Source organism: Barbus barbus, assembly GCF_936440315.1.
Source record: "Barbus barbus genome assembly, chromosome: 28".
NCBI classification, from domain to species: Eukaryota; Metazoa; Chordata; class Actinopteri; order Cypriniformes; family Cyprinidae; genus Barbus; species Barbus barbus.
The window spans coordinates 11,278,468-11,422,646 of record NC_136756.1 but is presented as its reverse complement, the minus strand read 5'-3'; the positions used below and the strand labels follow the sequence as shown (position 1 = coordinate 11,422,646).

Below are 144,179 nucleotides of genomic sequence, written 5' to 3'. Positions count from 1 at the left end.
CCACTGACAAAGAAATTATCAGTCTATAATTTTAATGGTAGGTTTATTTTGAACAGTGAGAGACAGAATAACAACAAAAAAAACCCAGAAAAACGCATTTAAAAAAAGTTATAAATTGATTTGCATTTTAATGAGTGAAATAAGTATTTGACCCCTTTGCAAAACATGACTTAGTACTTGGTGGCAAAACCCTTGTTGGCAATCACAGAGGTCAGACGTTTCTTGTAGTTGGCCACCAGGTTTGCACACATCTCAGGAGGGATTTTGTCCCACTCCTCTTTGCAGATCCTCTCCAAGTCATTATGGTTTTGAGGCTGTTGTTTGGCAACTCGAACCTTCAGCTCCCTCCACAGATTTTCTATGGGATTAAGGTCTGGAGACTGGCTAGGTGACTCCTTAATGTGCTTCTTCTTGAGCCACTCCTGGCCGTGTGTTTTGGGTCATTGTTATGCTGGAATACCCATCCACGACCCATTTTCAATGCCCTGGCAGGCTTCAATGCCCTGGCCCTGACGGTACATGGCCCCGTCCATCGTCCCTTTGATGCGGTGCAGTTGTCCTGTCCGCTTAGCAGAAAAACACCCCCAAAGCATAATGTTTCCACCTCCATGTTTGACGGTGAGAATGGTGTTCTTGTTCATTCTCATTCCTCCTCCTCCAAACATGGTGAGTTGAGTTGATGCCAAAGAGCTGGATTTTGGTCTCATCTGACCACAACACTTTCACCCAGTTCTCCTCTTAATCATTGGCAAACTTCAGAGAGGCCTGTACATGTGCTTTCTTGAGCAGGGGGACCTTGCGGGCGCTGCAGGATTTCAGTCCTTCACGACGTAGTGTGTTACCAATTGTTTTCTTGGTGACTATGGTCCTAGTTGCCTTGAGATCATGGACAAGATCCTCCCGTGTAGTTCTGGACTGATTCCTCACCATTTTCATGATCATTGAAACTCCACGAGGTGAGATCTTGCATGGAGTTATTTTGTGTTTCTTCCATTTGCGAATAATCGCACCAACTGTTGTCACCTTCTCACCAAGCTGCTTGGCGATGGTCTTGTAGCCCATTCCAGCCTTGTGTAGGTCTACAATCTTGTCCCTGACATCCTTGGATAGCTCTTTGGTCTTGGCCATGGTGGAGAGTTCGGAATCTGATTGATTGATTGATTGCTTTTGTGGACAGTGTGTCTTTTCTACAGGTAACAAGCTGAGATTAGGAGCACTCCCTTTAAGAGAGTGCTCCTAATCTCAGCTCCTTACCTGGGAACCAGAAATTTTGCTGATTGATAGGGGATAATTTCACTCATCAAAATGCCGAATATCCAACACATTTTATTCAGCCTACCAAAGATAATGTAGATTGTGTCTTGTTAAATATAATTCATCATATCATATCATCATAAATATTAAGCTATTTTGTTCATACCTTTGTTAATAAATTACTGATACTTTAAAAAAAAAAAAAATTAAATGACTGTATTTCAAAAATATTACACATATTGTCATGTTACATCGATTACTTTCACTTTTTTGTTACAGCTGCATTTTTAATGTATTATTTAAAAAAATATAGATATATTTCTTTTCCCATTGAAATTACATTGAAAATAATTAACTAAATGCTTTGAGGAAGGCATCAGCCAAAATGTTATCATGGACCAATAGCTAATCTAGCTAAACTAAGCTTAATGACCACTCATAAATCAACTCTAAAGTGTTTCATCATTTATATGTTATATTGCAGTTTTATTTAGATCTGTGACCATTTGCAGTTCGGGGAATGAGCTGCCAAATTCTCTCATTTCAGTATTATGAATAAATGGACATGACCTTTTCCATTAGGGTCCTTATCAATGATTTCCAATCCAGAACGCATGAACAGATGAATTAACACAGCAACGTGAACAACCTGCCTGCAATTAACTGCTCATTCGCTAAAATCCAGCATTAGAAAGCCACACTATTTCTAAACCTAAAAGTAAACAGCAAAATACTGGCAACATGTTGAATTTATTTACCTAAAATTACTCTGTATTGCTGAAAACACAAAAAAAGTTGGCTGTTTTTTCTTTGAGTCATCACTTTCCGCTTTTATGTAGTCAGTCTTTTCCATCATTGCTTGCAGAATAAATAGTGCTAAAATAAATAGGGCTGGATATTGTATTCTCATACTTCTGATTTTGTGTACGGGAAGACCCAAACATCATCCCCCTAGAAGAACCATTGCGTTTTACGTTGTATTGTGTAAGAGGGTGTTTTTTATTGTTCTAATGTGTTTGTTCTTCCAGTAGCGCTAAAGGTACTGTTTTGTTAGGGTTTAAGGAAGGGTGCTAGTGTTACTCCGCTGAAGGCAAGGGTGATAAAACAGTGATTGAGATTCTGCAATAAAACCATCGCTGCAGAAACAGTGAAATTCAATTCCACTACTTTTATAAACCTATACATCTTCACAGAGGGGGCCGAGTGTGGAAAATGAGTGAAACCGAAAAACAGAATGATCAGCACACAAACGTCAGCAGCTTGGACTTTGCCATTTTCACACACAATCATTAAAACGTGCAATTTGGCATTTTACATTATCACTTAATAATAGGCTGTTGGATTTATTTTTCAGAACATCTATATATGAACAGAAAGAGAAAGCACACCTAAAAGGACATGCATTTGCTTGCACATGTACACATGAATATTAACTCCCACGATACTAGAGGAACAAAGGAATAACAAGATTTCTTATTCATTCGAGAGCTGAATGATACAGAAGGTTAATCTAATGCCATTAAGAATTTTACTCAGTCTGAATTTAAGAGCAAGCAGCTGTGATTTGAAAGTTTGAGGTCTTTAGGTTATTTCGGATTTCAAAAACAGGCTACAGATATTGAGCTTGAATATTAACGTGGCCAACCTGACCAAAACTGAAGTTTAACGTGCAATATACTTCTTACTTCACTATTGCTGCAATATCAAGTATGTATGTGCACACTATGCAGATTCTATGTGTTCATGGATTACTATATTTAGCATAAATATGCTGTATACAACCAAACACAATGCAACCAAACACAGTGTCCCACAATGCAATATTCTGCCAAAACTGCTTGTTTTGTACTTTTGCAACTTTATCATAAACACTTATTTAAAAAATAAATTAATTAAATAAAACAAAAAATAAATAAGATAATAATATAATAATTAATAGTATTAATTTCAGACATCTATATGCATTAGCTCTAACTGAATATTTTTACATGACATACATATAGGGTATTGCTTGGGATGGTCCTTCACACACACACACACACACACACACACACACAGACAGATTATTAGATTTGCACACAGAGCTGAGGCGAGCATGCTGACGCAAACACTGCTCTCTGACGCCCTCAGATTCACGCTCTCTTAAAAACCTTCTGCTGCCAGGCCATTTCATTCTTACCCGCTCTCTGTAATACAAATGAGTATCTTCACACACACATACACACACACCAGCACAACAAAATACACTGAACCTCTATTATTGATAACACTGCTAAGCACCTACTCTGACTGTCTTCCTCTCATCCCAAAAGACAAATATATTGTTCAGAAGTTGCTTTTTGAATAGCTTATGAGACTTGTGGTTTTCGGTTTTGCTTCAACAGTAGTGTTTCTTACTTTTTTGCAGAAGTTTCTTGGAAAATCTCAGCAAAGTTTGTGAAATCTCTTCTGAAATTCTAGAGGAGACACAAGTGAGAATATTCGGGTCTTCTTCCCAGTCGAAAAGTCAGAGAGACTGCCACGTCCCTTTCCTTTTTTTTCTTTTTCTTGCACGTATCTTGTGAAAGTTAATTGGGTTAGACACTTTACCACTGTTATATTGTAATAAAGTTGAAATATCACTCACACAGTCAGAAGAGAGTTCTAAAAACAGTAATATCACCACAATTTTAATAGTGTGACAGCTCAGACTTTGTAGAAATTCTGATTGATTTTAGTAAATTGGTTCGTCCATTCCTCAATTCCCTGAATCCCTGCCTGGCATCAGTGGCTGGTTGCATAAAGTGAGTCTTAAAAAGTTAGTCATCTATTTTTTTCCCCCCTGCAAAATTACCACTTGGTTAACATTTATTTGATCAAACTAGTTCTTAGAACAGTCCTAACATTGTGGCTCTGTTAATGCAACTAATGCAACCTGTGGTACAAACAGTGTTGCTCAGCAGTTTTATTTGGATATCATGGTTTGTTCATGCCTTCATTGTCTTTGATCCAACTTCTTGTTCTAAAAGAATAGCTTGGCAAGTAAATTGTACTTACAAGAATGCAGCTGTAAAAAGTCTCGCCTTTTGCTTTAAGTTGCGGGACAATTTAACCCATTTATTTATTTATTTTAGTTGTCTGAAATACTGGGTAACCTATATGACATTCTCCTTGAATTGTGACTTGTTCTCATTTAAGGTCATGATCATGCCTTCGAAGTGTCAACACTCTGATGTGTTGTGGACTGTATGTACAACATTTCTATTTCAACTATGATAGTTGAGGTTCAATGTGACCCACATACTTTCATGGTTCAAGACAGCTGTACAAACTCAAAATAAAACCATATTGATATATTTTGTTAGGCCTATTTCTTGTGGAAGCCCGTTTCTGGCACAATAAAAAAAAGAAAAAGTTATTTCAAGTTTTTTATTTCACAAATCTTGACTTTTTTTCTCAAATATAAACTTGCAGTTTTGTCTTTTTTTTTCTCAGAACTGCATGATATAAACTCACAATTACCTTTTTTTTATTATTCAATGGAGGAAGCAGGCTTCTAAAATACCCACTGAGTGTATTTACATTTACATTCACACATTTGAAAGACACTTCTATTCAAAGAAACCAAAAAATATATATAAAGACATCGAAAGCTTGCATTTCATATTATTTCTTTCACACATCTACTGTTTAAAATGGTAAACAGTACACTCTCAGAATAAAAGGTACAAAAGCTGTCACTGGGTGGTACCTTTTCAAAAGATACACCTTTGTACCTAAATGGTCCATGCTGGTAACTTAAAGGAACATATTGATACCTTAAGTTTACATTTTAGTACTGTACCTAAAATACACAAAAGTGTACCTTTCGAAAAGGGTTCCACCCCATAATATTCACTATGTGAAAACAACAACAACAAAATGATTAAGGAGTAGGTTAAATCATATGTTTGTTTAATATCATATGCATGGTTTTATTTTTAAGATGTTTAAAACCATTGATTATACTGTATGTGTTGAGTGATTTTTGGCTATTCAAATAAACTGAATCCAGTTATAGGTTTAAAAATGATTATACCCATTTTTAAATCTAATACTTTCTAAATTACATACTTTCTAAGTTTCTACTATCCGGATGATTTTAGTTATCTAAATACAGTTTGCATTACAATTAGTTGGAGTGTCTGTTGTCTGGATTTGGGTGTTATGAAAAATAATTTGCTCTGAATCACAAAACCCAACGGTATGCAGCGATAAGTGATACTACAGTGCAGTGCCTGTTCTGATTAATTCAGCTCCTTTTTTAAGGCAGATTGGGAGGGCAGAAGCACTTGAACCACTACCTGTTGTGTTTTAGTCAGTTAAATGTAAAAAAACATAATGAAGGGCCATCAGGAAGCGCAAAAAATATATTTATCTTTAGTTACAGTGTTCAACAAAGTCCAAATAAATGGAGAGAGGCATTGAGAAAAAATAATAAACCACAACCACAGATAAATCCATCCAGACTGGATTAGATTCCACACAGGAGATGTGAGAAAAACAGCAGGTAATTTACTCGGGTGTGTGAGAAAAACACAAACATTTCCAATTGGGATTAAAATAACAAAGAACATCTGCGTAACACAAATTTACCTGAGAGGAAACTAGTCCTGTCCAAATAGGGTTTAGGAGGAAAGATTGAGGCATTAGAGAGATCTCATTTGTGAATTTCTTTTCTACAGGTTATGCTTCACTCTCTCTTTCTCCCTCTGGCTGAGGTGAATGTTTCTTCACCCACCACCCAGGAATAAAGAATCACCCTGGGAAGGAAAAAAGAAGAGACCTCTGTCACCTGCTCGAGGCACTGCTTCACCAGTCTAACCGTAAGAGTGGACATTAATTGTGATTGAAAATGACATTCCCCTCTCACACACACTCATATCCCCAAACACGGATCTACACAGTCAGTAAATCTTCATTTGGTCACAGTGCAGGAGACTGTGGAGATTCATAACGTTCATGAAAGAGAGATCCTTCTATTTCATTTCTCATTTTCTTCTTTTCCCACTAGCTCGGCCCCGTAAGGGCACTGCCTGTGAAGCCTTATCTTCTTTTTTCCAGGTGATTCACCTTTTCTCTGTGCATCTGGGACGAGAGAATGTTTAAATTTTAATCTATCATTTGCGCTTGTCATTATTCTCACAAATCACATTCCTTAATCTCTTTCAAAATGACATGCTTAAAATTTGACAAAGCAAATTCTTCAATCCACTTTACCCAGATGGATCGTACGTTGTCGTCAAGTGCAGGTTTGCGGGAACTTTGTGTACCACAGAGACATCTTTGATGGACAAAAGGTGCAGGCGATGGCAAAGGCTCTGCTTCAGTTTGAGATGACCTTCTTCAAATTGTCAATGTAGAGCTGAAATGTCTGAAATGATCAATATATTATTTTTTTTCTTCTTTTATAGTACAATACTGATGTTCCTTCCATCTATTCCCTATAAGTCTCTGGTTTGTTCGCCCTTCACCTAATGTACTCCGTGTTCTTGTCATTTTCCACACCAAAATTCTAGTTTTAAAGTATTTAATCAGTGGGAAAAGTGAGACTACAGAACTAGAGAAACTTTGCTGTTAAAGTTAAGACTTTTCAATTAAAAAAAGGTTGTGATGGCTGAAGTTTCATTTTTGGGTGAATTACAGTGTCCCTATCAAAATTCACTGGTGGACATTTTTTTTTTCTGTGTTACTATATTTTCAAGCACATTTTTTCCAAGTATCTGTAGTTTGTCAGACTATTTTTATTTTGGGAGCTTTTATGACTGTCAGAAACAACAGGAAATCCACACACCAAGCAAGCTCAAGGTCCAAGGTCCATTGAGAAACTAAAAAAAAAGATTTTCATAAGTGATGACAAAGTACAAAAATGCACAAAAAAGCAAAAACTACTTTTACCTCTTCAATATAATTATATATATATAGGCATATACATAAGCATACTTTGAGGCGCTAATATATATATATATATATATATATATATATATATATATAAACTTAACTGTTCTATAAGATAACTGTTTATGTCTGTATGCACTTTAAAGGGGTCATGAACTGAGAAACTAAAATTCCCTTGATCTTTTGACATATAAGAGGTCATTGTACTATAAAAACATCCTGTAAGTTTCAGAACTCAAAACTTTCTCATTAGTCTAAAAACAGCTTATACTGAAGCCAATCTGTCAAGAAGACAGGTTGTGGAATGTGCCATTTTATGATGTAATAGTGTGGCTAAACACCGCCTCCACAGAAGAAGATCAACGCCTGCTTCTACATCACTGCCATGTTTAGCCCCACTCACTTATTCATGTTTATGAGAGAGGAGAACGATAAAGATGGCTCCGTAGACAACAAGATGCTGTGAAGTGCCAAGTTTTGGAAAAACACAGTCTTTGCATTTTACTGTGGATTTGTTTACAAACAAGGCACAATTCGTATTTTCAGACAGATTGAAACTAAAATACAATGTCCCTGTCCCAAATGGAACACTTCATGTGCACTTGAGGTCTTACGGACTTACAATGGCCGCCAGCAGTGTCCATCTGTGAAGGATGTAGACTGTCAAACATACACAACTCATAGCCAATCATAGCAGTGGGCATTTACTTCCGAGTCTACAATCCTCTCATTAAGCATACACATATGTAGCATTATATACATATGTCTGGCCTGTTTCCTCCTCCTGTAATGTCTCTGATTTCAGTTCATCTTCCAAATACTGCTCAGCTTAAATGTTTAACTCATATTAATAGTGCTGTTTATTATTCACCTTTTTTAGCAAGTATGAAAAATGAACACATATAAACATATTACGGCAGCTGAACGCATGGAGATAATTATGTGGCACTTTCTTATGACTGTAATTAGTGAGATTGGGAGAGAGGACTGCTATGCTGTTATTTCATGTTATGATCTGCAACTCGAGTAGCATTAGCGCAAATGCAAAAGAAATGAGATCATCAATCAAGGCCTGATTAGCCCCCTGTGGAGAAAATGCAGGGACTTCAGAAAACAAATAAAGGGAGAAACAAATAAACAGACAAATAAAAAGATAATCGACTAGATGAATGGGTAGGCAGGAGGAAATGGAAAGAAATTGAAGTTGTGAGACAAAAACAATAGATGAGGGAAGAAATGTTGTGTTTTGGGGTGAAGGGTAATTTGATGTGAGAGAGAGAGATGGGAAACTGATAGAGAAGTTATGAGTTAAGAGAACACATGTGGCTTCGGATTTGGGAAAGAACAAATAAACATGGGCAGAAAAAAGTGGACATATAAATGAAAAGACTTGCATTGTATACAGCTCACAAAAGAGTGACACAATAAGATACAAATAAGCAAAGTGAGGGGGAAAAACAGCATGGAGTTGAATACGTAGATCATAGTCTGGTGAATGCTTTCAGATTTGTTTGATGTCAACCAAACAAAAGGTGGTTTCACAACATACAGGCCATTACATACAAGTCTCTGCTCTGGAGACGTGCATTACAAATTAAATCTGTTTCAGCCGCCAGCCCTTCATAACACCACTGACAGATAATGTGTTCAAAACAGACAGTCTCTCCAGCTCATTGTTGCTTTTGAATCACCAAACAATGGGTTCTGTGTAAAAACTTTTGAAATGTGTTGTACTTTTGTTCATACTTAGAGTCAGGACTGTAACCACCATAGACAATGAAGGAGACAAGTCCCCCGAATCATTTGAAATGGCTTGATTTTTGACACCGTTATGTTGCGGGCATCCTGAGCTCGAGGACCCCCCCCCCCCCCCCCCCCCACACACACACACACACTTCACTTCCTGTTGCTTCTACACTGTCTTGTTGTAATAAAGGCAAAACACGGCAAAAATAAATCTGTTTGTTGTTAGGATGGCAAAAAGGCTGATCTGCCTCAGCAGCCCAACACTGCTTATCAATGTCAAAACGATTGAGATGGTCAATTAAATCAAAGTACGCAGGGTTACTGTTCACAGAAGCAGAGTGTGAATTCTAGCACAAAGTGTCAGTTTTAATGTCGAAAGAGAGCAAAGTAAATTGGAAGTAGAAAAACATTTAAAATGTAACTGTTTTACAATAGAAATTATCCAGTGATGCAAACTATTCAACTTTGTTCTGAAATATGGCAGTTTTAAATAAATAAATAAAATATTATTTATGTGATTCATATGGCACATTTTAGTGAGTCAATATAGCACACTCACACATACAGATGTACATAGTCTATATTTCTATATACATAGTTTATATTTCTACTCCTGCAACATAGTTGTACTTTTATTATGTTTGTTTTTATGTACTGTATGTGGAAGTCTGTTTTTATTTTTTACATAGTTTGCACTTGTCTTGGCATTCAATGTGGACATGTGGAGAAAGATTTTCATTGTACAGGGAAACTTGTTTTTCCTCACATGACAATAAATGCTTTGAATCTTTGAATTCCTGTTATTCCTAACTGAATGTGATAAGACAAGAATTGTTTTGCATTTTCGACATATTAGACATGCAAATAAAAGTGCATGCGAGTATATTTTAAAACATAATTTGCAAATAGTTCAAAATTATTACTTCTCAACTAGAATTAGATCTAGAATTTCCTTCACCAGTCAATGTCTTAAACTTTGGTGGGGACCTTTTTTTTTCTTTTGAAGACATGGTTACGGCCTTGCTGGTTTAGGGGTCTAAACAAAATTATAGCTCTAAATTTTGGTGTGTAACTCGTCCTGAAATCATTTTGCTAAGGACATGAGAGATGCTTCAAATCATGTGACTTATCGAGAAGACACGTGTTATTACAGTTCTAATCAAGCTGACTTTCAAAAAAAAAAAAAGTTTGTCTGTATGAAGTTAATTTGACTTATGGACTTAATTTGAACTGAGTCATATCTAGAGAACTGGTTTTTTTTTTTTTCTTTAAATTTTTTTGGACTTGGTATGGTAAAGAACATATGCAATTTTTTTTTTGGAGTCACAGGCCTGTGTATTGCTGCAGTATCATGGGCCCTGTCCCCAGCACATTTTACATGGACTTATGGTTATAGTATAGCTTTTTCTCAGACATGTCTAGGGCTATAGAGTGTCCCGTTTGATTCAGAAGGGTGCTCGAGCACCCCCTTTCCATTTGCTATGAGCCACAGCTGACTGTTACTCAACAGTTCATGCAGCCAGGGGTGCAACAACAAACCTTGGTGCCAAATAAAACAGGCACAATAGTTACATAGCCTAAAAAGGCGTAATTTTGTAATTTAAAGACATTTTAGTTTGTTTAGAGAGAAAATCCAAGAATTTGGAATAAAATGTAATAAAAAGAAGAAACAAAATTAATGAAATGTTAGGTACGAAAAAAATATTAAAAAAATAATAATTAAAAAACATGTCCAGTACTACTAACATAAATAAGAAGAAACTAAATTATTTACATAAAATATAATATGTGTCACAGGGACTTGTGGGAATGTCCTTTTACTAGTTTTATTTGCAGAAAATGTATTTACAATAAAATTGCATAATGTGCTAAACCACTGAAAATTTTCACAATATGTTTATTAACATTTAACCAGTCAGCAGGTGTTTACTGTAGTTTGTATTATTTTTTTCTGGTCAAAATTACTAACCCTATATTACTTACCCTATAAGTCATGGAGTAAAGTATCATGTCAATTCCAGAATCACTAAGTAAAAATCTAGTTGTGAAGTTTGTAATTATGTATAAATTTCATAATAAAGTTTATAGACCGGAAAATGACAACATTTTCTGAAAATGAAAATGCAAAAGCTTTCTAAACCAATCTTCTCTGAGATTGTTTTCCCTCTTCATCAATTCAAGCTACTCCAACTGAACTGGAATATTCCATTTTACCAAGCATGATGAAATGACTTCCCTCAGAACTGTGTGTGGGAGCTTTCTGGGAAAGCTGGAGCATGAGACTGATTAGGCTATTATACTATGATTGTAGACGGGTCGTAAAATGTTCTGTTCTGTCTTCAATAGGTTTCTGTCATTCGGAGAAGTATTGTATCAGAGCTGGTACAGGCGCTCTCTCTCCATCTCTATTCCTCATTGCAGCTCTCCATCCTCCATATAGTAAAAAGGTTATTTTCCTGAGAGCGGCTCTCCTGACGGAGCATTCACTTCGTCCTTCTCACGCTCTTCTTTTCTTCCCCGTGTCTCTCATCGTTTTTGGGTCCTTTCACCCTCTCTATCGCTCTATATCTCTTCTCTTATTCATACTCTCCAAAATTCGAAAGGTTAGCCTTAAGTGTGTTATCTCTCTCACTCTCTCTCACTCTTTTCCTCTCTCTGTAGTGTGAAAGGCCTGAAAGGTTAACAGCAGTCCATTAGGAGGTAATAGACTCCATACTGACTCCTTATGTAAGACACAAATTCACATACTCTGGTTTGATGGTGTGAGGCTGTTAATGGACTTTTACCTCTGATCTGTTTAATGTCCTTTTAATTCTTGTATTTGTCTTTTATTTAATGGCTTTTATCTACACTGTTATTTATTTTGAGTCTCACTGACTCAAAACAATCATTATTGGAGGTAAGGCGGTACAAGTAACACTCACAAAATAAGCACTTATTGCTTTTTCTAATACAAAGTTACATTTATTCCATAATTTTAGAGGTAAGGTTGCTCTGTGACTGCTCAGGACTGTGTAAAGATGAAATGCTGGATAAAAGCCAGACTAAATTGCTCACTTAAGTATACTTAAGGTACACTTTCAATACTATAATTCTAATACACTTTTAAAAAATGCACTTTGTTACAATGCTAAATTAAGTTTAATGTCAATTTAAATGTTTACTTTTAAAGTACATTTAAAGCATTATTATAGAAGCACACTTATTTTTACATGTTGGCTATAAAGCACATGTAAAGTATTTGATTATAATTTTAACTTTAGTGTGTCATTCAATATCTCATTTAAAGTTAATATATTTTAAATTTACTAAACTGCAATGTCATTACAAAGTGTAATTGCATATATTACCAAATAAATATGGCATGCACGTTTCACGAGAAATGACATATTTAAGTTTGTAACACCAAGTATATTTTTGTTTACAGTAAATGCTTGACAGTACATTCAGCAGTATAATTTAACCTGATTTCAAAGACATTTTTTCATAAGTGACATTTCACCAACTTTACAGGAGAGCCAAAACAAAAAAATTACCATAGTTTGATCTGACTTTGTGTACTGATTTCAATTGTTTAGAATACAAATTTTGATGTATATTTGATGTATATATCTCCATTTCACCAAAAATGTCACTTACTGGTTCACACCCCTCGAAAAGTAATGATAATGCTGCATATAAAAAAATGTACTTAAGTCTGTGTTAAAACACTTTAAAGTTTGGCTATTTCATTTAATGTACATTTAAACTATATATTTAATTGCAAATAATATGTCTGAATACATTCAGTTAAGTCTATATATATAAATAATAGACTTATTAATTATATAAATATATAATAGATAAAACGTACATACTATATAAATACTCTTTTTAAAAGCCATAAAACGTTCTTCTTTTCATGAGGGTTATGTTTTAAAAACAGCATATCTAGTAGAGAACAACTGGATTCCACTGAAGCACTTTTTTCATTTATCAGCAGTGTTTTGATATTTTAAAACATTAATCTGAGAATGGGCTGAAATAAAACTTCACAACAAAATAACACAATCGGTGGGTTTGCTCTTATTTGGAGCTCTCATGATGTGGGATAGTATCTGTATTTGTCACAATCAGCCTGAGTCTTTTCTGTTGCTTGCATGAGATTTGAATATATTAATAAATATACACACGATAAAACATTAAAAACACTAAAATATTACAAACTATATAGGATAAGCACTTGTCCATGGCATAGCAATAGCACTTAATCAATTTATATAGATGCATTGTTTTTATGTACTTCTTGAAGTGTGTTTGAAATATGGATTGCTTAGACTTTTAACCAACCAAGCATTTTTTTTTATTATTTTTATTTTTTTTAAATGACATGAGTGTAAGTAAATGATTCAAATTCACAATTAATTTTTGGGTGAACTACACCTTTAATGTTTATTATTTTCTAGTTACTTTTTATAGCAAAATTTTTATGCTGTATACTGTAAAATGTGGTGACCTACAATAGTTACCTTAAAGAGCTATTTCTACTTGATTTAACCCCTAAAATTGTGTTTCATTGATAGAAATTCATGTTTTAGGTGGATTCTGCGAAATGTAAAAAAAAAAAAAAAAAAGCTAGAATAAAACCAGTTAACTTAGATGTTAGAAAATATGTTATATTATTACTACATGACTTAAGCAAATATCACAAACCAGTCAGCGTCAACAGACTCTGTGGAATGATTAGTGTATTTGTTCAGTGACATAAGCTAACTTTAGTTTAAGCGTAAGTTATTTTGATGGGGATGTTTACAGGATGAATTGCTGCAGGGTCAAGTTAGCTTTGCCCTGTGAGACACTGTAAATTGGGAATGACATTTATGGTTCAGTATGGCACATAGACTGTGTTACCCTCCTGAAAAGTGATCTAAATTCAAGACCCAGGAAGCGAGCAGCCAGCTCACCGTGAATAATGACAAACAACCGACTGTGTGTATGCGTGTGATTGAAGACTGGCAACTGATGGTTTATACAATAATTAAGTGTGTTTATTCCAAGGACAGTGCCCATTTAGGGTGTCAGCATGGCACTCTGTAAAATGCAGCTGGCAGAGGAAGAGAGAAGGCACCATGCCATCATCCATCTCTGAAGAAGGAAAAGAGAGCAGGAGGGAGGGCTGGGACATTGGGAAAATCGATGCAATGTTTGCAGAGAGAGAAAGATGCACCAATATTAGTCACCACTGCTCTATAGCAAATAAGACACAATGGATATGAGGATCTAGTTTAAAATTTATTATATTTTCTTTGACTTGAATGTAGAAATGTAGTTTTCTCCAGGGCAGGTTTCATAACTTAAAATGTCCTCCTCATTAGAAACAAAGCATTTATTTAATCAAGCTCCAAAATCGTTTTGGATCTGAGGTAGGTGACATCACCCAGGCACAAACATTTGCATAAACACTGCCTATATATATATATACATACATTCCATGTCATGACCACTTTAATGGTTCTTCATGGAACCAGATGCCAAACAACCTCTGTTTTTAATTGAGTTTATGAAGACATTTATGTAATTTAGTTTAATGGAGTAGTTTATTGTGATTATATAAGACTTTTTAATTTCATAACTTGAAGTGAACCTACATTTGTTTCTCTTTTTTCTCTTTAAACAGCCTCATCTCTCTCCAGTTCATTAAATTATATAATTTCTGAACCGAATGTCCATATGCTAAATGCTACTATTCCCCTTTGTCCCCTTTAGATGTTATTGCCTGTTGCCTGGAAACTATTTCTGAATAAGATATAAACCAATGTGACAGACTTCATAAATAGCTTTCTTACCTTTTAATGTTCGAAACACGATTATTTGGTTCACATCAATGTAAACTAGCAACCTGTCAAACTTTTTTTTCCTTCTATATTTTAAAAGAAATTAATACTTTAGTTCTGCAGGCATGCATTCAATTGATGAAAAGTGACAGTGAAGACATTTATAATGTTACAAAATATTTCGATTTCATATAAATGCTGTTTTATTAGACGTCAGATTTTTCAAAGTGTCCTGGAAAAAAATGTATCACGGTTTCCACAAAAATACAACATTGATGATAAGGATCATGTGACATTGAAGACTGGAGTAATGATGCTGAAAATTCAGCTTTGTATCACAGGAATAAATTACATTTTAAAATATATTTAAACAATCAATCAAATAAATGCAATCTTGGTTAGAATAAGAGACTTTTTTCAAAAAATATTTAAAAAAACATCTTACAGTGTCCAATCTTTGCAAGGACTAAAGCTATTAAACCTTTTGCTGGTGTAAATTTGTTCATATCTAAATTGATCATATCCATTCAGGGTGTTTACATGTCTATTTTATGTCCCGTGACACTGGAATGGACATCCAGCAACACCTTGCATAGACAGGTTGGAGAATGGTTTGATGAATGTATATATTATAAATAAACCCCCTGATAGTTATGTGATAAATGATCATAAACACTGAACGCATGAATATCTCCAATTTTGCATATGCAGCATTAACCAAACACTGGGAATCAAAGGTTGCATGTGCACTCTCTGTATCAGCATATATCCATCAGAAAGCTCTGAATCGATGTGGAATCAATACTCCTTACTCCTCTTCCGTCAGTGACTATTTCACACTCTGAGCTATTTGATTTAAATTATGTGACAATAACAGCAACACAACAAATCTCTTGGGTAAACATGTAAGATCCGTCCCGTTCAGGATGTGTTGAGGTGCTGGTGATACGTGTCTAAACTTGTTGTGTGTGATGACTGGTTGATCCTACTCACTGAGCCCCAATTTAAACAGTGCTTACTCTGCTGTGCGCCCGCATGCTTCCTGCAGGACTGAACCACAACAGATTTTCTGGATCTGTTACAATGTGCCATTTTCTCATTCTTACACCCTCCCAACCTTCCTCACATTTTTTTTTCTCTCTTTGTGTTTAGTAGGTTTTGATGTTATATAGCATCAAAAGTCCTTGTTTTTTCACTTTCCTCCTCTTGTCTAAAGAGTCAGGGTTTCTTATGGTTGTCTGCACTCCTTTTCATCACCTTCATTCTCTCCTTCTCTTTCTGTCTCCTGTGATCGGGATTGTTCTCACATCTTCGACATAGGGATGAAACTGAGCTGTAGAATTTCTGCAAAACTGTGGTTATTTAGAATTTATTACATCGTGGGTGGGTGACATTTTTCTCTCTGGTCCTGCTTCATTTAATGCATTTGAGAAATAATGACATGGCCAATATCTCGCTGCGGGTGAAATAAGAGGGGTGATCAGGGCAACTGTAGCAAGCCAATTGTAATGCTGTATAATTCTTCAGTCACAAACAATTCACAAACAATTTATGATGATTAGTAAAGTTATCTCTCAGCCTGCGAAAACCATGAGTTATTATTTCATTTTGTGAAACAATAAAAGTTACAAAAGTTCTTCTTCTTCTTCTTCTTCCTATTATTATAATTATGGATGTTATTTCATTTTGCTGTGTGTGTATGTATATATGGGTTACTGGGTTATATATGGGCAGTTGGGTTATATGTAGTATATTTATTTTATATATGGGCAGTTGGGTTATTTTGATAAGGTTAAAAAACGGAGTTATCTGTTTTTTCAAATAAACTATTCTTCTTTATATATGTATATGCCTATATATATATATATATATATATATATATATATATATATATATATATATATATATATATATAAGGACCATCACCTTCAACTCAACCTAGCTAAGACAGAACTGCTTGTGGTTTCAACAAACCCATCACTTCATCACAATTTTACCTTCCAGTCAGACTCATTAACCATAACTCCTTCAAAAACAGCCAGAAACCTTGGAGTTGTGATTGATGATAAGTTGAATTTCTCAGACCACATTGCAAAAACTGCCCGGTCCTGCAGATTTACTTTATACAATATTAGGAAGATCAGTCTCTTTCTTTCGAAACATGCATCACAACTCCTTGTTCCAGCTCTTGTTCTGTCCAGACTTGACTATTGCAATGCTTTCTTGGCAGGTCTTCCAGCCAGTTCCATCAAACCTCTTCAATTAATCCAAAATGCCGCTGCAAGATTAATCTTTAATGAGCCAAAAAGAACGCATATTACACCTCTATTCATCAATTTGCCTTGGCTACCAATAGCTACTCGCATAAAATTCAAGGCATTAATGTTTGCCTACAAAACCACCACTGGCTCTTCACCCCTTTACCTAAATTCAGTTCTGCAGACCTCTAGAAGCTTGTGTTATGCAAGTGAACGACGCATCATTGTACCATCCCATAGAGGCACAAAATCACTTTCATAGACTTTTTCATTAACTGTTCCCTCCTGGTGGACTGACCTGCCCAACTCAATCCGAGCAGCTGAGTCCATAGCCATCTTCAAGAAACGGCTAAAAAACTCTAGCACTCTCTATTTTAATTCTGTTTTATCTATCTGTCTTCTTTGTATTTATTAGTCTTCTTTCTATCTGACCCTTCATATCTATCTGACCCTCTAACACTAGCTTTCTTTTTTTAATTCTATCTACTTGTTTTCTTTATATAAAAAAACACACTTCCTAACAGAGACTTGTCATTGCGCTTACATATTGCTGCTCTTTTGTTGTATGTATGTGTATATATATGTAAATATATATGTGTTTATATATATATATATATAAACACATATATATTTACATATATATACACATACATACAACAAAAGAGCAGCAATATGTAAGCGCAATGACAAGTCTCTGTTAGGAAGTGTGTTTTTTTATATATATATATATATATATATATATATATATGTGTGTGTGTGTGTGTACACATATACATAGTAAAAATGATATGATCAGGCATGGCAAATTATGTTGAAAGTAAGTTGAGCAATTTCAATATTATGTTCATGTGAATGAAATTGATCAAAAATAATCAAAATCACAGATGTTGATCAATACAAAATTTAAAGCCATTGTAAAACAAATTATGAAATAAGTCGATTTTTTTTAAAGGAATGTTGAAAGGACATCTTTGGAGTAAATTAACTTTATTTCATTAAAGTTTCTACTTGAAAACTGACCAAAAATACAATATTGAATCTATATGTCTCAATTAACTTAAAATCTTAATGTGAAATCCTTTAATTAAATTAATTGGCAATTACATTTATTTATTTATACATTTTTATTATATCAGAATAGGGTTTATGGGGGGGGGGGGGGGGGGGGGTGTTTGAGTGTTACAGTTGCCCTCCATCATTGTTACTGGGTCAAGTTTATTTCATTTCTTACATTACGTTTTGTTCTGCACATGGTTCAGTTCCATAGGCAGACACAATACAGGTGAAATAAAAAGCCCCCTTGCTATGATCCATTTTGGTTTGATGTTTTTTATATAACATACACAGTAGGATCCCCGCATTCCCTGCTGCTTTTAGGTATTACTGGCTGATCAAAGGTAATAATGGAAAACTACCAGCTAAGCTTTCATTTGTCCTCTGATACCTTCAGCCTCCCAGAATCTACAGTATTTCAGAAGGAAGGGCTGTTGTGCTTTCTTAACAGTTTATATTTCCCAGGCCATCCCAGTTTTATGAACCATTCTTAATAATACTCATCATTATGAATTGAACAACATAATGCCATTCCAAAATGACTGATACTTATCAGTTTCATACGATTGGCTGCTACTGAGAGGCTGAGCTCTTGTCGTGAGTACTTCTCTGCTGTCACTCAGACCAATTCAAAGCTAGACTGGAGACTGTTCAGACCTCAGGAAAGACCATTACCAAATGTCTATCAGCAAAGGGCTAAAGGGCTAAGTCTTGAGATCTGGGCCCATATTCCTAAAGATTCTAAGAATCCTTTTAGAGAGCTCCTAATTTAGCTTAAAAGTGATTCAGGACCAATCTGAGAGCAACTCTGAGTGAGGAAAAGACAAAAACTTTTATCTTAGTGAGGAGGCGGGGCTGACCCTGTTGCTAGCAATGACAGTCTTTTGAAGACTGTGATTGGCTTGTTGTCCAAGAAGGAAATAAAAGAGCGCTTTTAAGAGTAGGGTTTATTATAAGCCTTACTTGTAATTTTTCCTGTTTTACTGTACTCTCTCTGTCTCTCTCTCTCTCACACACACACACACAAACACACACACATTATATAGGTATATATATTCTTTATTTTTTATTTACCATGCTGTCATACTTAACGTATTTTATAGAAAATGAACAGTGACACAATAAGGTTCTGAAAGTGCTGTCAGGTACAGACCCAAATCATCGCTGCTGCATAGTTGCATTTTTCCAGTTGCCAAATATGTTAATGTAGTGATTTTTGTCGCTATGGCATTTCAGCGCGGTGTCTGAAATGTTAACATGTCTTTAATAAGATCGGTCACAAACATGATCCCTGCACGATCTAATGTGTAGTGTCTTATTAACTCACTGTCATGCATTGTGTGCAACACATTTCTTCTCCCTCTTCATGTTTCACCCATTATCTCCGCTGCTAAAGAAACTCTTAAACCCCTTAAAAGTCCTCGTTCGTACGCCTAACAATTTTGGACCTTAAGACCTCTTTTAAGGGTTAAGATGCTTTCTGAATTACTTTTTTCTTTACCAGGATCTTTTCTTTAATCTTAAGAGGAAACACCCACATTTCTAAGAATTTTCTTAGAATTTTGTTACTAGGAGCAACTCTTAGCATTAAAATTTTTCATGAATACGGGCCCTGATGTTTTGACTCAGTGATGCAGACAATGCCTGGTTGTAAAAGGTGTCCTCAGGAATCTTGAAGTAAACAGCAGTGACTGGTTGAGAGGCTGGATGTCAGGCATGAATGTTTCTCGGCTATAGGCTCTTGCTTATGCAGGTTGTGGTGAAGAGAATATTTCTTTACGATGGCAGAGATTTGCCTCATGTCCTAAAGACTACTGCAAGGCAGCTCGTGTTGTGTTTGTTAAACTACTAGACTGAGGATTGCGTGCAATGAATTATTGATGCCTGGTATTTAAGAGTCTTAGACGTGGTGACTGGGAATCTCCATCACAGACTTGTACTGTATATGTAGGATTTTCATTATGACATTTTTCTTGTTGTTATTTGAAGTTCACATTAGAACATTAAACACATTCACATAAAACACTAGAACCTGACCTTTATTTTTGTCATTTTTGAAATGTTTTTTAATGTTTTACCATTGTTCCGGACCTAGACTTTCAATATTCAGCAATAAATATCCATTATAAAATCTTATGATATTTTTAAAACTAAGATGAGAGTGAAACAAAGCATTTCAACATTTATTGAATATCACTTCAGAAGGCCTTTATTAACCACCCAGAGTTTCAAAATCTCAACCCCCATTCACTGCCATTTATAAAGCTTGGAAGAACCAGGACATTTTTTAATATAACTCTGTATTCATCTGAAAGAAGAAAGTCATATACACCTAGGATGGATTGAGGGTGAATAAATCATGGGGTATTTTTCATTTTTGGAATGACGTTCTAAAGCCATTGAAGCAGTCAGCCATTTTATTTGAAAATGTCATTTCCAACCACAGAATGAATGGTGATTTGACGTTTCAGAAATGATGTGTTCATGACTGCAAAATATAAATTACAAAAAAAAAAAAGACTATTCTCCTGTAAATGGTGTATATTGACTATAAAATATTGTTAGCAGACGAAATAAAATTAAACGAGAGTTAAATTTAAGATGTAACTCAAGCTTAGTTAATAAACTATTTAATGATCAAATTGCCCACTGAAACACTTCTTTTAATTTCATGTCACTGGTCTTGATGGGAATTTCTGTTGTTCTTTGTCTCTATATCAACTATACATAGCCCACAACTGTTTATTGTTCCAAACATATGTCTTTTTCATGCCTCCAGGTTTAATGCTGTAATGAACAATCTGTTGTACAGAGGCATTGTGGGTGTTCCGGAACTCTCCCGTTCCCAAGCATATTCATCATGGCTCTTTCTATCCAGTATTGGCTAATGGCAGATAATTAACAGCTTTATGATCAGAAGCGCTGTCACAGGAAGCTGGGGAGAAGCTCCATCCCTGAGGAATAGAACTGCACACTCCACAGTTTTCTCTCTCGGGGTGCGGATGAGTTTTATTGCATGTTTAGGATTTTCAGCAATGAAACATGGCTCAATTTCTTTCTGTCCAGTCAGCACTATTCAAAAATGCTGTAGACAAAACGGCTTTTCCCCAAGATGCTCTTGATTATGTCTTTCGGGCTCTAAAGGGGCTGTGGGAGTCCTAGTATGTTAAGCGCTATATATTAGTAGCTGATTCTATCAGTGCTGCAACTCTTTTAGTGCAAGAAACACTGGGTATTAATAGCAGTCTTGCATTAATTTCAGTCATTATCTCAGCATGGTAGCTATGGTGTTTTTCAGCCGGATATAAAAACTGTTGTCTTCTAACCGGATTCAATTCACTCCATAAATAGGATAAGATTTCTAGTGACTCACACAGATTTAACTGTTAGCACTGAATGCATATACACAATACGTTTTTTGCTTATGGCTGATATTCACTCATAAATTGTTCTGACAATTAAATGGATATTCAAACCAAGAAGCCCTTGATGGATAGAGAGCTTTAGAAGGGACCCATCATCCCTCATTGTATTAAATTGAGTTTTGCAATCTGGCCAATAATACAATTTTAATGTATTTACAAATTTATTTAAATAATACATTTAATGTGGAATGAAATGGAGACTATAAACCACTGAATTAAACGGAACTTTCTGGAATTAAGCTGAAGTTTCCTAACTTCAGCTTTGGTTAAAGTTGATTTTTGTTTAATTATTATTTATTTAATTTTTGCTTAGGAGTTGCTCTTTCATAAAGTGGTTATTGTTAACTAAAAAAATAATAATAATAATAAATAAATAAAAATCTTTAATAATTGAAATAAAGGCAAAAATACAATTAAATATAAATATTAGGTTAAAAAAATCAACTTCAGCTTAGAATATTTGAAATGTTTCTTTCTGAAATACTAACTGAAATAATATAAGTTTAAGTTGAAGCTATACTTATTAAAACTAAAATTGAATAAAAATAAATTACATTACAAAAACTTCAATTCAAAGTAAAGTGAAAACTGTAAATATAAAATTAAATGCTGACTCAAAATACTAAAAATAATACAGTATGTAAATATTACTAAAACATCATTGGTTGGGAGAGGACAATAAACTTCCAAGATACAGTATATTTCAATGGAGCATCACTTTGTTTTGCTTTTTTCTAATATTTCTTGAAAATCATAGAAAAACAAATGGTAATTCTTGCATACATTATTAAAATTCTTTTATTAATCTATAGCTCAGATAATTGTGGAGCTTCATTAAAAGTACCAGACTGGTCAATTAGCTTCAGTTATGTTTTGCTATGTTTGCCCAGCACCAAAATTCTTTTCAGCAGGGTAAAAACAGAAGGTAATGTTCCTGCAGTGGCTAAAATTGTCAAGTTTGGCTTAGCACCAGTGTTTACTTTCCATTTTCCTCACATGTTTACACCTTCACAGAACATTAACTGCTGTGGTTTAACTAGATGAAGGCCGTGAAAGGGCTTGAATGCATGTCAGTGTTGTTGGTGAGCAGTTTTGACTAAATGATTGTGTACGGCTGTGATGCATTCGCTTCACCTCTGGAGCGAAACATTAGAAATGTGTGATGGCGTTATGTTCAGACACTTCTCTTAATTGTTTTGGACATGTTGGCTGTGTTGTACTTTGACTGGCCTTTTCTGTTTGCGGCTCACATCTTTCCCAAAGTATAGCAGCTGCTAGAGTATATACATTGGTCTGTTGAAATATGCGTTTGATTCAATGAGATATGACCCAAGTTATTAAGATATCTGTTTGTATGGTCCACAAAAATCAATCAAGACATTTGACCAACCTTGAAAAGCTACTTTAATGAGCACATAAAAGTGCAGCAGTGATTTTTGTCTCTCTGCTTCTTATTCTCTCTCTCACCCCCTGCTCTGCTTCTCATCAATATGCGGCTCTCCAGAGAATTTGATCTATTTTACACCTGAAAGCCTTCGTTCAAGAAAAGAAGCGAGTTTGGCTTCACATGCATCCATTCCACTGTGACGTTAAGCATTTAGGTAAAGCTTTATTCTAAACTCATGCATTTTATATGAGTTCATATATGTAGTTTATAAAAAATGATGTTATCAGTCTCACAACAGTGGTGCGTGATTAATGTTACTCTACCGGAGGTATTAAAGTCGTCACCAGGCTCCTTAAACACCTGTAATGACAGAACTCTGCCTTATACTGCAATCTTTAAAGATGAAGTAAGTTCTGTTTTAACAAAGTGAATAATGATTGTTTTTGAACAGGTTTCCTAACAACATGGCATTGGTCAAAGTAACAATCCCTGTAAATACTCACTGTCAGTTAGTATGAAAAGCTAGCCTGCTGTAAGGTCAATTCAGCAAACTCTCATTGTGATTTACAACTAGTATATTCTTTTTGCAAATTGTATCAGATTCATACAAATAACAGCACCTCATACAATAGTTAGGTTTTCTCTTGAGATCGGGTTGAGTAAATTCCTTCAACTACCAAAGTCAAATTGTATGAGTTGGCTTACTCAATATTTCAAGTTAAGTACAATTACCATGCAGCTAATTAACTTAAATATTATGACATACTGTAACTGTACCTCAGGTTTTTTACTTCTGATAACCGCAGTGCTAAGTATTCTTGAATTTACTGGACTTCAGGAGTGCACTCAGAAATTATTAGTGAAGTTCACAAATTATTACAAATAAATGGCAAGTAACACATTCAATCAAATATAGCATGTAAATGTATAAAGACCGAAATAATATTTTTCATCCAAGATGTTCATATCTTTCTTTCTTCAGTCGAAAAGAAATTAAAGGGATAGTTTTCGAGAAACACAAAGGAAGATATTCTGAAGAAAGTTTGTAACCAGGCTGTTTTGGGGCACAGTTGACTTCCATAGTAGGAAAAAAAAATACTATGGAAGTCAATGGTGCCCAAGAACTGCTTCAGAATATCTTCCTTTGTGTTCAGCAGAACAAAGACATTCATACAGGTTTGGAACTACTTGAGGGTGAGTAAATGATGACAGAATTTTCGTTTTTTGGGTGAACCATCCCTTAAAGGTTTTTGAGTGTGACCTTTACAACATGCGTGGAGATGTGCATCGCAGACCTAGTGTAAGATGAGCTTTTGTGGATAAAAAGTTTATAAAGTTTTATGTTGTTTTTTTTTTTTTTTTAAATGACAGATTGTTTTGCTAGACAAGACCCTTATTCCTCAGCTGGGATCGAATAGAGTCCTTTGAAACTGCTTTGAAGCTGTCATTTGGACCTTCAAGCCACTGACCACCACTGAAGTCCACTATATGGAGAAAAATCCTGTAATGTTTTTTCTCGAAAACTTTAATTTATTTTCAACTGAAGAAAGACATGAACATCTTGGATGACATGGGGTTGAGTAAATTAGCAATACATTTTTTACTTCGGAAGTGAACTAATCCTTTGAGTGAATGACTTTTAAATCATTCAGTTTCCTATTTACAGGCAGGTTTATTTCACTTAAAATGGTCATTTTGAACCAGTTTTTAACAGACCATGCCAGAACAACTTAATTACTTTAAGAATGCTTGGCAGCTGCATGGTTGCCTTAAGTTAATTCAGATTTTTATTTTTTACAATGTGATCTGCTAATTTCTTGCTCTTTTTCAGATAATTAATGTCACAGCTCAGACCTTTATAGATGCCCTTCTTAAACTCCTGATATCACGCTCTAGCTCTCTCGCTCTCCGGGAATGAAGAGAAATATTTTTATCTCTTGTTTTGTTTCAGTGTTTAATGTTTGTGCCCGGAGTAGATAGGACTCACATGTCTGCTGCTGGGCTGATTGTATTAGAGGATTATCAACCCCTCCTTGTTTTATAGAGCCCATCACAAGACCTGGATCAGCCAAATCTTCCACTCGCCATAACATTTCAGCCTTGTCTGCTGGACAGTTGATGTTTCAGTCAAGTATCCACAGAGCTCATGAGATTCTTTTATTACAGTGGTGGCTATATTTTGTCGTTGATGAGACTGAAGTGTGTGTGCTAATATTAAAGACTGTACACAAAGAATAGAAGTTTGAAATGACTTTCATGAGATTGTGTCTTTGGCCGCAGGCTCTTTTCTTCATTAAGTTTTAATCTTTCTACATAAATAAGACACCAAGGAAAGCATGTGATGCCATCCTGCAAGTCAGCCTTAATTGCAGCCATAACTTGAATCTATAGATTAAACCTACGAATCAATGGCTTCTTCAGAGGAGCTGAGGTGAGGAATGTTGTGTCTATTATTTTGTGTGTAGTTTAGTGAGCCTGGGTCACCACCTGGGAATGTCTCGTGACCTGAGACAGGAAGGCAGCCATTAAAAGTGTCCTTACACTGCCAACCATCCATACATTTTTTTGTCTTTAGCCGGTAATTTCTAGCATCTGCCCTGGTTCGAGCCATTTAACATGATAGCTTTGTTTGTTTTGACATTCCAGATTCTCCCTGAACAGATCATATATCCCATGACTAGACTGCATTGCATAGAAAATATATTTTGAATGTCATTTACATAGTTCTACACATTCTCTGCCCCTTGGTTTATTATGAATAATTAAATCCTGTTTTCATTTTACTTGTTTTTCTATCATAACATCCCAGTTTCATGTTTTGTTTGTGTTTTTCTGTTTTTAGGACTCGTCATTTTTGGTGCTCCTGTGTCTTCATAGTGTTCTGATTTGTTTTCATTTAATAAATGTGAAATACTGTTCTGATTCTGATTCCACAGCATGATTCTGAACAAATGAGCAAAGCCATTTTTATATACCATAACATAGCTGATCTGTTTCCAGGCCCTCCTTGCACATTGTTGCTTGCATCAGATTTGCAATGTTTCCTTCCATCTGATGTGAATCACAGTAAACACCTTAAGCCTGGTGACCTCCTTCATCTAAATATCCTGATTTTCAGCTCACACTTTTGAGTGCTGCTGTCTGAATTCCTTTAACCGTCTGCCCTCATGATTTGTAATCCTTTTCATTTGTTTTATCTCATTTCCTCTGTCTCTCTCTCCCACTCTTGATGCATTCTTCCTGTCATTCCTTTGCACCATCAGAGGTCGAGATTCCCTTCTGAATGATTGGCCCTCCACATGCAGCTGATGAACTCTAGAACTCATGAACTCTTGAACTTGGACTCCTCAGATAACCAAAAATTGACTCCCAGTTGGTGTACATTAAACGCATTATGCATAAATTAAAATGGAATTTATTCATTTAAAGAAATTAAAGTCCCTGCAGTACGTGAAGACTCCAATCCATGCTTTTTCATTTTCTGTGCTGATTGTGAAATCTATGAAATGGATTTAAATGACTCTATTTGTAGCAGAAAGATATTTATTCAGAAACTCTTTAATCATACGCATAAAAGAATAATTGAACTGCATGGGTGCAGAACGTGAACAATTCGGTGAATGATGGGCATTTCGAGTCTATGGAAATATGCGTAGCTTTCTGCATAATTACTCTGGCACAGATTCATATGTAACTCAAGTACAGCACACCCTTAATTCAAGTGATGATAATGAATGATTATACATCATCAAGATAAGAAAGAGCACACATTTTGTGATAATGCTAATTTAAAATCTGCTGGATTTCTCATCTGTTTATCTGATAGATCATCTGTTCACCACGATATGCACACAGATGTAATTACATCTCTTTTTTTGTATATTCTCATTTATATTCTTTCTAAAATGAAGCTCATTTAATACTGAACATTAAAATGTATATGTTACAAAACCTGAAGCTGAATAAATAAGCTTTCCATTGATGTATGGTTTGTTAGGATCGGACGATATTTGTTCGAGATACAACTATTTGAAAATTTGGAATCTCAGGGTGCAAAAAATAAAATTAAAATAAAAATATTGAGAAAATCACCTTTAAAGTTGTCCAAATGAAGTTCTTAGCAATGCATATTACTAATCAAAAATTATGTTTTAATATATTTACGGTAGGAAATTTACTAAATATCTTCAAGGAACATGATCTTTACTTAATGTCCCAATGATTTTTGGCATAAATGAAAAAACAATAATTTTGACCCATACAATGTGTTTTTGGCTATTGCTACAAATATACTTATGCTACTTAAGACTGGTTTTGTGGTCCAGAGTCACATATTAGCATATATTTAATGCATATATTTAATTTTTATTTACTTATACTTTAAATGAATTCTAATCAATTATGTTTTAACAAACTTACTAAAATTACTACATATTTGTGGAGTTTCTATAGTCCACATGGTTTACTGCATTGCATTGTTTTAAAGTTAGCGGAAATGTGTGTAAAATTACTGGATAATGTAATGGACCACCACAACTTTTTCTGTGTTTTTTCTGTTATTTTATGATTTTATTATTTTTTTATATACAGTGCAGATCTATTCATACAGTATACTTCTACATCAATACTTCTTCTATATTGTTACAATAAAACCTAGATTCACACATGCTCTAGAGTATACAGTGTTATGCTGCCAGAATGCAAGATAAAAGTTCAAAGTAAACAGAGACTCCTATCATGCCTGATAAAACCTCAGCTGAACGTTGTCTTTATCATATGCTGAGTGTGATATCACTGGCATGCATACATTAGCAATCAGTATGACAGCATGACAGAAAGGCAAGGCTATTTCTTTACACTGCCTCTCATGGATGGCTGATTGTCAAGTGTTGCACAGCTTATGATATATGACCAAAAGGTCACCCTCCAACCTCTGCATTCACATGAACACACCAGTGTTTTAATCAGAGCTCGAAGAAGATCAGCGTGATCGTAGAAGATGTAAGAGGGAAGTAAATAGCTGCGAGGGGGAGGGGGAAATGTAATCAATTTATGAGATAAAGTTTGATAAAGTAGGCTACCCGTGAAGTTCAGATCTGTGAAGTCTCTTTGTACAAAACCCACAGTGAATCAGACTTCCAAAGGTATTTCAGTTCATGTGTAAAGCTCTTTGCAAACGCTTACAAATGCACTTTGTTCACAAATCAAAGCTATTTTAAAAAATGAAATCTACCCACAGGACAATATGACATTGCAGAGATGAGCTTTTAGGGGAGAGAGAGAGAGAGAGAGAGAGAGAGAGAGAGAAAAGGGAACTGCATTAGTTGCAAAACATATCTTGTCCAGATATTTACGTTAGCTTGTTTTTTCAAGACTATAACCATTAATCCTTCAAAAGGAATGTCAAAAAATTGATAGGAAAGCTGTTGCACATGACGATGATCTGACAGAAGTAGGCCAAGATTATTTAAAATGCACAAATATAAAATCTCCAATGCTTTTATGTTGTGAAATCACCCAAGGAGAATCAATTGTGTGCAAGCTTAATCAAATGCCTCTGAAGTCTACGTATCAAATATGTTTTTGCACAAGGCCCCTGTTTGTATGCAGCCACTACAGACGTCCTGCTAATTTGCAATAGCATCTTGTGACTGTGACTGTGTTTCTGTTTAATGAATACATCAAACAGGCAAGAGAAAAGATAAGGAGGTATTAAAAATGATGGATGTGAATGGGTTTAGTCATCAGATACAAAGGGGTTTAAAAGGGGATAAAGGGGATTTTTTTCATCATTTCCAATGGAATCGATCAGTCAGACCTTCTGATGTAAACTGTCGAGTGTGAGCTAAGGAAAAAAAACCTACAGTACATACCAGCTATACACACTCTGTTGTTCACAACTTTGTTGCACTTATTTATGAAACACTTTGTACTCATTCATTTTATATACGTTTTTATGGCCGATTTACACAGAAATGATTTTTAGTTGTGGGTTTCATGAATGAGGCCTAATGTTTCCTTTTGGTCATAAACAACAGTGTGTGTAGCATATATATATATATATATATATATATATATTTTTTTTTTTTTTCCTGGGGAAATGCCCTTGGCTTTCAGATGACAGTACAAGTTTATAAACATTTCATTTGAGTTATTGTACTGTTATTTTATTGCATTGTGCTGTATTAAAATGATATATTTTATTTGTAATAATTTTCATAATTATTTTATATTTTTTGACCAAATTTGCATTAGTTACAATTTATTAATTAGACATTAGTAGCAGTAGATTTATTAATATTTAATTATTAATATGTATGCTATTATTTATAATATTAACATTTATAAATATTATTAATAAATGGTCAATTTTTACTAAATTATTCACCATGGTTGTAATTATTAAATTTTTTGACAAATTTGCATTTGTAACAATTCCATCAAAAATGTATATGAACGATGTTAATTCTACATTTTTTCCCCATTTTTTCTTATTATTATTTATTAATATTTTTAATAATAAATTGTGTATGATTTGTATGTTAATTCAACATTTATTTTATGTTAATTCATTAATATTATTTTATTTTTAAATCAAAAATGGTATATGATGAGTATGTTAAGTCTACATTTATTATTATTAATTTTATTATTTTACTTTAATCAAAAAAAATTGTTTCCAGTCAACAATTTGTATTATTTACAAAAATAATCATTTTAATTATCATTTTTAATAATAATTAATTTATAAATAATAATTTATTTTATGATTTTATTAAATGAATTATCATTGATTATCATTATATGATTGATTGTCTAAATTTAAGAATATGATCCATCTTTGGCAATAATTCCTCTGAGAAGTTTTCTCATGGACACATGAAACTTGCTCAACCCATCATTAAGCACTGACCATGTTTCAAAACAAAGCTGCTGTTTTTTGACCCTGAGAGGAAGTTTGTTTAACAGCATGATTATATACACCATGAGACTTTGAGAACTCTGAAAACACTACTGTAAAGCCATTCATTACATTCTGATACACATACACACGCAGTAAAATTGGTAACCCACTGGTCATTATCCCCTCATGTCATCTGCAGTAATTAGATCCCTCTTACAGCATCCCTTTAGCAATCCTTCAGTTACAGGGCTCCTCGCTTTCCCACATTAATTACCATAATTAGCAACCCACCTTCCATGCCAGTGATTCCCAATCCCAATCAATTTCCGATTCTCAATGGTTCACCAGAGCCCACAGGAATTGTGGCTTATAGGAAACAGTTGACTGGATAATGATGCGTTGAGGCTGGATTAGTTTGCTGATTTGGTATTAGTGGTGTCAGGAACTCTTATCTTCACACAGACATCCACAGACTCTGTTTATCATGCTTTTGTCCCCCACATATATTTGCGCTGAAACTTGTTCGATACTAATAGGGTTTCTAAGGATGGGATGGGATGCCAAGAGCACTGCTTTAAACTATGTGTGCTGGGTAGACATGCGTATCACTGATTGTGTGGGTACTGCGCTATGTTTGCCAGTGCATTACTCAATACTCATTCTCACTTGGATTCGATCAGCGTACTGATTCTCTTCAGTACTAGGAATTGCATGTGATTCTGTCTTTATTACAAGACAAGCCCACACTCATTAATCTCTGTATCAGAAACACATCCATAACTCTCAGTGGATTTAAGATTAGCTTTTTTATTAGTCTTACTCTGGGTATTTCACCGGACTGTATTGGAAATTCATTCACAAGGCTACCTGCAGTGTTTAGTTCCTTGTTTTAAACAACAGATCATTTTGGAAAAAAATAGAGGGCTTGATGGATGCTGTTTTAAGAGATCATCCAAAAATGTTCAAATGTACTCACAATTGTGTCGGTTTTTTTTAAAACCTGTATGAACTTTCTTCTGGATATCATTGACTTCCAATGCATGGACAAAAATACATTTGTTCTTTCGTGTTTTACAGAATGGATAAAGTTAGCTAGTTTTGGACAACATCAAGGTTGAGTAAAAGATCACAAAATATACATTTTTGGCTGAACTGTTAAAGTCCTGGGGCCTTTGATTGCCAGGGGCCTAGAAATGTAAAATGTATATTTATTTTAGCTTTCATTCATTTAACTTTTTTTTTTTTGCAGCAGCAGCATATATTATTAGCACATATTATTTTTTGCCTTTTTATTATTATTTTCTATCTGAAAAACCATGTGGGCATGTTGTATTATTAATAATTAAATAATAAAATACAAAAGTTGCCGTAACACAGTCAACAGCACCCAGACCTAAACTAGCAGTGAAAACCATTGCTGAAAACCTTTTTTTTCCCTGAATGTGTATATTTACCAATGTGGGCGATGATGAATGTTTTTGGAGAGGTTGGGACAACTGCCGAATACAAAGTGCATTTCTATACATAAAAAGCAAAAATCACTAAGAGGTCTAAGGGTGAGGAGGAAAAAAGACAAAAAAAGAGACAAAAGAGAGAACATATTGTTATTTTCAACAGACAGGGTCATATCTCATTTATAAGCACCCACTTTTACACCTACATGATGCGCGCGCACACACACACATCCTACAATGTGCAAGAGGTACAAGTACCAGCAAAAAATGAAACCTCTTGGACAATGTCTGATATTGACGTCACACAATTTCCTTTCCCAATGAATGTTAATTAACAGTGGCTGAGTGGCACCTATATAAACATACATGTGGGCTACAGACAACACTTACACAGCGTTACTCACAACACTTCAGATATTTCAAGGCCTCTTCAGTCGATACTATCTGCACTAGGTAGCTATCTGTGTAGTGTCTTTGTCTTTCGAACCACAAATACCTTTTGCCCCATAAGCACCATTCAAAGCAAATGGCTCTATTGGTTTAGCTGTCTGAGGGAAGATAATGGGTATGAATGCATGAAGAATATGAAAGACAAACAAGGAATGTACTTCAGAAACACATTCGGTGTGATTCTTTTGCATAATTAGATATTTTCAATACTTTTTTTTTTTTATTCATCACTTTTCATTTTTGACAACTAAAATGTTTTATGTAACCCCTTTGTTGTCTGTTTTCGTTTTATAATTCCCAAGATTATTTTAGAATCTGTACAATTCATGAAAATCCTATTTCAATTATGCTATGTCAGGAAAACACTTAAAGCACTTAAAGTCTTTTTGAAAAATCATCGGGTCTGATCCCTTATTATATCAACGTATTCATGTTTTGCCTGTAATAATAAATCCACTGCGACTGAGTTTGTGCTTTTGGACTGAAATGAAACAGTGTTTGCTAATGCAATCAGCGAGCATCTCTTATTACCTAGGCAGCTGGCCTTTTATGTATCAGGTGACATTATCTTATGCCAAATGATGGCACTGTATCAAAAGAAGAAAAAGAAATGGTGATTTCTGGATGAGCGGCTCTGTGACGTGAAATCAAACATATTCGAAAACCTTTCAAAATGATTTCATTTTAAAAGTATTATAATGAAATTACCAGTAGGCTAGTTGCGAGATGAAGTGATGGTAACCTTGCAAACATTTCCAAGCCAGAACAAAGGTTATAAAATGGAGACCTGGGCTTCAAGATGTCCTTTGAACAAACAGGGAACTTTTTACAATTTCCTGGAAAGGTAGGCAAAGATGATGACTTATTCAACATGCGGACATCTGAACCAGCATAATCATGTTCAAATAAATAAGACAAGAGGCAGGACAAATCAAAAATGTCAAAAATAAATAAATAAACTGAACAGAACAGAATGAGAAAGAAGACACTACAGCAGGGAGGGGAAAAGTTCTGGGGCTTGTCAAAATAAACCACAAAAAAAGAGAGAATAATAGAAATGCTGAATACTGAAGGTCATGTTGGACCAGAGACTTACTGGTAGAAAAATAATACAGATGCTAGTAAAAGCAAAAACAACAAAACAACAGCAAAAACATTATTTTAAATCAAATTTCATCTCTTTAACCTATAACTCAGCCATGTGCTGCATTATATAATATAATATTGTTCAACAAGACTTATTTGATCAAAAATACAGTTGGCTATTATTATTAAATATTATTACAATTTAAAATGACTGTTTTCTGTTTTACTAATTTATTCCTGTGATGCAAAGCTGAATTTTAAACTGTATTAATTTTTCTGTATTACAATTTTACTGTATTTTTGATCAAATAAATACAGCCTTGGTGAGCATAAGAGACTTCTTTTGAAAATAAATTAATTAATTAATAAAATAAAATATCCGTAATTATTCCAAACTTCAATGTAATTAATAGGCAATCTAGATGTGGATTAGTGTGAATGCAGATTAATCTGAACCGTTTTCTCCTCACCTGTAGGAGGCGATGAACAGATGAACTGCACAAGTAACAGCAACTTTAATTGCTGCAGGTGAGTGAGACGTGTCAATCTTTCTTTGCTTGATCAAAATATTGTTTTTATTTTGTAGTAATATGGATATGGTGACATATAGGTTGATTTTGCGGTCTTTCACAAGCAAAGGCCGATCTAGCCTCGGTTTTTTCCTGACTATTATTAACCTGTTAACCCGCATCGGCCCGTGGGCGGGCCGGAAGGGCGTGGTCGGGCGTGGTCGGACTTTTTATTACCTTTGTTTTAGAACAATATTCAATCAATTATCATTAACTATATATCATTTGAAAGCTAAAACACTCAAGATTAACGATGTGAGCTTGTTTTTGAAATCAATACACCAGAGAGGAAAGGGTTAACAGAAATGCTGAAAGACCGGCCATTTAAAATGAACAAAGCGAACCGCAGTACTCACGTTTGATCGCCAATAGCGCTGGTCAGCTCAGACTATTCCAAGACACACCAGCATACATTTCAAGAGAAGGGTCCACTCTTCAAAATGCATCCACTTTTTAATCCAAAACAACGAAAAAATAGGGGAAAACACGATAGATCCTCCTTTGTTTACATAAGCGATTCGAGTTATAGTTATCGATAGCGTCCATTTTCCAATAAATATCGATTATAATTCGTATTCCAGCTTTGAAACGCCATCTATTTCCAGCAGAATCGTCTCTTCCGAGTAAGAATAGCCCTCCCTCGTCTCTCTCCTTCAATCGCAGGAGCTGTTATAACCCGGGACAGTAAGCGCGTCCGTGAATGGGTCAGCGAGGTGTCAATCCGGACACATCACAATAGGGGTGTTTGAACCCAGCCAATGCCTCGCCAGCACAGTTTTGATGGATGGAAGTGTTAGCCAACCACAAGGACGTTTACAGTGATTGACAGTTTGAATAGTTTACGTAAGATTGTTTAGAGAATAGCTCGGCGTATTGTCCGTGTGTTTTCGTGCGCTCTCGGGTTACGCATGAAGCGTACACATAATGGCGTCGCAGCGCTACACAGACTGGCTATCAGCGAACAGATGTTGTCCAAAGCTCACATCTGAATCTCTCCATCGTGGATCTTCGACTTGAGAAGTGTTTCTGTGGCGTTTGGTGGTGTTTTGGAGGACGTGGGGAGAAAAATGGCTAATTTAGTAGCCGAATACGCGCTGAGATCGCTGGGAAGCGTGGATAGCATTAGCACGTAAGTGTCTCCACCCTCCTCTTGAATGTTTATGTGTCTTTATCATGTATTTGCAGCTTTTGTTTCATGTTAGCTGTTTTAGATTCTAAAAATGACAACGGAGAGGGATAATATGAGGGGATTACATGAGTTTTGTTCGTGTGGGTGGGTGGGTGTGTTTGTTTGTGGGTATGTCCCGGTTATTGTGTGTGTGTGCGTGCGCGCGTGTGTGTGTGTGTGTACAAAATGTAAACAGTGTTGCAAGTTTGATTTGTTTTGCTTACACACTTTCTCACTCTTTTTCTCTCACTCTTCCCTGTCTTTTCAGAGGTCTGGTGAATCCAGATGGTCAGAAAAAAAACCATTTTAGTGGCTGCTAGAGCGTCTTCCTCCACTGTAAATACTGTAAATAGTTTTTTTTTTTTATTATTTAGTAATATTAGTAATAGTAATCTATTACTATATTAGTAAAATAGTAATATTCATAATATTCACCATATAAAATAAATAAAAAATACAAATGTTGTAAAAACAATGTATTTTGCATGTTTTGTGTTTTCACTAGTTCAAAAATGATCAAATCTGTTTTGGTTCACTGTTTTCATTATTGGAATTGTTCAGAATAAAGACTGTTTAGTTATGTTCAAATTCTGAAATAGTTTTGTGTTTTTTTGTGGTTTCATTGGTAGAGCAGTTCTGAATTGATATACATATGTAGTATGCAGTGTCTTATGGAGTCTCTAAATAGCATTTTTGAAAGGATTCCTAGACTTTTCTTGAAATAAAATATCCAAATGACTTTTCCAAAGCTTTTCTTGAAATGAAATACCATAAAGATGTACTTTCTGTAAGTCTTTACCTATAAAAAATTTATTATTTCATATTTTATTTCAGGAAATATTTAGGCGTTTTTTTTCAAAAATGCCATTTGTAGACTAACCAAATGACTAAATGAGTCAGCACTACAAATGCTGTTCAGAAATAGTTTTTTATTGTGTGTTTTGGTGGGCAGAGCAGTTCTGAATTGATATACATATATGTATTATGTAGTTTTGACTCATTTGGACATTTGTTTACAAAGTGTCTATTTGGGGTCTCCAAATGGCTTTTTTGAAAGGACGCCTAGATTTTTTTTAAATAAAAGCTTACAGAAACTACATTTTTGGGAGTATCATCCTCAAATTTGAATCAAAACATGGTCAGATGTTCAGCTTTATCTTTATGGTGTTTTCAGGCCTTTGGCATGAAAGTCTCATCCATTTTTCCCTTAGTGAGCTTCATTAAAACATATCGCGAGTCAATTTCATGTATATTTTACCTTGTTTTACTCTATTGCTATACTAATTTTGAGTTATTATGACTCTAGAGTAACAAAGGATCAAGTGTCTAGTTTCAAACAACACCAGATTTTTAAATATAGACCTTAGGGTTCAAGAGCTACAGACATTTTTATTTGGTTATATCGTTTTTTACAAAATGCTCAAAAATAGGGGCGCAGGGTAACAGGTTAATGCGGAGGCCTTTTTGTATTATTTAATCAGCGTGGGTCGATTGAATGGGAAGTGAAAATTTTTTCTCTTAATCCTAAATCTGCAATAATTGATAAGATATTAAAGGAGTTCGTACCCTTGAGCTGTTCTTGTTTTGTTCCTCAAAGAAGCAGGCAGCTTTTATAAGCAACGTGCTCTAGATGTTTTTCTAATTAACTTCCATTTATTGACCTGCTGGGGCTGACTGAATAGATCATCTATATTATATTGTTCACCTTATAAATAATACTATAATCAAGGTAGTTTTCTATTGTGAGTCATAGATGAAAAAGAAAGGATCTGCAGTTGAGCGGTGTGTTCTGATTTTGCGCGTGCACGTGAAGCATGACTCACGAGCTTCAGATGCTCGTCATCAGTCCTCTTGAGTGGTGCGGGTTTGGTGTGTGGTAAAATAAAAATACACGGGTCATTATTGCCATGAAGTAGTTTTGATATGTCTTATTATTTCTCTTTTATATACCTTAAAAAAAATGGAAATGATCATCTCGTTGTATCTCTATTTCATTTCTAGTGATGACAGCCAGTTACACAATTCTGTCATTTTCTGACAGACAGTCATGTTGCCAGTTTGTCTTTCTGTCATCGTTTGTTCGCCCTCATGTTTTTCAAACCTGTATGACTTTTTTTCTGTGGGGCTTCTTCTCAGTCACTATTCACGTGTTTGAGGAGAGAAAAATGTAATGAAAGTGACATGAGTGTCATCTTTTGTGTTCCATGGGATAAAGAAAGTCAAATGAATTTGGAAAGCGAGTAAATTATGACAGAACATCCCAGGAAGGACATTAGTGGGAAAATATAGCACAGTAATAAAGTCTCAGCAATTTTGTGCAGTGTTCTTACGTAAAACCAATCAGTCCTGATATTAAAAAAATTTAATAAATCAACAGTAGAAGTACACAGAAATAATTCCAGCTGTTCGGTTGAAATAGCTTTATTTAGAGTTAGGAGTATCTCAATGTACTTCCTTGTCTTTAGACCTACTTGTGTTCTTGTGAAACGTCACGCTCAGATACTGTTCCAATTCTCAGAATGCAGCCAAGTTTCCCAGAATGCATTTCACAATGGCAGTGGCGATGGAGAAAACCCACATAATTAAAAAAAAAAATACTAGTTATTATTTAAACTTATTTACATTTCAGAAACAACAGATCCAGCAGCAAATTTCACAAAAAAAAAAAAAAAATTCCTGGCTTTGATGTTTCTGTAAGCGTTAAACATGAGATATAATTCATTATGGGTATATATAACAGGCAGTCTTTGGGCTCATAAATCACTATTTGTTCCCAAGCTAAAGTTTTTGGATGAGGGCAAAGTGAAGTCTCATAAATGTATATTTTTATTTCACTTTAAAGTTGTAATAGAGCGCTGCCTTTGTACTTTTGACTGAATTGTTTGCTTATTTCCTATTACATATAAATCTCTTATACTCTGTATACTTTTATAATGTAAGTAATGGGGCTGTCAAAAAAATTGGAATTTCGAATATTCGTCGAATTTAAAATAAAAATCCACATTTTAGGTGTTCTTCAGGCAGCCTTATCAGTGGCGCACAAGATGCGATGACGATTTAGGTGTCATTGCATTTGAAGGCTTTTTTAGCCTATCCAGTTGAATCCACTGGATGCGGCGCTGCTCAAGAGAACATCAATGCAGAGAAGATGTTTACGTCAAAACTCAAACCAAGCCATTCACACTGAATGCACATTTATCGCATTTTCTATCTAGGGACACCATTTGACTTGCGTTTCGCACAACAGAGCCGATTGTTTTGAAAGCCATGTAAAATGAATGTAGGTTCAGCTTTTAAAAAATATTTCTCAACGTTATGGCGTTTTTTCTGCATCCCACTGCATCTCATGTTTTTGAAAAATGAAAAAAGTGCTCTTTGTGATTGGTTTTTGGTCCTTAGTATTAAACTAGGCTATATAAATACATACATACATGCTTTTTGTTTCTAATTGTTTAAGTTACATAATTAATTATATATGGTTTATAAACATTATTTTAAACATTATGCACTTTTTTCAGAGATAGTTGTGTTATTTTTATTGAAATGTGCATTAGTAATATTTTGCTATGTGGCCTCAGGAGAGAAGCTAAAAGCTTTTTCCCCCTAACAGAAATTATGCCTTTTAAATTCGAATATAATTGGAATATTGATAATATTTTAGAGCAAAATTTGAATTTTGTTTTTCAGCCAATTTGACAGCCCTAGTATGTAATTATATATTAAACCTAGCATTTAACGAAAAGAGGCAGGTTTGTAAAGAAGGTATGATATGAAGATAGATTTTTTTATTTTTTTTATAACCATCAGACTACTCACCATACAGTGGTGCAGGTATGCATCAGAACACAAAAAAACAAATTCCCTGCTGGTTTCTTCGAGATTATATTGGGTTTTATAATTTGCAATTTATGTGTAAAATAAAGCCAGTGGTAATGCCATCATAACATGATAATACTTTGATGCTTTGTTCTGCAACATAAACTGCACACACTAATATCCCAAACTGTCTTATCTCGTTACATCATTCATCATACCTGCACATTGCCAAGATAAACTGAGTGATGTTGTAAAGCACGCTGCTGATCCATTATCAGAACGACCAGACTGTGTTCTCCTGAGTCGAATTTGCCAAGTCCAAACTCGGTGTACTTGGTATTAGGCATCGCCTAAACAGATAAAGATGGTAACAGACATATTCATACAGTCTGCAAATTCCCCAAGGAATGATTTAGTATACACAGCATATATTGAATCATGAAACAAAACTACTTAGTAAATGTATTTGTGCTGCATACAAAGTGCTCATTAGTAGTGAAATGAGTGCTACTAAGTAAATGGAATGTGAAAAACACAAGTGAATGGCCATATTCATGAAAGTAAAGTTTTACCAAGTCATTAAGTTCAAAAGGTACTGCATAACAGCAATGACTCACCGATTTTTTTTTGTACATATAAGTGCATATTTTTTTAAATTCAGATACCTGAAGGTACCCTCTCCATTTTCTGACAGAGCTTTTGGCATTGTTGATCCTCCCTTGGCTCAGATTTTAATAAAAATTGAATAATGAGAAAGAACCAAGGCCAGAAACATACTTTAGTATGTAGATGCAAGCTCCCTTGAACATACTTAATGTGCACTCTTCTGTTGCTGTGATGGTAACAAACTTAAGTACTCATTAGAGTGATAGTTATCTTCAAATGTTTGTGCCATTAAAGTGGATTTGTTATTATTCAGGTTGCTAGCTATAAACATATTGATTTTAAAGGGGTGGTTCACCAAAAAAGGAAAAAAATCTGTCATCATTTACTCACCCACATGCAATTTCAGAAGATATTTTGAAGAATGTTGGGAACCAAACTGTTCTGGTGACCAGTGACTTCTATTATATGGAAACATTTCTAAAAATATCTTCTTTTGTGTTCCACAGAATAATAATCGTACAGGTTCGGAAAAGTTCTGAATTGTTTTCTGACACATTTCATAGTTGTATTTATTTCTGTAATGCTGAGGCAAATGTGGAGAAAAGGCATGAGAAATGCAAACAGGGCTAACTAGAGATATGGAGATGGCCGGACATTAAATAATTGTAGCTACAGGGGCAAAGTTTGTGGAACAGTGTGAGAGCCAGAATATTCTACCAGGACACACTCAGCTTTAGAGAGAGGGCTAAGGAAGTTTTTGAGGGTGCTGGAGAGAATGAGATTTTAGGCCTGGTCTTGTTTATGCTTGTACTGTTATTATCGGAAAGGGGAAGCTCATTGGATTTCAATAATGCAGACGCAGTGAAAGACACATTTATACAGCTTGAAAACCTCCAACATGTGTTCCCGCAATTTTCTTGAAGGATACACTGTCATGAAAAAATGCTGCTGCATAAATAAAAAGAACTTTACACTCCTCTTAAATTCAGTATTAATGTTCTGCTGTGTTTTATGTTTGGCCAGCAGTAGATGTCATCAATTCTATACAACAGCGTAAATGATGTTAAAACTTTCATCTTTTTCAGATCAAAGAGGTTGTCTAGAAGTGAAGATTGTTACCATTTATTCTCCCTTGTCAATTCAAACCCATATGCTGTTGTTTATTTGCTGAGGAACACAAAAGCAGACATTTCATGAAGCTCTTACTGTGTCCACAGCTTCAATAATCGGCTTCAGTTTTTATTTCTCATTTAAAGATGTGCGTTGCTTCTTGTTGCATCATGTGTATCTTTTTTTTTGTATCACTTGATGTGTTAGAGCTACTGAAACGCACCTCCTGATAAACAGTATGCAGTTTTCATAATCTATCATTTTTATATCCTCAAGAGTTCTTCTGATGGTAGGACAGCAACTCGGAAGAATCATGGACCCAGTCAGCGAAAATCCTTCCAGTTTCCAGCCCAAACGCCCTGCGGTAAGACTTTTCATTTCACGTGACACATTTTGCTGTTATATATGGGGTTAGAACAGAATATATGTTAAAAGAAATTTCAGAAAGTTTAGATTAAAAGTAACTTCAGTCAAGGGCTGGGCGATAAGGGCAAAAAAATCATTGTAATAAAATATTTAATATCAGTGGATATCGATAATTATCACAATAAATTTCAAATCTTTATTACCTCATTATCGTATGGTGAAATGTAATTATTCTGACTGTTTGAGTTTTATTAAAATTAACCATTGTTTTCCCAATGGTTCATGATAACCACAGTTAAAACCACACATATAGCACCTCAATACCATGGTAAAAATGTATCTGTATTAGGGATGTGCCCGAATATCGAATCCGAATTATTATATCAAATTATTATTAATAATTAATTTATATTAATAGTATAATTCAGTATGAAAATCCCACATTTCTGCCACAATACCATGGTGCAGTTAGTGTTACTATAGTAAATTCACAATAAATGAGGGCAATTTTTAGATTGAAAAGCCTTCTGGCTGAATCGTTGTGCACAGTGTTTCTTCTGTTTGTCAGCGTTGTTTCATCTGTCTTTAAACTAGTTTAAATCACCGAGGCATTTGTGTTCTTCGCTGAATCTCACAGAACTTTGAACCAAGCGGATAAGTCAGGGGTGCCCAAACTCAGTCCTGGAGGGCCGGTGTCCTGCAGAGTTTAGCTCCAAATTGCCTCAACACACCTGCCTGGAAGTTTCTAGCATGCCTAGTAAGAGCTTGATTAGCTGCTTTAAATGGGGTTGGAGCTAAACTCTGCAGGCCCTGTTTTATATGTGTGCTGAAAAAAATGGAAGCGGTGAAAGAGAAAGGAATAAGAGCTTGAGGTAAGCAGTTTTATGTTTTAGCGCCATGGTTGATTTCATGTCACATTTTTATTGGTTGGTCAGTAAACGTTGATCGGACCAGGAAACACACTGTGTGAAGATCATGCTGTGTCGTAGGCTATCTTTGGTCGCAAGACCGTGACAACGGCCATCTTTGAACAGCTCACTGTATGACACAGGACCACCGATTAGGATCACAGAAATCGCCACGTATGTTTCACAATACCAATCTTTCTCCTGGGACAGCCAGAAATCGTGCAGTGTGTTTAGGGCTTTACATTCGGCAAAATTTTTGTGTACTTCAGCATATTTTAAAAATGTAATTTATTCCTGTGATGCAAAGCTGAATTTTCAGCATCATCACTCCAGTCCTCAGTGTCACAAAATCCTTCAGAAATCAGTCTAATATGCTGACTTGCTGCTCAAGAAGCATTTCTCATTATGATCAATGTTGGAAACAGTTGTGATGCTTAATATTTTTGTGGATTTTGTTACATTTTGTTTTTCAAGAGTTAAGAAGAAAAGCATTTATTTGAAATTACTGACACATTTGATCAATTTAACGCATCCTTGCTGAATAAAATCATTAATTTCTTTAAAAACAAAAATCGTACTGACCTGAACTTGAGCTGTCAGTGTTGTCCAGTCATTATACAGTATATGTTATATAGATGCCATAAAAACTGTCAACAGTGCATTCATCTAAGACCCAAGGATCTCTCTCAATGTCATATTTTCACTCATCCCATCGCTCTCCAAATCCACCTACTTTCTAGAAAATAACTGAATTCATAACTCAGACCAGCTGCAGACGATTAGTCTAAACGCCATCCCATCTTCTCCCAGCTGTTGTTGGCAGTGTTGGTTTACCCCCTATAAGCTGCTGACATCCAATTCACCGGAACAGTACTCGTATGTAGATTATATCAGAGTCAGTCCACTTGAGGGTTCTTGATTAGGTCTTTGATCATCTAGTAATCCTATTTTTCTAGGGCAGGATGGATTCATAGCACAAATAATGAGCTACTGCGTAATAGAGCGGGAAACATAAGAATGTGACTTACGTCTTTGCTGATTCTCATTTGCTGACGAGAGAAGAACATTGAAGATGACAATAGCTTTGTTCAGGTAGGCAGAAAAATCTAAATCTTATTAGTAGTTTATGTGAACAGCAATAAATGAGCTCGAAATGTGACTAAAATTGGCGAAAGGTCATATTAAATTTCAGAGTAGTTCGTCCTGGCCATGTCATTAATATGGCAACCGCTGTAGATGGTGACATCGCCGTCTGAACATGAAGATCAGATTTCATCACTTGCAAATTGTTTGAAAAACAAGCTGAAATTGGATGCGGTGTGAACAAAGTCAAAAAGCTCTTTGATAAATTCCCACAGAAGCTGCATCCCATCAAACGCTGATGAAAATGACCTCAAATGTATTCCGTTTTTGATTGGTTCATTAGCGTTGCTGTATCAGATTGAAAAATGTTATCTGTGTTTGGAATGAAGGTGATTATCATAATCAGATTCAAAGCACAGCACCAGGTAAGCATAAGGTAACTCTGGCTTCTGTTAATGAATGCACACACACGGCCAAAACGCTCACACACACACACACTCCGCTGTCAGGAGTCAATCATGTAGAACCTTTGTGACCTCGTTATATCATTTTTTTTTATATATATAAAATTGATGCAAGACATAGATGTACTCACCTGGTCAGGAGTGAGGTTGAAAACTTGTCAGATTAGATGGAGTTGTTGTTTTGTACCATAAAGTACTAACCGGATGGTGGCTCGACCAAATTATCGAATTACTCGGAAATACACAGTTTTCTGAGCATGGGTTAAATGAGCAATTTTCCTGTTATTATTTTTTTTTTTCCTCAGTCTATTAGGTTGGAGAGAACATTTTCTGCACAGAGCAATGACAATTCTAGGTAATGCAAGCAGGTGCAGAACCACGCGGACTTTTTGTACCAAACGATTCGTTAGTGCAGTTTTCCCAAATGTTTTAATTTAATTTAAATTAGTTTCATGTTGTTTTATCTTTCTTTTTTCCTCTATATTTGAGTGCATCCCAAATTCCAGTCAACAACCAAATGCATAGAACGTGCCCTAATTTTTTTCTGTTCTGATAATAATTATGTTAATTTCTGTATCATCTATCCACCAAAAAAATATGAGAATGTGAAAATAAAGCTTAACTGGCACATATTGTATTGCCAAATGCATTTTGAACTCTCAGCACATGGAAAGTGGAAAGATGGAGTTAGCAGCAGCATTTACTGTGACCACGATACAATAAAAACATTGGTTCACGAGCTGCTTGCATGCCACACGTCGCTCTGAATCATGTTCAGTGCATTAGACTGTGTTTATTTAATTAAATCACAGCCTTTTGCAATTTGATAAGCACAATAAGTCATATTTCAATTTTGATTTTAGTTCAGTTCAAAGATGCTTTTCCAAAGCAATTGCACAAAACACTAGATTAGTGATATTAGAGATCATTTATGTTATTATGAGAAAGGGAAAAATATATATATTTTCAGTGTATTATGGAACTGCGGTGGGCCTCCAGAGTCTAGGAAATTAATGGAAAACACTTTTTATGTATATACATTTCCTGCATGACCTGTCAGAAAGTGTTTAAATTAAAAAATGACATGCTTCACCTTTAGCCAAGATGTGGCAGAAGGTCCCCTTAGAGCATGATTAAGTACTCCTTATGGTCTCTGCTTAGAAATCTCTATTTAGGCCGTGTTCACAACAGGAAAAATACACAGGAATGGAACATTTTACAAGCACCTAACAAACCACCTTCATAGATGGTTTAAAATCTAAGTGAAATATTTGTTAATGCATCTCAGTCTGCAGTGTGAAAACCTTTTTTTTTTTTCATTTAATCATTTAAATATTTAGTGCGTAACTTTGAATGGTTTTATGTATAATTTACCGGGGTTTTTTCTCTCTTACTCCTATAAAGCCAAAGCATTTGACTCTTATCTGATCTGAAATATGAGCTATACTGAATTTTAATAAAAACATTACAGCTCCTCAAGACGTCAGACTCTATTCTCGTGCTTATATGACTCCAAGGAGCCAGAGCTAATGAAACATTACCTGCAGAAATGATTTTCAGTTGAAAAGGAGATTAAAAGAATTAACCTGGGTGCTGGAGCCTCCTATCCATTATGCAGTCTTATTTAATAATTGATTGCTGTAAGTGATATTTCCCACACAGATGATGATTGGAGACTTTGTAATTGCGTCCGTTGTTGAGAAGGCTCTGAACGATGATAAATCAGTCCTACTGTCTCCAGCCATGTTTCTTATCCCTCTGTGCTAAAATGTTATGATTAGTATCAATTTAAATGGATGTCATCTTCAGTAGAAATCTTTCAGGGGATGCCATTCTATCACAAAGGCCCAAATTGATTGCGATTCAATTGTGACACCGTTGTAGTAACCACTCGTGACTAGACCTCCCTGTGCAGTTTGCATTCAAACATCGATCTGTCCTGCTTTGATGTTGGAAAATGTGAAACAAATGGAGCGATGATAGAAGTGATCAAATTGGAACATGTCGTTGAGAACAAGAGCCGCGCTATTGGCTAGAGCATTGTTTCTTATCTCAGCTTGAAATATGTGGAAAAAGTGCTGACGGTTTTATCTCTCCCAACGCCGGTTGGTTTATTCCTTTCTTTGTGTCCCAGCAAACCATTTTATATGTTTCTGTGTGTGTGTGTGTGTGTGTTTCTTCTTTGGTAGCTGTCGTGGGGTGTGAAAATCAAGAGGAAGTTGAAAAGCGTGGCTCCTTTCCTGGGCAGGTTCAGGCCGCTGGTTGGACAGTGCTGTCACCAATGCACCCCGGAGAGTCTGGTGAGAGAACGAGAGGGATAAAAGGATTATTTGAAGATAATAAAAGGACAAACAGCCAGAGGCAGACGGGGAAGTACACAGATTTAGGCTCACCTGAAAACCTCAGACGCTGCTTTCACAAACCCATATCATGAGGGACGATCAAAGGGATTTCTGAGCGCAAGCGAACATGTTACTTATGGTAGGAATAGCACGAAAAAAGGGATTAGGAGTGGAGAGAAAAATAATGAACACTCAAGAGCATAGTTCCCCTCCGTGCTATGAAGAGCTTTTTAGAAAGCTGCAGATGACTAAGCTTGTTTCCAGCAGCACTGGTCCCAGTGGGCACATCGTGCTGAGAGCTGGGAGAGCAGGGCTAATGGAGCAGTAATCAGAGGGTTATTGGATCGAACCAATCCTGAACGAATCTATTAATCTAAACCATCTCAGATCAGCCAGCCAGCCAGATAAATCATATTTGAGCTATTTGGTGTTTGTATTAAAAGTCATTTGAAATGCATGCATGGATTTTATTTAACAGCTATGTCAAATAAAACGAACAGAACCAGGGGCGTAGCAACTGCTATACTTTTTTAGAGGTCCGCATTTGCCCTTCAAGTTTTTTTTTACAGAGGTAATTATTGACAATCAGTGCTTTAAAGAACTTTTTTTCTGCAGAAGAAACATTAATATTTTTTCAGTTTATTGTTGTTAAAATCTGGTGCAGCACGCCTTAACTCACCGTATTGAAATATATACTACTGTTCAAAAGTTTGGGGTCGGTAATTTTAAAATATATATATTTTTTATAAAGTCTCTTTTGTTCACCAAGGCTGTATTTATCTTAGCTCAAATATAGTAAAACCAATACTATTGTGAAAAAATTTAAATAACTTAACTGAGTACAAGTACAAGTTCAAACCTATCAACATATTTACTGACATATTGCTTGAGACTTACTTTGGAGTACTGCTTGTGCTTAATGCACATTTCTTAATATTAAGCCTAAAATGTGTTTTAATGTCACTATTGATGAGGATTGTATGATCTTTGAAAAATATTGGTCTTTAAATGCAAGATATTTAAAGTGTGCCAAAAGTATATTTGCAATAGTTCCACTTTAACACAATCAGATATACTTCAGTATATCTTCAGTTGGACTTAATGCGCTTTAATTGTGCGGAAGTACTGCTGAAGTACAAAATTAATTGTTCCAATACAAGTATACCAGTTTAGTATATCAAAGTACGATTGCAGGCTATTTTTATTTAGTGCATAAACATTTTAGTATTTGTATTTTCATTAGGGAAGCTGAATTTTTTGCATCATTACTCCAGTCTTCAAGTTTAAAAGAACAGCATCTGAAATATTGTTTTCATAAAAATGAAAAAAAAAAAAAATAAATCTGACCCCAACATTTTGAACAGTAGTGCAACCATTAGCTTCTTCCAAAACAGAGACATTTTACAGCAAATAGTGACCTAAATTTTGGTTTATTCTGAAAAATATGACAGTTTTCACTTTTTGAGGAACTTATGCTTTAATTTTATGTGGTTCATATGTTGCTACACAGAAAAGATACTACACAAAAGTTATTAATTTGCAAACGTTTATTGAAAAAGTAAATTAGTCTTAATTCCAGATAATTAATCCGGTAATTCGTTTGAGAGCTTTGAAGTGGGTTGATGCTGCGAGGGTTGTGATCATGTTAGCTATGGTTGACCTAAATGGCAGCACAAAAAAAAAACATATTATTACTCCACTCCCAACTCTTATATTCACAGCCTCTCAAATAAATCTGTTCTAGACACTTTTTAGTGATGAATTGGGAGCTGATGCAGATGCTTGAAAGACTAATTGTACAGTAGCTCACTTAAACTAACCCTGTCACTGAGATTAAAAGACACTTTTCTTGTCTGCTTTATGTTATTCATTTTAATTATAATTTGTTTTAAATATGCAAGTGATTAGGTTTTACATCAGGACTGTAACATATTCATCTCAATCTCTGTCAAGTAAAAATAGGCAAAAATATAAGTGTCAGAAACTATTTTTTTTTAAACTGAGTTGCATGCAAAGTAATTTGAGAAACATTTGGAAGTATTTTATTGAGGCCCATTTCTTGAACATCTTTCAGGCTATGATTTATAGTGGAACTAATAGGGTGCTGTTTTGAACACTAAAAGGCTTCCCTAAAGTGTGTCATTATCTCAGGCTATATAGGACAGCAGAACAGGCTCTGTGAACTGTGATGGAGGCTGGTTAGCCTGCTCTCCATCGAGTTTGATCAAATATCCTCTTTCCACTCTCAGGGTCTGAAGTTGCTGCGTAACACTCCTCCTCTGGGCTTTCAGAACCTGACGTGTGTGAACGAGACACACACTGGGTAAGTGCACATCCTTCACTCGACTCAAGCCCTCCCCATCCGGGCCCATTAAAATAACAATGCATCTCTCAACTCCGGCTTCAAACTGTTCGAGTGTAATTACTGTTTGTGTTTCTAACTCGCACGCCTGGCACATGCACTTCAGACGCAAAATAAAGAGCCCAAGAATAGCTTTCGCTTCACTTTTTACATCGCAGACCTACAATCGAGTGTGGTTTCCGCAACCCTGCTACTCTTTTGTGAAAGGGTACCCTTTTTGTTCACTTTTAAATCACATTTGGCCACGAACACACACACCAGTGCTGGGAAGATACTTTGAAACTGCAGCTTTCCAAGCACAAGCAAGTCATTTAAAGTAGTCAAACTACTGTTTTGAGAAAGTACTAGGCTTTACTGCAAGCTACTAGCAAAAAGTAACTAACTTCATTGAAGTTATGTAAGGCTTCAGTGCCTTTTTGTCTTCATTTATACACTGCTTTTCAAAAGTTTGGGGTCAGTAAGATATTTAACGTGGCTTAAGATATTTAACATAAGATTTATTTAGCAAGGATCAAAAGTTAAAGGGCATTTATAATGTTACAAAAGAGTTCTACAAAGAAATGCTGTTCTTTTGAACTTTGTATGCATCAATGTTTTCCATATTGATTTTAATAATAATAATAGATGTTAGAATGATTTCCTGAACAACAATCACTGAAGACTGGAGTAATGATGCTGAAAATTCAGCTTTGCCTCACAGGAATAAATTCCATTAAAAAATGTATTCAAATAGAAAACAATATTTGTAATATTTGACCTTATTACTGTTTATTGGTTGAATAAATGAAATAAATGAAAATATTTTTTTTTTAAAGAAACTTGGGGGGAAATAAAACTTCCAGACCCCAAACTTTTTGAATTTAGTGTATGACTAACATCATAAATTATTATAATCAGTATGTCTATCTATGACAATATATTGATATCCGTTAAGGTAGTCACATTGATTACTAATGGGGATTTTGTTTCATCCAGTTACTTAAATATTTTAATTATACAAAAATACTTTTTTCAGATTTCTTCAATAATTTACACCAAATACAACTTAAAAAAATAAAAACAATAAATAGACACGCCCTAGTTTACAACATATACAGAACTAAGTAGAAAACAGTGATGCACAGCAGCAATTAAATACGTCCTTACAAAAAGACATAAAACTAAGATTCATCAAGATAAATTGGATTTCCTAATGCTTGAGAGAGTACAGGAGATTGTTCGATTGTAGTCTCTTAAATGTAATATAATTAAACCAGCAATGGAGTGTTTTGTCATGCTACAATGCTGCTGGTTGGAAAAAGTAGCTTGTTGCTGAAACACCTAGATTATTTTGAAAAGAGCTACTGAAAATGTAGTTAAATGTACGTTTAGGTTCTCCCAACAATGCACACATATAGAAAAAAAAAGTTTTATTAAGTTAATTTAGTATTAATAATCACTGTTTTCTCTAAATGTGAGCATAATTAAACTGACTAAATTTATCCATGTTTCTATGCAAAACGTTTGTGTGATTATTAGTATGCCATTCGTTTTGAGTTCAGGACTGACTTCTTTATACCGTACACACAAACAGAATGATAATTTAGGGGATTCACCTCTGGCTATTTAGGGGACGACACTCTTCTGGCTATTGCTGATAGATCCTGACATATGGTGACGCAGTCATTGTTTCCTTAAAAAGAAAGAGAACTCTTCTTAGAAAACACTTTATTAAAGCAAATAAATGGGATTTGTCTCTCCTGCATCAAAACACACAGAGGCAGCCTCAGTGAGCGCCCGGTTTATCTCCTCAATCACCTCCCACTTTAGAAAGTGTCAGAAGCCAAGTGCTGCAAATCCTACTGAAGCGTTTAATTCGGCTTGAATTAATAGTCCAATAGTAATCAGGGTCTGCTTTTACGTTGGCTGAGCTAATTAACATTTTGGAGCCTGATTATGCTGAGAATTTGATGTATTCACCTATTGCTGATTGGTCAGCGATTGTTTTCATTGTCCCAAGGTGAGTGAGACAATATCTGTTCACACAAGGGCTTTTTATTTTGCTAATCGGGTAAAAGAGAGTGTACATGAGTGTATTGTGTAAGTGTGTGTGTGTGTGTTTTCAGGTACCGTGGCTGGTTAGTAAGGAGGGTGTGCTGTTTGCTGTTTGTATGGGGTTGTGAAGTTCACCCCAGCCCTGCTGGAGACAGACGGCATAGAGTCCATGGCAGCGAGAGGTGCGGTTCGCTTGAGCACTTCTCACTGATTAGATGACATGCCACATGCAGAGAGAGGGAGAGAGCAGAGAGAGATGCGTTTGAGGATTGAGAGGCACTCCTGTGAGGCTCCCATTGAAATTAAATTCAGATTTCTCTCTCCTCTGCTAATATAGAAGATTGGTAGCCACTTAATCTGACATTACATTAGACTGCATGCAGAGATGTGCAAACCTACATATTGTCAATGCTGACCAGTACAAGGGTTTTCAATTCTTTGTTTTCTTTTTTTTTGCTGTATTTTTATTGCATATAAAATTTTCATCCATTTAGGTGAGTTTTAACTAATAAATTTAATATTTTATTTATGACTGACAAATATGCATCACAAGTAAGAGTACTTAATGCTTTTATACTTCTTGACTAATTAAATCAAATTTTCACATTTGACAGATGCTGATTTTAAGGAGTTTGAATAAATACATTTTTAAAATATGATTATTTAAATAAAATCAAATAGATGCCAACACTTAAAAATAAACGTATGATTCATTTTTGAGTGTGAAATATAAATGCAACATAAAGGCCAGCCTATACTATGTAATGCAAAATAGCAAACTTGTTATAAATACATGTGTTAAAAGTATGTACATAGTTTTCGTAAATTAAGAAATTAAACATAATTTGGTCTTTTTTCTATTCATTATTAGAGCAAAGTTCAAATGTACAACAAAACACTTTGTGAACTCACAAAACTGTGTTGATTTAGTCTATTTCCTACTGTCAAAAACTATGGCTGTCAATAGAATAAAATAATTGCAATAGAATAAACCATTGTCACTGGTGTAAAATTAAATAATCAGAATTACTGACCCATCCTGATACAGAATGCAAAATGTATCACAATTATCAAAATTAGTGTTAGAAAATATAACTTTAAACAAATTTATCATATGTGAGCATTTTACCTTTAATAGACCTAAAAATACATTTTGTAAAAGCTCTTTTTCTTGGAATTTGAAAAAGAGCCAAACCCTAGTTTGAAAACTTTTGGACTGGCCGGTTGGTTGCTTGAAAGTTCGGTCTTAATGAAGCCCTGTACAAGGTCACTAGACTAGAACTGGATTCACCTGACCTTGATTGAATGGGTTTCTGAAGAGAGCATTCTTGCATTCAAAAACAGTTCAGCAGAGCACTGTTGGCCATTTGTGACACTACTGGAATGGCATTTATTTTAATTTAGTTGTCAACAGTATGCCACATATGCCATGTTAACTTCTTTCTTTGCTTTTCACCTTGGTTCAACCCTGTTACCACACCCTCCGTCCATTGACCTAACTCGATTTGGGCCTTAACATTTAAATAACCTTTTATAGTCCCAAACAGCATTGGTGTGTTTTTCACTCTGGAGGCATAAGCGGTTTTGGTGTGTTTGCGTGGTGTTAATGTGATGATCCATCACACAATATCCCCTTTGTTTACTCTGTGCGGTCTGTTGTCCTGTGACTGTGTTTTTACCCAGAGTGAGGCAGGCTTTGGTGACGGCATGTTCCCCAGATGAAACCAAGGCGATGGAGCAGGTGATGCCTGAAGTCAGAAGTCATTTAGGCAGACTTTTGACCCTCACACAGACTTTCATCTCCCCCTGGCTACTCAGGTCTGAACGCAATTCTCATTCTGAAAGCAAATCATCTGTTCATTCTTCTGCAGTTCATTCAGCTGAATGTTTGAGGTGGATTTTTGGCTTTGGTAAACTTAAATAATAGAAAGTTCAGCATTCCAAGTGTAACAGAAATGTAAAATAGTCACATTTCTTTAGGTTTGAAAATCTGAGATTTAAAATCCAATTTAAACCTGAAATTGAACTTCAAGGAAATGTCAAATGAAGAAATATTTCACCTCATGCATTTCTTAGTCACTAATCAAATAAGAAAAGTTGTACAAATGAGTGCAGATGGTGAGTGTCACAAGTGTCTTTCACCATTTAACTGCTTTTTTGCAGTTCGTTTGTGGTTGAGTTCATATGAGGTCAGGAAAGCTGCGTAACTGCACTAGATAATTAAGGAGCACTTAAAATGAAGAGCAGAATGTCAGTGCAGCTTGACACATCATGTCAACTGTGCATCTGCATATAGATATTTGAACTTTTTCAACTGATTTCTCACTGTACTTTCTTTCAGGCTGGTGAGCTGGATGCTGCTGAAGTTCTTCAGTTTGATCTTCTGCAGTGTACAGGTCAACCTCAACCAGATGGCAGCTTTACATCACGCCACACAACTGGTAACCACACATCCAGGCTTTATTCCTTCACCCCATTCTCTTATTTAACCTGTTTTCCTCCCTGTAGGCATCCTGTGATTCATACATTGCATGCTTTCATTCTTCCTATATCTCATTAGCCTTTACTGCTTTTCTTCTTTCACCACAAACGTTCTTCAAGTCTCTCCTTTTTTGTTTATTTATTTATTACCCCCCTCCACATTTGCAGTGTTTTTCTGAACCAAACTCAGTTATTCTTGATTTCGCTGTATGATATTGGGATTTAAATATATGAAGCTGAAGGCTGCTCTCTATATCAAAATGCTCTTTTGTGTGTGCCTCTTTCTTTCTCCTTCTCTCAACCTATTGCTCCATTTATCCTGTTTACACATTTATTTTTATTGCAGTCAGGTTTTCCACCTCAGGCTTTTGGTCACACATAACTCTTTATATGGAAGTAAAAGCACACTTTGAAAAGCTTTTTTGTTCCATTCGATTGGTGCAAGTGCAATATGAAACAAAACTTCACAGAACAGATTAGACCTCCGCATCCATCCCGCAGCACCACTAGAAATCATCTCTTTGGTCTCAGTCCATGTGCATCACTCCTGAAAATATTGAGCTCACCTACAGATCAGATACTCACCGCACACCGGAGTAGCACAGATACATTTTTGCACCACTCAGTCTAACTCCACAAAAAGACTTCAGAATCTATAATGCAAAAATCCTATTTTTTTTATCAACATTGTTTTCTTGTTTTTCAGTAAAAATATTGAAGAACCCTAAAAACAAGTCTTTCTAGATGTTTTTAGGCTGATCTTGTAAGTGTAGATGATTATATATAGATAAAAATAACTGTATTCTTGTTTTCTGCATTGTTTTAGTGAAAGTATCAATCTGTTTTGCTGCTCACCGTGTTTCTGCTACTGTAATTGAAATAACCACATCTACAGCTCTTATAGAGCTTCACGGCTTTCACATCACGAACGAAGCAACACACACATAGAGGAAAAGAATGAAGCGTGTTTGGCTATAAATAAAAATATTTGAGGATATAGTGCCGAAAGATCATTACCATAAACGACCCTGAGCGCTTGTTGTGTATAGCTCTTTTGTTTTGACATTTTTCCTGCTTTAAAGGGGTTGTGAACTGCGAAATCAAAATTCCCTTGATCTTTTTACATATAAGAGGTCATTGTACTATGAGAAACATTTGGTATGTTTCAGAACTCAAAACTTTCTCTATAGTCTCGTTCTAAAAAACAGCTTATTTTGAAGCCAATCTGCCAAAATGACAGGTTGTGCGATATGCCGTTTTATGACATAATAGTGTGGCTAAATGCCGCCTCCGCAGAAAAAGATTTACACCCACTTGTACATCAATGCCGATTTAGCCCCGCCCACTGATTCGTGCACATAGTAGGTAAATGACAAGAGCGGCAAATGCAGGTCTACGCAGAAACCAAACGATAAACTTTTTTAATGAAGTGTCAGCTGCGTCAGTAAGAACTTGGTCCTTTGTACACTTCATTTATTCACAGATTCGTTTTACAAAAAGACACAATTCGATTCAGCATTTTCAGAAATATTGAAAAAAAAAAACGATTCTGTGTTGAATATATTGGATCCAACAGTAATGTCGCACCACAGAAGTGTAAAAAACTGTTTTTATTATGTGGTCACTATTGCTTGCTTTGTTCTTACAGATCGTTTGATATGTACTGAGTATTTATGTGTTCTAAACCTAAATCGCAGCAGTGTCCGTCTGTGAAGGATGTAGACAACTGTTGGCCAATCATAGCAGAGGGCATTTATTTCCGAGTCTACAATCCACCACGCCTATTCAAACAGAGCGCTCTGATGAGGGAGGTCAAAAACAGGCCAGAAAATAGCCTATTACTTCTAAATTATGATTTTTTATTTTTTTTTATATGAAAATCTTGATAACATTTTAAGTGTCGAACGCCAGGGTGATCTGTCTCTGGGCCTGGCATCGCTCGAAAAAGCCCCTGGAGCTTAGCTTTCATCTTTATAGAGTGAGGGGCGTGGGGGTACGTTCGTTCGAAAAAAATAAAGGCAGTTCATGAACCCTTTAAACCATAGAAACGGTAAAATGATGCTGCTGTTTGAGGACCCCTGGTTTAGAGGATCTGCTGTAACTCAAAGGGCTCAGGGGAGGCAAGAGAGAGGCTGCCTCCCACTGTCATTTTTAACCACTGGTGTCACTATTGGACAATGTCACTTAAAGGGATAGTTCACCCAAAAATGAAAATTCTGTTGTCATTTACACACCCCCAAGTTGTTCCAAACAGTTGCCGGTAGCCATTGACTCCCATAGTATTTTTTCCCCCTCATACTATGGAAGTCAATAGCTATGTTTCTGTCCACCTATTTTTATGCACATTTTGGATTATCACATAAAAAAACGCTGGATGAAAACTCCAAGATGCGCATAAATTCTAAAAATGACACATTTGAGTAGGATAAACTTTTTATCCAGTAAGAAAAAATGTGCATAAACTATGATGGAAACAAATTTACCGAATAAATTTCTCCATGCGCATCGAAAAAGTCATGTGACTTTGTGCTATGAGATGGGATAACTTGACTAGCAGCGGACTGATCTCGTTCACAGCATCTATATGTTGTTATGGTCATTCTGAAATGCCTGAGCAAAGTCTGTCATCAAAGTATTTCTGTATAACTGTCTTACACGACTGCGTTCCCAAACAGCTGGCATCCACCTCCGAAAGCAATGACTGCATTTGTGTTTCGTCTGCATGCTCTGAGGCACAAGTAATTTTTCATATTTAAAATTATTATATTTAGAGGCTTCTCCTAGTTTTCTTAGTGATATTTAGTGCCAGTTTAGAAGGAAGTGACAATTTTGTTCTCTTTGACTTTGAAATTGTGCTTTATTCACAAATGTTTTATGCGATATTTCAGTTTTGCGCATAAGTTTAATTTGAATCTTTTGATGGAAACATAGCTAATGACTACCAACGACTGATTGGTTACCAACATTCATAAAAAATCTCCTTTTGTGTTCAACAGAAGAAACTCAAAAAGGTTTAGAACAACTTGAGCGTGAAGAAATAATGACAGAATTTCTGGGTGAACAGTTCCTTTAAGAAAAAATAAATAATTTATACACAGTTTAATGTCACATTTTGCAATATTTGCCAGATCCGTTATTATTTTGTTTGTGTGTGTGTGTGTGTGCGTGTGTGTTTAAAATGATTCTTGTGAACAGCTATGTTTTGCAACTAAAGTTGTTGCTGTGTGGACTGTAGGTATACATAATTTATGATTGTTTTATAAGTAGATTATTATGGGTAGAGTACTTGATTAGATATGATGAATAATGTTGTGTTTGCTATAAAAGGGTTATTGTAATCATTAATCTACTCTTGGGTCTCAATGTTTGTTAAATAAGGAGGCACCAGAAGTTCGGGGATATTAGCACAGTTGGTACAAAGGGTCTGGAAACAATCTCAGTGCCATTTTTTTGAAGTACAAAAACAGTTCATTTACAGGTTCATTTTCAAGTATGCACTTATCACTGAATTGTATTTCTGACTGCGCTGAAGTGTCCTCTCATTTTGTCTGTGTGTGTGTGTGTTTTGTAGAAATATCCACTGGTCTATATGTGTGTTCGGCAGAGCGGCATCGATCACGCTCTCATTTGTCTGACTCTTTTCTGCCACAACTTGAGGGTTCCCTACACCATTTACTCAGCCCACGTCCAACAAACCTGGCTAAGGTATATATATACACACACATTCACCCTGTAGCGCCCACAGAGGTCTAGTTTGTTTAGAAATCTTCTCCCACAGTTCACATCATTTCCTGCTCTCTACCAGTGTAAATTTACATCACAGCTCTGTTTGTGTCAGTAGCACTGGTTTTGTTAAAAAGAAAGGTCTTGTTCATTATTTTCGTACTGCTTTGGTGCAAACACAGCAGTTTCTGAAGTGTAGTGCACTTATTCAGCTAACAGAAGCACCTGTAAACATTCAACAGGGCATAATAGTTTGGCAAGTAATGAAACATACAATTCTTCAAGAATCATGACACAGAGTGCTGGAAACGGCAGTCGACCGCAGCGAGAGATTGGCGGGGGTAAATAGTTTCCTCCTGCAGGTAACGGAAGACTTAGACTCCAGGCCACAGGGAGGTTTGTGCTTTGTTTACAAGGCTACATCAATAATTACTTAATAGCTGTTTATACAGATTGCTGTGTCAGTAATTGCTAATGTATTTATGATATGCATATACTTAAGGCGCAATGCTTGAGTGATTGTCACTGGATGTGGTGCACATATGAATACAAAATGTATAGTGTAGATCAGCTTAATTCACAGTTCCTTCATTTTCTGAAACAAAATTAGCAGTAAGTTTTGGTCCAAGTTTCAAGTGTGTCATGAATACACTAGAAAAAAGAAGAGCTGAAACTTTTGAAAGAAGAGTTAAATATATTATGTAGACCTGTGGTTGTCCTTTTTTTTTACTCAAAGGCCTCCATTTATCCTAAACTATAGGAGATATTTTCAGCATTTCAATAGATAGTTTACTTTTTTATTAACAGAAAGTGGGAGTATTGCTAAAAGTAATTTGTGATTTAATTTGGTGAGTCATTAATTTATGATTCACTGATTTTAGATGATTTTTCCCACAATTTCAGTTTCCTTTTTTTAACTGTTTAAATATAAGTGATTCATCCATCCATTCTCCAAACCTCATCCTATGTAGGGTTGTGGGTATGTTATAGTTAGATTATTTTAATATATGAATAATAACTTATTAATTTAAAGGCTGGGTACGCGATTTCTGGAAGCCAATGTTGATATTTGAAATCACCAAAACAAACACCCCTATACGCCAAAAGGGTCTCGCCCCTATTTTGATAGATCCGCCCCACATATACGTAGCCTACGCAACCCAGGCAACGATTAGTTCTGTGAAACATAAGCCGCTTTTCCACCGAAATTACCTGGAACAATATGTCCCAGGAACTTTTTTCCCCCTGACCTGTTGCTGTCTGTGTTTCCATCGCGGCCTAAAGGTCTGCGCGCGTTTCTCAATACCAATTACGCAAATTTCGGACTTGCATCCTCGGTAGTTCGGACTTCACGAGTTAGACTCGGGAGTGTGAACTCCCACGGAGGAACGACGCAAGTCTGGTAATTCTGCAAAGAGCACCGTACTTGATAACGTCAGTCAGCTCACCTTGGCTGCTGCAATCGTCCTTACTGTATTTACAGACGAAATATATCAAACACCACTGCCTCTTTTCATTTTCATTTAAACATATTAATAGCTGCAGAAATGTAGTTCAGGAAACGTACATACATTACAATGAAATTAAATATTATATCAAACATTGCCTGTTTTAATTTTAACATATTTATAGAACAATAGAATAAAGACCAAAGATTACTTGTTAGATTTACCCAAAACGAATTATATCTTATGTTTCACCAATACAGAGACATCAGAAACATCAGAGCCAGCGGCAAATGTCAGAAGGACTAGCCGAGGTTATGCTCCTCTCTTCGGGATACATGAGCACTGAGCGCCCGGTGATCACGTGGAGCTCACGACTCCGCAAATCGGCGAAGCACATTTTCAAATAGGTGCAGATTTGAATTTTAAACAACTACATTCTCGCCTGAAATACACGCATCCAGTGTAGGCAGGCTTTAGCTGTTGCGTCGCGGCGTGTCCGGTGTAGACATGGTGTTACTCACCTATCGGGAAGAAACAAAGCAACCTCGACGTCCGATCGCAGGCCTTCCGCTCCTTGAGTTCTGTCCAGCGCTGGAAAGCTGATCCGATATTTATACGGGTCCTACGTATAAAGGCAAGAGCCTTACCGTTACGCAGACGTTTTCCACTATTGTTTTTTTTATCCGCCATCTCTATCTTTCTGTCGCTCCGCTCGTCTGTTCACTGAACGCTCTCTCCTTCATATCATGAGTAGACAAGCCCCTTACTGCTGATTGGCTACAAGTTTGTTTTGGGACTCGGCCCTGACTCAGTTTTCTAAAACGTTTTTGAAAAAAGACATACCTCACCTTTAATTTAAAAAACTTTTACATCATCCTGTGGCCCTTTTGGAAATTTTAGTGATCGAAAATACAGTTTTCAAACATGCACTTTTCCAGTTATGTGGATGGATCATCATACTAAACCACCCTGACAGTGTTTCCTGCAGTTGTTATTCAGTGTTAGTGCTGCTACTAAATTTTTATTCTAGCTGTGCTGTGAGCTTGTCATCTGAATTGAACCTGACTGAACTAATAAAAAGACTTGTTGCTTTGAATTGGTCTAACGACACAATCAATCACTGAGCAATTATTAGCTTACTTAATGAACCACACTTTTTTCAAAGTATTAAAATAGTCGCTAATGGAATTATGGAACCAGAAAGAGTAAGATGAACTTGTTGATTTTGTTGTGATTCCCATCCCTTTTTTCACAGTGCCAAGTTACTTCCCCAGACCTTTTGACAGTGTGAATTATGCTGGATTAAGTCTAAACAGTACAGTAGCAGAAGTGATTAATGGTCATGTTATGTGGATGAATCAGTGCATCATAAACACAATTTCAGGCACTAGCAAAGCCCTTTATCCACTAAACAGCAGAGTCAATTACCTGCGATCAGCCGGCGACACGATTATGAGGGTCGTGCATTAAAATGTAGCTGGTATTTATCAACATCGCTATATGACACTTTTGTTGTAGCTGTTAGAAAGTATCTCATTAAGTGCCATTATGAAATATGTGCTTGTCCTGTCTTATGTATATTAAAAAAAGCAGATAATATACATGCATAATGGAAATCAGACATTAAGCAAAAAGATAAGCATTAATTTGTCAGTGCAAAAATTGCATAACATACATAAATGAACAAATATGTTGGTGGAGGGGGTGTTTTATCAAGATTTTAACAAATATTTCAATAAATAATATTTTTTGTTTGCAGGATTAGTTCCCTTACATAGATGAAAACTATTGTTTGAAAGTTTGGGTTTTTCTGAAAGAAAGTAATATTTTTCTTTAGCATGGACGTAACAATTTGATCAAAGGTGGCCAATCCAGACATTAATAATGTCACTAAATTTTCCTGCTATTCTTTTCAACTTTCTATTCATCAAAAAAAAAAAAAAAATGTATCATGGTTTCCAAAAATATTAAGCAACATCACTGTTTTCAACATTTCCTGAGCAGCAAATCAGCATATTAGAATGATTTCTGAAGGATCATGTGACACTAACAACTGGAGTAACGATGCTGAAAATTCAGCTTGGCATGACAGGAATAGCATTACTTTTTAAAATATATTCTAATCGAAAACAGTTCAAATTGCATTAATATTTCACAATATTACAGTTTTTACTCCATGTGGACTCCAAAGCTTTGAACGGTAGTGTAATTAGAAACATAAAAGAAAGGCTTGCTCGTCCTGTGACTTTTAAAGACTTTATGATGATGACATTTCCAGCAAGTGAATATAGTTAGTAGCCTTGCAGGTTTTTACTGTGCATTCTGGTAAGTTCTCGGCAGGAAAAAAATGCAGTTCCGGAGCTATTTTGATATTTGGTCCTTGGGCAGTGCACAGATTGAACAGATTGAAGAACACCCTGTGAAATTCTGACCTTGTCTCTAAATAGAAATCAGGGAAGAAATAAAGTGCTGTGAAAGTGCAGTATATTGCCCCTTTAAGCCTCATCTATGTTATTTGTTGGATGAATAACCTAAAGGAATGTCCCATTAGTCACTGTTAATTGAGGCTGTTTTGTCTTCTCAGGTCCATCCTTCAGAGGCTGGGTGTCGTCTTGCTCCCAGAAGGCAGTGGCTCAGAGCGAGATGCTGAGATGGACAGCCTCTATTCTCCAGTCATGACCTCTGTAAGCCCCCACAAAGGCTGAGTGTGCTGTTCTGCTTGAATTGCCAAGATTCAGCATACGATAAGACAACTGAAAAAGACTGTCGCTTCAGGCGCTGAGCTGCCAGACCGTACTTAAGACGTTTGCGCAGACACACTGCTTTTGAATCCCACCGATACCGGTTTTAGTCTCTAGACAGACAGTGGGTGAGGCTGCATTAGTAACCTGCCCTTGATGGGCACAGCGGTTCCCATGACGATGGGGCACCTGCGGACTGCAGATGTTTCATTGGGAGGTTGCATGAGTCGCTGAACCCATTACTCTGCCTCACTGATGCCTGGAGGGAGGTGGATAATAAATCTCCTCAGCCTCCAGACTTACTGTCAGAAACATACTGTTATCTTAGTTTCTTGAAGGAATGTCTTATTAGCCGTTTACAAGAAATATTTACAAGACTTTGGACGTTGTGATTGTCAGAGGATTTGGCATAATCTGCATTAGCATCTTGATTGCAAGAAGAGCTGATATTAGTATTAATATGAGAGACTTTGATTAGATATGTGCATATGTACGGATTCGGACTGGTGTAAATGAACAGAGGAAATAATCTGTCATGCCTGGAATAGCATATGAGCTTATCAGGCTTCTCAAAATGGATTTGGGAGAGATCTGGCTCAGTGTGTGTGTGTGTGAGACAGAAAGAGTTAAAGAGATAGTTAACTCAAAATTACAAGTTTGTCATTTACCCACCCTTATATAATTCAAAACTCATATGACATACTTTCTTGCATGAATCACAAAAGGAGACATTTTTGCAGAGCATTAATGCTGTTCTTTCTCATATTTGAAACAGACAGTGAGCAGGGAATGTTAAAGGGATAGTTCCCCCGAAAATGAAAACTTTGTCATTAATTACTCACCCTCATGTCGTTCCAAAACCATAAGACTTTAATAATTTAAATGAGACCTGAGAGATTACTGTCTCTCCAGTCAAAGTCTTTTCCACCACAACTTTGATACTTCTAAAAGGTCATAAAGTTATTGTAAAAGTAATCCATATGATTTAAACAGTTTAATCCAAGTCCTCTGAAGAGTTATGATTGCTTTATGTGATGAACTTCTTTAATTTAGGCTTTTATTCACATATATGCATTAATCAACACACATACATAGAGCACATCAAATATGGAAAACAGAAGCTCAGCTGTACTTCCCATCTCATTGGTTCTTGTGCGTTAAGCACATTTGGACATCACATTTTGGTTTCATTAAAATATTTTCATGTGTGTTTTGAAGGTTATCAATGTGAGTAAATAATGATAGAATTTCCATTTTTGTTTGAACTATCCCTGTAATAGTCCATCAGTGGTCAATTCAGTCAGTTTATATATTATTACAGAGACAACAACAACAACAAAAATGCTAACTATTTAGTGAAAATTAATTACAGCTAGATCGGGTGTGACCAAAAATTCATTGTGGACTCTTTCACATGTAGAAATAAATCATATCTAATGCATTTCCCTCACTCTTACGGTGTATGGTGTTTCAATTAATACAGATTCAAAGCACACAAGGAGCAAAAATCCTGTTCATTAACTGAAATGAAGCAGATAATACATTTCTCAAATTGAAACAAAAAAGAAATAGAAAACTAATCATGACAAACACAAAACTATTAACTAATACTACAATTAAAATAAAAATGAAAATATAAAAATAAAAGTGAATTCAAAATTAATAATTTAATAGTATATAAATACTGTAATAACACCGGTTTGAATATGCACAAGCATATTCAAATTTGAGAGCTAGGTTTTAATAATGACTTACAGTTAAATCTGTTCCTTGGACACGTAACACTACTTGGAATTGTGCATGAGTCACATGAGCCATTTCTGTGGTGCTTTCTTGTCCATTTTGGGCCGTATGGGTTTAGAAGGATGCGAGGGTGAGTAAATGATGACAGAATTGTCATAATGCTTTGTCCAAGGATGAGAAAAGTACCATTTTATTCTATAGAAGTGTCAACTTGCCACTTTCTCTCTTGCTATAGCACATTTTATGTCTCTCCTCTCACACACAGATGCTTGCTTCAAACATACAGGCTTTCAGTTTGATTTTTATTGGACTGATTTTGCAGATATTGCAGTTAATTTTTTCTGTTTCATGTCTCTTCCTCATCATAAAACTGTCCAGCCTTTCTGTTTTCCCACAAACATTTTTATCCATCATTTCTCCTCTTTTGTTCCACTCCACAGTTTATTGGCGAGCTGTTACGAGAGGGGGCTGCAGTGAGTGTGGGCATCTGTGCGTCCGGAGGTCACGGCAGGCAGTGGCTAGCACGTGTACATCAGGCCATCAGTGACGGTCTAGTGCCTGATGTTAGCATCGTGCCAGTAGGCATTTCCTACGATTGCCTGCCACGCTACTTTACACGTCCACAGGTGACGACCTTAGTATTAACAACACACACTCCATTCCATAATGACCTCTATTAGACCATCACCAGCAGCGCATGGGGCTATTAAACAAATTACAAACACAAGTAGATTCACATTTACCTGACCTAGACAAACACGATAATGGTGCTCATAAGTACAGTGATTATAGACTTTGCCAAACTCTTAACTTAGTATTAAACTTTGTCAAGTAACCCAGTGCTACAGACATGAGTGATGCCTAAAAACATGCAGCCCATTTTGGAAAGATGTGCAATTGCTTATTGAAGCGATCTGACTATTTTCACCTGCCAAACAATGAAGCAATTAAAAAAAACCTGATCATAGTTGCAATAAACCCCATAGAAAGTCATTAGTCATTAGTTATAATTATAATTATAAGTAATTATCACTAAAGAGGGTCGCACACCGGACGAGAAGTGCGTTGCGCCACATCTATTTTCTACACATTGTTTTCTATGAGTGTGCACACACCAGCAGCACCCATCAACAACTCGGCGCAATGCAGTGCTGCTCTGCGTTTCTCGTCCGGTGTGTGACGTCCTTAAGGCTCCTATTAACCACCCAGAACACCCTAGCAACCACTTAGCAATGCCCTAGCAACCACACAGAACACTCTACCGACCAAAACACTTTAGCACAGAATACTTCAGCAACCACTTATCACTGTCTTAGCAACCACAGAACACCATAACAGCCACCCAAAACAACTTAGCAACCACACAGAACTCATTAGCAACAACCTAGCATTATTCTAGGAACTATCCAAAACACCCTAGCAACTGCCCAGAACACCCTAGTGACTACCTAGCAAACAACACAAACAACATTATCCTAGCAACTAGACATAATACCCTAGTGACCACCCAGAACTCTAGCAACCACCTAAAACACCCTAGTGAACACTAGCAATGTTTTAGCAACCATCCAGAACATCCCAGAAACAACCTAGCAATGTCCTAGAAAAACTATATTGTACTAGCAACCACACAGAACACCTTAGCGACCACCCAGAGCTCCTTAACAAACACCCGGCTTTATCCTAGCAACTATACAGAACACCCCAGCAAACATCTAGCATTGTTTTAGCAACCACACCAAACAACTAGCAACCTCCCAGAACACCTTAGCAACCACCTAGCAATGTCCAAGTAACCAACATTATCTTAGCAACCGCCCAGAACACCCTAGTGACCACCTAGAAATGTCTAGGCAACCACTCAGAATGCCATAGCAACCGCCTAGCAATGTCTTAAACATCATCCAGAACACACCAACCAGTGTTTAGCAGCCATTAACAACCAACGTTTTTTAGCATCATCCTAGAAAACAACTTTATCTTAGCAACCTTACAGAACACCCCAGCAAGAACTCAGAACACCTTAGCAAGCATCTATACTTAAAACACCCGAACGACCACCTAGCAATATCCTAAGAAATATCCAGTATTGTCCTAGCAAACACACAGAACACCACAGCAACCAACCAAATAGCAGTGTCCTAGCAACCACCCTGAACACTCTAGTGACCACCTATCAATGTCCTAGCAACCACTTAGCATAGTCACTGTCAACCACAGAATGTCATGACAACCACAGAATACCAAAACAAATTAGCAACCACTCAAGTCTTGTTAGCAACAACCTTGCATTATCCTAGTAACCACCCAGAGCACTGTAACGACTACCTAGCATTATCTTAGCAACCATCAAAAAGTGACCCACCCTATTGACCACCTAGCAATATCCTAGCAAATAACATTATTCTAGCAACCACACCAAAACAGTAATATTCTAGCAATGTTCTATGTTCTAGCAAACTCAGCAATGTTCTAGAAAGCAACATTATCCTAACAATCACAAGGAACACCCTAGCGACCACCTAGCAATGTTCTAGAAAGCAACATTATCCTAGCAACTGCCCAGAACACCCTAGTGACCGCCTAGCATTATCCTAGCAACTACCCAAAACGAGTCCACCTAGCAATGTCCAGCATTGTCCTAGCAACCACACGGAACACCACAGCAACCAAACAAAGAGCAGTGTCTTGTCCCTGTATAAATTAATGAACTGAACTAAACTAGCCACCCCCAGAACTCCTTAGCAACTATCTATCATTATCCCTAGCAACTTACTAAAACTCCCTACCGACCACCGCCTAGCAATGTCCTACCAAACATCCAGCATTGTCCTGGCAACCTCACAGAACCCCACAGTAACCAACCAAAGAACAGTTTCTTAGCAACCACTTAGCATTGTCTTAGAAACCACCCAGAACACCCTAGCAACAGCATAGCAACACCCTGGCAGCCACCCAGAGCAAGAATCATCGCGTGGAACGTCCAGCCATTTGATAGTCATTAAGGAACACCATAGCAACATCCCAGAACACCCTAGCAACTAGTACAGTGGTGTGCAATAAACCACTCAGAAGTCTTGCACAGGTGTAGTTTTGTATTTGTAATTCCTGAGGTGAAATGATTCATTACATAGTAATAAGTAGCAATATTCAAATAATTAAAATCAGATGGTATGTTTTTTTCATTTTGATTTGATGATTTTTATTATGCAGCTTGTGAGATGTGTTTTCTAACTCAGCAATGGTACAGATTAGAATGTTTTCGACTCAGAGAGAGATAAAGAGAAATCTATATTATTGTGTGCATCCATCTCAAATAGACGCCAGTTATTATAGTGATTACAGCCACTAATTTCTCCTCTAATGGCTCTTCACCATTAGAGCTCCGTGAAGTTTTCTCGAATTAGATCCAAGTCATTTGATCAGCCTGTGTGAGTGGCAGCGTTTGAGTGAGTGTTTTTTCATTTGTTTGTGTGGTCTGGAGGCCGGCCTGATGTCTGCTCTGCGGTTTGCCGTCTCCCTGCTGAAGGGTGATCACAGAGGAAGTGTTAGGATCCATTTTGCACAGGCTTTCTCTCTGAAGGTATGACTCACACACTCACTCGCTCATCCATACACACTCTCAACAAATGAAAAAAATTATAGTTTCATACAAATGCAGACCCTTAACACAGTGGTTCTCAGCTGGTTGGCGGCCGGACTGTTCTGATAGGGTCACAGATAGCAGGGGAATAATAAATGCAAATAATACAATGCATCTTTCCATGTAATTATGCATAGAGTAAGTAAGTGGTGAAACAAATTGGCTAATTAACATTAAAAGGAGGAGAATAATTCATAAACTTGCAGATTAATCCAGTGTTTGGTAATATTTGGGCTTTTGCAATATCACAATTTGAGTAGTTGATATCAATACCTAGAATTTCTTTAAAAAATTATTTCATGATTTTACTTTGTATACCACTCCTTTAAAAAAGTTAAAAATCAATATAATTATAAACACATTACATGAAACAATAGATTATAGCTTTTAAATACTTTGATACATAGACTTTTCATATACATAGACTACTGTTCAAAAGTTTGGAGTCGATCCTTTTTTTTATTAATACAATTAATATAATTTTAATACAAATAATCTCAAATAAATGCGTCTTTTTTTTAAGCTTTGTTCATCAAATATTCCTGAAAAAAAAATGTCAGTTCCACAAAAAAAATTAAGCAGCACAATATTTTTTGACACTGATAATAAAAAGACATATTTTTCAGCAGCAAATCAGCATATTGGAATGATTTCTGAAGGATCATGCGATCATAGGGGGAAGTCGTGGCCTAATGGTTAGAGAGTCGGACTAGTAATCGAAAGGTTGCGAGTTCGAGCCCCCGGCCGGCAGGGATTGTAGGTGGGGGGAGGGAATGTCCAGCGCTCTCTCCACCCTCAATACCACGACTGAGGTGCCCTTGAGCAAGGCACCGAACCCCCAATTGCTCCCCGGGCGCTGCAGCATGGCTGCCCACTGCTCCGGGTGTGTGTTCACGGTGTGTGTGTGTGTGTGTGTGGATTTGTTCACTACTCACTGCTGTGTGTGTGCACTTGGATGGGTTAAACGCAGAGCACCAATTTCGAGTATGGGTCACCATACTTGACAATACGTCACGACGACGACACTGAAGACTGGAGTAATTATGCTGAAAATTCAGCTTGGCACTACATGAATAAATTACATTTTAAAATATATTGATAGAAAACATGTTTTTTTTAATTGCATTAATAACTTACAATATTACTGTTTTACTGTATTTTGATCAAATAAATGTAGCCTTGGTGAGGTTAAAAGACTTATTTCAGTAACACAAATTGAATTGCATGGTTTTGCAAATATTTTTTTTTTCATTTTCTCAAGTAGCTGTTTAAAACAAGTGAACAGTAAGTGATAAAATAAAGAATCAGGAAACAAATTACAAGCATTAGAACAAATAAAATAGGACAAATATGCAAAAGAAAACTTATTATTGTTATTGGCATAGTCATTTCCCTAGATATAATACCGATTTAATGCTGTAGAATCATGGCTTTTCTCTTTATTGATGGTTTATTAAAGCTACTTAAGTTATCCATCCATCCAAGTGAGACATTTTGTTTTATATTATAGTTTGTTTGATATGGAATAACTATGTAAATGACAGCTATTTCCACTGCAAGGCCTTAAACACAGATTCACAATTTCTGTTACTAAAGCATAAGAGGCACACATCTTTGTTGAGAAAACTACATAGTTGGATCTATGCAGTTTGTGGTAATATTAATCAATTTCATGTGTAATTTTAAGCGTAAATCTGCTTATTTTTGTGTAGTAAAGAAATCTAGTACTGCCATTTGACATCCACAATTTGAGAACCACCTACTTAATGCAAAAAAAACCCTCAGTTTTTGAAGCTTCTGTATGAGCACTGTTGAAAAGTTTTACACTCTCATTCACTCGCTCTCTCTCAGGAGATGTGCGAGAGTGGAAAGTGTCGTGTGGATGGAGGGCGCCCCCTACAGGACCTGCTGTTGACCGCCATACTGCATGACAGGTTACTTCAATCCCTCTGTTCCTGTTTCCTATCTGCAGCATTCCACTCTCATCCATCTCTTCCCATTTGCCCCTGTAGCACCTTTGGCCCATATGGTCAAAGACGAAAGAGTTCACAAATTTCACTTCAAGCCATTCATTCTTCCTGCATCCTTCATTGTAGATTTTCTTGTCAGTCATGAAGGTCCCTGGAGGTCTGGACCTCCAATTCTTCTTCACCTTGGGGTTTTTATCTGACACGCCAAATTGTTAAGACTAAAAAACAAGAAAAACAACAGGAAGAATAAACAGTGACAGAAGGATGCTGCTTTGAGAATGATGGATGATCTTGGATGGATTATGGATGACCTTTTAATCCACTTCAGCCAAGTCAACTTCTTGTCTAACTGAGACTCCATTCTGCTGAATCAGACCTCCAGACCCACATGCATAAAACGTTTCTGCAGTGCACTCATTTTAAGCAACTCAGGTTCTCGGGAGAAGTCAGTTATTCCAACTCCGACTCATAATGAGTTGGAATATCCTGGAAAATCTACTAAGAGTTTCTCATCCGCTGTTCAGTCTCTTCCGATAGCCTCGGGGGTTGTTATGTTTTAAAGCGGCAAATCCACAGCGGGAGGCCTTATCATGAAGACTCAGCCCTGCGGGCTCGGCATTTGCATTTTGACAGCTGGTAATAATGTATTGTTGTAAAGCCTTTTGTTGTACACGTTAGGGAGCGAGAACAATGAACAGTCAGGTTACACAGTCACAGGAGGTTTGCAGAGGACTGTAATGTAAATTTAATGCTGAGATCAAGGCAGTGGGGCTGTTTCAGGGAATGAAACCCCTATATGTATATATATTGGACAAAATATGGTGTAATAAAATGAAATGTGATTTATTTCATCAGGATGGACACTATCTCCAGCCAGAAGGATGTTTCCTGGCTCCTCCCTCCCGCTGTCATGCCTGAATTGTCTCCTGCTGATAGACAGCAGACTATCGCACTGACTCTTCATTTGATGTACTGTGAGTCTGTTCGACACACGCAAGCTCCCAAAGATCAAACTCTTGCGCTTTAATAATTGTTACTCTATGTAAGAGGCTAAGCTTTGTGTGTGTGTGTGTGTGTGTGTGTTTTATTTTAGCTTCAACTACAAGCATGGCCGTCATGTCTACCAGTCTGGTGTCCTGTTTGCTGCTCCACAAGCATCGCAAGGTTTTAAAAAACTCCTTTTGGGCTTTGAATCACACATTCATATATCACTTTTTTTTTTTTTTTACTTTTTTATTAAGCAAATTTAGTATCCATGAAAACTAAGGTTAAAGGAACACTCCACTTTTTTTGGAAATAGGCTTATTTTACAACTCCCCTAGTGTTAAACAGTTGAGTTTTACAGTTTTTTTAATCCATTCAGCCGATCTCCGGATCTGGCGGTAGTACTTTTAGCGTAGCTTAGCATAGATCATTGAATCACTCAAAAATGACCAAAGAGTTCCGATAGTTTTCCTATTTAAAGGGGACCTATTATGCAAAAATCACTTTTATAAGGTGTTTGAATACAGTTGTGTGGCCGCAGTGTGTGAAATCAACCAGCCTATAATGGTAAAAATCCACCAACTCATTTTATTATAATCTAAAAAAATATTAAACAGTCTCTCAGTATGAGCTGTTACAGCTTCTCCCTCTGTTCACGTCTCCGAGGGGAATAAGTCCCGCCCATTAGTGACGCTGCCCTATAAGCATAAACACAGCCCTGAGTGAGAAGCTGTGTCCGCCTCCGCCATTAACGTTACTGATTGCTTTAGCTGCTGGAGATATACAATGTCAGCGCCAAAGAGGCTTTTCAAGTGTTGTGTTTTGGGATGCACTAACGAACTTAGGAGTCTCTATAGACTACCTCCATCTGAGCCACTGAGGAAGCTGTGGTTAAGTTTCATTGTCTAAGGAAATGTCCTGGAAAAAAATCGGTCTCCAAAACGTGTAGTGATCAATACCAACGCTTCGTGCACGAACATCAGCTCCAGACAAAGTAACTGTCACTCGTTTGTTTTCCAAATTGCCTTTCTGAAAGAGCTTCTTGGCACTCTATAAGGCAAATGATGCTAAAGCTACCATCGTCTCTGTCTGTTCTCACTGGTGCTGTCTTCATGAATGATGGTGAATAGGAATGTGGTAGTTAAAAGTTGCATATGAAAGCAATGTGAGTAGATCGCTTGAGTTTGTTGAGCTCATAATCACGAGTGGGACTTATAAAGTTTGTGATAGCATGCCATGCACCATGAGACCAGCTATGTTGTTATTTTTATCCCGCTGTGCTCCCCTCTGTGTAATTCATAGACGCGAATTCATTATGCACAGTACAATCAGATGACTGACTTTGAAACAGAGTATGTTTTCTGTAAACATAACCGGCTTGTACTAATTGTGGAATGTTTATTTGCAAAGGCTAGCACTGCTAATGCTGGAGCGTGAGCTCTGGAAGCTCCGCCCTCTTCTCTGGGAGCACCAGCTCATTTGCATTAAAGCAACACACTCAAATACAGAGCGTTTTTGGCTCATACCCTAAAAGTGGCAATTTTAACAAGCTATAAAAAAAATATCTGTTGGGTATTTTGAGCTAAAACTTCACATACACACTCTGGGGATATCAGAGACTTATTTTACATCTTGTAAAAAGGAGCATAATAGGTGTGTACTAAGACCGACGGAAAATGAAAAGTTGCAATTTTCTAGGCTGATATGGCTAGGAACTATACTCTCATTCCAGCGTAATAATCAAGGAACTTTGCTGCTGTACACAATGATATTACACAGCGCCTGAAAGTAGTCCCCAGCTATACCATAACTAGTTACCTAGTAACCTGCATTTAGGCAGATTGGGGATCGGCGTATTCACTTCAAAACGAAAGTAACGTTAATCCTCTGAGTTTTCAGCGGTTCAGATGTCGGGAGTAAATGATGACAGCTATATTCATTATTACATCCAACAACAAACCACCTCAATCGCTTAATCGGAGACATCTTGTCTTCCCTTGCACCGGAGTCGACACAGTGGCGGTCGGACTGTTTACAGCTCACTCAGTTCACTCAGCTGATTCAGGGCGGCTCTAAGGTAAGATGGCCTATCCCAACCATCGTGGGAGGGGCCTATGCAGAACTACGTCATTCTGACAGGACTCTCAGAACAGCCTGATTTGAGAGAGGGGATTTAAAAATAAGGATTTAAAAAAAAAAACAACTGGGTGGATTTTTATAATTATAGGATGGATGTGTACACACACTTCCAACACACATTTATGTTCAAACTATTTAAAAAGGGAATTTTGCATCCGATGACCCCTTTAAACAATGTTGCAAGACAGTAAGTGTCTACACTCTGTATTAATAAAAGCCTGTGTAAAAAAATACCAGCTCTGTTAACCAATAAAAATCAAGCACCGGAACTCTTTTATAATAGTACATTAGTTGGTTTATTAATCCTCCACTGGTTGTAGATGATTCATACAAGCATCAAACATGGTTCTGCTTGATTTAATGACGTTGCTAATGATTGTAACGATCTTCTCCCTCTTTCTCAGGGTGTGCGTGTATCCGTGCTGTGCAGGGACATCTGTTGGCTGTTGGAGGAGGTGTTATTCAGAAACACAGACGTGGGTTACGGTGGCTCTCTGATCGGGCTGGTGCATCACGCGCTCTCTCTGCTCCACCCGTATCTGCTCCTGGCTGCAGCTCCGCCCACAGGAGAACCCATCATAGCACCCCGGCCCAATCCAGACTCTCTGCTCATACTGAGCCAGCACTGCGATTTGCTCATTCATGTCTTCATACACGAGGCTGTAGGAGGTGGGCAGAGTGTGTTGAAGATTGGGTGGAGGCAAGGAAACTTGCTGTTGGCAGGCTTCATGCACCTGTCTTTTTTTGAGAGGGCATCAGTGGGAGTTCTGGCTCATTTAGTATACATTGGCAAAATAAGAAATGATGACTAAAGAAAAAGAAAACTCGGTAGTTAATTTCATTATGTTTAAGAGATGTTAGTCTATTGCTGCATTTTTGGTTAGCAAGCAGGGTAAAATCGTGACCTAATATTAAAGGGATAGTTCACCCCAAAATGAAAATTCTGTCATTAATTACTCACCCTCATGTCATTCCAAACCTGTAAGACCTTTGTCCATCTTCGGAACACAAATTACAATATTGTGTGTCATGGTACTCTTGTAAACGCGTGCCAAAGACTGACACGGAAGAAAAGAAATTATTGAATCGTTGTTATTTTCTAAAGTCGTTATTTTTGTTTTCTTTGCACACAAAGTATTCTTGTAGCTTCACAAAATTACGGTTGAACCACTGATGGCACGTGGAATATTTAAAAAATGTCCTTATTACCTTTCTTGAACATGTCAGTTGCGTTGCTGTCTATGCAGGGTCAGAAAGCTCTTGGATTTCATCCAAAATATCTTAATTTGTGTTCCCAAGATGAATGAAGGTCTTGTGGGTTTGGAATGACATGAGGGTGAGTAATTACAGTTTTTTACAATTGGTCACTTTTTCAAAACTCTTCACACGGTGAGCACAACAGTATTCGATGTGGGCTAAACTGTGGATCATTTGTCATTGCTTTGGCACAAATTGCGGTCAATAACTACATCATTCAAATGACATAAACTCTTTTCTCACTCAGACAATAACAATGGCAAAACTCTATGTACCTACAAGCCAGTTTACACCTGATTGCATACTCTTTACAAAACTGTTAAGCCTAATTTCAAAACCTAACATAATACAAAAATGAATAAGACATAAATTTGCTACATTTCTACAGTAATGCCATATTGAAATATATTCTGAATTTAAAAACATAACAAAAAAAAAAACAATTTGATATAGTTGACAATCTACACAAGTGTTAGTTTTTCAATTTCATTACCATCTATACAAAAGGGGAAAGCTTACAGTAGGAATAATTTTGTACTGTAATGCAAACATACTGCAGTGAATTATAAACAATAGATAGTGTCGATCTTGTTTTGGAAAGAAATTTTAAAAAAGCAAATATTGCAACCTGTTTTTAATGTTTTTAGGTCAGTGTTTTATGAGTGACAAGATGTGTTTGAAAGATTTTGTTAGTGTTATGGAAGAATTAATTGATTTGAGACATGTATGAAATGTTCTGGTAGTTTCATTTTTGGGTGAACTATCCCTTTAAGACTTTAATGCAAATTTTCCGATTTGAATCTGATTCTTTTGGCTATGTTTCAGACAGTTATAATGTATTTGATGATTAGAAATCCTCCTAATATGCAGATTTTCTGTTCAAGAAACATTTCTTACAGTTTTCACAGTTGAAAACATTGTGCTGCTTAATATTTTTTTGTGGAAACTATTATAATTTTTTTCTTTAAACAGCATGTATTTGAAATAGAAGTATTTTGGCGGAGATGTCTTAACTGTTATTTTTCATCAATTTAATGCTTCCTTGCTGATTAAAATTGATTTCTTTCAAAAACCATCTTAAACTTATTTGGGGATTATAAAAATCAATATTGAGATCATTCAGAGATTGCACAAAATAAGAAACTTTTATATTTTTGCCCAGTATTTAATATTACCCAGTCAATTTTAATAACTTACTTTTATAATAACATTTGATTAATTTTCAGTTTCAAAAAATTCATATTGATTTTTAGACAAACACTTATTTTGCCAACAATAATTGTGGAACTTTTCCTTTAGTAATACAAGATAAAAGTAACTTTTTAAACAAAAACTCCACTTGGCTCAATAATCTGAGAGGGCACATGCCCGTTTGAATGGTTCTGCACTTCAGGGTGTTGATGTGTTTGGGCTGAGTCACATTTGCACCACAGCAGGGTTTATTGACAGTACTAATCCTGAAGGCGTGTGTGTGTGTGTGTGTTTGTGTATAGCGTGTGCTGTCTCAGCCATGCTGAGTGAGGTTGTAGGCTGTGGAGGTGGTGGAGACCTAGAGTTTGATGTTGTTCTGGGCCAGGAGGAGCTGACGGAGAAAAGCCTCCAACTCACACATCTACTGTCACCCGGCTTCATACCGGTGAGTCTCACTCAAACACACACAAGGGCATCTTACTATGATGTCTATTATCACGTTGACGCTAGTAGTGATTCATACAGCCATATTGCTCATCCGTCACTCAGTAAAAAACTCATTTATTTTTCATACATTCTCCAAATTTCTCTCTCTCACGGTTCCAATCGATCAATCGCTCCCCATCTGTTCCCTTTGTTATTCTCTCTTGATGTCTAGTTTCCCTTTCAAGTGTTCTTCAGTGGCGGGAATAGCATGTGTAATTATTGCCGGCACATTTTACACTTGCATCAGCAAATAAACACTTGTAAAGCCTGTGAAATGTCAACAAGAACAAAAACTCTACATAACTAATTATCTCTCCTCCTGTCTATCTGCTCATTTCTGTCTGTCTGTCCATCCCTACGTCTGCCTTTTTCTCTTAGCCGTGTCAAACCGCTCATGGCTTTGCTCTTGATGTGGTGGACAGCATGGTGCGCTGCGGGGTTCTTGTTATGGAGGAGGTAAGACACCTGTATTAACAAACAAACACATGCGTCTTCACACATGTAGCATTTTCAAAACCCCTGGTCATCAAAATGTTTTTTCAGTGGCTGATCCTAATATTCTAGAGAATAGAGTAGTTATCATATACTACAGCGTATTTACAGATCTATTATATTATTTTGGGAATCATGTTTTATAAGATATTTAAATTAGCATTTTTATATATTTACATATTTGAATTTATATTTGAAGAAACATGGACAGATGATGAATGCTTTCTACCAGAAAAAAAAAAAAGATAATGGGTATCTTGTTTATAAGTGTTAAACTCGTTAACGAAAACTATGACAAAAATTCAACCCTTTTTTTTCCCAGTAAGATTAAAATGAAGACAAGACATCACTGACATCATTAAATATTAACTGTGACTATATCAAAATGCAGTATTGAAGATAAAAAACACAAAAATGTAGTTTCTAAAGTAAAATGAATAACAAAATGAAATAAAGAAACTTCTGAGTTATCATTTTTCACAATGTAAGAGTGTTTATACTTCTGATATTGTAATAAATCAGGAAACTAGATGAGATAAAATAATCCATGTGTGTGCTTATAGGTGAAAGTGCAATAATTCTGAACTATCGTGAACAATATAATTTTGAGCACAATAATTGATTATCAGTTTAACCGTTATGCAGCATGACTAAAACTATGACTGACTGACTGTGTTTTAATAGACTGAAATTCACAGACTTTCAGTCAACTAAAATTTGACTAAACAAGATAAGATGACTAAATATGATTGAAATAGAGCATGATATAAAATGTCAGACAATGATTATTTTTAGCCTCATTGATTAGGCTGTTGGTAGTTTTTTGGCACTGACACAAGGGAAACTACAGCTTCTGTGCTACTCGGCCAAAGCAGCACACTTATCAGCTGATACCGGTAATCTTAAAATAGAGATATAAATAAAACATTGAGATAGATATATAAATGCAGAGATAATTTTTCAGCCTGGATCAAATACAGGGTCACACCCTCACAAATGTAGATTTTCCATGTCAAGATCAAAACAGCAAACAGAGAATTCAGAGACGTGGCCAAAAATACAGTTTTCACTCCACTGCCCAGACATCTAGCAAGCTCTCAGACTCGATCTAATCTCCGACATGCTGACCGTTCGGCCTGTGTCCATTTATTTTCAAGTGTAGCCACAGTTTTCTGATTCACAAACACCCACAGACGTGAAAGCTATTTTTGTTTGTCTGTGGTTAAAGGTCATTTCAACCCTAAACTGATCATTTTGCAGCTTGTTTTTATGCGTCTTTAGAGATGTGAACTTGTTGCTTGTGTGTGTGTGTGTGTGTGTGTGTGTGTGTGTGTGTGTGTAGGTTCAGAGGGATACACCGGTGTGTGACTTCATGAAAAGGCAAGGTGTGTTGTCATGGGCTGTTTCAGACGATCCTGACCAGAGCAGCGATTCAGACTGTGAGGAACCAGACGCACGCTCTTATAAGGTACACAAACCCACAGACAGATTTAATAAAATATAGACAGTTAGCATCCAGAAAGTTTTGTTTAGAAATTCAGAGTGTTTTTGGATTTGTTTCTAATTATATATTCAGATTCAGAGTACTCACAATCTTTGAACACTTTGGATACAGAGTTCCAGCGAATTGAAAAGCACGCACAAACACTAACACGCAAACCTCAGACACAAATAGACTTAAAACTAAAACAGACAGTTCAGAGATGCTGCTCTTGAAGTCTGGTGTCTGTCTGCGTGTTGCGCAGTATCTCAGTATCTGTGCGATGAATTCAGCACAAAGAGAACAGGAAGGGAATGTCAATGGCGTGAGCTTGCAGGAGAGAAGATGCTGTGGATTGTGTCGTCTCTTGCATCAGAAGCTCAAGCAAACATTTTGAACACAAATTTTCATCTAGATAGGAACTTTTTATTGTGATTTAATTTATGTTTGAATTTTATATTTTTATTATGTGTATATAAAATATTAATAATTATAAATTAAATAAATAATAGATAAACGTATTTTATAATAATACATATTAAGAATAGATAAATGTAATCATAAAGTTTTTCTTCCTGGACAGTTATTTATTTATTTAAATAGAAATCCAAGCATGATAATGGTAAAACATTCTATAAGTTAGGAATAATTGACAATGGGCCATTAAATTATTACAAAATAATGCACACCTGGGGTGGTAATGCGGCCATGATGGAAAGCGGAGCGGCCGTTACACCTCGGGTGAACCTTATTTACTAATAATTCAACAGACTGGAGTCAATTATTCCACTCATATTACCTTTACCATACCACTAGACATCAGTTCAGATGTTGTATTTCAAGACATTCATCAGGTTTGTGTAGGACTAATTTCTTGTGAGACGGAGAAAGAGTAATAAAACTTAATTTTGTGGAAAAAAGATGGAAACAATTTGTCATTTTTATCTGGTTGTTTACTGTATTTATTCGCTTGCTCAGTGTTGTTGTGGGTTTTCGTTCGTTTTCTTTTGTAAGGCTGTAAGGACCTTTGAAATAACTGAAATCCTTTGGAGAAGTGATATGATCATGTCATTCAGTCAAGACCTGCCTGGAACGATTTTAGCCGTGCGAATCCCTGAAAATAATTGCACACCTTAGAACGTTCAACAGCCAATCAGATTCAAGCATTTAACAGTACCGTAGTATAATGACTAAATGTATACATAGACTAAATATATATACAGTAAGGTTTTAAAATGTATTCCTGTGATGCGCAGCTGAATTTTCAGCATCATTACTCCAGTCTTCAGTGCACATGATCCTTCAGAAATCATTCTAATATGCTGATTTGCTGCTCAAGACACATTTATTATTATCAGTATTGAAAACAGTTGTGCTGCTTACAAATGATTGACAGTTGAAGCAATCAAACCAACAAAATGTTTTTAGAAACATGTTATATGTTATTTTTTTGAGGAATATTTGATGATTGGATAGAATAATTGAAGTCCGTTTTTTTCTTTCTTTCTTAAAGTCTATAAATACACCCAAACAACATCTGTTACCTAACTAATAATAACCTTTGCATGGTTTCTCACTGTCCTCTTCCCTTCTGCTGTCTTTTCTCTCTCTCTTTGCTTTCTAGTTGAGTCAGCCGCCTCAGTGCCCAGAGCTACTGTTCTTTCTCTGTAGTTTACTGAGTGTCCGGCTGAGAGCTCTGTGCTGGGCGCTAGAGAGCCTCCATTACCTCCCCTCGCCTATCACAGGTTAGTACACACACACACACACACACACACACAAACTCTGGCCTCTGGCCAAACAATGCTGTAGCCATGTGTGATGCGTAAGTGTGCTTTGGCAGCATCGCTGTCACTATTCACACTGAGTGTGAACAACTAAGTGTTTATAACCTAAAAATTGTTTTTGTTAGAGAGAGACTGTTTGAGCCAGCTACATGCACACTTGAAGAACCGAGCTCAGCTGGACAAAGCGCACTACGGTAGGAGATAAAAACACATTTTTCATTTTCCACTCACCACCATGAAGCTGAAGGATTTGCCAGAGTTTACATCTTAGATCCACATTGAGATCTGTTTTAAACGGAGAGCATCCATCTTGACTGATCCAATCACAAGTGGTCAGCGTAGGCAATAAAAACAGATTAGACAAAAACCTGACAGGGCCTGACAGGCAGTTGGCAGATGAATATATCCAGTCCCCCAAGAACGCCTCTCAACCTTCAAACTGAATCAAGTAAAGATGTTTTCCTCTTTTCTTTTGTAACATGGCATTCTTTAAGGGAAGTTTTTGGAATACACCATGGAAGCAGATGCTGTTTTGTTTTCTTTGCCAAAACACTTGATTTCATCAACAGACTCAGCTTTCACTGTAAAGGTTTCACTTTTTTATGTCATTGTGTCACATCTCACCAGTACAAAATCAATGTTTTATGGAAAAGATGCAATGATGACATAGTAATAGAAATAATTTAGTTTGTTTTAATCTTCTACTGAACTGCTAAAAGACCAAACCAAATTGGCAAAGTGGCAACATTCCCATCCCTACCTAGAAATCCCATCAGAAAATGCATTTGAGACATATTACTATTTTGTGTAAAGCACTTGTGACCGGATCACCAAACAGATCTCTAGTAGCTACTTCTATATATAGACTAATAGTCTAGTAACTGGATTGACAGCTTAATGAGACTGAAAAGCCTTCATGTCAACACCTGAATTGATCTGATTGAGCTCCATTTGACTAAAATTTCGACCAGGCAGAAAGGGGTGGTGTAGACCACAGTCAACAAATTAATCATGTAAATGCTTGAATTTTCTCAATCGGATTAAAAAATGTAAATACATTTTAAATTGTACAAATGTGCATATATTTATTTCAGCCATGACAACTCTCGGGATAGATGTAAATAGAATGTGCATAGGTTTTGTCTTGGCGGACTACATCTGTTACGCTGCTGCTAGAAAGAGCAAGGTCTCCGTAGCAGATCTAGACAGGTGGTGCTGGGGGAGGTGGTGGGCTACGATGAGGACACGCATAGCACACAGACGTAGCTTTTATTGAATAGGTCCCTGAACCAATTAGAATGCAACTGAATAATTACTAAATATTTCCCCCAAAATATTCTATTGACATACAGGAGTAAGAAAAGTATGTGAAGCCTTTGGAATTAATTGGCTTTCTCCATTAATTGGCCATAAAAGTGATCTGATGTTCAACAAAACCACAAATATAGACAAAGACAATGTGCTTTAGCTAACAACACACCAGTTATAATATTTTATGTTTTTATTAAACACATCCCTTTAAACAATGACCGTGTATATTCACATATGTACAAGGTTATGTGAACTGGATTGCAACGTTAAGGTTTCTTAAGTTCTTTGAGCATAAATGAAGTTGTTTTAACCATTAAACGGCCTACATAGATGCTGACCGCTTCACTTCAGCTGCTGCTTTATCTTTAATGTATTATTAATCCCACTGGATTTCTGTTACTAAGTAATCTTACTCTGCTGAAGAGTAGCTGAGAGTTGCTGCACACCAAATTGTGTTCCAGCATTATTAAATAATTCTTCAGTACTGAAGTCCTGGTGTCATGTGATCGCTCCAGCGCTGTATATTTGATGTGTTCCTGTGAATCTTCTGTAGAGAGCTCATCTATTGACTTGGTGAGAATGGCGCTTCGTACCTTCATTGATCTTGGGGTAAGTAATTCTGTACATCCTGATTTTATACTATATATATATATATATATATATATATATATATACACACACACACATAAATACAGAAGCTGTAAATAAGAGTGCAAGGCCAGATAAACGGAGGATAGTAAAGTGTAACGATATGTAGCAGGTGTTGAAATGAAGGACGATTAATTTGGCCTCTGGAGACTAAATAGCATTTCTCTGTTCCTGTGCTTTAGGTGTTGATTGAGGACGGCCAGAGAGAAGATGTGTATCTAGATGTCAGTCCTCTCTTCTCTCAGTGTGCTCACAAAGAGAAGCTCTTGCAGTTTTTCAAACAGTTCATCTATAACTGAAAGAGAAAAGTAAATGTTTGGAAGAGAAGTCAGTCTCAGCTGGGAATGATAGCAGTAAGCACTTCTGAAATTCTGGTTCAGTTCTTCAGAGTTGTGTAAATCATTAATTATGAATGCTTTTTTGTGTTTATACATCTGTTTTGCCTAGCGCACTTGCTTTTTGTAACGCACGAGGTTGCTTTTTTTGTTCAATTTTGTTGTTGAGAGCCCAGAATTGGTTTAGTTATTGGTTAGATAATGGCTATTCAGATGGTTAATGTTCTGTTTTATTCAGTAGATAATGTTTTCTGTTTAGAAAGAGCAGATAAATCGCTGCTAAAAGTTTTTTAAGTTTCATTTGATAGTGTTGTTTATAATTATTCTTTTGTTTATCTGTAATGAATATGTAATTGGTTCAGTACATACATTTCTGATAATTGACAGTTGCAGTGTTTCTGTCATGGTTTGATTTATAGTTTTGCCACACAGCGTTGCATGTGAATGTTCAAATGTATGCAATTACATTCCACATTACCTAAAACATTAAGATGAATTATCACATACATTTCCTTTTTATGCATATTCTGCTTCCATTAGCACAAACACTGAACACCAAAGTACAATTTAACTGATTCTTGAGACATGGAACAAAAGAGGTCTTGCTTTTACTTGTCCTTAGTTTAAAAAAAAATAACAGTTGCACTTTAAAAAGATAATCACCAAAATGTGCATATTTACTGTAAACTAAATAATTCTTTACAAAAAAAATAAAAAATAATAATGTACAAAATAGATGAATATTTAATATACATTATAACATTCTGAACAAAATCTATAAAACATTAAAAAAAATAAAGGTATTAAAATTAATTAATTAAAATTAATTAATTAATTGTGAAAAGAAATCTTAAAAAATAAATAGACCAATACTTAATATATATTAAAACTATGTATATGACAAAACAGAAATGCCATCTCCTGAGAGAGGAATGTTAATTAAAAATCAATGTCATTTTCAAGGTTTCACAGCCACATTTATACTTTGTCTGCACTGAGATGCTTTTAAAAAAATCACCACCTTTACCAGTTTATTTCCTCAGCTCAAGTGAGATTTATGTTTGTTTTTTTTATTATAATTATTTATTTATTTCCATTTTAGGTACCTGGTGAGAGGAAATGTCAACTCCATCAAAACTGCTCAGTTACAAAGAAACCGTTTGTGATTTTTAGAAAATTTGCCTCAGTTTTCAGATTATTTGCCACTAAACGTGATGATTAAGAAGTCTTTTTTTTTAACACTGCAACACTTTGACAATTTCCTGAATTCAATAGACAGCTAAAAAAAAATTTTTGAAAACCATCCTGAAGTCTAAATTCTTAACTGTTTCAATGCTGTTTATGAATATTATAGATATTTAACATTAGAGTATGCAATACTTAATATGTCGACATTTAGTTATTAAAAATATCCATAAAATTAAAAGAAAATAATTTTTACTCTGAAAAGTAAATGGACACCTCTCAACAGATCGATCCAAAACACTTCCTCTGTCTCAAGAATCAGTGATTCCAGTGGTCCAGTATAGTTTCAGGAGGTTTTCTCTAAAAGCACTATTGATGGGTAATAATCAAGACGGATACTACAGAGACACGAGCACTGCACTATCACTCCCTGGAAATGACTTTGGCTCTATATATACCCATCTCTTGACAGTCTCATATATAAACACCCTGTCCACGCAACATGAGAACAGTTCCTGAGTAAATGTAGTTTACACACAACCATCATTCTTGAGTGAATGGCCTTACATGTTCGTCTGAAACACAAAGACTAACGGACGGCTGCTGCTTGTAGCGCGAAAGTGCTGAATAAGCTCTCTAGAGCCACCCAGACAATCGACCTACAGACTCACCACACACACCATTAGATGAGCTCGAAAGCTGGAAATGGGAAAGGAATAGGGTTATTAACAAGAAACAAGATGAGCTGAGAAAAAACAGTTGGCCGCTGCACTCAGGGATTCACTTGATTAACACTTTAATTTAAAAATCACTGTTTTAAGGTTGGCATGAAATGTAACCCTATCTATTTTGTGAATGCATATTATAGATCTTGTTGTGACCGATTCATCCATGTTTTTTATTTCTTAATTTCATCAAAAGACTTCCATCTGGTGATATATGGCACACTTCTATCATTTAGTCTACTTAAACCCTGCTCTTGTCTTGCATTTGACTGAAAGCATGCATTAGTTTTTGAGTGGTCACTGATCCAATCAATGACCAATGGATCCAAGTTTAATGGATCTTCCAGCGGATCTGTTACATACTTATGTCACAGTATGATAGACAACATCTGTCGCTAGTTGACGTTAAGATACTCTGAAAAAGGGTTACAATTCCTGCTTTTATTGGATTAAATTTAGAATTAAACTCAGGGGTCCCATATCTTTTGACCAAGACTTTTTATTAGTGCTGTCAAACGATTAATCACATCCAAAACAAAAGTTTTTGTGTACATAATATATATGTGTGTACTGTGTATATTTATTATGTATATACAAATACACACACATGCATGTATATATTTCAGAAAAATGTTGTTTATATATAATATAAATATATACATGTAAATACGTATATATTTTCAAAATATATACTGTGTATATTTATACATAATAAATATACAAATTACACACATATATAAATATATTATGTAAACCAAAACCTTTTTTTTGGATACGATTATTATTCATTTGAATGAATTTTCCAAACATATGAATCAGAATCCTGCATATTGAATAGTCGCCTTATTTTGAATGACAGTGTAATTCAACACAAAAATAAATTTGTTTCTGGGAACCATTTATCTGAAGCTGCGAATAGATCAAATGGACAAGAAATAATGAAAGCTAACATACACAGGTCAGTAATGCCCTCTACTGGAAACCTGGGCATAGTTTGGCACTCACTTGAAACTAAATGATAAAAAACAGTGGTAATGAGAATAAAAGGATGCATTCTAAAAGCTTTTCTTTTAAAAGTGGCTCAGAACATAATGTTTATTTCATTTTCTTCAGTTAAAAAATAATCCATGTTTTTTGGTGTCAATATGAAATAATTGCGAATGCAGAAGTGGCACTTGAATCAATGTAGGATCTTCCTGTTACACGACTGTGTTCCGTATCGATCCGATCTCGTCAATCTGACACTCCACAACATCTCCCTTCTGAAACACATTCAAAAAATATACCGACCTTCAGTAAAAACAACAATAAGGGAAATACAAAATGTTCAAATAATAATGGCTGCTGCATTATGAAAAGGATAAACCATTTTACTACTCTACTCTTGAGAACTATTTGATAGGAAATTGGCTGCACAGAAAAATTAACCAATTACATCTACAGGGACACAGATTTAATATTAAGGTTATACAGTTTCTGTTAACAGATCCTCAAACATTTTAAAGATGTGCTTATACCCAGTGGTGCACGTTTGCTTGTAAATTTCAGCGGACTAGATCAATTTAAATGTGATAGTACATATTTTTAGCCACTCAATTGAGTCAAAATACAACAGTTTTCTAAAGGAACTAACACTTTTCTGTTGTGCAAATTGCATTTACAATCACCCAGGATTAATGTCAGTTATAACAAGCTCATATTTGGTGTAAATGACGTGTGGAGTGGCGGCTGCTTTTCTCTTGGGCACGTCTGCCGCACGCTGAATGAAGATCACTGTTGGACTGAATGAAGAATGAAGGTTTTTGTTTTTATTTAAATTTTAGAGCTATTAGGATGGATTTTGCTGGAAATTTAATACGTCGTTCCTTGTGCATATAACGTCATTCGTACACAGAGAAAAGGTCTAAGCTTTAAATTTGAGCGTATGCAATATGCATGCAATTTTATTTTGTATGTGTATATATATATTATTTTTTAACCACTTGAGTATTAGAGTAGCTTCAATAATGATCTATGTTCTTACATAAACTATATAACTTTTGTTTAATATTTACAAATGCAATTAATTTCTTTCAGCAATGACTTTAGATTGTAGTTCATTATATCTCATTGGAGATATAAAGAAAATGTAGTTAGACTTTTTCTTGGTAAGTGTGTGATGGATAACTGGGAATAGAATAGCCGACGTCAGTAATTGCATCTTTGCACCGATTTGTTCGGCCCTGTGATTCCCTCTGTAAATCAGCTTGAATTGCTGTCAGTCTTGTCGATGCCAATTAGAAAGCTTAAATACTGAAGCTAGTGCCTGCTAAATGCCTCTTTTCTTTTGAAACTTTGGTTTCGTGTGAAAACTGACATCACGACGGCGTCAATGAGACCATTGTGTTGTTCTGTATTTCAGCTGTTCTCATTGTGTCAGTGTCAGTCACACTGTTCTGACTGTTTAAACAGAAGAGAATCAGCCAGACTTTATCTGCGGATCAAAACAAAGCTTTCAGGAAAGGCTTTAAGCGGGTGTTAACAGCCTGCCAGGTGCAGTGATTGTGGGTTGTGACGCTAACCCAGCCATGCTGAAATGTACATTGATTTTCCTATAGAAGAGCTCACCTTTAGATACACAGGTGGATTTCTGAACACCCCCACACCTGGAGGCGTTCCGGTCAAAAACACATCACCGGGACAAAGAGTCACAAACCTGCACAAAAACACCAATTTGAGAAGACAATGTATCAAATTTAATGCATATTACATACACTACCAGTCAAAAGTTTTTGAACAGTAAGATTTTTAATGTTTTTTTTTTTTTTTAAAGAAACTTTTCTGCTCACCAAGCCTGCATTTATTTAATCCAAAATACAGCAAAATCAGTAATATATATTTTTTTAAGATTATAGGAATTAATACTTTTATTTGGCAAGGCTGCTATTGATCAAAAGTGATGATAAAGATGTTTATAATGTTACAAAAGATTTCTATTTCAGATAAATGCTGTTCTTCTGAACTTTCTATTCATCAAAAAACCTGAAAAAAATTCTACTCCGCTGTTTTCAGCAGAATAAATAATAATAATGTTTTTTGAGCTGCAAATCGGCATATTAGAATGATTTCTGAAGGATCATGCGACACTGAAAACTGGAGAAATGATGCTGACAACTTTGCATCACAGGAATAAAATACATTTTACAATATATTAAACAGTTATTTTAAATTCTAATAATATTTCACAATATTACCGTTTTTACTGTATTTTTGATCAAATGAAGACGAGCATAGTGATTTTCTAAATAAAACCACTTGAAACCAGAGTGAGTTTGCTTACTTTGAAACCCAGGCGACCAGCTTCTCAGTTTGAAAGATCATTTGATTGGTGTTACTGTCCTGAACTGTGGCCCCATTCACCAGACAGCGGATACCCAGGTTATGAACATCTGTTTGACAGGAAATATTGCTAGTATTAATGATCAAATACAACATCTGTCTTTTTCCTATTTTTGTATTTTCCACTTTACCTTTGAGTGCTGCAGTGGTAACCAGTGCTGGTCCGAGTGGACAAAACGTGTCAAATGTTTTTCCCAGCAACCACTGCTTTCCATTGCGCTTCATCTGCCAATCACGAGCACTCACGTCATGTGCTACAGTGAAACCTGCCACATAGGAAAGGGCCTCCTCTTCCTGACACAAATAGACAAATGTATTTGACATACATTAGGTTCGGGTGTTTGTGGGAATGGCATAAGAAATGTCCTGCTACTAGGACGCTGAATTATACTTAAGTCTTTATTGACTGGGATATGAAATAATAGAAAAATATTTCGAAATGGAGCAGTTAATGAACCTTAAAACAAAATCAAAAAAGTTTTTTTTTATTTATTTGTATTTTTTGAGGCCTTTATGGCTCATATAATATGATATAGGAGAATATAGAGCTCAAACACATTCGTTTACACAAGTTAAACACATAAATTAGTAAATATATAAATATATCAGTAAATATTTCAGTGCCTTGTGAGTGACCTGTGTGTAACGACCTGAAAGTAGGATGGTTTTTACAATTGTACTAAAATGCCTTTGCTTGCTAAAAAAAAAAACGAACAAACTATAAACTGTCAATCATACGACAGAAGGTATGAAGCAGATTGTGTACAACAGATTTCTCAAGTTATGATCATGTTTCAATTGATCAATTTAGAGGCCTTAGAAATTTGTGTATAAATTGTACAGTAGGCTTTATAGGGTTAAATGTGTTATATTGCATATTTGAACTGCTCCCAGTTGTCTATCATTTAATCTCATTCACATGCTTAAATATGATTGTATTCTGCTATTGCTGCTGAAATTACACATGTAATGTTTAATACAGTAAATCTTATCACTCAATTAACAGAACATTTTAATATACATATGTCAACAGATGAAGATATCAATGACTCTTTTACTACCTTAATGTGCTTCCCTTTCCGTCCAATCACAAAGGCAAGTTCCACCTCCCAATCCACTTCCTGTAAATTGAGCCGCCACAATGTGAAAATCTGGATTACATTTGTTCCATTAAACATTCAATTTTGAACAAAATAGGGTTATTTTAATTTCATTTAAAATAGGATTATTTGATTTAATCTGCACGTGAGTCCAGAAGACACTACAAGAGTCAGTCTCATAGAGTAGTTTTTCAGTAGTATGGAGAGTCATTGTTGGATGAAAGTGACACCAGCTGTCAGTTTGAAACTCACCTGACTCTCCTCTGGTAGAATGATGTCATCATAAGGGCCAGTGATGGTGGAGGGGAACTTGCTGAATATGATGGGCTCTTCAGGAATCGGGGCATTTTGCTCAAGGCAGTGGTCTTTATAATTCATACCAACACACACCACCTTCTCTGGGCCGGTCACTGGGGACAGCAGCCTGATATCTGACCGCGGCACCACATGCTGACCGCTGGACAAAGCCCTGAGGGAGACAGAAAGATGAATAAATGCAGTTTTCTATATCATAACGCATTCTGCCCATAACATCTCTTTGATATCAATTTGTGAATGCCTAAATAATGAACTAATAACATATGAATGAATGGATTAATGAATGATGCATTTATATAGCGCTTTTATTGTGTATTGCTATACACCCAAAGAGCTTTGCAATCATATGGGGGGTCTCTCCTCAACCACCACCAGTGTGCAGCATCCACCTGGATATACACACACACACACACACTATATAGATAGTGGTGGCCAAATTTATTAGAACGCCTGACAGATCTGAAAATATTGACTTTTTTGCCTCCAAAACATGATTTCATTTCACAATGTTCATGAAACATGCATATATAGAATAGGCAGGAAAAGAGACTTTCACACAAAAAAAATACGCTAAACTACTTAAGAATCATCTTTTCAAGAATTAGTTTTTTTTTTTGTTTTCCTTCTTTATAATGATATTGTAATAATTTCAAAAATATCAAATTAATATTAATTTAATAATTAAAAACATATTGAAAACAGGTGTATTCAAGTAATTATATGCATAAACTGCATATTTAAAATATTTCCAAATAAAATTCATATTTAATAGATTTAAGAAAATAACTGTAAAGTATGTGCTCTCTTTGATGAGTTTGTGTGGTTTGTGTTACAGTGTGCATTCTTGATACCTCTTAGCACAGTCCATTCCGTTTTGCCCCATTTCTAGGAACTGTCTCATAGTGGAAGGTATGGAGGGGTTGAAGGCTTTCAGATCAATGACCCCCTGACCTTCTGCCTGCTCCACCCCGACTCTGACGCCCCCCTCGCCTCCTCTGTGGCAGAACTGGACGAGTCTCATAGCGGCTGAGCTTGCGGTGCCTCTGACGGTGCCTGCAGAGAATACGGCATTGAGTCTCCTCAGACTGAGCTGAGAAATACCCAGAAATCTCATCTATTAGAAAACAGAGGAAAAGAGAGAGAGACAGACAGAAGAAAAGACATGCAGCAGTGAAAGAGAGAAATGGACAAACATACCAATAGATGCAAGATGATAGGAGAAATAACGTGCCCTTCAAATGGAGTTAGAAATATCATATTTGTGAGTTCCAAGCACATAAATAACCAAGCAAATTCATATTTAAGAGAGAGAAAATCAGATAATACATGAGTTGCAGAATCGGGACACTAGAAGGGGTGTGTTGATTTAAAACATTGCGAAAGCACTAATCTATAATATGGTTAATATATAATACATCTATAATCTCTATATAGAAAATATGTAGTGAATTATAACGAATGATTGTGCAAGTTATTTTAATTTGCATACTGTATTTTTTATCCTTTTAAAGGTGTGATGAACAATAGACAACAGTTTTTATGGCGGACCAAACCTGCAGAAGTAAATATAAAATAAAAGAATAAGTAAATAAAAGAATAAAAACTAGAAAATAATAAAGAAAAAAGGTAATGAATAAATTCAGATTATATTTGAATTATCAAGTCATTTATGTCTTTATTTATTTTCATATTACTACATTTATTAATGTATTTATTTATTTTAATTTCTGCAGCATTGGTTCTCCATAGTTTTTAACCTACTGAAAAAAAAAATAATATTTATAAAATAATAAAGGCAAATTAAATTCGACTTAAGCTTTTTAAGTTGAACTTAAAACACTTTAAAAAAAAACATGGAGCAACTTTAACAAATCTGCATTGTGTAAATAAGACTTACCTATAATTAAAATATTTCAACACAAAAACTCAAACTCTTTGTTTAGCATAAAATCACTTAAAGCAGCATCGTGTTAATCACTGGATATTGATCGTTTGTTTTCTGTAACACAAAGCATGTTAATATTTCTTATTAGACTCCTTCCGTGTTTTTGACATGAATGCACCTGAAGACAGCAGCATTATTTCAGATAAAGGCATCAAAGCAGCCCATCCCCAGCTTCAGCAGGTTTTTTGATTATGTGACAGAAATTCAGCAGAAATCAAATTACCGATTGCTTAAGACAACATGTTTATCGCTAGAAATAAGATATTATGCAAGGCAGTGCAGATAAGAAGTTACTTTCCCCTGCTTTCAGATTCTTGCATTGCTGTGTGACAGTCCTACCTGATCTTGATGCAAAAAACCTGCAGCTTTGATCATGCACAGTACAAAACAAATTACAAAAATAATCTGTCTGAGGTTTAATGTGTTACTCGCTGCAACATCTCACTGTTCTCCGAGTAAAATTACACAATCTTTCTGTGTACTTTGATACCAGACAGTTCACGCTCGCTGTAGTCGCTGTCATGTGACTTGACGTCCGGATTCGTTCTTTTGAGTCGGATCTTTTCATTGAGTGGATTGAACCGGTTCACGGATTCATGAGGATTTAACTGTGATGAAGTGTCCAGAAATATTGTTTTGGGAAGACAATTTTAAAAACGAGGTATGTGGAAAACATTTGTGTTTACGACCATTCAAGGGCATACAAAACAAATGTGGTTATAATGCATAGTTTTAATATACATATTTATATATAAATGATTAATAGCTGCGACAAAATTAACTGGGACACATGGAAATATAATAAACACTCTTCGTCGTTTGTTATAAAACTTAATATGAACGTAATAAACAGTCGTGTGTGATATATGTTTCTAATGGGACGACTAAAGAATTGTTTTTTGAGTCGGTTTGTAATGAACTGTTCAAACGAACCGATTCACAGAAATGAGTCGGACTTTTAATCTCTGTGACTTCCGGTTTTATTTTGTAGTTTAAGGGATGTTTGTTGACAAAGATGTAATTTTAGGAAATACACGCGTGAGTTATAATATTGAAATACGTTTTAAAAATTGCACATTTGAAATAGATCAATGTGTTAGTTCCACAGTTTCTGTGCATTTTATTTCATTACAAAATTCGAGGGGGAAAAAAACTACAGTTTCATTTATCACGTGACTCTATTGGTCATGTGAGGTGTCTTTAAAATCTGTCAGCTGACATCAAGACTTCACTTCTGCAAGACGACAGAAGGACACGTGAGGATGTCTGTAAGGTAGGAGGATTATTTGGAATTTGTGACGTTTAAAATAAGTTTTATTATTACTGCTATTTTTGTGTGGTTCTATTGAGTTTTCTGCGGTCACTGCATTAAGTCTGTGTGCGACTGCAAAAATTTTAAGTAATAAATCGCTAAAAGCTAGATTATTCAGTAGTACTGGCTAATAGGGTCACTGTTAATATATAATTAAAATGTTGTTCTGTGGAATTTGTTTTATCTGTTTATTCCTACGATTATATAAATCGTGATTAATCTCATTTATCAGTGTTTAGAAAGCATTTTCCAAAGACCCCTATCAACCCTGTGGTGGAATTAAATAACAGTTTCAGCAAAACCGTTCCCCTTTGCTGATATGACAAAGACAAATAAATATTTAAAATATGAGAAGTGTTTCAGTACAACAAGGAACTGTAGTTGCTTAAGCTGCAAGTGATTTATTCTTCCTAGTTGTTTCCGTGTGCACCACATGTTGTGGAAAAATGTTTTAAATAGAACTAGCAGAACAGAAGCGTATTCTTGGTTCTTTGTCCTAGTTTCAGTCCTTTGGACCCCACTACTCGAATACGCCAAAACACTCAAATGTTAATCAAACATTATCAGAAATAGTGAGAGCAGCTGCAATGAGTCAAGCTAAATATCAACTTATTTGATCAATCTTGAAGAGCCATTCATGTCTGTAAACCAAGCAAGATGACATTTGTAAAGGTTTTAATCTTCTGTCTTTCCTTCATTCCAGTGTCCAGCCTCTCCAGTGTACCACTGACTGCAAGGACCAGAAGTTAGTATATGATCACGGTCTCAAACTCTGAACTTGATGTGCTTCACTTGTGCAGTCATCACTTCCTGAACAGCCTGCTTTACAATCAATAACGCATAGACTTTAGCCTGCTTTCTGATAACTGATGTGTGAAATTATAGTTTATTGTCTCAAGCGTGACCCAGTGTAAACTGAACTACACATTTAGACCTGTATTTTTGTCTAGATTTTCCAGTAAAATTACATATTTCCTTAAAATCACATGCATTTATAAACATTTTTCCTGTTTTATCCATAAAATAAATACATTTAATTAATTATTTGCATAAAATAAAAAAGCACCGGACACTGGGCTTTCTGTAATACAAACATTTATTTTTGATACCTTGTATAAATACATGATAGATAAATATTAATCTTTTCATTTTGTATTTATTTTATTATATTTCAGCTTTATTTAAATGAATTAAAATTAGTTTTAATCATTAGTTTAATCAACAGCAACAACATATGGCCATATGGGTATAGTGTCTGAAAACAAGTATTAATATCTTCCAAAATTTTGATTCACAAGTAAATGTATGTGGTTTGCATATTTTGTATTAGAAAACAACAGTACAGACTGTTTGGTTTTACTGCAGCTATATTAGAGCAAAAGTGTATATTGCTCTATCATGAAGGTTGATTTGGGTTATTCTTCTCTTTTGCAGTTTTGATGGCGTAATCTTGATATGCCAAAGTTATGAGCAGCTTCCTGATGAGCTGGAGTGTTTGAAAGCACCATTACAGGACTACAGTGCAGTGAGTTCAACACCACACACTCCTAGCCGCCCTGCTGTTGATATGCATTTCTTTGTATTGCACACATCTGTCACTCTTTCATATTCAGGTGGACTGTTGCGTTGGTGAAGAGGTTGTGGTGGTCAGGGTTCCTGGTCTCTCTGGAAACAGAATGGTGTTTGCCTGCACCGGTCCGGTGAATCGGGACTATGATGATGTCCGGCGCTTCAGTGATGCTGCTGCTAATGGCATTAAGAGGTGCTTGTGCAAACATGATGTGTGATGTGTAATGATCAATGTACATCCTGTCAAAACAACATTATCTTTTCTTCGCGTGTTCTTGGTTTCACGTTCTTCTAGGACACATTTCACTCTTTAAAGAGGAGTTTTTTCTTAACCAGAGGTTTTATGTTGATCTGAATGGGTTTTTTTTTTGTTGTTATAGGGCTATGAAAGCTGGCATGCAGCGCCCTCTGCTGGTTTGTCCTCCACACAGCAGCTATGCAAAGAGCACCTTAGTGGCTGTTCTAGGAGCCCTGCATGTTCTCTACATGGTGAGAGATTTTTTTTTTTTTTTTTTTTTTTTTTTTTTTTTTTGTAATGTACATTTTTAATTTTCACTTATTTCATTCTCTCATCCAAATAGTTACATATTATTTCAGTTTCTATATATATATATATATATATATATGTGTGTGTGTATGTGTATATGTGCTGTCAAACAATTAATCACGGTTAATCACATCCAAATTAAACATTTTTGTTTACGTGATATGCATGTGTACTGTGTATATTTATTATATATAAAGACGCACATAGAATTTATATTGTGTATAAATATTTCATGTATAAACCTAGCATATGTTTCTGAAAAATATACATGCGTGTGTGTATTTATATATACTTAATAAATAAACACAGTACACCCACATATATTATGTAAACATAAACGTTTATTTTGGATGCGATTAATCGTTTGACAGCACTAAATAATATATTATATTCTATTTTATATTTCCATGTAGATGTTTATTTTATTGATGCCTAAAACTAAAACTGTTAAAATTGTAAAATTTTATATTTTTCATTATATACTTAATTCCATTTAACACAAATTATTTCTCAGTGTTGTTATTTTACACCAAAAGTTATAAAAAATATTTTAGTTAATTGAAATAAAGTGGGTATATATGTCAGTAACCTAGTTATTTTTCTGTGTCATTAGCCTATAGAGGTGAGGGAGCACAAGTCGTCCTCTCATAAGGTGGCTGTGCTGGGCGTCTGGGCGAAGAACCGGGCTCAAGGAGAAGCCATTACTGAGCTGGCCACTGCTCTTGAGAGCGGCAGGTACGAGCCTGTGTGGAATTTTTATATGGTCAAAGATTTTGGATTAACCAGGGGCCTGTTTCATAAAACAAGTTTACCAAATGAGCCAGGCTTATTTCAGTTAGTCTGACTTATTTTGAACCAAATCAATGGACAATAAATCAGACTAACTGAAATAAACTTGGGTTATTTGGTAAACTTGTTTTCTGAAACAGGCTCCAGGTGTCTGCTATGATCCATCGTGTACAAAAATCAGTAAAATGATCATTTGTGAATGGTATAGGTTTGTCTGTCGTGACATCGGTGGTTCTGACCCGGAGCGAATGGCTGCCCCTCGTGTAGCCGAGTATATGCAAACAGTTTTCAAGGATACTCCTGTAACGGTGAGTCTCTACGTGAGCATTTAAAACTGTATCTCATCTCACTAAATATTGACGTGCTTCATTCATCTCCATGTCTTTCCTAGGTGACGGTAGTGAGTCATTTGAATACTCTGGAGAAGGAGTATCCCTGTTTGGCTGCGGTCAACCGCTGTGCTAACAGTAAGATAGATTTTATTTCAAACACTGAACTTATTTTCAATGCTGCCACTTTTCCAAAAACATAAATAAATAAATATATTGCAAATAAAATAATGAATGCATTATGTTTGTGTTTCAGCTGTGCCACGCCACCAGGCCCGAGTGATCAAGCTGCTGTACTGTGGGGAAGGACCCATTCAACGGACCCTCATGGTGGTTGGCAAGGTGGGCTTTAGGTTACTGTACTTGGACACCAGGGATAGAAGAGTTTCCAGTGCATATGAACATTGAATGTTGTGGCAGGGCATTACGTATGACACCGGTGGAGCTGACATCAAGGCCGGAGGAATCATGGCTGGAATGCACAGAGATAAATGTGGATCTGCGGCGGTTGCTGGCTTCTTCCAGGTACCGATCACACATACACCTGCTCTTTTTACTGACAAGAAAATTAGTGTAATATCAGTGTTTTTTTTGTTTTGTTTTTTAGATCTTAGCCAAACTAAAGCCCAAACACCTGAAGGTTGTAGGTGCAATGGCAATGGTGCGAAACAGTGTGGGATCTGGTAAGCAGTTTTGTGTGCATGTGTGGGACCAGTTTGGGTGTCTATTGCCAAATATGGGTCACTTTTTTTTAATTTGTGGGTTTTTTTGGCAGATTGCTATGTAGCGGACGAGTTGGTGGTGTCTCGTGCTGGTCGTAGAATCAGAGTTGGAAACACTGATGCTGAAGGAAGAATGGTCATGGTGGACTTGCTGTGTGAGATGAAGGAGCAGGTAAATACTATCTAAAATAGCTTTCATTACGATTTTAAGATTTAAATGGTCCTCATCACGAGATCAGAATCGTTTGACAGAACCAAAAAAAAAAAAACTAATACCAAAACATTACATAAAAACATAAAAATGTTATTTGCTTGTATGTAGCATCTGCTCTGCATATAGTTTTAAAAGACCTTCTGAGTTTGAGCTGCACATTTAATTTTATGAATAAGTAAAAATATAATGTTGGCTTTGTATAGTTGCTTATGTCGGACCCAACAGCACATCTTCATATACATGGTCCCACATTATTTTGAAGTCCAATTCTCACTATTAACAAACCATTAACTACGAATTGTGCCTCAATAAACTCATAATTTGTTGCTCATTGTTAAGTTTAGGTATTGGGTAGGATTAGGGCTGTAGAATATAGTCATATAGAATAAATGCATTATAAGCACTAATAAACAGCCGATATGTTAATGATAGGCATGATAATAAGCAACTTGTTAATTGGGATTACATTTTTTTTTTTTTTTTTTTTTTTTTACTTTTATTTTTCAGTTATTTGTGTTGAAGTTTAAATGCTTTATCAAAAAAATTATACTTAATTTTATTTTAGCTTGGTTTCAATTAATGAAAACTATTTTAAAATTTTAGTTTAGAAAAGATTTTATAGATTATATTATTAATTTCAGTCATGAAATTCCAAATGGTGCTGGGTAATAGGTCCATTACATGCAATCTGCTAACATCAGACTAGTGAGATTGCTTGCTCAACATTTAAATAGTCTGGTTCAGTATTTACTGTAGACTGGCCCTGCAGTGTTCTATCAGAGCCTCCCCCAGATCCACCTGTTTAGATCTGCCACTAAAATTAAGCAATTTATTTTAAATATGACATTATCTTTCTTGGTGATCTAGAGCTCTTTTGTTTTTCTATAGGCATTGCAGGAAGTGTCTCCTCATCTCTTCACTATAGCCACTCTGACAGGACATGCTGTCAGAGCCATGGGACCGCATTACTCCGTAAGTACTTCAACAACATACTCCTACATATATTCGGAGGGCTGAGAAAAAACTGTTTACTATACATCAGTGGTACTTTAACCATTGTCCCTCTGTCTTACTCAAACAGGGTGTTCCACAGGGCTCAGTTCTCGGGCTATTATTATTTACATTATGCCCCTCAGACAAATAATTCACTGCCATGGTTTTCAGTACCATTGCTATACCGACAATATTCAGATATATACTGCTTGCCAACCTGACTCTATTCACTAGACTGCATCTCTATCGTCATGCATCAATGAGTTAAAGACCTAGCTAAACACCAATTTTCTCAGTTTGAGTTTGACTAAAACATAAATCTTACTCGTCGGTCCCCCAACAAAATAACTAATGCCCCTAGACTTGACCTTGAAGCTACATCAATTATCTGTCACTGTCAAAAACTTAGCCTATGTATCATTCTTGACTCTTCATTAAACATGGGTGCTTATATTCGTAAACTCTCTAAAGCTCTTTTTTTTTTTTTTTTTTTTTTTTTTTTTTTTTTTAACTTCGCCGTATTGCCAAACTCCATTTCTTCGTCAGCCCAAAAGATGCTGAATCATTAGTACAGGCATTTATTACCTTATTATCTTGCCTCGATTACTGTAACACTTTTTTTATTCTGGACTACCAGTGTACTCCATCTCCCGTTTGCAATATATTCAAAATTCTGCTGCGAGAATGTTAACTTGGACTTGGGCAAATGTCAGTTGTCCACCTAAGTGGTTATGTACGAAATTGTTTATTTGCTATTGTCATTGTGAGGCATCCTTGAGCTTGGGAAAGGCGCTATATAAATTAAACTTTTTATTATTATCTGTCCCTGTAGATCATAATGGATAACGGTGCTGCTCACCGCTCAGGAAACGCTCTGCAGTGGCAGAAAGGTAAGAAGAGCTAAGAAGAGTTTGTTTTTGCTTCTATAAATGTAGCCTCTTTTGTCTGAAATCGGTTTGTGTGGCAGCGGGAGAGGTGCTGGGAGATCTGTTCGAGGTGTCCACCATTCGTCGGGAAGATTACGAGTTCCACAAAGGGAAGTCTGAGTATGAGGAGATCCTGCAGTCCAATAACCTGCCCTCATCCGCCACACCACGTGGACACCAGACGCCTGCCGCTTTCCTCATCATGGCTTCTGGACTGGATAAGGTAGACAAACACAAAATGGGTGTATTAATAGTTTAGGTTTTAATACATTTTTGTAAAAGTACATTAACCATCTGCATGTTTGTCCCACAGCATGGAGTGGACTCGGACAAACCTCTGCCTTACTCCCATATTGACATAGCTGGATCCAGCGGCCCTTTCCCTGGTGTCCCAACAGGCGCCCCAATTCTTGCCATGGCGACAAAGTACCTGGAGCTTTAAATACACGTCCAATGATTTTTCTGGTCTTTCATTATTTCCGTCTAGTGCCATTTCTCTATTAATGGCTTTCATATCTTCTCCGTCTGACACGTTGTGTGTTCATGTAAAACTGGGGCAAACAATGACCTTTGCTCCTTTTATCCTTCCATGATGAACTGTCCATTTTATCCTTTTGTTGCTGCTCCATACTATTACATAAATGCATCTCTTCACGTCCTTAACATTTACACTCCTCTTATTCACACACAAAATCATCTTATCCAAATTTTCTTCCATCTGTGACTGATAATACTGTGAGAATACAGCATATTGTATAACTGCCCATTTTGTAGAAACGTGTAATGAAAAATCAAAAGCATTTTGGAAAACAAAAGGAGCATGATGCTTTCTTTATCAACTGGAAGTTCATCAGAATAAATATCTCCGTGCATACTGAATAGAATGTGTGAATGTTTTTGAAATGCCATATTTTTCATAGACAAAAGGACAAAGCAACAAACAATTGATTTATTGAAGCATTTTAGATTTAATTTTCAATTTATTTTGTTTTTAAACCGTAGTTAGATTATCAAATAAATAAAATTCAATATTTCAGGAAAATTTATTAATTTACCATTTTTACTTAATTTTAAAACAATCAGTTTTAAATGGCTGTACATTTCTTTTCGTTTAAAGTCACTTTTTTTTTAGTGTTAAATTATAACAAGTTTTGCATAGCACTTAAGCTGAGGATGAACTGAAGAGTACAAAAAAAAACAGGATTGGAGAATTCATTTAATGATATTTTAAATGAGCTATTTCTTTTGAACTCTTGTTAGTTGAGAAGATAAGTCTTAAACCACAGGGATGATCATTAAGAGCAACTATAAATTATTTTACTATAAAGGATTTTACTGAAACTGTCAAACTGTACTTAACATTTTATAGCAAAGCCATCTATGATACTATGATCAGAAAAGCCAAAAATGATATTTCTATGTAAATGTTCACAAAACTGTGAATGGTCTTTAAAAGAGTGAAATGAAATTGGTTCTAAATAAAACAAACAGAATGCCAGTGCATAATAATCCTTTATTCATTCAACAGTCTATATGCAGGTTCTGTATCACAGGATTCATCAGAAAAAAAAGAAAATGGAGAAAAATTAAACCCTCTACAACATTTTATAAAGCCTTTCTCTGCCTTTACATATTTTCTTCACTGAAAACATAGCAAGCAGTGGAGTCGGCTGGTCTCTGATGCCTCTAACATCTGAACACAATTGAACATGAGCAGCTCTGAATCTTGTCCAAGAGGTGGAGGTTCTAACAAAGTCAAGTGCTTAAAAGACCCACTTAATTCTTCCAGCAGAACAATGTTTTATTTTTATGTATTAATGTGTCCGATTGTGAAAGGCAGTTCTCAGGCTGGACAGATGATAACAGCTGGTAAGAGTTGAATACAGATTGAAGTCCACGACTAGAGCTCAGAACTTGTCAATAAGCAGGAAGAAAAATGTGTGGGGGCATGTAACCAAGCAAGAACGTGTTACAATCAGCAGTTTTGCGTGTATGTGCCTGACAGGAAGAACTCAAATGCATATAATCCTCACCACAGGTTCTTCACTTTGTGCATTTTTTTTCAGCTGTTAGCATTGCTTAATTTTATTCCCAGACTCAAAGCACCATGGTTGAAGTACAAAAAGTGTTAGATATGATGGAGGGACAGGACATTTCTGCAGCTGGCTGACTGCCATCTCAGGACCCCCCAAAATATATATATATCTGCAACCATAACCAACAACCACAACATTTTTTCCACCTACATTTTGAATAATAATGGAGCATCAGCTCTAAACGAGCACCATGTCAAATGGACCTGATCTAGACACTTTAATTTCAGCATATGTTCCTACTGTAAGAAATACTGGACAACTGTGGGTCTGATCAATAACACTGAGTCTATGGTTTGTACAATCAATGCTGCTACTGAACTTGCTGCAGGTCACTGAACGTCTGGAGAGGGTCTCATTTAACGGGCAAGAAAAAAAAAAAAAAAAAGAAACTGCTGTTGAGGGCCATAATAAATTCTAAGCTTATGGGAGGAATAAGGCAAAAGGTAGAAACAGGAGTGAAGGGTGGACTTCAGTGTTTACTTGGTGTGAACCATAGAGGTGCTGAACAGAAGCTTCTGTTTTTTCTTCTTCTTCTTACCCCCTTTCTCATCTATAAAATAGAGAGAAGAAAGGTCACATGGGTAACAAACATTATGGCAAACACCAGAAGTGATTAAAAACATAATCAGCTTTTATTATCCTTCGTTTCAGAGCATTCATTTTATATAAAAAAAAAAAAAAAAGTGTTGATGGACCCCACCGTAAAAAAAAAAAAAAAACTATAGAAGTCAATGGGGACCATTAACTGTTTGTTACACTAAATTTTTCAAGATATCTTTTGTGTTCAACAGAAGAAAGAAATTCATACAGGTTTGGAACAACTTGAGGGTGAGCAAATGACAGTTTTGATTTTTGGGTGAATTATCCCTTTAATATTAATCTTTTTCTCACCAGGGATGGGTAAAGCCCGTGCTGGAGTTGGATTTCCATGGTCCAGCTGTGACAAAGCCTGTTCAAAGGCCTGACTGAAGGAGTTTTGGAAACTAGGTACTGGGACCCGATCAGAGCAGTCACTCTCTCCATCACTGTCTGCCTGAGGAGGGGCCAGGAACATGTCTGCTGTGGAGGGAAAAAAAATACAAATCACTAAAAATCACTACTAAATGACACTATTAGGAATCAGTGTAGCCAGTGAGCCAACAGTAAAGTCATGTGATGACAGGATGCTCACCTTTCTTTGGGGTGGTTTTAGGCCCGGCATCCACACGGGCTTTCCCATCTTTCAGCATCTGCACACATAAACATGGTACATTTAGATACTCACAACTCTCCAGATGCCATTGTTTTTATTATTCTATTTTTAATTAGTTTAAATTAGTTTTATTAATGATTTTCCCACCACATGAAGGCTACAAAGTTGACTATTTTGTTGTTATAGCCATGAAAGAAAGTGCTTTAGGCAGTCTGAGTAAACCTGAGCGAAGGACATGCAGTGAGAGTCCTCTTCCACACTAGCTACACTCAGAGACGGACTGTGCTCACTCAGATTAGGAAACATCACTCCATCTGAAATAAAAACAGGCGATAAGCACAGGAGACTAACCACTGAAAGCCAGGGCAAGAGAGGCTGAGCGTTACCTGATGAGGGGCTGCCACTCAGAGGAGATAGGGGTCCCAGCAGGAACTCTTGGAGCTGCACCTGTGAGCCGCTCTGAGGAGGAGATCCAAAGGCAGGAAAATGCTGGAGGTTCTCCAGCCCAATGTGCACCTCTGGATCTGAAGACACAAAGATAAATTCAATAAAAATCACACCCTGGCAAGCCAATAACAAAATGTTCTACAATCAGATATTTTGTCTGTTTTCATGAAATTGTGTGCCATGTACATAATTGTGTGAAAAACAGGAATAAAATCTCACATTTCCCGTGTTTCCTGTTTTCCTCAATTTCAATCCTCTTCTCCCTTCTCTTTTCATCCCTTGCCTTCTTCTGTCTCAGGCGCTTCCGCTTCTCCAAGTCATCTGTCAGAAAGAGAAATTATTTACCAATACATTCTCTTTTTTTTTTGGTCTCAAAGTTCAATTAATGAAACGGCTATCAAAACAAACATAACTGATTCATACTTCAGCAAGAATGCTTTAAATTGATCCCAAGTGAGCAGACATTTATTCAAAAAGTATAATTTCAAATGAAACATACACAAATATACACAGACAATTTCTTCAAATAAATGCAGTTATTTTGAACTTTCTATACATCAAATAATCCTGGACAAAAGTACTGGTATAATGGTTTTCACAAAAATATTGAACAACTGTTTTCAACATTGATAAGAAATGTTGCTTGAGCAGCAAATCAGCATATTAGAAAGATTTCTGGTGGATCATGTGATACTGAAGACTGGAGTAATGATGTTGAAAACCTTGCGTCACAGGAATAAATTACATTTTAAAATGTATTAAAGGGGAGGTCTAATGCCATTTCATGCATTCAGAGTTGGAATTTCATGCTAAACATGGTCAGCGGGTTTCATGATGGAATGGAATAGTGTAATGTTTATGTTCATGTACCTGCAAAGCTATCCAAGGTCTCTTTTGAGAGAACGGGTGGCTCTAGTTTGAGCTCACACAGGCTGAACTCACAGGTGAGCGGCAGGTGAGAGAGGTAACGATGTCGACGGCGAATATCCTGCAAATGAAATTTGTCAATTAGTTTCATAGTAGGCACTAGGCATTACAGAATCAGTTCAAAATCCGATTCTGTGAGCCTGATATAAATGCACACCTGCAAAAAGTACATTTATCAATCATGCTTCAGTGGTGCTGTGGCTTCAGACACTAGACATGATAGCATCATACCACACTGTTCTTTCACTCCAGTATAAAGTATTCAGTAAGCAGTTAACTAGTATTCCATCCTGAGTCCTGCCAATAGCTCCTGCTATTCTGTGACATGAATGTGTGTACCTCGGTGACAGTCTGTCCATCAATCTCCACTACAGTAGCGGTGATAGACTGAGGGCTGTTCTCTAGGCTCCCGTACTCTCTCAGCAGACAGCGTACATTCACCGGGTGCAGAAACATCTGCTGGCCATCCTCAGCTACAGATACAAAAGAGAAATAGGTGTTATATTTAATCTCCATTTCTAATACTTACACAGAGTAAATGTGAAAAAAGAGCCAGAAAATGAACCTTAAGCATCATTACAAATAGACTAACGCGCACACACTCACCTTGATAGAAGTAGTAATATGGGCCATGAGCAGGGGCCTGACTGGTCTGAGGGGTCTCTTCTACAGGTTTGTCCTCCACAGCTCTTTCAGGCATCTCTTCAGCCACCTCAGGAACACTCTGAGCAGCCATCTCTTCCACAGGCTCCTCATGAGCCTCCTGAAGCTCATCATCAAATGCTGAGGCATACTGCAGGATGGGCTGTGGTAGAACACATGATAAATCACACACTGACCTTTTGTTTCCAGAAATATACAGTGATTTACTGACCTTTTAAACATTTACAGAAAAGTTCAAATGCTTTCATTAACTTTGCAGATAAACATCTAGTCCATGTCGTTTCTCTACATTACAAACATTCCCATAGTAAAGCATAATAATATGCATCAGAAGTGAAGAAAAGAGAAGCTTTAAAAATGTAACAAAAAAAAAAATAAAAATCTGTAACATGATGGGAGTTTCTGGAGAGAAATTACATGTGGACTTGTGGACTGCACTGAATATTGTTCACTCAATCAGGTGACCAGATCACAAGATCACCATTTGTGTCTCTTATAAAATTGAAAGCTGTAAACTTGTAACATAGTACTGGACTAAAACCTATTTTCTTATGGTTGAAAACTATGAATGACAAAATTCACAAATGTAGTACAAGATGACTAATTGCATAACAACCTTATGCTAAAAGAAAGGAGCACTACCTCTACTAACCTTTGAGTTTGTGAGGTTCTTGACCACGGGCACCTCTGGAGAGATGTTTTCAGATAGAGACAGTTTCCTCATGTCCGCCCCATCAACAGAACCTCCATTTTTACAGCATCCCTTTAAAAGACGCTCCTCGCGCTCCTGTTCGTTCAGAGTCAGAGATATAATGTGAGGTTTGTGTGTAGTGTTAAGGAGTATATTTATATAAAACAAACAAATATATATATTTTTTTTAACTGTAATTGTGTAACATAGCTCAATGCTTTTTCTATGCCATGTAGCACTTCCAGTAAACATTCTGATTTTTTTTTTAAATGTTACATTATATATTTTCAGATTTATAAAATGGTTTTTGAAGCAGAAAAGGTTTATAAAACATTAGTCAGTTGTTCAAGCTATCAACCCAAATTCTCATCATTTATATGTAATAGATTATTTAGTAACTTGAGTTACAACATTTAAAAGTAATTGAAATAGCTTTAACTGTAGTTTAAGCTATTTAAGTAACTTACAGCAACTACTTTTTCATTTACTTTTGTGCCGTTTAAACCAATGTTACTTCAGAAAGTTATGCAATGCGATCCAAAGTCATGTAACTCTTCCAGTTATTTTTTCAGCTATATTGTATGTTTTTAGTTTCATAACACGGTTTATGAAACAGAAGATAGTTGCATACAAATCATGACGTTTGGTGCTGTTAACCCAAATTTTCATTGTTTTTCTGTAATAAATTATACAATAAATTACATATGAGATATACAATTCAGTGTTTTTCCACCTTATCGTCAACGTCCAAAATATTTAAGCAACCTATACAGACCACTTTTTCAAAACAGTAGCGTGACTTGTTTAGCTTGTACCTGCAGCTGCAGCAAGGCGCTCTGTATGAAACAGGCCTGCGGGTCATCTTTCTCTTGGCAGAGCTGAGTTTGGAGAGCCACCTTCTCTTCAGCCAGCAAACCCAAAACCTGCTTCTGAGATGCCAGCAGCAGCTTAGAGTATGCGCGCAAATGCACATCTGCAAGAAATGAAGGAAAGTGTCAAAGACGACATACTCAAACTCCACAAAAGTCTCATGCAAACAGCAAAATGTCTCACCTTCAAAATGAATGGGCTTTTCCAACTTCACCCACTGACAGCTGGGAAGAGCCACAAGCGATCCTTTCTCTCTCCGCATCAGACGCATAGTGATGACGTTACCGGTCACGTACTGATGCGTCTCCATTGCAACCACACTGAAAGATGACAAGACAGGCTTCAGTGACAACAGTGAATAAACTGCAATGTCTTGACTGAACTACGGCACTTCGATATACCAGGAGCTGATTTAAATAAATAACAGATTTCTTCTTTTCTACATCATGACGTTAACACTAATTTAAAAACCAAACAAGTATTATAAACGGGTGTTTTCTGTATGAACCTCTTGAGATCAGCGCTCTGCACGGCCTCATAGCAAATGGGGCACTTGGACCAACTCTTCTCACTCAGAGAGAGGTAGTGCAGCATGCATGGCCAACAGTAGATGTGGCCACAGCGCGTGATGTGGGCTGCCACGGGGGGATACAGGCAGATCGGACAAGACGGCACCTCGTGACTGTTGATGCGCTGTGTGGAACGAGAAAAAAAGTGTCATGATGAACACTTTGAGATTTGCAGAAAAGGCACTAACAGGATATAAAAGGAAATGTGAAGTCTCAACTGACCACTTGCTGCACACAGTCCCAGTCCACCAAAGTGTCTGGATCAGTGAAGTGGGCTTGATAATCCTGATGATCAATTACCACAAACTGGCAACTGGTGGACAAAGGGAAAATACACTCATCATCTTAGCAGTTTGCTCATTTTTATCAGCTTATGATAACACTGCAGTACACAGTGTATCGTTGCATGTGATTTAATATCAAGTCACAAATGTATGAAACATATTCCGCTGTACTCACTTTGCCTGCAGGAAAAGCTCCTTGTTGAAGGGCTTGTGTTTGTGACCCCACTTGTTGCGGCGACCCCAGCAGGAGTGGCCATCAACTCCGGAGCCAAAATGGCCTCCTCGTGGCTCAAACGTGAAGTTGAGCAGGTGGTTCAAACTTATCTTTTTGGGTCCAGCAAACTGAGCCGGGCTAAACTCTGCCCGGCGGTTCTCTGCTACCTAATGACAGAATCCAACAGTTAATCCCAGTTAACCCATATAAGTACAGGTCTGTTTGTTTGTATTATAGGAAGGTAGTTAATTAACCAACATGATCACTGCAACCTTCACATTAACATGCAATAAGGAAACATAAACACAGCCCTTTATGGGAGTGCAAATTAATCATAATCCAAAGGTTTATTCTCACGCACCTCTTCTCTTCTCCCACCACCAGCGAGTCCATACTCTCTCCCACCTCCGCCACCTCTCTGAGGGGGTCTCTTGTCAAAATTCTTGCTTTTATGTGGCTGGGAGCGGCGTGGGCCTGGAAAGCTCTCAGCCTTGGCAAAAGTGGGCTCACGTTTGCGGCTATAGCGCTTTGAGCCCCCATTATTCTTACCATCTAAAAGAACGGGGAAAAAAAAAAACATCAATATATTACTCCAAGCATAACATTTTATTTGACAAAAGGCTGCCCCAGCAAATTCAGAAAAAAGTTATTTTTATTTTTTTTTTTAGTGCAATATTGACAACTTTAAGTGTGTTTTCCCTCAGCGAGCTGAGTTTTTGTAGAACGAAACCCCAGTTCATTTTTCATTATTTTTGACAACATTCGCACAGTCTTAGCTAATCAATCCAGTCACGTGCTGCTCTTAAAGTGATTCAGGGACAACCACATGATAAGAGCAGAGGGGCGTAAACACACTCAGCTTATCACCCGTCAGCAGAGACCACCGTCCTGTACGGCTCACAAGCCCACATCAAAACATTATTAAAACTAAAACAGACCACACTGTTTTAGTTCTTATCTACAGTGATTTGATTCTGATATGATGGAGGCTTTCCTGGAACCATCCAAAAGCTAGAGGGCAATTCACCGCTGAAGCTTTTCTTGTGGTCACATGGCAGACAAGAATAGATCCTGACCATGATCCTCATGCATCTGATCTGCTACTAAGCGGAGGGGAAAATAAACCCAAATATAAGTTTGCCCCTTGGGTAGATCAAGGAATTCTGGGGAATTTTATTAGTTTGTTAGGTTAGTTTATGGGAATTCAGTTTCGATATTGGTTTATCTGTATAAGAGTGAGACACACAAACCCCACCCATGTCTGTGTTATCAGAAAATTAATTTATATTGGGTGAATATATGCATTTACACAGACAATAAATTACAAACACATAGGCTTATATCTGTAAACCCAGTCTTAAGTTGGAATTGGTTTAATAGACATTAAATTGCATAATGAGAATTTCTGAAAGGTATTTAATAAAACGAATACAAAATTAAAAGGTGCAAATAGCCATGAAAGATTGTAAGTTGAAGGAATCTTAAAATGTAACATTTAATAACACTCATGATGTAATGTCAATGAAACCAGTTCTGCCTTTCTCCTAGAATTGACAGCCTTCAGCCCGTGTGTTTGTGTATATTATTCTGGTGTCCATCTGTGTCAGCACATACCCACCTGATATAAACTCATTTTCTGATGACACAACCAGTCTGTGTGTGTCACTCTCTTAAATGCAGAACAATAAATATCATGTAAATAAACTAAAATTATATTGCCTAAAGTACTAAGCTAACATTTCCCTAAAACAATCTGAATTCTCATTAATTTATTTACATGTAATTCAATGTTCATATATAATGAATATACTTGTATACGTTATATTACTGATCGTTTAGTTTATTATGAATTTGATACGTTTAATAAGCTGACTAAAATATTTTTAATAACCTTATAAATGTAAATACACCATTTCAGAGAAAACATTGCCTCTTAAAGTTAATTTCTGACACTATTTAATACCAATCTTGACTGATATTGTTTGACTTCCTCCATTGTTTATTCAGGAAACGGGCCAATCGCTGGCCGTAGCTACGTCAACTCGGCCGACACAAACAACACCATGCCGTAAGCCCCAAACACATACACTTTCCCCTCGAAGTTGACCACAATAAGCGTGTGTTTGTGTGTATTAGATGTTACCTGTTTTGGCTTTAGAGTCTGCAGGAGTCGGGCCTGTAGAGCTGGAGCGGGGCGGGATCTTCGTGCTGCTGCTGTTGTTGGCGTTTGGGTTTTTCTCCATTTTGAGGCCGAATTCCGGGGAGAGAGCCTCTGAGCTCTTTAGCATTAAACGGGGAAAACAACGGGTCGTTGCGGATGCGGGTCAGGCGACGAAGGCCCTTATTCATTTCTGTCAAACGCGGAGACTCCATTACGGCGACATCTTGACCACAAACAAACCGAGAGAAAAACAGAGACACAATCCAAATGTCTCAGTAAAAAAACGCTGTGTGCTAACACAAAAAAACAAGTGCCCAAAAAGCGGGGCCTCGCCCCTTGAAAAGCACCGTTTTTCCTTGGTGTAGGAAGTGTTGCGCCCCACAAGGCGTTAACCGCTCTCCAAAAGAGGAAAACGGATGAATAAATGGGTTTTAACCCAAATTTTTGTTCAGCTAAATAATATCAGACATATGGCGACGGGTCGCCAATCGGGAACCGTAAACACCCGGATGAGGTTTATAAACCTCGCAGACTTACTCAGTGCGCATGCGCGGATTCAACCATTCTGATTGGCACATTTGACTGTAAAACGTGGTGTAATGTATGTGTAATCTCGCATTCTTTATAGCCAGAGACAGTTCTGTTTTTACTATCGAAGCATTTCCAGTTGTTCTTATTTGATTTATTCGAAAGAGACCTTTACAGACATAACAGAAGCAGTAGTATACATTTTAATCAATACATATACACGTGACCTACACAGCAGATGGCCAGAGTTCACACAGAAATATCAGTAATGTGAATGATATACTCCATTTACAATTCATGAAATGCTGCAGAAAACAAAAACGCAAATGTGTCTTGTGGTATAAAAAATGTCAGCCATTTAACCATTACTGCATGGTTAAACTACTCGTCTAAAGTATTTTTATGAGGGGAGTCATGTCTCTTCATCACCATCATCACTTCCATCTTCATCAGCTTCCTCCTCTCTGGCATTACTCAGGGAACAGCTCAGGATCGCTCTCCTAACCTCTTGTTTCTCGGCTGTGTTGTGGACAGGAAGAGAAAGAGAAAGTGTGTATACAGTATGTGAAATTTCTACATCAGTGGTTCTCAAACTTGGTGGACTAAAAGAACAGTTCAAATTGAACATTCTGTTATCATTTACTCCGAATCAAATTATTCCAAACCTTGATTCCACAGAAGAAAGAAACCTGTACAGGGTTATAGTATTTATTTTCCAGATAAGCATAGCTTGCCACCTGGGGACGCTCTTTTCCAAAATAAATAAATATACTGTTATATTGTGCTTAAAATGATGGAAGCCCTAAAAGGCCATGCATTATATTTTTTCTTTATTTGTTATTTTCTTGCGATTTCAACATAAAGTTTGTTTTCTCTTTACCTCGACATAAAATAGTTGTTTACTGTGATCGACTTAATCTTCTCATGATCTTGACATAACGAATGTTTGTTTTCTTGTGATCTCGAGGAAAAAAAAAATAAAGTTTGTCTTTTGATCTTGACATAGAATAGCTGTTTTCTTGTGACCTTTACATAACAAAATAGTTGTTTTCATGACCTCGAGATAAATAATGAACTTGTTTTCTCATGGTCTACAATCAAATAGTTGTATTCTTGTGATCTCAAGTTTTTTTGTGATCAACAACTAAATAGTTGTTTCTTGTGATCTAGACCTTAATTTTCTTGCAATCTCGACAAGTTGTTTTTCCATGATCGCCATTTAATTTTCCCATGATCTCTAGATTTAAAATGTTTTTCTTGCGATGTCAACATAGTTATGTTTTCTCATAACTACAATTAAAATGAATAATAATTATAATATAATAAATAAAACAACAACAACAATAATAATAATAATAATAATAGCATAGATAGATAGATAGATAAGCAATTCTCTCAGAACGCATCTTTGATAATTTCACCGATTTGCCTTTCACCGATAATTTCACAGATTTTGGTCATTTGGTGGGGATTTTGCAAAACCTTTCAGTGCATGAAAATCGGGGCTAAAATCGTGCAGTGTGAATGCTACCCCAGATAGTCGTGCAGCGTGAAAACAACAGTGATCCAATGACTTTAAAAATTGTGCAGTGTGAACTCAGCATTACTGCTTTATTTAATCCAAAACAGATGTAACTTGATAATATTTGTGCATTTTAATTTTCGTGTTTTTAGACTACAGCAAAAGCTGGCAGAGTGAAAAAAAAACTATTTTGTCGAGAACACACAAAAAAGTCGTTATCATACTTTTTGTATGTCAAGATCAGAAAGAAAAGAAAATTAATAATAGTAATTCACAGCCTTTTAGAGTTTCTGCAGACTGTAATAACAGAAAGAACTTACCATCAGTCTTGCAGTCTGGCAGCATTCTGTGGAGCTGTTGTCGGTTATATTTAACAAGAAACTTCTGACATGTTCTAATCGTTCCTGTGGAAGAGATCAGGGAAGGGTAAGAGCACATGGTGTGGTGTTTGGTGTCAGATGGAGGCTAAACTAGACAGAACATCTCTTACCTCCAACATGTAAGCAGTTGAGGAAGCACTGCACCTTCTGGCCTCTGTTCTCAAGGCAGGTGATTAAAGAAAGGGCAGACCAGAGGAGTCGATAGTATTTTTTCCTGCTGCGTATCAGGACCACTCCAGTGTGGGCGTTCAGGTATTTCACTAAAGGAGATTTGACCTTTCAGTAATGAGACATTAAACTGAACTAAATACACGTAATCTTAAACTGCGTAATTGCACCGCATCAAAATAACGGTAACATAAAACGAGCAGCAGTCTGATTACCTATCTGGTTGAGATCTTAATAGGCACAAAATAATAACAAGCCCAGTGTTTACCCATCACCCCGATGTTAAAGACCGCTGATCCGTAGTCGCCGTGCGCTCTTTTCATGGCGGCTCTGAGTGCGATGTAGAGGGTCTTCTCCTCCAACAGCTGAAGACTGCTCCGGTCAGGGACGCAAACCTCACACAGCAAATATCTGGACAGGTCACACAATAACGAGAGGTCAGAACTGTTTATGAGTTTAAAAAAGCGCAAAGTAACTATTTTCCTTCATTACCTCGACTTGAATCGGACCATATTTCCAACACGTGCCTTTGAAAACACTGCACTTTACTTCCGGGTTTCTTTTGGCCAATACTATTCCTCGTGACCAAGGGGGCGGGGTGACGGCTTGACATCAAAATAACTAATGGATTTGTTTAATTACTTTAATAAGCCATTTTAATCAGTATCACAAATATCAGTATCACAGAAACGGAAGAATACAGAGCATTGTGTGCATTGTGTGAAAGAAAAGGTTTCAAGGACTATTGCTTTTAAAATGTTGGTAGTTATTTATTGTGATGATATAATAGATCAGTGAGTTATTTACAGCATTAACAGTATTTGTTATTAGACGTATGCTGCCATCCTATTTATTCTGGTTTTAATTTTCTTGTTTATTCTATTTATTAACATTTGTGACCATGGACCACAAACCAGTCTTAAGTGTCAATTTTTCAAAACTGAGATTATATAGGCTATCATCTGAAAGCGGAATAAATTATTTGTCCATTGATGTATGGTTTGTTAGGATGGGACAATATTTGAAAAATATTAGATACAACTATTTGAAAATCTGGACTCTCAGGGTGCAAAAAAAATCTAAATATTGAGAAAATCGCCTTTAAAGTTGTCCAAATGAATTTCTTAGCAATGCATATTACTAATCTAAAATTAAGTTTTGATATATTTACAGTAGGAAATTTACTAAATATCTTCACGGAACATGATCTTTACAATACCCTAATGATTTTTGGCATAAAAGAAAAATCAATAATTTTGACCCATGTAATGTATTTTTGGCTATTGCTCCAAATATACCCCAGCGACTTAAGACTGGTTTTGTGGTCCAGGGTCACATTTAATTAATTAATTAATTAATAACATTTATGAATTTGTTTTAAATGTTAATTTTTAACTTATTAATTTAGGAATTATGTGCTAAAAAATAGTATTTGCTAAATTTATTAAAAATATTATTTTTATTTCTAAAACAAATATAGGCCTATTTATTATAATTTGTTAGCCTATTTAAGTAGTTCTGATTATTTTTTATTACCCTTTCTCCCTTTATTTATTTTTTCTTAATCTTAACTGTAAACTGTATTGTTAGCTGTATTGTGAACTGTTCGTTAATTTTTATATTTCAATATGTATTGATTTCCATATTTAAATATTGACATTTATTTCAACAGGGTTTTTTTTTCAACTTTTTTTTTTTTTTGGATACCCATGTTGCTTCTACTGCCACATTTGAAAACAACATTTGGGAGAAGTAAATTAATGACTAAAGTATTGAAGAAAAAAAAAAATTGAATTGCAATAATTGAAAAAAACAAAACAGTGCTTGCATTTTGTAATGCACTGTAAATTCAACATGACTTTGCAGTTAAGCTGTGAATATTTTAACTGAAAAAAAAAATCAGTATTAAAAATTCAGTCATTTATTATTCACCTTCCAGACAACATTCAGTTTGTTTACAAATACTAATACGAGTATTAGTAGACTGTCTGCTTAATATCTTCTATAGTAACACTTTATTTTGATGGGTCCACAACATACAACATGCTGACTATGAGAAACTTTGCAAGTAGCCTATATATAAACTTATTCTACTAACCCTAAACCTAAGTCTGAGAGTTAGTAGACATGTAGTTGCAAATTAATGAGAATTATAGTTGACATGTAGTTGCAAAGTTACTTCTATTTAGTTGAATGTCTAAAGTGTCGAAGTGTTGAATCAAAATAAAGTGTAACCATGATTTTAGATTTCACAATGATGCCTCGTGAAGTGATAAGGGTTGCAGATTTAGCTGAAAAATTTAACAGAAATAAACAATGTGCGAATACTTATGGTTTAATAGTGCAGTTCTCTGAATTATCATGTTCAAGTGAAACACCAAAATATACATATTGAGAAAAAAATTAAATACATTTAAGTGCATTAAATTAATTGCCTTGATTATATCACAGTGTGGACAGCTTTAAACACTTACCAATGTTGCTTAATGTCAATTATTTTATTCATTATTTTAGTATAGACACAAACACACTCAATTTATAGATGCAGCAGTATTTATAAATATAATTTGTTTTGTAATAATGTTTTTCTGTATTAGCAAACACTTTTGAACAGTAGCGAGTGTATCATTAAAAGTATTGTGTATCCCATTAAGTAGTCCTTCTCAACACCCTGTGTATAGATCGATCAGATTCCTTTCCTGAAGTACTAAGATGATCGCATGCTCAATCCCTCCAGGGTGCTGACCAGTGCGTTTAAAACCCTTGGGCATGTTTTTCCAAGTGCCTTTGCCGTTCACTCCAAAGCCAAACACGCTGACCTAAGGCAGGAAAACACACAAGAATAGTAAATGGGGGGGGATTCAAGTAACAACCTTGTCTTGGTTACAAAATATTAATTTAATCAGAATCAAGACACTAAAATGTAATAATAACATTATGTTAACATCTGTGATTACTGAACTAAGGCCAGTTGAATGAACTTAGTCACTGTCTTAAGAACTAGTTTGACCAACTAGCAGTTAACCAAGTGTATCAATGTTGTGGTAAGGGACAGCATGTTGGGACGGTTGCAACTTTCCCTACCCTTGACAGCCGTAATAAAACTTGGTATAATAGCTTGACACAATATCTTTGACACATGCTAGCTATGCCTGTTGGAAGCTAAGAAAACACAGATATAAATCATATGTTTTTACAATGCTTCACGCAAACATCTTAGACAGTATGACCAAAAAAAATCTGATTATTACAAAAATACTTTTTTACCATTATTTATTTTTTATTTTTTTGTAAAAGGAATGGTCACATGTGCCTAATTTCATCCAGGAAAGATGGGGGGCTGATTTAGCATGTGCAATATCATCACTGTAGCTCATAATTTGCTTTTTGGGTTAAAATAATTTCTTAATATGAAATTCGAATGGCATGGCAATTAGATTAGACTGTACAGATATTGAAATCTACACGCTAATACATACTATACTCATAGTCACGCAATGCTGATGTTGTTAACAGTAATAATTTGAGAATAAAGTATAACAATAATAATAATTTGCATGGTTTGATGTGGTATGAGCTAACTGATCTTTAAATTAAATCACCATTGGTAGCGTGATTTATGGTAATACTTTTTTGCTCAGTTAGTCAGAACATACGTGGCAGACTTGTTACTTGTTCAGATGGCAATATACAATGAAAATTCTTATTTGTGTCATATATTCCAAGACGTAGGCTAGAATCTGTGATTGCAAAGTACAGTAAATATCCACACTGGTGCGGTGACTGACACGCACTCCTCAAAACATTAGAATCATCTGCACTGGAGCCGTTCCAGAGCACAGCCCACACAAGGAAGATAATTCCGCAAACAGCTGTAATTCCAGGTTTTCAAACAGAGATGGCGACATAGAGGCAAAACGTACGGACTGCAGCTTTAAATACAAAATTATAGCAGTTATTGAAGGGTTACTCCACCCCAAAATGAAAATTTTGTCATCAATCACTTACCTCCACGTCGTTCCAAACCTGTAAAAACTTAATTCATCTTCAAAAGACAAGTTAAGATATTTATGTGCCTATAGGATCCTACCATCAGGTGGTGAGCCTGCAAGCACTGCCCCCGGAGGAGGCAGATCCAGACCCAGTCGTAGGCCAGTAAGAGCTGTTTGTGTAAAACTCACTCCCCTGATCTCAAGAGGCGCTCTAGCAATTGATATGGTGTTTAACCTCTTTGTTAGAGCACCTGCCTCCCACGCCAGAGACTGCGGTTCGAAGCCTGCTTGGAGCGGGGCAAGTAGGACCAGTTATAGCTTGCACTGTCTCTTTAAGATTGTACAGGGACCAGACACAAGGCCTCTGGACCTCAGAGCAGCTATTGATCTGTTATGTAGGTCGGCAGAAGGGGAACGCCGGCTCCAAGCAAAGAGTGGTGAGGATGCCATCGTTTTTGCTTATCAAGCACGTTTTTGCCTCTGCCTACATATCTCAGGACTAGACATCTGTACATTACTTTTCAAAACTGTTTATCTATAAATAGCATATTTACACAGTCATAACACCACATAGTTATAATTATTATTATTTTAATTTATTGTCTATTCTTTTTATTATTAGTGTTATATTTCATTTTATTATATGTATGTCTATTATATCTATGTCTGCACATCTTTTTCTTTGCACTGGAAGCTTCTGTCACCAAGACAAATTCCTTGTGTGTATAAACACACTTGACAATAAAACCCTTTCTGATTCTGATTAATAAAAATATGTGTGTAATTTACCAAGTTCAAATATTTCTATACAATACAATACAATACAAGCTATACATGTTAATGTATGTCAAGTTAAATTTCAGCCCCCAAAATTGCAGGCCCTGAAAATACAACGCTTTAGAATTAAGCACTGTTCAATAATAATAATAATAACATTATTATTATTCTTGCAATTCAGCCCCCCCCCCCCCCCCCCCCAAAAAAAAACCTTCAATAAAGTTAACTAAAAAATGCAAAAAAAATCATCATGCAGGCTACTCATGTCAGAGAACGACCAGGCTTTCCTCTCAACCAATTGCCACGATCCACGTCACCAGAGTTCTAATCACCCGCACCTGCACCTCATCAGCGAACAATCACCACACACTTAAAAGCACTCTCCTCAATCACAACAGTGTCCGATCTTGTTGTAACATACAAGGACCGACGCTCTCAAGACTCATAGCTGAGTATACTACCTGACGATACTTACCTGTTGAAACTTACCTCTTGTTCTGCTCCTCTTCATCTTCCCCATCCGCAGATCCAGACGCTCGACGACGGACACTGTTGTGGTTACCACTCACTGGACACGTATCACGGCACACAGAGCACTCCCCTGCACGCTGGAGGTTCCCGCTGTCATCATCCCTGTCAAAGACACAGTGACTGAGTTTATCCCGGCTCACGGGTCTCCTGTAACTCCATTGACTTCTACTCATCTCAAGAATACCAACCCCTCAGTTCTTCCGATTCCAGATTCACTATTAAACACCTTTGTTCTTTCACTAACCTGCTGTGTCTGACAAGTTCATTACAGAAGATCGGACCAGGACAGCAACATCATGAGTACAGCTGATCCCTTCCAGGAACTTGTCGACACACTCAAGAGGATCCTCACTCATTCCACCTCTCCTCCCGCACCAGCTCCAGTACCTTCTCCAGCCACTTCCGCATTCAGCTCTTCTTCACCGATCATGTTCGCCAGTCCCATGGCCCGACCAGCGCCGTTCTCAGGTGATCCCGAGGAGTGCAATGGCCTTTTGTTACAATGCTCACTAACTATTGATCTGCATCCTCAGATGTTCACCTCCGATCAAGCAAAAATTGCCTTTGTGGTCACCTCGCTCCGGGGACCAGCCCTCAGTTGGGCCGAGTCGATCCTGAGCCAAGCCGGTCCCGCAACACATTCCTATGTCCAATTTCTCGCCCACTTCAAAGAAGTATTTAGCAGCTCACCGGGGGACTCATCGGTAGGCGAACAATTATTTAAGTTACGTCAAGGCTCATCGACTATCCATCAACACGCTCTGAAGTTCCGCACCCTGGCAGCCACGAGCGGTTGGAATGAGCCTGCACTACTTACTGCCTTCCGACAAGGCTTAAACCCCCGGTTGAAGTTACATCTCGCTGCTTATGATGATACTTATGGGCTCGAGAAGTTTATACAGCTCGCCATCCGCTGCTCGAACCGTATGAAGGCATGTCTTTCTGATACTCCCTCACCATCTGCCATTGCTACTCCTCCAACTTCCCAGCCAGAGGCCAGACCCTCACCGGAACCCATGCAGACAGACATGTTTCGCTTGTCCCCCTCAGAACGACAAAGAAGAATCGCTAACAACCTGTGTCTGTACTGTGGTGACCCAACCCACCGAATCTCATCATGCCCACAACGTCCTACTCGACTTGCGGTGAGTGGCATCCAACCTACCTTTCCCAAGATGAACCCTTTAACTTCCAATGCACATCTGATAATAGACTCTACTCCACTCCCAGTTACCATCCTCCTCGACTCCGGCTCGGCCGGGAACTTCATCTCCGGCGATCTCTGTCGAAGGCTCGACCTCCCGATCGCCGCGACAAAGACCACTTACCAGATCCAGTCCATAACCGGTATGCCACTCACTCCCAATCTTGTTGAGAATTGTGTTGGACCGTTGCAGCTTCGCGTAGGGCAACTCCATCAAGAATTCATTCACCTGTTGGTACTGGAAGAGGCAACTGTTGATGTCATCTTGGGTCTGCCCTGGCTGGTGAAACACAATCCAATATTGTCCTGGAAGTCTGGCGAGGTGCTAAAGTGGGGTTCGTCCTGTTTCCCTCAATGTTTCCCGTACTTACCTCGACCTACTCATTGGGCAACCGTTTCACTTCCCCTACATGCCACCACTATCGAGAGTCCTGTGGATCAAAGATCCGTGGATATCCCTTCTGAGTATTCTTCTTACAGTGACGTTTTCTGCCCCCAGCGAGCTGCCAGACTTCCACCGCATCGGCCATGGGACTGTGCAATTGACCTGGTTCCGGGTGAGCCTGTACCACGAGGAAAGATCTATCCCCTCTCACTACCTGAACAGAAGGCCATGGAGGAGTACATCGAGGAAGCCCTCCATCAAGGCTATATTGTACCGTCCACGTCCCCTGCTGCTTCCAGCTTTTTCTTTGTGGCAAAGAAGGATGGAGGTCTACGTCCGTGTATCGATTACCGTAAGCTCAACCAGATAACTGTCAAATTTCGCTATCCCCTTCCTCTTGTCCCAGCAGCCTTGGAACAACTCCGCGGTGCCACCATCTTCACCAAACTGGACCTCCGCAGCGCGTATAACCTCATTCGCATCAGGGAAGGGGATGAATGGAAAACCGCTTTTGTGACCCCTACTGGCCACTACGAATATCGGGTCATGCCCTATGGCCTCGTCAACGCCCCTTCCGTTTTCCAGGGGTTCATGCATGAGGTGCTCCGGGAGTTCCTTCCCCGGTTTGTGTTGGTCTACATTGATGACATCTTAATCTACTCCCGGAGCCTGGCCGAACATCGCCAACACGTTGCGGAGGTCCTCCAGCAATTACGAAAGTTCCAGTTATATCTGAAAGCCGAAAAATGTCAATTCCATCAAACAACCGTTCATTTCCTGGGGTACATCATCAGTCATGGTGGCATTCGCATGGACAAGGGGAAGGTGGAAGCCATCACCTCTTGGCCCCAACCCACTACCATCAAGGAACTACAGAGATTTTTAGGATTTTCTAACTTTTATCGTCGCTTTATTAGTAACTACAGCACCATAACCAGTCCCCTCACTGACCTCCTGAAGGGAGGAAAGAAATCTCTCCATTGGGGCCAAGATGCGACCGACGCCTTCAACCGCCTTAAGGAAGCCTTTACGACCGCACCACTCCTAGTCCATCCCGAACCCAATTTACCCTTCACCGTAGAGGTGGATGCCTCTACTACCGGAGTGGGTGCGGTTCTCTCACAGCAGCAGGGGACCCCTCCGAAACTCCATCCATGTGCCTTCTTTTCTAAAAAACTCAGCCCGGCGGAGAGGAACTACGACATCGGAAACCGTGAGTTGCTAGCTATCAAGCTAGCGTTAGAAGAATGGAGACACTGGTTGGAGGGAGCCAACCACCCCTTCCTAGTCTTAACAGATCACAAAAATCTAGAGTACTTACGAGACGCCAAGAGGCTCAATCCTCGTCAAGCGCGGTGGGCGCTGTTCTTCACTAGATTTGATTTCAAAATTTCATACCGTCCAGGTCCTCGTAACATCAAGGCTGATGCCCTGTCCCGGGTTCACTCTCAAGAAGAGGTCTCCGATGAGCCCGAGGGGATCCTCCCTACCAACATTATTGCCAGCCCCATTGTATGGACCTCTCCTCCAGTTGTCTCCGATCCTCCTCCGGCCAATCCGCCGGGCTGTCCCCCGAATCGCCAGTATGTACCCCGGACTCAACGCACGCCTCTCATCCACTCCTCGCATACATCCATTGGTACAGGCCACCCAGGGGCCAACGCTACTCTCTCGCTGCTAAGCGATCGCTTCTGGTGGCCAAACATGGCAAGGGATGTGAGGAGGTTCGTTCAGGGCTGTCCCGACTGCGCGATATCCAAGAGCTCACGTCATCTCCCTGCTGGCAAACTGGTACCACTACCCATTCCCAATCGTCCATGGTCACACCTAGGAGTAGACTTCATTACTGATTTACCACTCTCAGATAAGAATACCTGCATTTTCGTCATCATTGATCGCTTCTCCAAATTCTGTAGACTCCTTCCTCTCCCTGGACTACCCACCGCTATACAAACTGCCGAGTTACTCTTCAACCACGTCTTCCGCTACTTTGGAATCCCGGAGGACATCGTCTCCGACAGAGGACCACAGTTCATATCACGGGTATGGAAAGCATTCTTCTCTCTCCTAGGTGTGACCGTCAGTTTGACCTCTGGATACCATCCTCAATCCAACGGGCAGACTGAACGCAAAATCCAGGAAATAGGGAGATTCCTGAGAACCTTCTGTCACGGCCGCCAGAACTCCTGGAGCCAGTTCCTAGGCTGGGCCGAGTACGCTCAAAACTCCCTTCGGCAAGGCACCACTGGTCTCACTCCCTTCCAGTGCGTACTCGGTTACCAGCCTCCCCTATTCCCATGGTCAGGAGAACCATCTGACGTACCCTCGGTAGATCACTGGTTCCGGGAGAGCGAGGGAGTCTGGGACTCGGCTCATCACCATCTTCAGCAGGCAGTGCGCAGGCAAAAGATCTCCGCCGATGCTCGTCGCTCGACCCCACCTGATTATCATCCAGGACAAAAGGTTTGGCTCTCCACACGGGACGTCAGGCTGCGCCTGCCTTGCCGCAAGCTTAGTCCCAGATTCGTTGGCCCCTTTACCATTCTGGAACAGGTCAATCCGGTAACCTTCAAACTACAACTACCTGCACACTACAAGATCCACCCCACATTCCACGTCTCACTCCTCAAGCCGTATTTTCCTTCTGTCTCCCCAGAGCCTGGTCCGGTCGAGGAACCCCCTCTCCCTCTCATCATTGACGACGGTGCTATCTATAAAGTCCAGGAGATTTTGGATTCCCGGCGTCGGGGTGGTCAACTCGAATATCTAGTCGACTGGGAGGGGTACGGCCCAGAGGAACGCGCTTGGGTTCCCAGGGATGATATACTTGACCCGGATCTATTAAGTGAATTTCATTCCAACCATCCTGATCGCCCTGCTCCTCGAGGACGAGGTAGACCACCACGACGCCGGGGTCGGCCCTCAGGAGCGGGCCGTGGAGAGGGGGGTACTGTCAGAGAACGACCAGGCTTTCCTCTCAACCAATTGCCACGATCCACGTCACCAGAGTTCTAATCACCCGCACCTGCACCTCATCAGCGAACAATCACCACACACTTAAAAGCACTCTCCTCAATCACAACAGTGTCCGATCTTGTTGTAACATACAAGGACCGACGCTCTCAAGACTCATAGCTGAGTATACTACCTGACGATACTTACCTGTTGAAACTTACCTCTTGTTCTGCTCCTCTTCATCTTCCCCATCCGCAGATCCAGACGCTCGACGACGGACACTGTTGTGGTTACCACTCACTGGACACGTATCACGGCACACAGAGCACTCCCCTGCACGCTGGAGGTTCCCGCTGTCATCATCCCTGTCAAAGACACAGTGACTGAGTTTATCCCGGCTCACGGGTCTCCTGTAACTCCATTGACTTCTACTCATCTCAAGAATACCAACCCCTCAGTTCTTCCGATTCCAGATTCACTATTAAACACCTTTGTTCTTTCACTAACCTGCTGTGTCTGACAAGTTCATTACAACTCACCCTCAAATTGTTCCAACCTGTATGAGTTTCTATCTTCTGTTTGGTTAAAAAGAAACTCAGACAGGTTTGGAACAACTTGAGTGTGAGTAAATTATGACAGAATTTTCATTTTTGGCTGAACTATCCCATTAATGAATTCCCAAGACATAGTACCATTCCGGTCACAACTGGATAATCAGTCGCCTATTAACTGAAAGAGGGCGCTATACAACAGCGAAAACTTTACCTAAAGGCTGCTTGAGGTTGCCCATTATTAGTCACTGAAAATATAAACCATATAGTTAATATTTTATACAATAATATTTCTAACATTAATAACACAGATACGATTAGGCTATTATTAATAAGAACAACTTTTTTTTAAGAGAAACATCTCCTTTTAATGTCATGTTAGGCTATTTACCACGAAATAGCTTACGCATAACTTTTTAATATAGAAATATAATTACTGGTCAGCGGTCCCTTTTAAATGTTCTTAGAACGTTGCACAGACGCATAAAACATAATGTCGCTGTGGCACAGAAGAGCATCCAGGCCAGCGGTTCTCCGCCTCGCTTTGGCACAGACAGAGAGTCGGAGATGGTGCTGGTGGGTGGGTGTGTGCTGCGCGCGCGTGTTCATCACAGATCTGCGCGGAGCAAAGCTGGAGCTGCGCGTCACAACATACACAACTCTGCATGGCACCGACCTGTAATCATGGAGCCGTAAACCTGTGTTCTAGCGGATCTAGGCTCATAATTCCAGACTGAGGATACAGGTGCTTTCAGAGACGCCAAATCATATCATCAAGTGGAAGCTGTGCAAAAAAGGGACTTGGGGTAGTTAATGAAAAATGTGGATCTACGCAAGTATTTTAACTTATGTGCTGCTTTTGGCAAGGGATGCAAGAGCTACGAGCAAGGTAAAACGCGTTTTTTTTTTTCTTTTTTTCTGAATAGCACACTTGCATTTTACGCACAGGTTGCATGCTAAATACGGTTTTGCAATAGCCAAGCATGATTATTAGTGTGTGATTTCATTTGCTTTGGTTCGATCTCGTTTCGATTAGCCTATTTGACAAGTGCATTTATCATCTGATAACTAGATTAATTTGTCTTTAGCATTGGCATGCCATTCGTTTGTTGAGCATTGTGTTTTTGGAAGAGTTTAAGACTGAACTTCAAATCTTCAGCCAAATTACTAAGAGCAGACAACATTATCTTGATTTTGTAATAGCAATGAATGGGAGCGTCTGTATTTGCAGAATTCGTGAGATTTTGAAATGAAGTTCATCTTGGGATTGTGAAATGACGTATCCTGTAATCATGTTGATCTGTCTTAATAAAGGATCCGGGAACACGAAACCTGTATTAAACCATTATACACTTCCGTTCAAAAGTTTGAAGTCAATAGGTAGGCCTATTCATTTATGTTTGGTTTTTTTTAAACACATTTCTTAAGCAAGTTATGACAGTAAATATATTTATTATGTTACAAAAATCTATTTGAAATAAATGCAGTTACTCAGGGGCCTGTTATAAGCCAGGTTTATTGCAGTTAGTCTGACTTATTGTCAGTTGGTTTGGTTCAAAATAAACCAGACTAACTGAAATAAGCCAGGCTTATTTGATAAACCTGTTTTATGGAACATGCCCCTGACCTCTATCAAAGTAAAACAACAACAACAACAAAAAACAGCAGGACTGTTTACAGGATTGATCTGACTAATTGAGCTTTGCCGTCACTGGAATAAAAGTTTAAAATGTAATAAAATAGTAAACAAAATCAAATAAATGCAGCCTTGGTGAGCAAAACATACAATTATATTATATAGTAACAATGGTTTAATTTGGTCCTTGAATTTGATTGGCCAAATGCCTTTCCATGAGTGCTGCTATTTATTCCAACAGCACTATTGCATCACTGGACTTGTTATAGTGTTCCAGATCGGAGTATGTGAGTGGTGCAATTGGACAGAAAAGGCCATATGGGAGAATTGGGGTTTTCACACTCAGTTTCACAGACAGATCACTCAGAATAAGTCAAACAACACTTAACAAATCAGCTTTCTCACACAACCTCCCCTCCCAGAGCTGCAGGCAACATATTTTGGCACATATGCCCTGGCCTAAATGACTCCTGGCACTGCCAGAACATTCCAATCTTTAATCCTTGAGATGGCATGGCATTATAATTTAATTGGCATTTTAGACCCCTGACCTTACTGTAATTCGAGTCCAGTTTTGGGCTAACGCTGTGAGAACTGGCCACAATGCTAAGCAGCATGTTTTAATAGTTTACTTGCACAATACACCATAAACACACCGTACTGCATTGTGAAGTAGCCGAACATGGTGTTGATTTTCTTCTGTTTGACCTTGTTTTAGACTCAGATGAGTGAGTTTATCAAACCTCAGCTGTGTTAACAGTGCAGCTGATACAACCAGAGACAGATGTCCTTCAATAAAGACAGACAGAACCGCTGTCATTTCCTCAGAAAACCATGACATTTGTTTCAAAACTCATCCTGATTGGGTGTGTGAGTGTGTTTTGGGCTCGATGCCTAGTATGGTAATTGGAGTCGAGTTCTGCTGGGGTTAAAAACAATATATGTCTGCTTACACAGCTGTAGCACTTAAGAACAGCCCAGTCAGTCCCACAGAAACATGCCCTACCCTCTTATGGCTGGGTGTGTGTGAGTGAGAGAGAGAGGTCTTGACTCATTGTAAATGATAGTCACCAACTCAGTAACCCTAACTAATTGTGTTATGTTGTGAAATTTTTTAAATGTCTTTGTTGTTGGTTAAATGTGTGAAGAGGTGAGGAGGTTAAAACAGCATAGGCAGGGCTGTGATAACAAAACCTGTTACTAATGTGGGGCAATTAACTGAACATTTTGTGAAACCTAAAAACAAAATCAGAAACCAATGTGACAAAGTTATTGATATAGTGTACCTGATATAGTGTAAAAATCAAGTAAAAATCATATTTTTATACATGTGTGTACAGTGTTATTGTTAACTAACACTAAATCAAAAATACACTATTAAACATCATTTTCATAGCTAAAATAAAATATGAAATATGTAATAATATAAAAATATAAATATAAATTTATTTGAATTGATTTGATATAATAATTAAATTATATATTGAATTGATTTGACGAAAAGCTAATACCTAAAAAAATAAGTTTGTTGAAGTACTAAAAATTACTAAAACTGAAATTCAAGCTAAATTCAAATATTTAAAAAAAATCTAATAAAATTGACAAAAGCAGACAATGAAATTACTAAATTGAATACTGAAAATTAAAATGAATACTGAAAATATAAAGTAATATTTAGAAACAGTATAATTTTATATAAAAATATACTAAAATAGCACATAAAATATACAATTATTAGCACAACATGCCAAATATCTGGTCTTGGAGGTGATGCCAGGAAAGTTTAATACGGAGGCATTCATAAACAATCCCAGAGTTACCCATGAGAGATCATAAGAAGAAAAGAGAGAGCGAAAGATGGAGGGATGAGGAATGATAGGGTTGATGCTAAAAGAGAACAGAGGCATAGAAATATCAGCCGCTGTGTTTTGTTAATATCAAACTCTATTGGTTGTAGTTTCATGGGATATTACCTCACACAATGCCAATCAAAGACTGAGCAGTTCCTGTTTATGAAAGTCTCATAACTCTTCTACCACAAGATTTAAACTAGGAGTAACCGGGAACATCTGCATCCCATTTAAGGCGTCACATCTTTTACTGAGCCGTCACGGTAGTGATGGCCATCATAGCTGAAGGGCTGTCATATTTTTATCCAGACCAGACAGTGAACCTCAGAATCCTGCAACAATGCCAGTCTTCTTTTATATAGATCTTTACATAAGACCTGATCTTTGACCTCGGTATGTTCAGTGAATAACAGGAAATACACTGGTTGTGTGGTGAGCAAAATCTGGACTTTTAGTGGCCCTTCTGTTGGCAGCTACTGTCCATCCAACACTATAACAACTCATGACCTGCCACAGCAGATGATGTTTGGTTAATGTTTATTTTCCAGCATGAACTATTTGCAACAGCTTTGCGTAAAACATTTGGCTTCTCGGCATTCATTTTCAAGTGCTTTCTGCACTCTGGTAAATCATCAAATTAACTCCTTTTTAGCTATAAAATTAGTTTTTTTTTATAATTAGTATTTTATTGAGTTTTTGAACATCACTGATACATTATAGTCAACATTATAGTCAACTTTACAATTTGAATCTTAACATGTATCCCATAGTAATGTTTAATAAAATAAAAATCAAAAATAATCAAAAGCAACAAAAAAAAAATAATAAAAAATCAATAAATAATAATCAAATGTACATTTTTCCAACAACAAGCACCATGCTGTCATCTAATAGCAATATATTGCACATATTTTCCCCATTTAGCCACATATTTTTCCACCTTGTCATTAATGTTGAAAGAGATTTTTTCATATGATGCCACTTTTGCCAATTCCATACTCCACTCTTGAAAAGAGGGTTCACCTGGGTTCTTCCAATTTCTCATTATTATTTGTTTTCCAACCATTATACTGGTCTGAATAAAGTCAGCTGCTCCACAGTTCGATGTAATTTGTGGATCATTTAAAACATACAGCCTCGGACAGAACTCCAAACTAAACCGGGTAATATTTTCAATACAATCATGAATCTTTAACCAATAATTCTGAATCATGGGACATTCCCAAAGCAGATGAAAAAAGGTCCCTACCGAGCTGCAGCACTTCCAGCAGTCTGCATTATCCCTCAGCTTCAGCCTAAACAGCCGAGTCGGAGTCCAATAAAAGCGATTAAGAATCTTAAACTGGATTAATCTAATTTTAATGTCTCTTGAAACCCTCTTAATGTTTTCACAAATGCGATCCCACTCTTTATATGTGACATTAATATTCAAGTCTGTCGACCAAGTTAACATTGTTGCATAAGATATAGTAACTGTCTGTTGGAATAACATTGCATAAAAAATCGCAGCTTCATGTCCCAAACCCATTATTTTCGTAATCCGAGAGATAAGGTTTGACTGCTGAGGTTCTATTCCTTTCCCTATGACAGTAACTAACAGGTGACGCATTTGTAAATACTTCCAGAAATTATTTCTGGGCAAATTATATTCACCAACCAACCTTTCAAATGACTTCATACTATCCCTGTCATATAGATTTGCTAATGTAATAATTCCTTTTTCTATCCAATCTTTCCATAGAAGGGAATGTTTACTAATATGTAACTTTGGGTTATTCCAAATACAGGATTCAGAGTTAAGATAGACATTAATATTAAAAAATTTAGAAAACTTCTTCCACACATTACAGAGATTGGATATGATAGGGTGAGATTTTAATTTGGAGGGTATGTTGCTAGACAGAGCATTTATAGGGGAAAGTGGTGAGAATAGTCTCCATTCAATCTCCAACCAGGGAGGAGCTCTCTCAGGTGGCAATGTCCACTGAGCAATATGTCTTAAGCAAAAGGCATAATGATATAGGGCTAATTTGGGGAGACCCATACCACCTTTATTGGTTGGCACCTGAAGCCTTTCTAATTTTATCCTTGCACGTTTGCCATTCCATAAGAACTTTTTGCAAATTTGGTCAAACCTTTTAAAGTACTTTTGGGGTATTGCAATAGGAAGGCATTGCAGCAAATAATTCAACCTCGGAATACAGTTCATCTTCAGGACATTAACCTTTCCCCATAATGATAAGAATAATGGTGACCATCTATCTATATCTATTGAAATATTATTAAAGAGTGGGTCCAAATTCTTTTCGATTATTTTATCAATTTGGTGAGGGAAAAGGATACCAAGATATTTTATGCCTTCAGTAGGCCATTGAAACTGCCCCGCCTGAAATAACGTTTTTGGGCAGTATAAAGTCAATGGAAGGGCCTCTGACTTGGACCAGTTGACTTTATACCCTGATATCTTAGAGAACGATTCAATAACGTCCAGTAATGCTGGAACAGATCTAGCTGGGTCCGAAGCAAGCCACAAAATATCATCCGCATAAAGCAGAAGCTTGTGTGTAAACTCATTAATTTTAACTCCCTGAATATTCTGATTCTTACGAATAGCTGCCGCAAGAGGCTCAAGAGCTAGACAGAAAAGCCCCGGTGACAATGCAGATCCCTGCCGGGTACCTCTACTAAGTGTGAAATAAGAGGAAATCAGACCATTTGTTCTCACCGCAGCCTGTGGGTCTTTATAAAGAATATCTATCCATCTGAGAAATGTTTGACCAAATCCAAAAGTTTTGAGTGTATGGAACATATATCTCCATTCCAGCCTATCAAACGCTTTCTCAGCATCAATTGAAATAGCTGCTGTTGGATCATTTGAGTCCCGCACCGACCACATAATATCTATAAGGAGTCTCACATTATCAGAAGAAATTCTCTGTTTAATAAAGCCGACTTGATCAGGATGGATAAGTGACCCAAGTATTTTATCCAATCTATTTGCAAGTATTTTAGATAAAAGTCTACAATCAACAGATATTAAGCTTATTGGCCGATAGCTTTTACAATCAGTCGGGTCTTTATCTTTTTTAACTATAAGAGTAATAATTGCTTGGTTTAGGGAGGAAGGTTATTGACCAGTATAAAATGAGTTTTGATGCTAAATTCTGATTGGGTAAGCCATGTTCAAAGCCATTTTACAATCTATATTAATGTCACAATCTGTCTGGCAACCATAAACAGCATCTAGTTAGATTTATGGATTATGGGTGTCTCAATCGGCTGCCTAATTAGTCAGTGTACTGTCCAGGGAGTCAGACATTTCTAGGTCAGTACCATTTTCAAAACTATTCCAGTTCGCTGAAACATTCACTCCATAATCCATTGTAAAACCAAATGATCATCATGCCGAGGCTTGATAAACAAAACAAGTCATACAAATCATATCAAAACAAGTCAAGTGTTCTCTGTTATACAGTATTGTTGATAATAAATAATAGTGATGTTTTAATGCACAAACATGAGTCATCGATGTCCCACTGACTAGTGGATAAAACCCTTTCTGGTGCCTGCACCACACTGAGCTTGGTGGAGAAACAGCTATTTTATTTGGCAAAAGAGGTGGCAATGCTGAACTATTAGTAATAATGCAACTCATTATTGAATATTGGTGATTTGAACTAAATTGCTGTTGCTCTCATCTTATAAAAGCAAAAAGCTTTGCATCATGTCTATGATGCAAACTGTGCTAACAATACATTAATAAATGCATTAGATTATGTTTGGTATCTTAAAATGAGGAGAGTGGCAGATAATCCATTGTGTAAAATGTTCTGAATGATGAATTGAATTCAATTTTACTGAATGTCCACTTGTAGTGTACTTCGAATCTGAAAAGTATATTTAAAACTATACATGCAATAACATAATATTAATAAAAGATATCAAGTTTACACTTTCATTTTCATTTCTCAACACACTTAAGTATGCCTTAAAATGTAATAATGTGTTTTAATGATCTTTTCTCGAGTTGTAAAGAAGTAGGCTTAATTTGATGTATTGACTAAAAGTGTGTGTTATTTGATATTACATTGCAACTTCATCAGTATAAATGTGCATTTACAAATATATTTAAATATAGATGACATACAAGTTTCCCTAGAAATGATGTTAAATTATATTTTAGTTACCATAAATGCTTATTCAACTGTACACTTATTTCAAAGTTAATAGAATATGAAATTGCATATAAAATGTACTGATCATGAAGCACTCAAGTCTTAAATTGCATTTAATATAAATTTACACTAGAATACGTTTTCATTTACATATAGTTAAGTGTATGAAAACCTTACACTGTGTTCACACAGAAGTATGTTCTTTTAAAGTACTATTTCCATAATATGTATTCGCTTTAAAAGCATGCTTCAAAAGTGTACTTAATTTTCACAAAAGAATATGAACATGCAAAGGTTACATGTTCTTAAATATTTTTTTTAAAGACTTTTATCTATATTATCAGTTTGATGTAAAGAAAGCTTGTTTTATAATCAGGTAGCATTTATCTGAGATTCAGAGTCTGTTTTGTTGAACGTGAACCATCTGTTTGACTTCCTCTGCCAGAACGTCTCACATCTCTTGGCTGGACTGATAGCATGAAGAGTTAGAGCTTCAGAGAGAGCTGTGACACATAAACAGGCTCAGCTGGAATGTAGCTGTGTGTCCCCAAAATCAACAAGTGCTCACTTAGCTAGTTTGGGCCCAATTGACATGTCTGTCCTAATGGCATCTGTGTGTGTCCTGCTGGAGACTCTAGTTGTGTCCTCAGATGTAGATCCGTTATTTTGTCTGAGTCTAAATGAGAAAGTGTCTTCAAGGCTATGATAAACTGCATTTTGGTTTCAAATACAGTGCTTACACACATTTTCAAAACTTTACACACAAATCCAAGAATTGCACAAGCAAAAAGCCAAATGCCTCACATCTCTTGCAAAATGTAGCACTGCATTCAAAATATCACAAACACATCTGAAAAGACATTTGCAAACACCTGTGCCATAATATTAATTGCTGTTAGATTTGTGTGTGTTACATAGAGAATTGTGTGTTGTGTTTTGCAAAAAGAGTTTTATGAAATTGAAAACTGAGTCAAAGGCCGAGAATTAGTGCGTGATTTTGCAGATTTGGTGTGTGGTTTCAGAAATTTCAGAAATTCTGCAACAAGTATAGATTTTGTGAGTAAGCAGTTGAAAACTGTAGTACAATAATTGTATGCTGATATATTTTGTTAGGACACATTACTATTTATTTATTTTTTTTACAATCAGGTTATTATCAGTCTTTTTTGACCCTATAGGAACAACACCCTTATGCTCAACCAACTCAGCGAACCAACTAATATAAACTGTTAGATATTATATAATATAGATGTGTGTTTACATGAAGGAAAATAATTCTTTAATTCAGAAAGGATGCATTCAATTGTAGTAAAGCCATTTATAAGGAAAAAAAATCCTGGGGAAAAAGTATCTGTCAGGCTTGTGTTCGTATTGTGTTGTGTTTTGCTCCCCGTTACCCTGTTCTCCTATGTGTTTTGCCCATATTTGGTTATGTTCCTGTCCTCATTGTTTCATTATTAGTTCATTAGTCACCTCCTGTGTTGTATTAATTATCTCATTTAGTTCAGATTACTTAAGCCCTATGTTTGCCTGTGTTCCCAGTCCGGTATTAATGTCGATGTTGTGTTCCTGTGAGTCTCTCCCTGCCTTGTGTTACCGCTGTTGGATTGTGGATTAAAGACTGTTTATTTTGAGTTTATCCTCGTGTCAATGTTCTTCGTTTTGCTACAGTTTTCAATCGTGACAGTATTACAGTTTCCACAAAAATATTAAGCAGTAAAAATGGTTTGAACATTGATAATACAAATTGTTGAGCAGCAAATCAGCATATTAGAATGATTTCTGAAGGATCATGTGACACTGAAGACTGGAGTAATGATGCTGAAAATTCAGCTTTGCAGGTAACAGTTATTTTAAATTGCAATAATAGTACATCATAGTGCTTTTTTTTTACTGATAGATTGATTGATCGATCCATAAATCAATGTTTTATACATCAATCCACAGACCTCCTCGAGTACCTATGGACCCTAAATTGACTCTGGATTTTTTTTTTCTTATTTTTATGTTTAGTGGAATAATGAAGGCACACTTGATATGAACCGTGACCCTGGTGCACATCAAAGAGATGTATCTTTGTAATCTCAGAATGCTCTAGACAGTTTCACATGTTTCTTTTAGTGTGGGATCATCTTGAATTCTAGCCATAAACTTGCTTTAGTGTTGTTTCAAAGGCTTAGATTAAAGGAATAAGATGAGCCGGCCATTGGCAACACCTCATTGAAAGAGAGATCAGACTCATAACCTGAACTGCTTCACCAGGCATGAGGTTATTGGGTTAAGAGGCTTTTCAGGAAAGCGGCCAATGTTGACAACTGCTCCTGCCAAGTATTTTTGGAAAGACAACTATCTTATCTCAGGATAGCAGCCCATTCCCTGTTTGGTCAGTTGTGAGGTACACTGCTACAGTCAGACCAAATGTTCAAGTAGCAGGTTTAGGTAACAAATGTGTTTGTTTGCATGACCTGTAACTGTTGGAACGCCATTTATTTAGTTAATTATATCTAAATCTATATGACAACCTTCATTCAGCTCAGTCAATTTTGTGGTTCATTTTGCATTGAGATTAACTTTACTAAAGACTCTTTCTTACTGAATGATGCAAACATATAGATATAACGCATATATGCATGTATTAGAGAGTATTTAGGACTTTATAGCTAATATTATAGAGCTTTAGAGAGCATACAAAGAACTAAGTATGCCTTGATGCCTGATGCACACACACCAAAATGACCATAACACACTCTTTCATTATGGTTAACAAGGGCTCTTATTGTCAAAGCCACTATGCTTTAGACGCTGAGTGTGTGCGGGAATATGTTTGCAAGTGTTACAGGACTTTTCACCTAATTAACTCACTTGAACAATGGAAGCCATTCTGGGGTAATTTCAACAGAGGATGAAATGTGTTTTTGAAAAGTTGGGCAAATTACTGGGCATACTTTTTAATGTCCCCTATCAGTCTGAGCTTACACAAAAGAACAGCAGAGCTTTGTTTAATCCTTCCACTTCAAGCTGACAGTCACTCAGTTTTTGTGTGGCAACCCATGTGCATTATTGTGTGGTTATCATGGAACTACATGATTAAAGTCTCCAGATGGACTTGGACTTTAAGCCATGTTATTAAGATTTTCGATCCAAACGGTCAGTTAATTAACTCGTTTGCCTTTGCATTTTAACTGTATTGAGTTTAGAGTTAAGATTGAGAACTACATTGACGGATGGTTTCAGCTTATAAACTACTTACAGCTACTTAATTTATGTTAACTCTAAACGCAATGCTAAATTACAGGTAAAACACCTATAAAATCAATATTCTTCCAGGGATACTTATAAGACAACATTTAAAAAAAAAAAAAAATTCAGATTGCCTCATTAGCAACCTTTGCACATGATGACCTTATATAGTTCAGGACAATCTTTCAGCACGTAACAACAAACAGGTGTTTAGGAAAGCACTGTGGTGTCTTTATTTGCTATTTAGTGTTTTGAGAGTGGAAAAAACCCAACAGGTCCTTTTACCCTGGGGAGCCTTTAGCCTCAATGTACCCAACTACGTGGCAGCTGCGAGATCAGACAAATGGATGTCTCAAATATGGAGCGGATCTTATAATGAAGAATTTCTGAAATATTTCACTGCCTGTAAGCAGTTCCACATGTGCAGTGGCTGAGCATTTATAGAGACCTTTAAATTTTCAGTACAGACAGATGACAGGCCTGAGATCTTTGGGCAAACAGTCAGAGAGCAAAAGGGCCACTGTTAGATGGAGGCGGAGCCACGTATCAATCAAGTCATAGTGTTTCAACTTTTATGTAGGGTCATACTGTCTTTATGTTTTCTACAGATGAAAGAAAGTCATATAGTTTTACAACAACATGAGTGTGAGTAAATGACAAAATTATTCTTATTTGGGTGCTGCCATGTCTGCAGAATTGGGCTACTTTAACACCATTGCCGCAGTATGTTTTTAATGTCCGCAGGTTAAAGCGACCCCAATAACATGATATTTAGCCCCTGAAATACAACTTTTACCAGGGAAACACCGCCAAAAATGTGTATTTTACCCCCCGGAACGTGATTTTATTTTTACCAGGGTATCGCCCCTGAAAAGCGATTGGGCTAGTTTTGAGTAGCAATTGGGCGGGTTTTGCTGTGAAAACCTGGCAACCCTGATGTACTTTGCCTATAAGGCAAAGCAGAGGTTCTGTCAATCGGTAGAGTAGAGCCTTATGCCATGCTAATTCATATTCATGAGACAAGCAAATAACGTTTTATAACTTTTTAGATATGCTCCTGTTTTCAGTACATACTCAGCAGCAGCATGTAGTTTTGTCAGTCCTAGAAAAATCAGCACATCTGTGCATCATTTACTACTTCTTTCTCAATTGTATGCCATCATTGCGCATTCATCCGTTCTGTGGGTTCTGCCCCTGTGGCTCCACATAGTCTTTTCGCTTTTACTGCTACTGTTCATGAAGCTGGAATTATTAGTGCTGTCAGTGTCAGGTAGGTATTACGAAAGCAGCTTTTTGAAGTACATGTGGCCGACATCTTGGAGAGTCCGGCACCATATATGGACAACCTCCATATTCAACAACACCTGGCTTTTATGAAGCCTTATATCAGTTTAATTATTGCTTTATGGCTCAAGTAGTACTCTGTAAATGATATTCACATGTAACCCACTGGATGTCATGCGAGGCTGTTATTGAGAAATGAGAGTTGTTCTGTCAAACTGTGAGGTGCTGCAGGATGTGATTTAAAAACAAGTTGTTTATGAGAGAAGGTGCAGATCCACTCAGGTCCCTTCGCTGGGCTGAATTTATGGGAATCTCAAGCCCCAGGCTGTCTTCAAAGCCAGTGCCATTGTAAAAGCTAGCGCTAAGTGACAACAGATGCGTGCGTGAGAGAGAGAGAAGAGTCTTTTTCTGTGTCTTCTCCAAAGGTAGTGGTCTTGATTCATAAAATGCAGATACTAGATAGATTTTTGTGCACTTGTGCTACTTGGAACTAGAGATAAGATTTGAAATGGATGTACAATGGCATAGATCCATCAAGTAAAATTATGTGTGAAGGTAGGGAGTTCAAATGTTACAGGACTTCACTGCAGTGGGTTCCTCATGGGCCACAGTGTAATGGCTGATCACTTCCAGAGCATCAGGGCTCAAGCCGTCAGGCAAAGTCTGTTATGCTCCTCAAGGTAAATTAGCAGCTTTTTGCTTGGCCATGTACTAAAGTGCAGAAAGGCTTTAAACTGATGATTTAAGAGAGACATGAAAGGGTTAAACATTTGTTTTGTTCCCAATTGCACCACATGTCATTCCACTGGCACTTGAAGGATTTAGTTTGATCTTCATGTTCAGGCTGGTTATGATAAGAAATAGGCCTACTCCATATGATATATATTATACGTCACATAACTCCATGTATAATGCAAATGAAAATACCATATGAGACCGTATGACAAAATTTAAAATTAATTCAAATTTGAAAGTGTGGGGTTAGTAAGATTGTTTTTTTAAAATAAATTGTTTTAGTAAGCAAGGAAAAATTTAATTGATCAACCAACGGTTACATAGTTACAAACAAATTCTATATCAAACAAATGTTTTTTGATATTTCTATTCATCAAAGAATCCTAAAAACAATTAATTAAGCAGCACATTTTAACATTTATATAATCAAATGTTCTTGATTTCTGTTTAATGTGAAAATTCATGGAGGAAAAATCTACTTTGTCATCACAGGAATAAATAGCATTTTAAAAGTGTTACAATAGGAAAATAGTTATTTTAAATTGTAACAATATTTTACAATACTACTGATTTTACTGTTTTAGTTTCTGATTAAATCAATGCCTTGGTGTACATAAACTTATTTAAAAAAACTTACCGACCCCAAACCTTTGAATGGTAGTGTATATATCATCACTATGCCTCAAACGTTTTTCGAAAGCATGTTTTATATTTTTCCATATATACGTTCTCTTGACCTTCTCACATTCTCTGTCTCTGTCAGATTTTCGGTGAGCCGGAGCCAGTCAGGATGATATCTGAGGGTTCAGACTGCCGCTGTAAATGTGTGATGCGGCCGTTGAGCATTGAGGCTTGCCACAGGCTCCGTGACGGAAGCTTGCGAGTGGATGATTTTTACACGGTGGAGACGGTCAGCTCAGGCTCCGACTGTAAATGCTCCTGCACAGCTCCTCCCTCCTCACTCAACCCATGTGAGAACGAATGGAGAACGGAAAAACTCAGGAAACAAGCTCCTGAACTACTTAAGGTAAAAATCAACATTTTCTTCAGGTCAGGAACTTGGGACATTGAGAGGAAAGCTTTCCTTTACAAGAATGCTCCAGTTAAGTGACACCAACAGAATATAAATCGAGGTCCTGAAAGCCAAATGGTAGCACATCAACGGATCTGTAAAATTTATAACTATAACTGATTTTAGTTATTGTAGTAGACCAAAAAGTATTTCTTTAAACTGTATTTAGACACACATTAGTAATACCATTACAAAAATTGCTAAATTATTTAAATAAATTTAGCATAAAGCAGTGCATATTTAGGTTGAATCGTTGAGGTTGAGCATCAACATTTTATGAAGTTTAAATTATTATTATTAACAAAACTGCTTTATAGAAAAAGCTACTTCCGACAACAGTACAAGTGGATTTGGAACATTCACTTGACATGTTACTATACACTATAATCTAGTCTCCTCTTGGCTTACATCAAACTCCTCTGACATTTTTTGCAGACGCTTTTATCCAAAGCAACTTACATTGCATTCAAGTTACAGTTTTAACATTTTATGAGCTCTTTTTCTTTACAAATCCTTGTTTTTGTACAAGGAATTGAATTGAATCTTGAATTGTACAAACCAAAAGTTGCCAAACTTAAGAGAACCTCTCTACTGAGAATAAAAATAATTTTATCTTTATGGAAAGCATGCCACAGATGCTGTCGATTACAACAGAAAATCATTTTGCACCTCAAAAGCTAAAAACTAACAAAAAACACTGACACATTTTTTTTTGTTTATTTTTCCAAACCGAAAAAGGTCTGTAACACAGATCGTAGAATGGGAAGAAGGAGGCAGGAACCGGCAACCATTTAAAGAATTTAATAACAAAATAAACAAACACAAAAGTAAAGCGGCAGCCCCTCGCGGACGACTGCCGCACACAAAACACAAATAATGTCCAGGCCTGGTCCTCTCTCGTCTTCCACTGTCGTCACTCCTACTTTTATCCTTCCAGAGCTCTTCCGTGGGACTCGAGACCGGTGGCGCAGGTGTCGCTCATTATCATTAACTCCACCGGCCTCGCTCTGCTCCCACGGCTCTCGACCACCGCCCCACTCACTACAAGGTCAAACTTATTTTCTGTGGTAATCAGCAGCATGCAGCAGATGCTGTCCACAGAGCCCAAAACACACACATGACAGCTAAACAAAGAGTATGAAAGAATATGTAGTTTTCATCCTATACACTCTGATGGCAAGAAAGCACTCCAATCTTTTTATCCAAAGCTAAATTCTGGTGCAATAATCAATAGCCATTCCAATTAATATTACTTGAAGTGTAAATACAGTGTTTTAATATCGAATATCACATTGGCTCAAAGAAACATTCTTTATTATTCTGTGTTTGTGTCCAGCTCCATTCCATGGTGGATCTGCTGGAAGGAACATTGTACAGTATGGATCTGATGAAGGTCCATGCCTACATGAACAAGGTTGTGGCTCAGATGAACACACTAGAAGAGGTAACCATCTGATTTATCAGATTTGAATGTGAAACATCAATTAAGCTTCAGCTGACATAAGCATGACACTATTCTAACGATCTCTTCATAGACCATAAAGACAAACCTTACCAGGGAGAATGAGTTTGTGAGGGACAGCGTAGTAAATCTGTCCAATCAGCTGAAGCGCTACGAGAACTACACTGACATCATGGTGAGCATCAAGAAAGAGATCTCCAGCCTGGGACTACAGCTGTTGCAGAAAGACGCCGCCTCTGACAGTAAAGCACAGGTAAAACACACTTTCTCCAACACAATGGCACACACACAAATGCACAAAATCAGTCTTGTAATTTAAAACTGTATGATTCCAGGGCACTGAGAGTAAAAAGTCCAAGGAGGTCATAAAACCACCCAGCAAGAAACCCCCAGCTGTCAAATCTCCACCCAAAAAGCCTAAAGAGAAACCCGTCAAGCCCAAGAAAGAGGCTCCTGCCAAAGCATCTAAACCTGCGAAGCCAGACCCCACCAGCAAAACCAAGCCCTTAGTGCACCAGGCGGGAGTCATCAGGGGGATCACATACTACAAAGCGTCCAAGACAGACGACTCTGAGTCACATTCAGCAGGGAGAGGGGAGAGAGGTATTGAGACCATGCACATCACATCTGTGTTCAATTAATTATTTCTGAAAACCACCTCAGTGCAGAGCCAAAAGCAATCCGGTTGATACCAACCGTGGGTGATAAAATGGGTGAAACACTTCCATATTCTTGAACATCATGGAGACTTTAAGCAACTACTCACAACACAATAAGATGACTTTTGCCCAGTTTTTTGTTCCGACTGACATTTTGGAGAAGTTGACACTAGTTGCTGAAAGTCAGAGCCAGTCTATAGATTGAGTTGACAGATTACATAGAAAATCACATAGCGTATGATGGTATGATGTTTAGTCCAAGTTGAATCCAAAGCATAAGACTGATTACCCCTTGGCTAACTGCTAGTTGGTTAGACTCGTACTTCATACACTGTCTTAACATGGTAAATTAAGTTACACAAAGTTCACACGACTGGCCCCAGAACACCCTAGTAACTTCCTTGCGTTGTCTTATTAACAACCCAAAACAACTTTTTACCACATAGTAACACCCAAGCAACCACCAAGAATACCTTAAGGCTGGAATACACTACACAACTTTTAAAATCTGACCAGATTTTTTTAAAAGTTGTATTTATGGGCTTTTTTATGCCTTTAATAGACAGGACAGTAGAGAGCAGACAAGAAAGCATTGGGTGGTGAGAGGGGAGCGGGATCGGCAAAGGATCTTGGGACGGGAATGGAACTCGGGTCAGCATGAGCACAATTGCACAATATTCCGGTGCACTAACCACGAGGCTATTGACGCCAACCTGACCAGATTTTAAAATGCTGGACATCATACACTTGTCCACATTGTAAACAGTCACAGAGGAAAACTGGCCATCATACACTACACGACTGAGAATCACACACTACCAGACTTTAAAGTTGTTCTGATCACAACAAACTTGCGCTGAAATCATAATATCAAACATGTTTGAAATCCAATGACTGGAATGGATCTAAGCCTTAAGATAAAAAAAATCATTATAAACGACATGCTTTTCTATGGAATCTGTCAACTTCAAAGTGCAGACTGGCTCTGATTTTCGGCAACATCAACTTGTCTAGACTGTAAATCGGGGCAAAAGTCATGTAGTGCATCCAGCCTTTAGCAACATGTATTATTGTGGCAGCAATTTTTGGAAATCACCATTCACATTTTCTCCAAACAAATAGTTTAAAATTTGTATTTGTTTTTTGTTGTTGTTGTTTTTTGTACCATAGTCTATGCTATTTATATAAAGTTTTTAAGGACAGGTTGTTTGCACCTGTAGTTTTTTTGTGACCCCAGGCTTTAAAATGTTCCAGCACACCTTATGACTATAAAAACTTACAGGAGGTACAAGAGCAGAAAGTCAAGAGAAGCATTTTATTGTTTATATTTCACGAGCCTCTTGTAAGCGCGACTGGATCTCTGACATATCCTCTATAAAATTCCTCCACAATTCCTTTCCTCTTATATTTTATTTCTCATTAAAATCCTTAATTGTGAACACCAGAATAGCCCAAGGTTAGGAAAAGGTGGTTCCCTTCCCTTCTCATAAATCTGGACCTGAAATCTACAGTATAGTGGATCCATAAGTTCCTCTCGGGTAATAAATGTATCCCCTGAGAGGCAATAACTTGAGTTATTTTAGTGAAATGCTGCTCTGTATTTCTTATTTCATCAACAGTATCAGCAAGAACTTTCCTCTGGGATGAAATCATTCCCATTGCTTTCCAGAACCAAATATAAAACAGTGACATGCAGGGAAGAGAAAATAATCATAAGTTTGCTGAGGTGTCTAAAAGTATTACAGTACTGGGCCTGTGTCCTTGAATGACAGATAGCAGTGATGGAGTGTATATGAATATCTGATGTACTTATGTCCTGTGCGCACATCCACATGTTTAATGTTCCAGACGCTCCCACAGTGCAGGAAGAGGAGGCTCAGATTAGGGTCTCTCCGCTGATATTGTCTTGTGGAGATCTGTTGTACATGGCATGAGATGAAATGGGCTCAGTGTAGGAATGTCGAATCCAAGCGTTGCAGGCAGAGACTGGGTTACAATGCAGGAAGTTTCTTCGAGTGCAACATCTCATTAATAATTCTTTTGATGTGAGGAATCCGAAATGCTTGGGGTGAAACTTCAGGCCAAGAGTTGTAATCTGCCTTTCAAACCCTCCCTGGCTTTCTCCTTATTCTCTTTTCAGAAAACTCTGCCAAAACCCACACTGGCCACCTAACCGAGGACAAAAGAGGCTCCGAGCTAGTTTTGGAAGAGTCTGAAATAACGTCGACTGTACCACCAATAACAACCACTACTCTTGTTTCTGTGACAAAAACAAGCACCACACTAGCAACCACCAGTGAAGTGCCCATCATGAATTCAACCCTGTCCACCCCAGCGCCAGAGAAACCAATAGGCAGTGGAGGAAAGACACACTTGAACAAAGCGGGTACGATTTATTCATTTATTTTATATGTGTGAGATTTATACAGTCATGGCCAAAAATATCGGCACTCTTGGTAAATATGATCAAAGAAGGCTGTGAAAATTAATCTGCATTGTTAATCCTTTTGATCTTTTATTTAAAAAATTCACAAAAATCTAACCTTTCATTGGATAATAAGAATTTAAAATGGGGGGAATAAATATAATTTTGAAATAAATGTTTTTCTGTAATAAATAATGCGTTCCTGTAGCTCAAATAGTAGAGCATGGCGCTAGCAACGCCAAGGTCATGGGTTCAATTCCCAGGGAAAGCAAGAGCTGATAAAAAAAAAAAAAAAAAAATGTAAAAACTGTAACTTGAATGCAATGTAAGTCGCTTTGGATAAAAGCATCTGCTAAATGCATAAATGTAAATCTAAAAATCAATAATTGATTGACTGTGTTAGAAATCTTATAATGGGCCATGTTTGAATCTTCCAACCGTACAATAATCCAAACACAAACATCAAAAACAACACAAAAATGGGTCACTGAGCAGAAAACCAAGCTTCTGCTGGCCATTCCAGTCCTCTGACCTGAACCCTGTAGAAAATGAGTGAGGGGAACTGAAGAGAAGAAGCACCAACATGGGATCTGGAGTGATTCTTGATAAAGGAATGGTCTCTGATCTCTTATCAGGTGTTCTCTAACCTCATCAGGCATTATAGGCGAAAATTTAGAGCTGTTAAACTGGCAAATGGAGGTTTCAAAAAGTATTCAATAATATTGAATAAAATTATTTTCCACAAAAATATTAAGCAGCAAAACTATTTTCAACATTGAAAATACTAATAAATCTTCATTGAACACAAAAATCAGCATATTGGCATGATTTATGAAGGATCACTGAAGACTGGACTATTCAGCTTTGCATCACATAAATAAATTACAATATATTAAAATACTAAACAGTTATTTTGATTATAATAAAAATTGCACAGTATTACTGTTTTGCTGTATTTTTTTGCTGTAAGTCTTACTGACCCAAGCATTTAAAATGTATTTTTTTATGTATGTATGTATTTCTATTCACTCTTTTTATTTCCATATTTTATTTATGGTACATGTGTAGATATATGGAAATCTATATTTATTTCTTTGAATAGGTAAATCTTTAGACTGTGAGGGCACATTGGCTTCAGTGGAGATGCCAGAGAAGCATCACAGCTATGGACGGAATGAAGGAGCCTGGATGAAAGACCCAGTGGCCAAAGACAACAAGATCTATGTTACCAACTACTACTACGGCAATAACCTGGTGGAGTTCCGCAACCTGGAGAATTTCAAACAAGGTGAAAACAGCAAAACAAAGAGGGGCAAATTTACTAAAGATTTCTGACAATATTTCTTTTATGGTTCTTGTTTACTAACCATGCACAAACCAGTTCAAGGCTCTAAAGGCACTGAAAAATCACTGTACCATGAGTATTTAAAATGTTTAATGTTTTTAATGTAAATTAGATTATACCTATATAAAATATAGATTTTATTTTTTATAATTATTTTATTTATTTTATTCAAATGAAGATTAAATCATGGAGAAGAGTGCTATAATCAAACCCAGCATTCAAAATTAACCTGCAATATGGAGAATTGCACTGCGAAAATGGCATTCAGAGAAAATTTTGTTAATAATTTGCATAATTTCTTTAGTGAATCAGGTGTTAAAACAATGCAGATAGCAAATAAAAAACGCTATCAGCGAACACAATTCATTCTTGGTAAATTCCCCCAACTATGGAGTTGAGAATATTGCTCCATAATGGAATGTGTAGCTAATATAAATTATACATGCATAAAGTGTAACAAACTGAATCATAAACATGATCTTTTGAATGTCTTCCTCAATGATAGGGCGCTGGAGTAACCTCTACAAGCTTCCCTACAACTGGATAGGAACAGGTCATGTGGTCTACAACGGTGCCTTCTATTACAACAGAGCCTTCACCAAAAACATTATCAAATATGACTTGCACATGCGCTACGTGGCAGCTTGGACTCAGCTTCATGATGCCGTGTATGAGGACACCACACCCTGGAAATGGCGTGGACATTCAGACATCGATTTCGCTGTAGACGAGAGCGGCCTCTGGGTGATCTACCCTGCGCTGGATTACGACTACTCGCAACATGAAGTCATCGTCATCAGCAAGCTGGACCCAAGCGACCTGTCCATGAAGAAGGAGACGACATGGAGGACTGGACTGAAGCGCAACTCGTACGGAAACTGCTTCATCGTGTGTGGAGTGCTGTACGCCGTTGACGTCTACAACCAGAAAGAGGGCGAGATTTCGTACGCCTACGATACGCACACCAACACGGAGGCCGCTCCACATTTGCCGTTCACTAATGAGCACGCTTTTGTTACCCAAGTGGACTACAATCCCAAAGATAAGGTACTGTATGCCTGGGACAATGGCCATCAGATGACCTACAATATTCACTTTGTGGGTCAGTGAAATTCTGTCTAAAATCTGATTGCATAGGGGAATACACCATTTATGGGAGCACATTGCTTTCTTTATCAGTATGATGATTTAGGATGAAGTGTTAAACTATGGAAGCGGAATAAAAATATAAAAAGGTTGATGTGATCTTTTACTCTTCGCAGAATTGTGACTTTTCTCTCAAAATTGTGCATGTGCGTGCGGTCAGGTGTCTTAAAAAAAAGTCTAAATGTTTATTCTGAATTCCATGGAAAAAAGACAGAATTATGAGATATAAACTTACAATTCCAAGAAAAAAAAGTGAAAAAGCATAAGATGTAAACTACTGCAAAAAGTACTGCAAAAAACGTAATTGTGATATAAAAGGTTGCAATTTTATTTTTTATTTTTATATATATATTGAGTGGACGCTTCCATAAAAATGAGTCTGTGTGAATGTGTGACCCTGGACCATAAAACCAGTCTTAACCCATAAGAACCCGCACCAATTTCTCCTTATAAGAAAATTATGGGGCATATAAAACAAACCAAATGCACCACTTATAACATGTTTCTGCAGTTGTTTTTGAAATCCAACCCCTCCTTGTGAAATATATGTAATGTTACATATACGACACATTGGGCGTTTATAATACATTTTTCATGTTACATATATGTTACATTGGGCGTTTATTTCTCAATTGAAAAACATTTATTTTGTTTTTCTCTTTAGACCTCAATGTAATATTGCACATATTGTCGCATGACTAAACCTGGGTGTTCATTATATGTCACTTAGGGACTTCCTGATGTGAAAGTGAGGGATAATGCTTTAAAAAGACCTTTCCAGATAATCACCAGTGTTTGTGACATCCGTGTCACCGTGGGTTCGCTGGGGTATATTTGTAGCAATAGCCAAAAATACATAGTATGAGTCAAAATGATAAATTTTTTGTTTATGCCAAAAATCATTAGGATATTAAGTAAAGATCATGTTCCATTAAGATCATTTGTAAATTTCTTACCGTAAATATATCAAAACTTCCTTTTTGATTAGTAATATGCATTATTAAGAACTTCATTTGGACAACTTTAAAGGCGATTTTCTCAATATTTTGATTTTTTTTGCACCCTCAGATTCCAGATTATCAAATAGTTGTATCTCCTATCATAACAAACCATACATCAATGGAAAGTTTATTTATCCAGCTTTCAGGTGATGCATAAATCTCAATTTTGAAAAATTGACATTTAAGACTGGTTTTGTGGTCCAGGGTCATATATATTTTTACCCTCAACTATAAACAGTCTGAGGATTTTAAGGCGATGCATGTCTCATTTTTATGGAGTTAATAATCAGGCCACAACCTTTACCACTGTAAGAAAAAAAAATGGTACAGTTAAGGATCTTGAACAAACATACAGTGTAACCTGAATGGCTTTGCACAGCTTTATGTAGTAATCTAACATTCAAGATTTGCAAAATGTGTAGTAATATCATTTAACAGCAGCACAATATCAATTTGGGGGCATGGGATTTTGAATGTTATGTACATTTCATTATTTTAGCTATTCATTTTGTAAAATATTACATTCTCATTGTAAATATTTCCAAGAATAAGTTGTGTTAGAATATTCCTATTATAAAACCTCAGATTTATCATCGGCAGATATTTAATATTATATTCATGGTTACTTATGATTACTCCTGGATGAGTTACAGTGTTTTGTATGTTGCACACATTTCACATTTTGTGTAAAATAGTTCAAATAAACTTACTCTAAAATCATTTGCAGTGTATTCATTTCCTAATGCACGATGTAATGTTTTCCATTCTGTACTTCATTATGTGGTATATAATACAATGTGCAGCTATAAAGGTGTGGAAACAATGAATCATTGTCACTTGACATAACTCCCCTTCTCCAGATGTCTGACATTTTTAAAATGTTGCAATGTATGATTGAAGACATGTTTTACATAGTTGGAAATAACTCTAGGTCAGAGTGTACAGTAAATTTAGGTTTAATGTTATTATTATTAGCGTTTTTACCCTTGTGCACACTTAAATATAGCACTTAAATAATATACTTTTAAAGAATATTCTTAAGTGCAAACTAAATATAGTGTTTTCACTTTCAATTTAAAAAGTTAGTTTAGAAGTATATTAAAAGCACTTTGCATTAGAGTGCCTTTTTGACCACTCAGATAAGTACATTTTTTATATGTAACTTTAGAATTACTTCTATTATCTTATTCTCTATTTCTTATTGATTTCACATGTACTTTAAAGCAAAACTACTATTTTGACATAAAGTATACTTTGAAACACATTCATGAAAGTGTACACTGCGGTGTCCTTTTACTTCATATAATATTATTATCGATCTTTAAGAATATATGTTTAAGATTTGCACATTTAAGCACACTTCTTTTTTTGCAAGGGTACTATTGATCATACCAAAAATGAAACTGATGGTTTGCCCAAAATTTATCATCATTTACTAACCCTTATGTTCCAAAACTATATGACTTCCTTTCTTCTGTGGAACACAAAAGAAAATGTTTAGAGAAATGTCTTTTATCTACAATGAAAATGTACGTGTTCCAGTTTTGTTTTGAACCCCACTGACTTTCAGTATATGGACAAAAACAGCTGAAACAGTACAAACCACTCAGAACACCCTAGTAACCGTGAAGTTACATGTTCAAATCCATTAATAACACCTATTCCTGTAAGCAAATCAGTGGGTGTTTATGCACAAATGGCATGTAGATTTCTGCTCTTCCAGGTCTGAGGTCACATTCATTCTGTCTAAGCAGGAAAGAGGAAACCCAGATAAAATGTTTTCATGAGGTCATTGTTGCATTTGGGAGGTCTGGGTGTGGTGATGATTGACTGACATGGCAGGGTGTGTGGATGAACTCAGGAGAGGTATAGTATATTGTTGGAGGAACAGGGCGGAGGTTCAGCTTTAATGCGTGGAGAGTTCGCATCTGAATTAACCCACAAGACACTTAATCATGAGCCAAAGTCTTGCACAGCAGAATTCCAAGCCAACATCAGTACTCCATCAATGATGCACAAATAAACCACATCTATCTGCTCAAATGCACAGAGGGATAAGGATTTGTTTTATGTGCAAGCCACACTTGGATACTTGTGTTTCTTTGTTAATATGGGCATCAAGATATCAAGACCACACTCATAACCCTAATAAAAGCTGCAGGTTGTCATATTTGGTTCAGGATGTCATTAATATGATTAACCGAGAAGACAAATGAGCCGTGGCGGGTTAGTATTGTGCAGCTCCAGTGTCCCAGACCCCCTAAAGTTCCTCTTGGCATGCCTACAAGTCGCTTTGAATATCGGAGAGTCTAGGCAACCTTTCCAACACACACCCTAATCCAAATTACTATGCTGGGACTTCGAGTCATCTATTCCTCCAAAAACATTAAATAAACAGATTCTGAAGCCACCAAACACTTAGTTCCAGAGGTACAAGAACTAAATGTCAAGATGATCGACAAGTTCTTTGTACATGACTGTTCACTCAAAAAGGGGATTTCCATTCCTGCCCATCAGAGCCTCTGACCTACAGGCATAACTGGATTTAGTTGATTTCATTGAAGCTTAATGAGGTTATTTTCCACAGCAGTCCTTAATTCAGTGCTCTCTGAATGTGGTTAAGGCATACAAAATAAAATCTGAAGCCTGACCACAAGGGGAATGAAACTAATTATGACAATAGCACTGCAAGAAGCCCCCAGAAGTCCATCACTTGCGCAAGACACTCAGCAAATAAGCGTTGATTTGGCAATTGTGTTTGCAATTGTCTGGCTGCGACTCAAATCACATTTTATGCATAACAATACTGAGAAGGGTCGATTCCTCTATGGAAACCCATCAAAACACACCAAGAAAAAGTGCAAAGTGTGCAACAGGCTATATTAGTTCATTTAAAGCCATGCTGGGGAGCAACTAACTCAAACTTGACATCTCTCAGTAGCCTGAGAGTAGTTTACGATTGGAACATTAGAACATTCCTTTACCTAATATGTAGCGTTTTGCAAAAAAGAATCCAAATCATTCTAGTGAACAGATTCTAAATAATTCTTCCTTTTATATATGTAGTGTTGGAAAATCTGAATCATTCTAGTGAGCCAATTAATCCCAAACAATTATCTCTCAGGGTGTTGGAAATTGGTTTGTTGTTAAATTTATCTCTCGCATTTGTTGCATTGAAGTCTGAATCATTATAATAATTTTTCATTATAATTTATCCTAAACAATTCTATATTTTACATAAAATGCTGGAAATCCAAATCATTCCAGTGAATTGATTCATCCTAAACTATTCTTTCTCTCTGGCCATTGGGATATCATAATAATTCTTCTCTCATATATCCTTGGCACAGTTGCGGCTAGAAGGGATACAGCTCCAACTGGAAATGAACAATTAAATAAATTTTCTACCTATTAGAATGTGTTTTATTAATGTCTACACCTACCCCCATCCTAATCCTACACCTTACAATAATGAAAAAGTTGTAATTATTGTTGTACAGCGTGACAAAAATTACACTGTATTGATGTGCGCATGCCCAGTAGCGCCATACACATCCCTT

General features: G+C 36.8%; 6 protein-coding genes across 12 annotated transcripts; 3 read left to right on the top strand and 3 right to left on the bottom strand.

Annotated features, from left to right (window-relative positions):
- The first annotated feature begins 33,233 nt into the window (after window positions 1–33,233).
- gpat2 (glycerol-3-phosphate acyltransferase 2, mitochondrial) lies at window positions 33,234–80,133 on the top strand. Its single transcript, XM_079382501.1, has 22 exons — window positions 33,234–33,274; window positions 40,292–40,379; window positions 45,026–45,136; window positions 47,428–47,501; window positions 49,646–49,756; window positions 51,258–51,392; window positions 51,916–52,015; window positions 55,627–55,760; window positions 59,811–59,910; window positions 62,151–62,336; window positions 65,195–65,293; window positions 67,205–67,287; window positions 68,179–68,297; window positions 68,417–68,487; window positions 70,851–71,115; window positions 73,197–73,339; window positions 73,759–73,836; window positions 75,215–75,340; window positions 76,977–77,097; window positions 77,262–77,330; window positions 79,001–79,056; window positions 79,278–80,133. Exons 1-22 carry the CDS (start codon window positions 33,237–33,239, stop codon window positions 79,392–79,394), a joined length of 2,424 nt encoding a protein of 807 aa, XP_079238627.1. The 5' UTR covers window positions 33,234–33,236; the 3' UTR covers window positions 79,395–80,133.
- A 1,636-nt stretch (window positions 80,134–81,769) lies between these two features.
- fahd2a (fumarylacetoacetate hydrolase domain containing 2A) lies at window positions 81,770–88,618 on the bottom strand. Of its 4 annotated transcripts, none has more exons than XM_079383176.1 (9): window positions 88,421–88,618; window positions 86,988–87,189; window positions 86,071–86,287; window positions 85,780–85,839; window positions 84,850–85,012; window positions 84,660–84,768; window positions 83,948–84,035; window positions 82,090–82,602; window positions 81,770–81,903 (listed from the first exon to the last, which is right to left on the bottom strand). In XM_079383176.1, the coding sequence occupies exons 2-8, from the start codon at window positions 87,155–87,157 to the stop codon at window positions 82,540–82,542; spliced, it is 870 nt and encodes a 289-aa protein (XP_079239302.1). In that variant the 5' UTR covers window positions 87,158–87,189; window positions 88,421–88,618; the 3' UTR covers window positions 81,770–81,903; window positions 82,090–82,539. The 4 variants fall into 4 exon arrangements, with proteins under 4 accessions (XP_079239302.1, XP_079239301.1, XP_079239299.1 ...); XM_079383175.1 differs by having other exon boundaries at window positions 81,828–81,903; window positions 86,988–87,250; XM_079383173.1 differs by lacking the exon at window positions 81,770–81,903 and having other exon boundaries at window positions 82,407–82,602; window positions 84,660–85,012; window positions 86,988–87,250; window positions 88,421–88,606.
- A 450-nt stretch (window positions 88,619–89,068) lies between these two features.
- On the top strand, window positions 89,069–97,088 carry LOC306848550 (putative aminopeptidase W07G4.4). Its single transcript, XM_079383172.1, has 16 exons — window positions 89,069–89,354; window positions 90,097–90,138; window positions 90,828–90,918; window positions 91,007–91,155; window positions 91,343–91,451; window positions 92,123–92,244; window positions 92,507–92,606; window positions 92,690–92,765; window positions 92,884–92,969; window positions 93,048–93,152; window positions 93,235–93,310; window positions 93,403–93,521; window positions 94,452–94,535; window positions 95,389–95,446; window positions 95,524–95,705; window positions 95,796–97,088. Exons 1-16 carry the CDS (start codon window positions 89,344–89,346, stop codon window positions 95,922–95,924), a joined length of 1,539 nt encoding a protein of 512 aa, XP_079239298.1. The 5' UTR covers window positions 89,069–89,343; the 3' UTR covers window positions 95,925–97,088.
- On the bottom strand, window positions 96,978–106,135 carry LOC306848549 (E3 ubiquitin-protein ligase RNF10-like). Of its 4 annotated transcripts, none has more exons than XR_013782251.1 (17): window positions 105,579–106,131; window positions 103,797–103,987; window positions 103,397–103,602; window positions 103,160–103,250; window positions 102,877–103,061; window positions 102,552–102,688; window positions 102,314–102,471; window positions 101,460–101,594; window positions 100,751–100,949; window positions 100,484–100,617; window positions 100,088–100,205; window positions 99,437–99,538; window positions 99,157–99,294; window positions 98,918–99,084; window positions 98,750–98,807; window positions 98,470–98,637; window positions 96,978–98,128 (listed from the first exon to the last, which is right to left on the bottom strand). XR_013782251.1 is itself a non-coding variant. In XM_079383170.1 (17 exons), exons 1-17 carry the CDS (start codon window positions 105,721–105,723, stop codon window positions 98,055–98,057), a joined length of 2,331 nt encoding a protein of 776 aa, XP_079239296.1. In that variant the 5' UTR covers window positions 105,724–106,135; the 3' UTR covers window positions 96,978–98,054. The 4 variants fall into 4 exon arrangements, 2 of the variants coding, with proteins under 2 accessions (XP_079239296.1, XP_079239297.1); XR_013782252.1 differs by having other exon boundaries at window positions 98,470–98,634; window positions 105,579–106,095; XM_079383170.1 differs by having other exon boundaries at window positions 98,993–99,084; window positions 105,579–106,135.
- Window positions 106,136–106,244: 109 nt separating this feature from the next.
- pop5 (POP5 homolog, ribonuclease P/MRP subunit) lies at window positions 106,245–108,775 on the bottom strand. Its single transcript, XM_079382025.1, has 5 exons — window positions 108,687–108,775; window positions 108,463–108,605; window positions 108,137–108,286; window positions 107,967–108,050; window positions 106,245–106,643 (listed from the first exon to the last, which is right to left on the bottom strand). The coding sequence occupies exons 1-5, from the start codon at window positions 108,704–108,706 to the stop codon at window positions 106,537–106,539; spliced, it is 504 nt and encodes a 167-aa protein (XP_079238151.1). The 5' UTR covers window positions 108,707–108,775; the 3' UTR covers window positions 106,245–106,536.
- Window positions 108,776–119,138: 10,363 nt separating this feature from the next.
- Window positions 119,139–141,332, top strand: LOC306848111 (olfactomedin-like protein 2A). The gene is made up of 8 exons (XM_079382464.1): window positions 119,139–119,478; window positions 132,273–132,536; window positions 133,918–134,025; window positions 134,117–134,296; window positions 134,379–134,646; window positions 136,843–137,088; window positions 138,230–138,415; window positions 138,978–141,332. Exons 1-8 carry the CDS (start codon window positions 119,410–119,412, stop codon window positions 139,580–139,582), a joined length of 1,926 nt encoding a protein of 641 aa, XP_079238590.1. The 5' UTR covers window positions 119,139–119,409; the 3' UTR covers window positions 139,583–141,332.
- Window positions 141,333–144,179: the final 2,847 nt, after the last annotated feature.

Excerpts from the sequence above, each read along its gene's own strand:
- gpat2 (XM_079382501.1), top strand. The coding sequence starts at position 33,237 with ATGAACTGCACAAGTAACAGCAACTTTAATTGCTGCAG. Across the intron at positions 51,393-51,915 it reads ATCTCCCCCTGGCTACTCAG|GCTGGTGAGCTGGATGCTGC; the intron begins GTCTGAACGCAA and ends ACTTTCTTTCAG. Across the intron at positions 77,098-77,261 it reads CCTCCCCTCGCCTATCACAG|AGAGAGACTGTTTGAGCCAG; the intron begins GTTAGTACACAC and ends TGTTTTTGTTAG.
- fahd2a (XM_079383173.1), bottom strand. The coding sequence starts at position 88,456 with ATGATCAAAGCTGCAGGTTTTTTGCATCAAGATCAG. Across the intron at positions 85,013-85,779 it reads GGAAAGGGAAGCACATTAAG|GAAGAGGAGGCCCTTTCCTA; the intron begins GTAGTAAAAGAG and ends TATTTGTGTCAG. Across the intron at positions 84,036-84,659 it reads CTGGTCGCCTGGGTTTCAAA|GTTTGTGACTCTTTGTCCCG; the intron begins GTAAGCAAACTC and ends GTTTTTGTGCAG.
- LOC306848550 (XM_079383172.1), top strand. Across the intron at positions 91,452-92,122 it reads CCCTGCATGTTCTCTACATG|CCTATAGAGGTGAGGGAGCA; the intron begins GTGAGAGATTTT and ends CTGTGTCATTAG. Across the intron at positions 92,766-92,883 it reads GGTCAACCGCTGTGCTAACA|CTGTGCCACGCCACCAGGCC; the intron begins GTAAGATAGATT and ends TTTGTGTTTCAG.
- LOC306848549 (XM_079383170.1), bottom strand. The coding sequence starts at position 105,723 with ATGCTAAAGAGCTCAGAGGCTCTCTCCCCGGAATTCGGCCTCAAAATG. Across the intron at positions 103,603-103,796 it reads GTGGTGGGAGAAGAGAAGAG|GTAGCAGAGAACCGCCGGGC; the intron begins GTGCGTGAGAAT and ends TTCTGTCATTAG. Across the intron at positions 99,085-99,156 it reads GAGTGGCAGCCCCTCATCAG|ATGGAGTGATGTTTCCTAAT; the intron begins GTAACGCTCAGC and ends TTTTTATTTCAG.
- pop5 (XM_079382025.1), bottom strand. The coding sequence starts at position 108,706 with ATGGTCCGATTCAAGTCGAG. Across the intron at positions 108,606-108,686 it reads ATGGTCCGATTCAAGTCGAG|ATATTTGCTGTGTGAGGTTT; the intron begins GTAATGAAGGAA and ends TGACCTGTCCAG. Across the intron at positions 108,051-108,136 it reads CAACTGCTTACATGTTGGAG|GAACGATTAGAACATGTCAG; the intron begins GTAAGAGATGTT and ends TCTCTTCCACAG.
- LOC306848111 (XM_079382464.1), top strand. The coding sequence starts at position 119,410 with ATGTGGATCTACGCAAGTATTTTAACTTATGTGCTGCTTTTGGCAAGG. Across the intron at positions 119,479-132,272 it reads ATGCAAGAGCTACGAGCAAG|ATTTTCGGTGAGCCGGAGCC; the intron begins GTAAAACGCGTT and ends TGTCTCTGTCAG. Across the intron at positions 134,026-134,116 it reads AGATGAACACACTAGAAGAG|ACCATAAAGACAAACCTTAC; the intron begins GTAACCATCTGA and ends ATCTCTTCATAG.